Source organism: Elephas maximus, chromosome 8 (genome assembly GCF_024166365.1).
Source record: "Elephas maximus indicus isolate mEleMax1 chromosome 8, mEleMax1 primary haplotype, whole genome shotgun sequence".
Classification (NCBI taxonomy): domain Eukaryota; kingdom Metazoa; phylum Chordata; class Mammalia; order Proboscidea; family Elephantidae; genus Elephas; species Elephas maximus.
Genome location: NC_064826.1, coordinates 6954429 through 7068282, shown reverse-complemented (window position 1 = coordinate 7068282; position 113854 = coordinate 6954429). Strand labels below are relative to the sequence as shown.

Sequence of the window (113854 nt, the reverse complement as noted above, 5' to 3'; positions counted from 1 at the left end):
GAACACACCCCAGATGGCTGCAGAGCTACCCGGGGCCGGAGGGAACTTTCAGCTCCTGTTATTATTGGCTTGTATATAGGTCGCATTCAGGCAAATTTCCAACTTTGCGTAGCCACATCACACCATTGTTGACCCAAACCATGGCCTCTTTTCACAGGTTCTGCCGTGAGCACATCTCCCCTTCCTGGGCTCAGACACCTGGGAAGCCAGTTAAGTTTCTCACATGGCCACAGCTCATCTCTCCACCCTGTCTGGTTTTCTCAAGATTCAAATTCTGTGGGTTACTGTACTATTTGTGCCCAGGCTCATGCCAGCTCAGGTAGGATAATTTCACCTTATTTATCCTTATAAAGAAGACCTGGTGGTACAGTAGTTAAAGCGCTCAGCTGCTAACTGAAAGGCCAGTGGTTTGAACCCACCATCCACTCCACAGGAGAAAGATGGGGCAGTCTGTTTCCATAAAGATGACAGCCTTGGAAACCCTGTGGGGCAGTTCTACCCTGCCCTACATGGTCAATATGAGTCAGAAGTGAGTTGATGGCAACGAGTTTTGTTTTTTTTTGTTTTTTTTTTATCCTTATCCTAGTGAGTCATAACATGCATAGCAAGATCACAGCTCAGTATCTGCAAATGACCCATCATCTGTCAAGGTGCTGTCTGAGGCCCCAGAGCTGCTGGAACACATGGTGTGGAGCTCTGCCCCTGTAAGGTTCTGCATCTCTGGTCCTGAGCCCAGAGCTGGAAGGCTCCTGAGGACCCATTTACCCCAATCCTCTCACTCCCCAGAGGAGGACATAGAAGGCAGAGAAGAAAAATGGTCTGCCCAGGGCCATATAGCAGGGACAGAGAAGGACCCAAAGCTGACTATCCGCGATGCATCTCTTTTCCAGCAGCTCTGTGATGTGGTCTCAGAGGAGACCGAGTACCCAGGGGCATCGCAGACTCCAGTCCCACATGAACAAGTGGCCCTGGCGACGCTCCCAGGAAGGAGGCCCAGGGCCATGGGTGAGAGGAAAATCGTGCTCAGAATGAAAGTGGCCGGCATCAAAGGCAGGACGACTGAGGAGGTGCAGCTGGGCCTCCTGGTTGCAGGAGACTTGAGGGAGGGGAAAGGAGGTGCCTGCACCCTTGCTGGGGCTGTTATCTGAGACACCATCAGCTCCCACTAACTGCAGCCACCTGCCTTCTAGGGAGTCACAACAGGATGCGGTCTGACATTTGGGAGGCCTTCATCCCCCCACCCGCTCACCGCTTCCTGCCCCCTCCACCGCTGCTCTTTCTCCCCAGGCCCCTGGGTAGCACCCAGGAGGTGAAGACAGAACCTCAGCGGGAGGGGAGAGGGTCCCTGGGAGGGTAGGTGCCTTGGCCCCACCTGCAGCCTCACCCCACCCCTGATATGACCCGTGCTGGAGGTGCTCTCTGAGATCAGAGGGCACTGCTGCAGGGAAAGGAGGGGTGAAGGGCAGCTGCCTAACCACTGGAACCCAGGTGGGTGCCTTCGGGTCCTACATCACTTGGGTACCGGCCCCCTATCTCCCAGCACGCTTGCCCTCATTTCCTTCCACTCATAACAGGAGGAGCTCATGAGTCACAGGAAGGAGCCCCAGAGCATCACCAGGCTGAAAACAGGGCGGCCAGGATGTCAGAACGGGTCTCCACTCCCCCACCCACCGCCAACCTGACTGTGCTTCTCCACGCTCGCCTGCTGGCCGCTTGGGCTGCCCCTCTGTCTGGGCCAGGGGCACTTTCTGTTGCTTGTAGTTGAGGGGAGGAGAGCATAAATGCAGGAGGGAAGAGACACCCAGAGAGGCAGGACCCCCAGGAGGCGTGGGGACTGCAGAAGCCCAAGCTTGCTCAGCGTCAGCCCAAAGGTCTGCAGCAAGCTCAGCTCAGCACTTGTAACCCTCCTACTCCTGGGCAAAAGCACACCACCACCAGGTTTCAGTGCCGCCAGCCTCCCAACCAAGGCTTCCCCTTCCTCCTTAAGCTGCATGTCTGGACCCCACGTTCTCTCCCCATGAATCCCGTGGGAGGCTGCGTCCCAAGGGGGAGACATGAGGGCAGTTGGTTCTGGTGGCCGCCTGCCTTAGGCCCTGGGTCTTCCATATGTGGACACGTGGGGGCCCAAGGGGTGAGGGGGTTAGAATGGTGGTCTGCTTCATCTGCAGAACCAGAGCTGAGATGTGGGGCCTGGCAGGTCCCCCAGAAAAGCACAGCCATCAAGGGCCGGAAGGAGCAAACGAGATCCTGACTTCTCAACCAGAGATGACACATTCAGGCAGGGTCTGCCACCCCCGGCTGATGACCTTCATCCCTGGATTAGCAATGACTTTGGGTTTCTAGGTCCTAGGCTGTCTGGAAACAGGGTTCTTCTGTGTGATGAGGGGCAGATCACACGGGGGATCCCAACTTGTGTTAATGAGTATAGATGGTTTTCAAGCTTCTCCGTAGCTGTCAGTGCTCCCGTCGGCCCAGCTCCCTGTACAGTGGCCTGGGCTTTTCCTCAGTTTACAGACCTTACAACCCTCACTGAGCCCTTGACATTTCTACTCAAAGTGACTCCCCTGCCAGCAATGCCATTTTGCTGATCAAAAAAAAAAAAAAAAACTCATGGTGACACCATGAGTGTCAGAGTAGAACTGTGCTCTACAGGGTTTTCAATGACTGAATTTTTGGAAGTAGATTGCCAGGCTTTTCTTCCAAGGTGCCTCTGGGTGGAGTTAACCCTCCAACAATTTTTTTTAGCAGTCAAGTGCATTACCTGAATACTAGCCTCCTAAAAAGCTAAACCTAGATAGCATTCTATCTCCTTTGTGACATTTTCCAGAACTTTTCAAAGTATGTTACAGGAAAGAAAACTCTGTTTTGGCCCTCCTGCCAAATCCAATTGACTAGTAGAGATTGCCTGGAACACTTCTGTGTTGAGAAGGATTCTAAGGCTGGAAAAGACCAATTGATTATCAATATCTGCTAGGGACACACATAGGGCACAAGTTTCATGAATTTGCCATCCAAGTATATTTAGCATTTATTAATATTACTGTGCAGCTTATAATTTTAAATTTTTTTAAATAATTCTTTCATTCGAGTTAGCTGTAATCAAAATATGTTGAAAGCTAAAAGGGAAGAAAATAACATCTATTGAAAGTTAGACCCTAGAGTTGTTGTTGCCATCGCTGAGACAACTGCAACTCATAGCCACCCTGGAGGACAAGTACAGCCAGAATACGCCTTTAGAAGCAAGGTTGGCAAGGCTACATCTTACATACTTTGGACATGTTATCAGGAGGGATCAGTCCCCGGAGAAGGACATTATCCTTGGTAAAGTAGAGGGTCAGTGAAAAAGAGGAAGACCCTCAACGAGGTGGATTGACACAGTGGCTGTAACAATGAGCTAAAGCAAAGCAATGATTGTGAGGATGGAAGGTCTCTATGAGTCGGAACCGACTCAACAGCACTTAACAATAACAACAACAAAGGACAAAGTAGAACTGCCTCATAGGGTTTCCGAGGCCATAAGCTTTATGGAAACAGACTGCCACCGCATTCTGCTGTGAAGTGGCTGGTGGGTTGGGATGACAGACCTTTCAGTTAGCCGCCCTGCACCCCCAGGGCTCCTTAGACCCTGCGGTAGGACTTTATAAATGTCGTCTCATTTAAGACACATAATCCAGTAAGGGGGGGTTTACAGGCGTGGAGAATGAGAGCCAGAGAGGTCCAATCACCAGCCCAAGGTCGTAACGACTAGTAAATTTGAACTCAAAAACCAAGGGGCTTGACTCCACCATGACAATGAGTAGACAGCATCTTTATTCTTATTGAACAGTGCCCAGCACCTGAGAGCTGTTTAACATGTAGTTGATCCTCCAAGTGTAGCAGGGCCTTTGGGCCTGAGGAAGACTTTCCTGATCGCTATGTGCCTCAGCTCCCTCAGCAGATTAAAGGAAATGAACACCCGTCTCAATGGTCCCAGATTAAGGAACAGAGAGCATTTTAAGACCGCTTGCGCCCCCTGCTGGAGGCGGAGGGACATTAGAAAATAAAACCGTTTAAGAAAAAGAACTAGGGAGGAAGGAGGGAGCGGAAGGAGCAGGGTGTTCAGTTGCCAAGGCAACCACGTCCCCTCCCCAGCCATCCACACTCATCTCTTTCCTGTCCCATCCAGCACTTTGTCCTCCCTCGGCTCTTGCAGTTGTACACGCGTGCGCTCTTTTTTATCCTCTGTCCCACCATCTCTTTGTCACTATCTGCCTCTCTGCTACCTCTTTCCAGACAAGGGAAGGGGCGAGAGACAGTACAGAGGGCGAAACCAAAGCCCGAAGCTCCAAACCATCACCACAATTCCTGAATGTGTGTTTCTGACAATAACAAAACTTCACTTGGAGCTCCAGGAGGACGGCCCTTTCCGGGACCAAAGGCTGAGCAGGATTTCTGCTGTTCTCGGCGAGAGCCAAAGCAGGAGACTCTCCAGCTGGGTTACGCGGAGCCTGCGTCCTCATCCCCACCGCCCGCACTGCCGCAGGTGCTCCCCACTCTCCTCCCCCTCCCCAGTGTAGACCCGCAGGACTTGGGGGAGAATGGAGTGTAGACTAGGTGTAGACGCCCTGCGGGAGGGATCGTGACGCTTGCAGGGACTGGACGTCTACCCTGGAGACTGACCATGAGCGCAGAAGCCTGGCTGTGCTCGCTGAGGACCTGGTCAAGTTCTCTCTGAGGTGGCTCCATTCAGCGGCCCTCACACCGCTGCGTCAGAGCCGGTCACAGACCCCCTGAACTCGGGAGCCAGGCCCCTGGGGACAGTGCGAGCCCCGAAGTGGGTTTTTGCAAGGCCGCGAGCCCTGGTCGCGCAGTGTGCGCCCCAGGCGCAGAGATAGACACCGGAGTCCCCGGGCTGGAGCTTCTCGGAGCTCAGGGTGAACTGGCCGTCCTGGGGCCGGGACGCCGAGAGGTGCTCAGGAGCCTCAGCCTGTACGTCGTTCTCACCAATGGAGAAGAAGAGCAGCTGAGGGGGCCCGCCCGGGGCCTGCCGGTACCAGTACAGATAGGGGTTCGACGTCCCTGTCACGGTGCATTGCAGCGACAGAGGGCTGCCCACCCGCCGCACCTCGACGACCGGCCACTGGCTAATGGTCTGCGCGCGGACGCCTGCGGACAGGGGGAAACGCCACTCAGAGGGCGCTGAGCCCTCCCTGCTGCCTGCCCTCCGGACCGAGGGTCCCCGCTGCTCTGGGCCGGCGCGGAGGGTGGAGGGCGCCGGGCGAGGGGACAACCAGGAGGAGACTCCTTCTCAGGGGACAGCGATCACCACAGGACACCAGCCTTGAGTCTGAAGTCCCTCCCGCACCCAGGCTGTCTAGGGGAGCACTCGAGTCAACCACCGCGAAGCCCAGATTCAACCGGCTGCAGAGGGTGAGGGCTTGGGGGGGCTTCGCCAGGGAGGAGGCGGACACCCACCTAAGAAAGTGCCCAGAAGAAGGGCAAGGAGGGAGCAGGACATAGTTGAGGGTGGCCTTGGGATCAGCTCCCCTGGTCCCCAAGAAGGTGGCCGGCCGCTGCCTCCCCGGAGATCCGTTGCCGAGAGCGAGCGGAGCGCGTCCCCCGACGTGGGGGTGAGGCCGGTCTGTCTGTGTGCGGTGACTCACCCCCGCCCTAGGGACAGCCCCCCACTCCGCTTCATCTCTCCTGTGATTGAACTGTGCTGGTGTCCCAAAGCGGAAACCTCCTGCAAACAGGCGGAGAAGGCTCTCTGGGGCCCCCGATAGGCCACCAGGAGCCTCTGCAAGCATCGGAGAGCGGGTTCAGGCGGTGATGAGATGGGTTGGATCTCTGAAGCTGGAACCTGGCTCAGGACGCCCCTCGGGGAGCTGAAGACGGATGCCGCCGAGCAAGGCCCAGAGAAGGGGCTCCTCAGGGCATCACACAAGCCCGGCCAGCTGAGCCTCCTGCCTCCTTTGGCCCCGGGACCTGGCGGGTGAGAGCACCTGCTGACCACCCAGTAGCACTCGCGGACCGCCGCCTTCTCAGCCTGAAGAGGGAGGCGGAGGAGAGGCGGTCCACAGAATCAGATCGTCTGCGCTCTGATCACAGCTCTGCTTTGCTGGCTTCTCAGATCCTCGCGTTCCTCTTTTTTTTTAATTAAAAGGATTATAATACCTACATCACAAACCCATTGCCTTGAGTCTACTCCGACTCATAGTGACCCTGTAAGACAGAGTTAGAACTGCTGCACAGGGTTTCCAGAGGAGTAGCTGGTGGATTTGAACTGCAGAGCCTTTGGTTAGCAGCTGGGGTCTTATTCACTGTGCCGCCAGGGCTCCTACCTTAAACAAATGAGAGAACTAAAAGGCTGAAAGGGGGGTTTCACTTGTCGGACTTCACGCAGCCTATAGGGGGGCTGATCCTTCAGAGACTGCAAGATGGACAACAGGAAGGGGGATGGCAGGGGAGGGAGGCAGAGACAGAGGAAAGCACTGCCAGCCACCCTTCCTGACAACTGGGGAGGGGTCTGCTAGGGGGCAAAAAGACCTCATTCTGTCCTAAGAAGATGAAGGACCCCTAGGCACCAGGAGAACCGCCAGCACCAACCACCCCCAACCTTCTCTGCCCTGCCTCTGCCAAGCTGTCTTCTGAGGATTTGTTTTCAAAACGACTGTTCCATGCAGGTGGGACACACAGTGGCTTCAGCGTCTAGGAGTCGCAGGAGGTGTGGCCTCACAGGAGAGGGAGCCTGGAGCCAGCTGGGCACTGGTGACCCTCCCCACTCTGTCGGGGTCTGCTGCTGGTGTTGATGCTGCAGTGACAGAACTCGGAGCTGACACAGAGGACAGAGTTCAGCGGCAGCAGTTTTTTGGTTTGCATTTGCAGGCATTATGTTTGTGTGTATGATTTGTTTTTCCTAAATTTAATTAATTCTCTCGCAATTAAACCCAGTACCCAGTGCCATCGAGTCGATTCCGACTCATAGCGACCCTATAGGACAGAGGAGTGCACACTCGACCCTTGATTTATCATCCCTTAAATGTTTACTTAAGGGATGATAAATCAAGGGTCGAGTGTGCACTCAGGGAAGGCTCAGGACCTGCGGTAAGAAGTCGCTATAGCCCTTGAAGGAGCCAGTGATGGTCTGCAGTGGCTCAGTCTCGGTTTTTGCAGATTTGTTCATAGGACTGGACATAACATCCACGCGTCAGGTGGAGCAGTGACCCCAGAAGCTCTGTGCGCTCGCGTGCAGGCGTACAGCCCATTTTCTCCTTTTCTTTCCAGCTCCCCTCTCCCTCCTCTTTGCTCCTGGAATTTCTATGGTTTAGTCCTACAGGGGGTGCCAGGAGGGTGCACCAAGGGTGGCAGCAGCTATGGGGAGGAGAGAGTTGTCCTTGCTCTTGATGGAGCCATGTTGTCACTTTTCATCTGACTGGCAGCTGCCCATCAGCTGTGTTGGTTCAGTGGCCTCACCCAGCTTAGCAGGCAGGGCATCTCCCTCCCCTAGGGATGGCACCGCAGACCCAGACCGGGGAGTGAAGAGACAGACAAGCCTGTGTGGAGCCCTGCTGATGCAGTGGTTAAGAACTCCATCGCTCACCAAAAGGTCAGCAGTCCAAGTCCACTAGCCAACAGTTCTACTCTGTCCTACAGAGTTGCTAGGAGTTTGAACTGACTCAACAGCAGTGGGTTTCGTTTTTTTGTTTTGGGCCCTAATTATATGAATGCTGGAAATCAGACAAAGAAAGAGAATATAACTAAGCAGAAACAGGATTATTTTATAACGACAAAAAAAAAAAAAAAAACAGTTGCCATTGAGTCTATTCCATTTATCAAGCAGACGTCCATTTATACACCTTATAACAGAGCTTTAAAATGAGCAAAACAAAACCCTATAGAACTGCAAGGAGAAATAGACATATCCACGATCATTGTGGGAGACTCCAACACCTCACTCTCGATAACTAATGTAACAAGTAGACAGAGAATCCACAAAAATACAGAATATTTGAACAATGCTATCAGGCAATTTGACCTTATTGAAATTTATAGAGCACTCCACTCAGCAACAGCAGGATATACATGCCCTGAGACAGTCCGCAGTCTAGGTTATAAAACAAGTCTTGGAATATTTTAAAAGATTCCCCAAACCCAAAAATAAAACCCATTGCTGTCAAATCCGACTCATAGCAGGCCCGATACGACAGAGTGGAACTGCCCCAGAGGGTTCCTAAGGCTGTAATCTCTGTGGAAGCAGACAGCCACATCTTTCTCCTGCGGAGAGGCTGGTGGGTTCAAACCACTGACCTCTTGGTTAGCAACTGAGCGCTTAACCATGGCACCACCTGGGCTCCTTTTAAAAGAGTTAAGTAATACAAATTATGTTTTCTTTCCACAAAGGGATCAAATTAGAAATGAATAACTGGATAATCTCTAAATATTTGGAAACTCAATGTACACGTCTAAATTACCCATGGGTCAAAAAAGAAATCAAAGGGGAAATTAGAAAGTATTTTGAAGTAAATACGAATGAAAACAGAATATATCAAAATCTATGGGATGCGGCTATAGCAGTAAAAAAAAAAAAAAATACATACACCAAAATTGCCCTATAGGAGAGAGTAGAACTGCCCCACAGGGTTTCCAAAGAGCAGCTGGTGGATTCAAACTGCTGACCTTTTGGTTTGCAGCCATAGCTCTTAACCACTGTGCCGTCAGGGCTCCAAAAGCAGTACCTAGGGGGAAGTTTATAACACTGCAACACCTATACTGTTTAGTGAAGTAGAGGGTCAGCAAAAACAAGGGAAACCCTCAGTGAGATGTTTCGACGCAATTGCTTCTACAAGAGACTCAAACGTATAAAACGATCATGAAGATGGCGCAGGACTGGGCTATGTTTCCTTCTGTTGTATATGAGATCACTACGGGTCAGAGCTAATTCAATGGCAACTAACAACAAGAGTTGAGATGTTTGGAACCGATGAGATCTTCAAAGGAACAAGGGAAGACAAAAGGACAAAGACTCAAAAACGGAAGCTGCTGAAAATCCACACTTCCAGGCAAAAGAATGAAGAACAGTGTGTGAAAGAATGTAGGTAGTCTTAGAAGTAGGAGGGGAAAGGGGATAATGTCTTGGAAGTTAAGGGAAGACAGTGATTAAAAACTGATGGCAAAGAAATTTAAAAGGACATGAAAAGTTCAAGTCAAAGGAGGACTGAGCAAACCGATATCATGGATTAGAAGAATCAAGAGAAGCAGAGGCAGAGCTCTTGTTTGACAAGTTTGGGGATGAGGGGAGTGTCTTAGTCATCTACTGCTGCTAGAACAGAAATACCACAAATGGATGGCTTTAACAAAGAGAAGTTTATTCTCTCACAGTCCAGTAGGTTCCAAGTCCAAGTTTAGGGCATCAGCTCCAGAGGAAGTCTTTCTCTTTCTGTAGGCTCTGGAGGAAGGTCCTTGTGATGCATCTATCTCTGGGAGCATCTCAGCGCAGCAACGTCAGGTCGAAAGGATGCGCTCTGCTCCCGGTGCTTCTTTCTTGGTGGTATGAAGTCCCCTTCTCTGCTCACTTCCCCTTCCGTTTTATCTCTTGAGAGATAAAATGTGGTGCAGGCCACACCCCAGGGAAACTCCCTTTACATGGGATCAGGGAGGTGACTTGAGTAAGAGTGTTACATCCCACCCTAATCCTTTTAACTGTAGGCAGAGATTGTGATTTACAACACACAGAAAAATCACAAAATGGAGGACAACCACACATGGCCTAGTCAAGCTGACACATATTTTGGGGGGACACAGTTCAAAACATTACAGGCAGAAGTGGGAGTAAGTGGTAGCATTGGGTGAAGTCTTTTACTCCATGTTAGATGCAGTTGGATTGTGCTTGAAAACCAACGAGAAGAAATCTGTGAAGACAGGAATATTGACGGTAGTGAAGAGAGAAGATCATTGAGAAACAAAAGAGGCAAGAGGAAGTTATTCTTTGAGACCAAGAGAGGGGAATTTCTTCCTCTAAAATAGGAAGAAAAGAAGGAAAAAAAATGTACAAGAGATCAAGACTGCCAAGGCGTCAATACCCAACCCATTGTCGTCAAGGCGAGCCATGTCTTAGAGGGCAAGGATGTGAGTCTTGGAAGAAGTTGAGAAAAAGAAAGGAGAGAAAAAAGAGCTAGATGCAACAGAGCAGACGCTAGATGTGGGAGGTGGAAGACGTGGGTGAGCCGGGCGTGCCGGCCAAGAGTTAATAGGAACCAAGTCAAACAGCCAGGAGGGAAGGGTAGGGCACTGGACCCTGGGTGTGGCTAATTGGGATGATGGAAACATTTGGGCAGACAACAAAAAGGAGACCCATTTAGAAGAAAGTCAGAATGAGAACCGGGGTGTCCAGTTGAAGGTGCATCATTATAGTAAAGTCAAGTACAGGAGGGGAGAGGCCAATGTATCTATGCGCACACACGCACACAAACACACACGCGCGCACACACCCACACATACTTTCTCTCATGCACACACCCTAAGATTCCAAACGCAAGGTTTGTACTGAGTCACCAGCAGCAACAATTACTTGGCCTGTCAGGCATTCTTGACTACGTTACTAACAGCAGCGAGGATGCGAGAAAGTTTCATTGTTTATCTCCGTTTAAAATTGTGCTGTGTTCTGTTACAAGCTATGCTCTACATCATAATTGAAATGCCTCCCATTAAAGGAAGCTGAGACAGAAGCAAGTTGGAAAAGTTTCAGGAGAGGGAAGAGTTAGAAAATCTGGCTTATGAAAGAAAACACAAAGAGGTTTCTATGTAAATTGAAAGGAAAGGACAAAGACATTCCCAGAAGTTCAAAAATGAGTGGACTAAAGAGATATCTGCCCCTTTCTTGCTGTCACCTCCCTACATGGACAATTTGTGTTTGCTAATAGATAACATGGTATGTTACCTGCTATATTCAGGCACAATCTCCTTGTTTTCATGCATTCTCACATTTAAAGCTTCCTCAATCTTAAAGGCCATTGCTTTGTGTCCCATTTAACAAGTGAGGACATGAGGCTTAGAGAAATAATGCCCACGGCCACACCCCACCGGCAGCATCAGGTTCAGTCTTAAGCCGACTAACCACAAGGCTCGTGTGTCTAACCTGCTGTGCTATACAACCCTATCATGGTGCGAGGCCAGCAGGCAACCACACTGTTCCTGGGAGGAGATACTGCACGTCCCTGATAGCTGTTACTGCTCATCTTCCCTCAGGTGGAGTTGAAAATGGTTAAGAGCTTTGCTCCTAACCAAAAGGTTGGAAGTTCGAGTCCACCGGGTGACACCTTGGAAGAAAGCCTTAGTGGTCTACTTCCAAAAAATCAGTAATTGAAAACCCTGTGGAGCACAGTTCTACTTGGACACGCACAGAGGCACCATGAGTCAGAGTTGACCCAATAGCAGCTGGTGACTGGGGTTTTCTACCTCAGGCCCTGTTGTTAGTGCTGTACCTGTTGTCACCGCTCTACCCTGACAATGACCTCACGCTGCCGGTGTTCCACAGACAGGAAAGCTGAGGCACGGGTAGGTTAATAATTCCACCCTCAGTTTCAGGGTTAGTAAGTAGCTGATATGACATGGTAGCCCAGGTAGCCTGGCTCCAAAGCCCAAGCTCCTAATGACAGTCAGAGTGTCTTCTCGTCTTTGTCTTTCCTGTGGACAGAGACACAAGAGAACGTTCAAATCAGAGGCATGGGGTGGAAGCTTTTTTAAATGCCCTCTCTTCAAGAGTGTTGAATAACAGACAAAAGCTCAATGAAGCTGGGCTTTCTGTTAGCGTATACGCTTGTGCTCTTAAGAATTTTAAATATTTTAAGGGAAAATAATGTATATTTCTCAGAAATCAAGAATTTCAGGATTCTCTAATGACTCAATGAACTTCATTTTACTTGGATCCACAATCAACACCCATGGAAACAGCAGTCAAGAAACCAAACGACACATTGCATTGGGCAAATTTGCTTTGAAAGACCTATTTAAAGTGTTAAAAAGCAGAGATGCCACTTTGAGGACTAAGGTGTGCTTGACCCAAGCCATGGTGTGTTTTCGATCGCCTCATATACATGCAAAAGCTGGACGATGAATAAGGAAGACCAAGGAAGAATTCATGCGTTTGAATTATGGTGTTGGCAAAGTATATTGAATATACCACGCACTGTCAGAAGAACGAACAGGTCTGTCTCGGAAGTACAGCCAGAATGCTCCTTAGAAGCAAGGATGACAAAACTTCGTTTCATGTACTTTGGACATGTTATCAGGAGGAACCAGTCCCTGGAGAAGGACATCATACTTGGTAGAATAGAGGGTCAACAAAAAACAGGAAGACGTCAATGAGATGGATTGACACAGTGGCTGCAACAATGGCCTCGAACATACCAAGGATTGTGAGGTTGGTGCAGGACCAGGCAGCAGAACCGGCTCAATGGCACCTAACAACAATACTCTAAGCCACACAGTGAACAAAGAAACAGTTGTGAAGAGAACGGGGAATATGAGAGAGAAAATAAATCCCAGGTAAACTGAGTCAAATGCAAAATAATAATAATAAAACATTTATTGAGAATTTGCTATGTGCCAGACTTTGTCATAGACAAAGTCTGGGCAAGAAAAGAAAAAAAACCAAACCTGTTGCCATCGAGCGATTTCGACTCATAGTGGCTCTATAGGACAGATTGGAACTGCCCCATAGAATTTTCAAGGAGTGCCTGGTGGATTTGAACTGCCAACCTTTTGGCTAGCAGCCATCGCTGTTAATCACTATGCCACCAGGGTTTCCCTCTGGACAAGACCCAAAACCAAACCAAACCCACTGCCGTTGAGTGGATTCCAACTCATAGGACAAGAGTAATCATTGATCAAGTGGAACCTCCTTCAGATCATGGATCCAGGGGGTGGAAGATTGGGTTAAATATTCAACAAAATCCCTTGAAATGCAATTCATTTTAAAATGTTATTGGTAAATAAGATCCTATTCTTTGAACCCAGGGATTCCATAATTCTAGAAATAAAAATAAGATTCCTAAGGGCACAGCCAGAGAGAAATTTCTTCAAGAGCTGATTATAACAGGGCAAAACAAGCAAACACACGTAGACAGAAACCTGGATCAAAGATCTCCACAACGCACAGTGTGGGAGCTGGGAAAAAGCACACAGCCAGGGTTCCACCAAAAAAAGGAAACTGACTCCCAGGAACACTGTCCAAGAGCACCAGCTGATTCCATGAGACAGAAGGTGCAGCTACAAATCAGTAAGAGACATCCTCAGGGACTGATAGTGCCCAGGGCGTGCCCTCTGAGAAAGAACCTTCCTCTCCTTTCTTTTTTAAGCTGTGGTCTGCCCAGAGTCATCAAACTGCATTTGATCACAGGGGTGAAAAACAACGAACATTGTCTCTGGGTATGTTTGTGAGGACTTGCTGAAAATATCCATCTGTATTTGAAAGAAGGTCAGTGGAAAAGAGGAAGACCATCAACGAGATGGACTGACACAGTGGCTGCAACGATGGGCTCAAGCATAAACAATTGCGAGGAGGGTGGAAGACCAGGCAGTTGTGCTTGTTGTACACAGGGTCGCTATGAGTGGGAAAGGACTGGATAGCACCTAAAACAACAACAACACTTGAAAGTGTATTTAAATCTAATGTCTCTATGTCCATAAAAACATAAATACTGCATTTGACATGACCCAATCCTGATGGAAGTAAAATGGAGAGCCATCAGAATACCCTGCCTGGCTCCATCTGATTTTCGGAGAAGTAACGCTCCATCCTTTCCTGGGTGTGTTGAAAGGCAGGCAGGGTTAAAGTGAGGCAAAAAAAAAAAAAAAAAAACTCATGCTTAAACCACACCCATTGCTGTCGAGTTGATTCCGACTTTTACCAGTAGACAAACAAACAACCTAAATGATATCAACTCTAACAGGACATCTCTGTTCTTCACTATCTGGCTCAGTGGCTGGGGGTTGACTTCAGGGCCCAGACGCAGAAACAGCTGGACTCGGGACTACTTGAGGGTGTCCAGTGACACATCTTCCTAGTCAAATGTATTTTATAGCTGTACATCCAGGTAAAACAGTGGCTTCTTAACAGCCAAGGTGTCCTCTGTCAGGAAAAGCAGAAGGTGAACAAAATAAGAAAATATGGCTCTTAAAGTAAAATGCTTCCTGTAGCCAATAGTTTGTCCCAAAGACCCTCCATAGAAATATTTCATTCCAGAGGCCCTGAGATCACAGAGGAGGTCAAGACAGAGGCCCCTCTGGACAACCAGTCCACCCATTGACCCGAGTTCTCTTTTATCTTGTCGTTTCTGGACCTAGCTTCCTAATAATTTTATATTTACCTTTTCCATAACCAAAATAATTCTTTTAGCTACAGTGATGCTTATTCCCCTACATTCTTTGCTCTCTCTTCTTTTCAAACTCTGTCTCTTCCTTCCTGTCAGCTCCATACGTGCTGTGGTCATATTCGCATACAGACACAGTTGGGTGGGGTGAGCGAGAGCCCGTGGCCACAGGGACAGTGGGCAGGGGGAAGTGGCAGCCGTCTACGGATGAACTGCTCACGTCATGCTCCAGTGAAGCTGAAATGAAAAGGAGATCTGCACGCTGGGCTGAGGGGTACATTCCCCAAGGCCCACCCTTTGTGAGTTTCTTTAATCTTCAGCAGGAATGGTCAGTCACTGTGGGGCTCAAATGCTGGCCATGTGGCTGGCTTGCTTTCCTGTGTCCTAGCTGGATTCTTGGGATTCACGATACTCTTGCATTCAAGAGGTCTGCATGAGAAACAGAGAGAATTACAATACAACAAAACCTGTGAAAGCCAGAAACCTGTCAGCGAAGGAAAATTTAAGTATTTTCCACTAAAACAAGAGATAGAAAAGTGGGAGGACTGCACCCTGTCATAGGCAGGGAAATTTTCAAGACCAGGAAAAACAAGGGAGTCCCGTCAAGTTCCAGCTCTCACAGGTTTCACTGTACTTAGCTCTTGGATCCACAATCAATGCCCATGGAAGCAGCAGCCAAGAAATCAAATGACGCATTGTGTTGGGCAAATCTGCTGCAAAAGACCTCTCTCTCTAAAGTGTTAAAAAGCAAAGATGCCATTTTGAGGACTAAGGTGCACCTGACCCAAGCCATGTTTTCAATCACCTCATATGCATGTAAAAGCTGGACAATAAATAAGGAAGATCAAAGAAAAATTGGAGCACTGGTGGCACAGTGGTTAAGCATTAAGGCTGCTAGCCAAAAGGTCAGGAGTTCAAATCCACCAGCCACTCCTTGGAAACCCTATGGGGCAGTTCTACTCTGTCCTATAGGGTCACTATGAGTTGAAATTGACTTGATGGTAACAGGCTTGAAGAAGAATTGATGCCTTTAAATTATGGTGTTGGCGAATAATATTGAATAGACTGGATTGAGGGAAGAACAAACAAATCTGTCTTGGAAGAAGTACAGCCAGAATGCTCATTAGATGCAAGGATATTGAGACTTCGTCTTGCTTACTTTGAACATGTTATCAGGAGGGAGTAGTCCCTGGAGAAAGACATCGTGCTTGGTAGAGGGTCAGCAAAAAAGAGGAAGACCCTCAACGAGATGGATTAACACAGTGGCTGCAACAATGAGCTCAAGCATAGCAAGGATGGCAGGACCACGCAGTGTTCTGTTCTGTTACACATGGAGTCACTATGAGCTGGAGCTGACTTGCCAGCACCTAACAACAGCCACCACAACAGCACTTATATAAATGTGCTTTTTTTGTATCTCAAAAGTGATTGGCTTAAAATGCATTCTACACCCATATGGCCTCATTAATATAAGAAAGAAATCCCTATTCCCAAATGGGATTACATCCACAGGCATATCGTTGTTGTGTGCTGTCCAGTCTATTCCAACTCATAGTGACCCCGTGTGAGAGTAGAACTGTCCCATAGGGATTTATAGGTTATAATCTTTATGGGAAGGAGCCTTGGTGGTGTGGTGGTTAAGTGCTCACCTGCTAACGGAAAGGTCAGAGCTTCAAAACCACCAACCACTCCACGAGAGAAAGATGTGACGGTCTGCTTCCGTAAAGATTAATTACAGCCTTGGAAATCTTATGGGGCAGTTGTACTCTGTCCTATAGGGTTGCTATGAGTTGGAGACTTGACGGCAATGGGTTTGGAGTTTTTTGTTTTTGGTGGAGGAACGGAGTTAACCTTTTCAGGAGCAGGAGGCTTTTCCTTACACAGCCACTGGATGGATTAGAACTGCCAGTCTTTTGGTTAGCAGCTGAGCACTTAACCTTTCTGCTCCCAGGGCTCCTGTAAGATTTATGACACATTTTGGGGGGCACAATTCAAGCCCTAACAGCTTATAACCACCTTACCGTTTGTTTTGAAATATGTCATCTCATTCCATTCTTACAACACCCCCCCCCACCCCCGCCGGCCCTGCCGAGAATCAGCTGTTCCAGAGGGTCTAATGTTAAAAATAAAAAAATAAAAATAGTTTTTAGACCAAAATTTACTGTATATTTCTTTGTGATATTAAGACCCCATGTGTGTGGAGTACAACTGCACCATAGGGTTTTCAAGGCTGTGGCCTTTCAAAAGCAGACTGCCAGGTTTGACTTCCGAAGTACCTCTGGTTGGCTTCCAACAGCCAACGTTTTGCTTAATAGTCGAGCATTAATGGTTTGCGCCACACAGGATGACTTACTTTGTGATGCTGTTGTTGTTGTGTGCCTTCGAGTTAATTCGGACTCACAGTGACCCTGTAGGACAGAGTAGAACTGCCCCATAGGGTTTCCCAGGAGAGGCTGGTGGATTCAAACTGCTGACATTTTGGTTAGCAGCCTGAGCTCTTAACCACTGCACCGCCAGGGTAGGCCTCTACAAAGTGCTTTATGAGGATTTCATTGTTTAATCTTTACAACAGCTGGGTTCCTGGACCCAAGAGTGGACATGGGAGTGGTCCCTCTCACTATCACACCTTATAAGCCACTTAAGGGGTTTTAACTTACTTGGGACTCGGTGCTGCCCGAGGGGGGAGTGTTGCCACCAGGAAATAAATCCACTGTGCTATTAACTGGGAAGCTGAGACTGGCTCCATTCCTGGCACCTGGGGCTTCTCTGCTGCTATTTTATAAGAGGCAGGGAGGTTGGTCACTGTACTGGCTAGGGTGCATGATTCCTATGGCCAAGACACAACTTGGTGGCTGACACTTTGGGGACAAGAAGGACTCTGCCTGGAAGCCAGAATGTTCCTGGGATGCCCCTTACTGCCCCCTTGCCCAGCATCACTAGAGGCCAGGACCCCAAGGACTCAGATCCTCCAGGAATGGAGGTGCACGCCATCCTACCAAAATAAGAAATGTTACATGACAGATTCAGGAGTTGAGGTATAAAGACGATAACAGAGATTTTCTTTGGGAGTAACCAAATGGTTGCAGAAAGAAAGGCTGGCACCCAGGAGGACATGCCAAGGGTCTCGACTCGAGGAAGATCAACCAAAACCAGCTGCCGTCAAGTCAACTCCGATTCGTGGGGACCCCTGTGTGCAGAGCAGAACTGCGCCTTAGGGTTTTCAAAGTTCTGATCTTTCGGAAGCAGATTGCCAGGCCTGTCTTCTAAGGCACTTCTAGGTGGGTTTGAACTGCCAGTCTTTCACTTACCAGTTGAGTGCTGAACCATCGGCACCAGCCGGGGACTCTGAGAAAAATAGCGGTTTCCTTATATAACAGGCTTTGAGGAAGTTAGTTGGAAAAAAGGGATAGGGTTCTGGAAAGCTGTCATTTAAGCAAGACAGATCCTTTCAAAGGAGTTAAGTTTGTGATTGGGCCATGTGTCCTCTCTTTCATTGGTAACAGCTGCAGGGTTCTTGGCTTTACGATGATGAAGTCTGTGGGTTTGGAAGATATCGGTTAAGTCAGGTTTAAGAAAGGGGCTGGCGGAGGGTAGAGGGGAAGTGGAGGTGGGGAAAACAGTCATGGTCATTGGCATTCTACAGGTCTGAGGATGAGACAGCCATGTTGGCATCATCCAACAGGCTGTGAAGGGCCCTGGAAGAGAGGCAGAAAGTTCTGGTCTCGGGCGGGTCCAGCTAAACCCTCTTCAATCTCTTAGCTTCTTAACACAACTCAGATGACCCTTGCCCCTGTCCTTTGGCTCCTGTGTCCACATAAACAATGGCTGTTTTCTCCACACACCCCTCTGTGTTTGGCCAGCGCTCACCACTGAAACAGGTGTCCTCAAACTGCACCATGGCACACCCATGGTTGAGGTGTGTTTCTTGCCCACGTGAAGTTGTAAATGATTGTCCCTGATGGACCAGAGCTGCCTGTCCAGGAATTCTGAGATGAATCTGCCATTTTTAAAATGTGGCTTTCAGGATCCTTGTCCTCATCTGAACCAAGTCATTAAAAGGAAAAGGCCTGAGAGAGAGAACACGAGTTATGCCTGCCTGCAGGCCCAGGGAAGACTGTCAGAGCCTGGAGAGCTTGCACTCTGTTGGCCTCTTTCTCTGCCTCTCTCTAGCTCTCTGTCTCTCTCTGCTTCTCCTCCCTCTTTTTCTCTTCGTGTATGTGCGCGTCTCTCTCTGTCTCTCTGCTTTTCTCGCTTCCCTCCGCCTCACCTCCCCCTCGCTTTTCCTCTCCAACCCCCACTCCCATCCTTCAGCTTCACTAGTTCTTTTCTATTTCTGCATATCTTCCTCCCTCTACCTCAAATTCCTCATGAAAATCTCCAAATGGACCTCCAGGCAAAGCCACATGAAGGTTTTTTTTCTTCTTCAGAAAAAGCAAAGAAGCTACTAACTGATGGTGACCATTATTCTAAAGGAAGGGCACCCGGGGTCACAGCCCCTTTCATTAAAGACACCTGCACCCCATCTGTACAGCAGCACACCAATCCTGCTTGCTGACACATTTGCGTCATCAATGATGGATCAGAAGATTGTCCTTCCTAGGGTCTCAAATAAGGAAAACACAGTTGTTTATGGGTTTTCTCACCGGAACCCCAGCGAGAAGACATCTGGGGCTGCCGCATTCATACCCAGCTCCTCCGAGGTCATCACCTACCTCCCCACCCCAGCCCATCACAGAGGAGGCCCGGGCTAGAAGGGGTGCCTCAGTGGTCTCCCCGACCATCACATTTTATTGAAAATAAAGAAAGTGGGTTGTGACTTGACTGCTCTCCTCCTGGAGTATCCTGAAATTCCAATCTCATTGTTATTTTAAAATCAATCAAACGCAAACCCCTAAAGGCTTACTGCTTTAGTATGTAAAGCAGTTCAGCTCTGCCCAGGCTCAGGCACCCAAATTTACATACGCTCAGGCTACGCTGAGCAAAACAAAGCTACCGTTTGAGAGCCTCCATTTGCAGTCTCCTGTGCCCAGAACATCTTATCAGCAAGCTTCTCCAAACAAAACAACAAAACACAATGCTCTCCCCAAGGAGACTTTTCAAACCAGCTGCTAAGAGGAAAAAAATAAATAAAAAGCTTTCTCTGTCACATTATACTAAGTTCTACTGCTTGAGTGTTTCACCAAGCGGCTTGTGTCTCTTACAGCCGGTTCCTCCGCAGCAGCCTTATTTGGAAATGACTCAGTGGCAGGTAGCAGATGGAAAACTCCAGGTCACAGAGGAGGACGTACATCCTCCTCCACAAACTTACCAGAGACCCAACAAAGGCAGTCCTCACGGCCTTAATCCTTTATTTTCAAAGGCATGAAATTGTTTGTTTCCATTTTGAACAATGGCCAAGTAACAAAATTGAGGGATGAATTTATTGCTAACTTGAATAGTTTCTAAGAGTTAAAACAACATTAGCGACTTATTAGTCCATCCTACAATTCCCGAATCGGACAACACACAGGTGTTGCACCTGAGATGAGGCAGTGTGAGGTACTCTTAGTCCAAGGAACAAAGAAAGCCAGAGAAGTTTGAGGGTTTCCAAGAGTTTTTTGGATATTCTTCAAAATGTCTCTTGAAATCCTTTCTTCCTCAGAATGGTGTGTGGCTCAGAAGACCAAGGACGCAGGTCTGAGGGGTCAATGCCTGCCAACACCAGTTTGTCTAGAATGTAGAGCTATTGTAAGAAGGTCTTTACACATAAACTTTAAGAAACAAGCTAGTTGTTATCTCTAAGGTTCAGGTTACTTATTATCTTAAACATTCACCCTGTGAGACCAGGTAGCAGTCATTCTCTCCTGAGCTTGGCATAAGAGACTCCATCTTGCTTTTAGCCTCCACAGCCACAGAACAAAGCAGATCAATCAGGAATAGACATTTGACCCATCATAAAATAACTTCTATTAATGTAAATTACAGAACTTCCCCACCTTAAGTAACACTGAACCCCCCACCCCCACCCTAACAACCACCACTAAAAAAAGAAAAAGGTGCTTGGCTGGAAGGAGCTTTGCTTTATTAAAATGCTTGAAGAATAAATGTTGGTCCCTTTTCTTCTGGGTGTTCAGAAGCTAAAGCATTCATTCGCCAAAGTCAGCTATTCTAAAATCGTAAACTTTCTTGTGAAACGAGAAAGTAAAAAGGGAAACAGGAGCAAATCCTAGTCCCCTTTTTGTTGACCTCTCACACTATTAGCAGCTCCATGAGCAGTTATTCCAAACCGTTAGATAGAAAGGTCTGCAATGCTTCCATTCTGCTAGCCGATTTGAATCGTTGGACAAGACACGCCACTTCTCCTAACACTCTGTTTACTTACTGTCAAAAAGAAAGATTAATAACAGACATCTCGCTTTGATTTTAAGGTTTTCTTACCCACGAAACCAAATATTCACTGTAAAGAAATTCCCGCCCAAAATTAATCCTGCCACTGGCTTTTCTTTCACCCGAAGTTGCTAATCTTTTCTTTCCTGTTCTAAACCAGGCTTACTGAATTTGAATTTCAAAAGGTATTATGACTACAGGTGGGTGGAGAGCCCAGCTCACCTTCTGACCCGAAATCAGTTGATCTCAGTAAAAGGGGGAGGGCAGGGTTCAGTCAATCGTGTTAAGATTAACCAATGAATGATCTGCTATTCTTCTTTCCCCTTTTCTCTTTATAAGCCTCATTGTGACTGGTTTACTTCAAGCCGTTTGGCTATGAGTCGGAACCGACTCGACAGCACTGGGTTTTTGTTCTATATGCATACAAGGAGCTCTGGTGGTGCAGCGGTTAAGCGCTCGGCTCTTATTGTGAAGGTCAAAGGTTCCAACCCACCAACAAGCTCCACAGGAGAAGGAACTGGTGGTCTGTCTGCTTCCATGGAGATGACAGCCTTGAAGACCCGATGGGGGCAGTTGTACCTTTCCTAGAGGATCGCAATGAGTCAGAATCAGCTTGATGGCAATGGGTTTTTACATGCAGATAGAAAACTGCTCAGAATAAGCCTTATGCTTCAGTTTCTTTAAGTCTTAATTACTTTTTAACATTACCATGATTTTTAACTCTTCAGAATGAATTAGTACAATCAGCATGTGTTGACCTTCTCCCCTCCTAATCAGTCACCTCGCTGGATTTCCACCAACTTCAAAGTCAAGAAGATGCTGGTTCTCGGAAACTCTTAGGGATAATTACCCCTTCTGCAATCTATGATTTGATCATGGGTAATTATGTGATGGAACAATAGAACAATTAGACTTGTTTCTCCATCTGTTTGCCTGCAGCCTAATATGGCATGTTTGCTAAATTATATTTTTAAATGACCTATTAAAATTGGTCAGCCCTGCAAATGTGTTGTGGCTAGAAAAGATTTAGATAATTACAAAGTGTGTGGCAATCAAAGTAGTATTTTATTTTCCTTCCTTACGATTGCAAAAATGAATGCAATTAAAAATGATGGGCTGAGGTGTTTCAATGGATGAGCAGCTCTGTGAGAAGACCAGTGAGCAAACTCAACGTGGAAACCATTATGGAGCTCAAAGCCCAAGGGGACTTTGAGAGAGTCCTCAAAAGCCACACAAAACAAATACATACTTACAAACCAGGAAACCAGGATGCAGGTGAGTCTTCCACGAGCACACATAACACAATTCAAGTTTTCCTGAAGCAGCAACCTGTGAGCAGAGATTTTAATGATGAACAGGAGTTAACTAGATGCCAAAAGAATGCTCTCTACAAGTAGACCAATGAGTTTGAGCAACAGTAAGTATTGACTAAAGAGCCTTGGTGGCGCAGTGGCTAAAGTGCTCAGCTACTAACCAAAAGATTGCCAGTTCCAAATCTCCAGCCACTCCAAGGGAGAGAGGGAGAAGGATGTGGCGGTCTGCTTCCATAAACCTTTAATAGCCTTGGAAGCCTTATGGGGCAGTTCTCTGTCCGATAGGATCGCTATGAGTGGAAATCAACTCGATGGCAATGGGCTGAATATTGACTTCCTTTATGGATGTCAATGAATTTAGCACTGACGATATCCTATTTTTATAATCCTCAGATACATTCTGCATTAAATTATTCTGGCATTTAAATTTCTGCTGGGGTACCCTCAGGTACCTAATTTTCTGTTTTACCCCAGTTATGAGTTACTTTTTTTTTTTTTTTTTTTTACTCTGGGATCTCCCAGCAGGACAATACAGGATGACACACTCAACGCATCCTCCTTCTTAATGTTAAGGAGCTCTGGTGGCTCAGGGGCCAGGTGCTCGGTGGCTAACCAAAAGATCAGCAGTTTGAACCTGTCGGCTGCTCTGCAGGAAAAAGATGTAGTCTGCTTCCCTAAGATCACAGCCTTGGAAACCCTACGGGGCAGTTCTACTGTGTCCTACAGAGTCGCTGTGGGTTGGGATGGACTCGATGGGAACAGGTTTTGGTTTTTCTTGATGTTGCCTAAGCCTCAAATGTGAGTCATCAATGTGCCATTTTTTCTGCTCAGTATCCAATAGCTTCAGACAAACTTCACTCTCAAGGTCAAATGTTAATTCTTGTATAAAGTAGAGAATAGAGTTACAAGGAGGAAGAATCTAATTATCTGATAATTTGTGAAACCCAGTTCGCAGGTAGTAAAATTAGTAACTTACACTATTAGGAATGGCAGTGTTAAAAGGTTTAGAGTGGGGAGAGTTTGTGTTAGCAGGGAGATTTAATAAGAGTGAAGGGAAATTTCTCTAATCTACACTAATTATATTTAGGGCTTCATATTTTCTCTCAAATATCTCTTCCTTATTAACCTGCTTTGAATGGATTAAGTTAAGAAATCTACTCTATTTTCCAATATGGAAATAAGCAATTTCATGTCTTCATTTAAAGTGATTACAGCCTTTAAGCCTATATTTTTGTTGAATTTGAATTTGATTTTTTTTTTTTTTAATCATCTCTTGCTTTCACGCTGCATTCTCTTGGGTTTATAAGAAATGAAATGTGGGCTAATTTCTAAGCTACCATACATACCTTTTCGTGATTGCTACCTCAGCTGCACGAAGGCTCGGGAAGCTGTGAAATCATGGCTGCTCGGAGCCTAATCAATTTCACAGAGCAGTCAGCGTCATCTTCCCTTCTCTCCTTGAGTTCCAGAGGTGGAAAGAAAGGAGAGGTGGAAACGGGAAGGACGGCCATTTTCTCCTTTCAGTTGTGTGTGTGTATGAATATGTTTCAGACTCAGTGTTTTAAATATTTCAAAATCAGACATGTAATTCTAATAATATTATTTTCTACTGTAACTGATGGTCCCATTGTTATCTGAGAAATTAAAATGTTGAGTGTCCCCTAAATATTGTGTCTCAGCTGTATAAATATCTACAAAAATGCAATAGACAACAGTTCATGTGAGTATATCATAAAACAGAAAAGAGGCTGTTTGTACTTGCTACAGCAGGAGATTTCACAAGGTACTTATTCCATTGACTTACCAAGGAAATTGTCCTAGAATATTATGCTTATCAGGAGAATATTGCACTCGGTTTGACGTCTGTCACTTTAATTGTGCCTTCTACCCTTGTTATCCGTTATCTATTTTGCCTTGGGATGAGTGAACTATGTCCATTTGCTTTTGTTTTTATCTGTGATTTGTAAAGTCAACGCCCTCTTTTAAAGATCATCTTACATGATTATCTTAAAACATTAAAATTCTTTTTTAAAACCTAATTGTGCCAACAGGAATGATTGACTTCCTGGGATAGCTGTCAAGGGGTTCAGCACTGATGACACCCCAGCTTTCCTGTTCCCCTTTCATCATCCATATCGTATTAATCCGAAGTTTAAAATCATGTAGAAAAAGACTATTTTGTCGTTGTTAGGTGCCGTTGAGTTGACTGCAGCTCATAGTGACCCTGTAGGACAGAGGAGAACTGCCCCTTAGAGTTTCCAAGGAGTGGCTGGTGGATTTAAACCGTTGACCTTTTGGTTAGCAGCCGGGCTCTTAACCACTGTGCCACCAGGGCACCTTTTTTTTTTCCCCGTTACCATAATCACCCTCAATTATTTAATTTCCTTCTTTTTATTGTTTAGTGATTTGAAGCCTTGCATTTCGTTTTGCATTTTATTTATTCTACGATCTTAGATAGTTTCAGTGATTATAACCACTTTTTGCTCCATCACATCTTCCCTAATGAAGAATACAGCTGCTTATTCATCCCTTGATTGTTTAGAGTGCATTTGCAGTGTGTCTTGTTGGAAAAAAGACTTGCGTGGTAAATTCTTTTAGAATCTGAGAAGGATCTTCTCTTGGCTTCCGAAAAGAATTAGCCCTTGGCCAGAGGGATGATGTTTGAGTCTATGTCCCTAGGTACGCACGAGGCTGGAAGTTAACAGAAGTATGGAGGTATGTGGCTGCTGGCCTTGGCCCAGCTTCTGACTACTGCGGTGGCTGACGCTTCATTCCTCGTAGCCCTTCTTTCATAATCCCAGAATGGCTGCTACAGCCCGGGCCATCCTGTCTGTGATCTGCTGAATAGTGGCCCCAAAGAGGTCCACATTCTAGTCCCTGGAAACTGTGGACATGTTAGGTTACATGGCAAAGGGGAATTATGTTTACAGGTGGGATTAAAGTGCTAACCGGCTGACCTTGGGGTGAGAAGATGATCTGGGTTATCCAGGTGGGCCTGGTGTCATCGCAAGTGTCCTTAGAAGTCTAAGAGGAAGGACTGGAGAGAGACAGAGAGAGTCAAGAGATGACAGACAGGAGGAGAAGAACTAAGCCTCTGAAGATAGAGGAAGGGACCACAAGCCAAGGAATATAGGCAGCCTCTAAAAGCTGGAAAAGGCAAGGGAATAGACTATTCCCTAGAACCTCCAGAAAGAACGCAGCCCTGCCAACACCTTGATCTTAGCCCAGTGAGACCCATTTAGGACTTAGGACCTCCAGAGCTGTAAGATGATGCATTCGTGCTGTTTTAAGCCACTAAATGTGTGGTAGGTTGTTATGGCAGCAATAAGAAACTAATACAATGTCAATGTGTTTATTTCAAAACAAGAAAAAGGATGGTGTCACCAGTCGTATCTGTGTCTTTTCGTCAGGAATCCAAAACCTGTCTCAGAAGTACTCCCAGCAGAATCCAGTTTTCTTCTCATTAGCCACAATTAGGTCTTATATCCACTCCTTATTGTAAAAAGGGCAATAAGAGCAATTATTTGGCTTTTTAGCCTCAACAGTGGGGATAGATAAGAAGGAGAGAGTTGGCAATGGCTTTCAATAAACTGATCGATAGAGTCTCATTATTCCCCTCATTCCCATGAGCCAGAATTAGATCTTATATCCACTCCTAATTGTAAGGAAGGCAATGAGAGCAATTATTTGGCTTTTTAACTTCAACAGTGGGGGTAGCTAAGGAGAGGGTTGGGAATGGCTTTTAAAAAGGACAGAGTTGGCAATGCTTTTAACAAACTGGTCAATAGAGTCTCATCCTTTTCCTCTGAAAACTCTGAAGGTATCACTCCACTCTCTTCTCATTATTCAGGGTTCCAGAGGAAAAAAAACTATGAATTGATCTTGATTTTAAACATATGTGGGGGGGGAGGTGTGCACAGTATGTGTGTGATGGTTAATGTGTGTCAATTTGGCTGGGACATGATTCACAGCGGTTTGGCAGTTATGATGTAGTTTGGCAGTTGTGTAATGACGTAGTCATCCTCCATTTTGTGATCTAATGTTGTCATCCCCCATTTTGTGATTTGGTGTAAGCAGCCAATCAGGTGAGAAGGGAGTTTCTTTGGGGGTGTGGCCTGCACCCAATATTTGTACGGATACTGTGACAAAGCTGGCTTACTCTGGATCTTGCATCCGGCTCAACATCATCTGACCTCCATTTCTTGGGACTTAAGCCAGCAGCCTGCCATATTGCCTGCCGATCTTGGGATTCATCAACCTCCGTAGTCCATGAGCCAGCAGCCTGCAGTTTGATTTGCCAGTCTTGGGTTTGTCGATCCCTAAACCCTTAAACCCTGGTGGCGTAGTGGTTAAGTGCTACGGCTGCTAACCAAAGGGTCGGCAGTTCAAATCCGCCAGGCACTCCTTGGAAATGCTATGGGGCAGTTCTACTCCATCCTATAGGGTCGCTATGAGTCGGAATCGACACGACGGCACTGGGTTTGGTTTCTGGTTTGGCAGCTACATAAGACAGAAGAAGCCTCCAGCCTGTTGCCTGACCCACAGGCTTGGGACTTGCAGGCCTCTACAGCCTTATGAGCCACTTCATTGTGATAAATCTGTGTGTGTGTGTATACACACACATACATGCTTCACTGGTTTTGCTTCTCTAGAGAACCCAGTCTAAGACAGACTGTGCGTCTCTATGTGTCTGTGTGTGTGGTGTGTGTATTTGTGTATGTCTGTGGGCATGACTGTGTCTGTGTGTGTCTGTTATCTCTGTGTGTGCATATCTGTGTGTCTGTGTGTGTGGTGTGTCTGTGTGTCCATGTGTGTGTCTCTGGGTGTATCTGGGTGTTTCTGTGTGTGTCTGCATGTCTGTGTGTCTGTGTGTGTGTACAAACTTGTAAGGTATTGACTAGAAAACATTCACCAGCCTATGTCTTGGCATTTATGGCATTTATTCCTCCTTATCAGATGGCAAAATCTGTGTACTTCCAATCTTGTGGCTTTTTTCTGTTAATTAAAATATTTAATAAACATTTGTTGAGTACTTAATATGTGCCAGAGACTAATTTTTTTTTTTTTTTTTTGCCTTTTCCCCTCTCTCATTTATTTGACCTGGCTCCTCATTCTGTGATTACTGTTATTTTTAAGGTTAGAATTCTATGTTGCATTTTCCAGACCTTTTACCTATTCTGGAGCCTTGGTGGCCCAGTGGTCAAGCGCTATGGCTGCTAATCAAAAGGTCAGCAGTTTGAATCCACCAGCTGCTCTTAGAAACCTATGGAGCAGTTCTACTCTGTCCTATAGGGTCACTATGAGTCGGAATTGACTTGACACTGACTTTTTGTTTGTTTGTTTTGGCTATTTAAAAATCTATTTATGTGTCACCTTTCAAATGTCTTCCCAGGTTCATCTTATATTTTACTGGCATGTTTTCCCTGAAGTTTTCAGTCTTTTATTTTTCCTGCATAACTAAGGTTTTATTTTGGTGGTTGTGTTTTTACTCCTTTTATCCCAGCCTTTTGGAATAGTCTCCCTATCTGCTTTTAAGTCATTAAGAATATAAAGTGAAGACTTTTTCTTTAAACTCCTACATCTTTATTCCTTTTCCATTTGCTTCAGGTTTTTTAAAGCTCCTGAGTTTTGTTGCTGCTGCTGTCTACTCATTCTCGATGTTGACATGTTCCACTTTGTTACTGGCGATTAAAGGTCTGATGAGGAGCCCTGGTGGTGCAGTGGTTGAAGGGATTGCCTGCTAACCCATAGGTGGGTGGTTTGAAACCACCAGCAGCTCCGAGGGAGAAAATGTGGCAGTCTACTTCTGTAGAGATTTACAGCCTCGGAAACACTATGGGGTCACTATAAGTAGGAATCAACTTTAGGCAATGGGTTTGCTCTGGTTTTGGGAAATGTCTGATAAGATAAATTCTGAATCCTGTTTGAATGTAGACAGAGAGAAAATCCAAGAGAACACCCAACAGCCTGGGGACCTGGAGCTGTCCCACCCACATCCGCAGCTAGAAGGCAGACCTGGTAGAAACGCAAGTGACCACTCCTGTTTTGAGACCTGGACGTGACCTGAGAGCACTCCTGGGCCCCCGAGCTGGAGGGAAATCACCTGCTCCAAGTGGTAGATAATCCCATCTCCTGATCTGGGCCTGAAGGGTGAAGACAAAGCGTAGACAAGGGAAGGGGCAATCATGGTGTGGGGCACATGGAGACCTACACAGAATCTTACTAACACCTAGGATGTTTTCAACTCTTAGTGCTCATGCTGGGGACATCATGGTTCAATGGTAGAACTCTCGCCTTCCATGCAGAAAACCTGGGTTTGATTTCCAGCCAACATATCTCATGCTCAGCCACCATCTGTCGGTGGAGGCTTGCGTGTCGTGATGATGCTGAACGGGTTTCGGCAGAGCTTCCAGACTAAGACTCTCGAGGAAGAAAGACCTGGTGATCAATGGACCAATGGACTCAATGACAGCTAACAGCATTGCTTATACTGGAACTGCAGAGGAGTTACTTTTGTCATTTTACTTTTGAGATGGTGACATAGCTATTTTAGCGAAAGGAGCTGGCTCCTTTCCACTCAATTCCTAGTAATCATCTTTGCACCTCACAAATATGTATTAAAAATGATGCTCTGGGGGAAAACACCACCAAGGATGTCCTAAAAAAGCCTCCATCTTTGTAAACCACTACAGTCCCTGGGTGGTGCCAACCGTTCAGCCTTCGGCTGCTAAGTGAAAGGCTGGCCGTTGAAATCCATCCAGAGGCACTTAGGAAGGAAGGCCCGGTGATCTGCTTCTGTAGGATCCCTGCCTTGGAGGACCCTGTGGAGTGCAACTTTACTCTGACACACAAGGGGTCACCGCAAATCAGAGTGGACTCAACACCAACTGATTTTGGCAGCTAGGTGTGATCATGTGACACCCCTTCTGGCCAATAATATATAAGCAAAAGTCTCTGGGGCTGACTCAGCTGGAGGCCCATTAACCTTCAGGTCAATTCCAACTCATAGCAACCCTATAGGACAGGGTAGAGCTGCCTCATAGGGTTTTCAAGGAGTGCCTGGTGGATTCAAACTGAAGACCTTTTGGTGTGCAGCCATAGCTCTTAACCACTGAGCTACCAGGGTTCCCCTCAGTGGAGAGAGTCCACTATCCTATGTTCTCCTTTCCTTTGGCCTCAAACTCATAGATGTAACTGGAGCACTGGCTGACAGGTTGAGAGCCAAGAATAAAGCTCCCCCTAAAGATGAAGAGAAACCTGCCTCTCAGTGACCTGGGCCTCCCCCTTTGAAGCATCCCTGGGTTGCCTGGTTGATTTAAATCACCCTTTTACAAGTTTTCTGTTACACACAGCTGAGCTCCATCCTTAATAGACAGAAGACATTCTGTTATGGGAGGGGAGCCATCCTCTTTCTCTTTGTGCACTAACTCCTATGAATCTCCGTGAAGGTCACGTAAAAGTGGGGGACAATGATGACTGGGCTTTGAAGACCACTCCTCTTCATCGAGTATCCCGGTGTCAATCACCCCAGAGCTACGCTAGTTTGCAACTTAGATTAGTCCTTCAAATAATGCAGTACGTTAGGAGAACTCAAAGCAACTCTATAGCGCAGAGTAGAACTGCCCCATAAGCTTTTCAAGGCTGTCAGTCTTTCCGGGAGCAGATCACCAGGTCTTTCTCCCATAGAACGGCTGGTGGGTTCAAATCGCCAACCTTCCAGTTAGCAGCCGGTTGCTTAACCACTGAGCCACCATGAGTCAGAATCTATAGAAGGCAATGGGTTTGGTTTTTGGTTTTGGTTGGTAGGAGAACCTAGAAGACTCTAGAAGTTTCTGAACAGAAAAAAAAAAAAAGGTTTCGTTGTACACAAGGGCCTTTGACAGTTTTACTGGGCAAAATGTTTGGAGACACGACTCTAACTCCTGGGAAGAGCACCTGGAGGCCACAGGGCCCGAGACAGTTCAGAGAGGGACCTGGCAGCCAAGACAGTGAGCATTTGGGCTGCAGCACGATGTCTCAGAACAAGGAATCTGAGGCCCAGGGAATTCCTTTATTACTTTTTACTGGAACTCTTATCACCAAAATTACTTGTAAACCTCTTTGTTTATAATACTATCAGCCCACATTAGATGTTCTAAAGGGAAATAAGGAAGAAGAAAATTGCACCTCCTTGGGGAATGAAAGATATTAAATAGAGAAAAGCCCAGGAAGGAGGCAAAAACTCAGAAAAAAAAATAGGCAGAAACATTCCAAGACCCAGCCATCCTACCTGGAGATATCTGCTCAGTAGTGCCTTGTGGCTCCAAACTTGGCATCAGAGAGAGCTGTGTCCCACGGTAAGTTCCACGGGCCTCAGACATTATTCGGCCCTGCCCATCAGCACAGGACAAGCTTAAATGTTATTGTTTTGTTTCACTCATTCAAGAGCAGTTCTGAGCACCTGACATGTGCCAGGCACTGAGCGAATCATGCCACAGGTTTATGTCGAGCTTTAAGAAGGAATTTATGACTTTGCGTTTTAATAGCTGCAGATGGAGTCAACAACGCATTGGGTGCCTACCCAACTACCATTAAAACTTGGCTTGATAACACATAGGAGATACCAGGCAGATTGTAATCTCAGACTCACACGTCTTCACATCCTGAGTACAACGGAGCTTTCTTTAAAGACTGGATGCCTCTCAAATTTTATTAAGAAAAGAAAAATAACTAATTACTGGGCATAGGCCTGGAATGACAAATTCTAAATTTCGTATTACAGGCACTTAATGAACAGGTTTCAGCAGAGCTTCCAGACTTAAGACAGCCTAGGAAGAAAGGCCTGGCAATCTACTTCCAACAAGAAGTCAATGAAAACTCCAGGCAGCATTTCCTTCTGTTGTCACCATGTGTTAGGAGTCAAGTAGATGGCTGCTAACAACAATGGGCAGTGTAAACAACAAGCTACATCACAAAATAGAAAGGAATATAAGTATTATTACCATCAGGCCAATACATGATTTGTGGCAAATTACTACTGGAATTTCTGGGTTTTATAAAGTAACTTCTATGCTTTGGTTTTGTCAATACTTTTATTTTAACGGAATTTAATTACATGCTTTTTTTTTTGTTTAAGTTTCCAACATACCCAGAGCTTTCTGGCAATCAACTGTGTTAACATATTTGGATCACGAGTTATGTAACGCTACATACAAGGTAAGTCGGATTTCTTCACAGAAGTCTTTGAAGGCCTTGGAGATGACTGATGGGGAAATCTACCGCTGAGTTTCAGAGCAAGGGAAAGAAACAAGGCTAGAGCCGGCCAATCCCCAGTGCAAAGGAACTTATTAATGGTGTCCAAATGCAGAATCGTTCAAAATCGTTAGGCTTATTAATTGACTTCGGATATTAACAACAACCCCCTGGCTTAGCAGGGACTAGTTCTGTAGATTTATCTTCCCTGACGTCACTCATTAAGTCAATTCATTACAGCCCGTTTGTCTCTGCCAGGTGCCTCAGGAGCCTCATTGTTTGGGTTTACTGTGCTGGTTGGCTCAGACACCTTTCACAATTCCGTTGTTTTTGAATGCGCCCTGGCTACCAGTTCTGATCTGCCCGTTCGCAGCAAATGCTGGAATACATATGTCTCAAATAAACTAAGGAAGGATAAGGTGGGACCGGGAGATTCAGGGATGACAGGGTCCGGAGCAAAGGGCCCCGGCGCCTGTGTTCCTGGAGCAAGCCGGCAGGTGGTAGTCACACTTCGTGGGAAGGCGCGCGAGGCGCTGTAGGGCCAGACAATAGACCCCAATCCTGCCTCGCTCAGAGGGGAGGTGAGGATGGGCGTACACAGGTTCCCAGGACGCCCTCCAATTCTCACCTCCTCCAAGGCACCCCTGAACGCACCTTCCCGCCTCTCCTCTCGGGCCGGGGGAGGGCACAGGAGGCGCCGTGACTTGCCCACGAACCTGCTCGACACCTTGACTCCCCCCCAGCCACACTCCGCGTCCCTGGGGGAGGGTGCAGGGAGAGGTTCCAGCCCGAAGTCCCAACGTGGACCGAGATGCAGGAACACAAACCGCAGCTGAGCTCCAGGCCGGGACAGAACCCCTCGCTCGGAGCCCCCCGGACGCCTGTCCCTCGCTGCCAGCACCCAAGGCTTCTCGGTTCGTCGTTTTCTTTCTCTCATCCTCCGCTCTCACCCCTCTTAGAGCGAACCTGGGCAGGCGCCCCGCGGTTTAGTTCCCGGAGTTACAGAGGAAGGGGGGTGAGAGGGGGGGTCCCAGCAGAGCCACTGCACCGCCCTCCCCGGGCACCCCTCCCGGACACCGCCTCGCCCAGACTGCAGGGGGGCCGGCCCCTCCCCGACTCGAAGGGGCCCGGGCGAGACCCGGGTCAGCGCCCCCGCTGCCGTGGCCCGGAGGGCGGAAGGGGGGCTGAGAGATGAAGATGCCGGCTGGGCTGGGAGGGGGCGCGCCGGGAGGGCATAAGGGGTCGGGATGGTGGGCTGGGCTGAGAGGGGGCGGGCCGATCCGCTAGGGGTTGGGAGGGTGGGCTGAGCGCGGAGAGGCCAGGGAGGGGACACGGGGGGCGGGCCGTGCTGGGGAGGGTGGGAGGGAGCGAGCCTGGCTAAAAGGGGCGCGCGGGGTGGGCCAGGTTGGGAGGGGCGGGGCGGGGGCGGGGCGGATGGGGCGGGGCCGGGGACGCGGGGGCGGGCTGCGGTGAGAAGGGGGAGGGGGGCGGGCTGGGAGGGGCGCGAGGGGCGGGGCGCGCGGGGAGGGGACGAGGGGGCGGGCCGGGCTGCGCCAGCTCTAGCCGCCGTCCAGCGCGCACGGCGGCGGGACCAGCCCTCGACTCGGGGACGCCGGCTGCCAAGCGGGCCCGGCAGGACCCCCGCGCCCGCCTCCGGAGCGGCCCCTCCCGCTGCAGGTCCGCGGGAATCAGAGCAGCGCGGCCGCAGGGTCCCGCTGCACCGCGGGCCGGGGGCATCGACCTGTGAGCCGGCGGCCGACGGGAAGGTGAGCCTGGGCCGCAGGCGGTGTTTGGGGGGCAGAGTGCCTGGGGACCGAGGGACGAGGGTTTGCGGAAATAAAGGGGCCCTGCAGACAGGCTTCTCTGATCTCCGGCGCCCCCAGATGCGAAACGGGCCAGCTTGCTCCCTGCCCCCCCCCCCCGGGCCGGCGGTCATTAACACCCGCTTGCTGCTAGGACACCCCACGCTGTTCCCGGAGGCCCCCTTCTGGCTCTGGCTTGGTGGTCCAGGTTTAGGGATCCTCGCGGAGACGGGGGCCCAGGGTTCTGAAAACGATCGCCATCCCTGGGACTCCGTGTGGCTGAGAGAGAGGAGCAGGGAGGCGGACCCTCTCCTAGTCCCAGCTCCCACGGCATATCCTGCCCCCGCCACCCCATCACCACATGAAACCTTGTAGGTGGGAGGAAGGCTCCGCGATGCTGCCCAGCTTCAACCCCTAAGTTCCAACTGAAGCCGACCGCCGGCTCCGCTCCCTCTTTACACCTGGGTGCTCGCCCTGCCTGCCCCCACCCCACCCCACCCCCCGCCTGGCTGCCTGCACCCTCTCCCTCCCATCCCCGGGGAGCTGGCCTGGGCCCAGCACCGCGATGTTGTAATGTCCCTGGCAGGGCCCGGGAGAGAAGCGGCCAGGCCTGTTCCCCACCGGCTGGCCCAGGCCCTCCACCCGGGGAACTTGGCTGGCTCTGGAAGAGGGGATGCTGCTTCTGAGCTGAGGGACAGAGGGGACAGAGCCTTTGGCAGTCCAGGGGAACAACGTCCCAAGTCATGGGGTGCTGGGAGCTGCTCAGCAGGAGCACTTGTCTCTTTCAGGGCAGGAAGGTTAGAGTAGTGGTTTCTGTGTGCCCACTGCTGGCTTGGGGAGGAGGGCTCCTTTGTAGTCTGTTGGTTTACTCAGGGGGCAAGATAATGGCTAGCAGTGACCCTTGTGACCCCAAATGCTGGGAGCAGAGTGGGCAAGCATGGGTGGGTAGGGCCACCCCTCCTCTAGGGCAGCTGCTCTGCTGGCCACAACCTTCTCCAGGCCTGGGCCTGGGCCCCACGCCCACTCTGCCCCCACTGAGGGTGCAGTGAAGAAAAAGATGTGTGTGCAGGGTTTGGACGGCCCCAGCTTTCCCCTTCTCTGCTTCCAGCAGTGCTTTCTTTTCTAGCCCAGCATCCTCCAAAGAGCCCACAGATGGTAGGGTAGAGCAGGGGTGAGGTGGGGCTGGAGAAGAGTCCCAGGTGCTAGCATGAAGACCACTCCTGAACCCGTGCTGGTTGTTTGCCCTCACACAGTTGCACATGCACATATACACACATGCACACCCCCACAAGCACACACACAAACACTCACCCCTCCTAGCACACGGCATCTGTCCCTTCACATGCCGGTGCAGACCAGCTCTCCACCAGGTTTTCACTTACTCTCTCCCATGCCCATGACTCAGGGCCCCATGCCCTCCCCTGTGCTCTCCCCCGGAGTGACAGTGGCCTGGGTCAGTGCCCAGCCAGATCAGACACCGTCTGCATCTCAACACCCCCACAGAGGCCAGACGGAGGTGATGCAAGTGTCACTGTCTGCGTGCTCTGGGGGACATTCCTGGGCTAGAAGTCTCCAGGGATGCAGGGCTGCCCTCTGCCTGGTAATCCTCCGATTGGCCTCTCCAACCAGGGTAGCAGGGGACAGCAGAGCCTCCCGGAAGCACTAGGCCAGGGACACCGCCTCCTCCCTGTGGACCTGGGATGCCTCTGCAGAGGCTGGAGGAAAGTTTTTAGGGCCAGAGGCCAGCCGGAGGGCCAGGGCTGCTCTGTGGAGATTAAAGGGCAGAGGCTGCGGCACTACAAGCAAGGATTACACTAGAATTTCCTGGGTGGTCAACAGCTGCAGAGCAGGACGGACAGGGCCTGGTGCTGACCTGCCCACATTGACCCCCGGTAACAGGTGTGAGGACCAGCCCACCACCCCCTAGGCCTGCACTGGCCCTTTGCCCTCAGGGAGCCCTCTCCCTTGGACTCACTGAGCAGCTTCACCCCCAGGGTTCAGGGTTTGGGGTTTGGGGCTGCGTCCACTTTGTGGGGGTGGTCCTGGCGATATGCTGTGACTGTGCCACCCCTTTGTCCCCTCTCCGTTCCTAGTCCCAGGCCACTGATTTACACCTTATGAGGGAAGGATAATGTTATGGGGGGGGGGAGCAATTTGACTTTCTTGGGAGAGAAACCTAAAGGAAGGCGGGGAGGAAAGTTGTTTTGCTTTGATTGCTGCCATTATCTCCCCCGTCACTCCCAGCCCCTGTGCCGCTCTGTCTTGGCTTTTCTCTCAGAGGGGAGAGAGGTGGAGGGTAAAGTGCAAATATCTGCTATACTTGTGTAGGTTTTACAAATATTTTTCTTTATGTGTTTAGACTTTATGAGGTTTTGTTTTAGTTTTAAAAATAAGGTATGCTGGTTATAAGGAGAAAAACAATTCAAATATGTGTAAGACACAGGTAATAATCTCCCCACTCATCTACCTCCTACAGCGGCCACTTGTAGTGCTCCAGTGTTTCTACTGCAACACCTTCCTCGGCTTCGGGAAAGACAAAACCCAAACCCACTGCCACTGAGTCAGTTCTGACTCACAGGGACCCTATAGGACAGAGTGGAACTGCCCCACAGAGTTTCCAAGGAGTGGCTGGTGGATTCGAGCTGCCAACCTTTTGGTTAGCAGCCAAATGCTTAACCACTGCACCACCAGGGCTCCTTACTTGGCTTATAAACTGTTTAATTTTTTTTAATTTACTTTGTTAATTGAGGTGCATAAACAATGTTAAATAAGCTTGACTTGTTCATAAAAGCATCATATTTCACACTTTAATTTGAGCACAGTTAATTTTTAAAAAAAGTCTTACGGATTTACTCATTTGCTTGTAACCTTTCTTTTTTAATAAATAATGGAATTTGTGAACTGAGATTTAAAGATTCTAAAATCTCGTTTTTGCCAGTTTCTGAAAGCAAACTCTGATGTCTAAGAAACCGTCATATTTTTGTAAACCAAAGACACATGTCAGGTTTGTGGATCTAGCGCCCAACTGTATTAAAAAGATAGAAAATGACATGTCCAGAAAAAGAGGCCGAGAAAAAGGTAGGAAGTCACGTGTTGTTGCCCGGGGCTGTGGAGTTGATTCCATGTGATGGAGTGGAGCTGCTTCTTAGGGTTTTCTAGGCTGTCATCTCCAGGGAAGCAGATCACCGGGTCTTCTTCCTGCTGAGCTGCGGGTGGGCTGAAACCACCAGCCTTCTGGTTCACAGCCAAGCACTTCACCGTGCGTCACCAGGGCTCCTTTAGGAAGTCATAGAATGCAATTTTTGCTACATGAAACTTTGCCTAATCAGTCCCATTTTTTGAGCTATCATTTTTCCATCCACATTTCTGCCGCGTCTAGTGCTTCATGTCTTTAAAATCCTCTGCACATCTGAAATTTGAATGTTCTCCTGATTGTGCTAAGTTTCCTGTGCTTCTCTGAGTGGGGGAATTTCTAACCACTGACCCATTCCCTTCCTGAGCTGCAGCAGGTAGAGGAGCCTCAGGCAGGCTGGGAGGAAGGGGAGCAGGGCCGGGCCAGGCAGACGCCTCTCCCTCCTCCAGGGATGTGCTGGGCTGCTCCCAGCCTGCTCTTCTGGATCCAGTCGGAAAAATGCTCTACCTGCCACCATTGAGAGCACCTTTGAAAATCAGGTTCTAAGTCCTGCTGGTTTAGTATTCTGGGCATGTGATGTAGCCACGATCTTGTCACTGAAATTTCTGCGTTTGAAACCTGCTTCAGAAGAAGCTGCAGCAGATGACTTAGTTGACAGCAATTCTTTCCATACCTTAACAAAGTTTTCTCCTTTATTTTTATTCTTGCAATAGAGATGATCTCAGATTATATTTATATAGATATAGATAGATATATACTAGATATATGTATATAATTTTTTTTTTTTTTGGAGAGAAACAGGAAAGACTTGAATGAATCTATGAATCTCTTTGGGTTGTTTGATAAGCAAGAACTGACTTAACTTCTTAGCCTGACTCAGCAACAATTTTCTTCTGCCCTCCAATTTTCTGAATCTAAAAGAGGTCCTCATCGAACATCAAAAGAGCACATCTGGATACTTTTAAGATTCCCCGACCAGTTCTTTTTAATGAATATCTTTATTTTTCGTAAAATCTCAAAAAATTAATCAAGTGGTGACCCACATGCAATGTCTCCATTTTATTCTTTTCTGTCTGGTTCTGCTTGAAGACATAAGCCAAGTGGCTTGAGCGTGTTTCATAACTGCTTTTGCTCTGTCCTGAATCTGGAGAGAGGCCAGCTTCACGCCGTCATTGAAATGCACGCCCCATCGCAGCCACGAGTAACTGCGCTACTTGCATTGTGGGTCATCAGAGCAAATCCCCTGCCATTCATCCTCTTCTAGAATTTTCCATATTGTACAGCTGATATTCTCTGTAGTACATCTTTTCTCCTGCTTTGTTGTCTGGCCAAAAAAAAAAAAAAAATTATTGAGATGTTACTAAAATGTTCACTATTCCTTCTCCACAGCCGTAGGTCTAGTTAGAGGTGTGGGAAGACACCACGTCTGTAGCTTCTTCTTCGCAAAGCTGGAATTTGTCCACGTTCGGACTGAAAAAGGTTATTTTAAAGGATGTCTGCTGGGCACATGGCATCATATCCTTCATCATTTAGGGGCTTTCTGCTGGCATTCTCCATTCTTGACACCAGCGTTCCTAGAGACTAGCTGCCTCTGGACAGAATCGGGCCTGCTCTTTCCTGGCGTCAAGTGTGTCTTCATATGAAGCCATTCAGAGGTTAGGGGATGTGGCCTACAACCTGAATTATGTCAGGATATCCATTAAACAGGAGCCCTAGTGGCATACTGGTTAAGTGCTCAGCTGCCAACCGAGAGGTTGTCGGTTCAAACTCACCAACCGCTCCTTGGAGAAAGATGTGGCAGTCTGCGTCTGTAAAGATTACAGCCTTGGAAACTCTATGGGGCTGTTCTACCCTGTCTTATAGGGTTGCTAAGAGTCAGAATCATAGCAACTATGATTAATATGATTATGAATAATAAACTTTTTTGTTTGTTTGTTTGTTTTGTCCATGAAACAGTCCTCGGTGATGGTGCCAGGTCCCTGGATAGTGCGAATGGTTTGTGCTCATCTACTAACCTAAAGGTTGGCAGTTTGAACACACCCAGAAAGCCCTGGTGATCTGCTTCTGTAAAGATTATTGCCAAGAAAACCCTATAGAACAGTTCTACTCTGTCACATGGGGTCACCACGAGTCAGAGTTGACGCAATGGCAACAGATTTTTTTTTTTTTTTTGCTGATGCCAGTGTTCTGGGAGTTAAGAACTAGGTGTGCTTTTTAACTTCACAATCTCCCTGTCCTTCTTTGAAACAAAACAAAACTAGCTGCCATTGAGTTGATCCCGACTCATGGTGACCCCACGTGTGTCAGAGTAGAACTGTTCCTCAGGGTTTCCAGGGTTGGGACCTTTCAGAAGTAGATCGCCAGCCCTGTCTTCCGAAGAGCCTCTGGGTGGGTTTGAACCTCCAGCGTTTCTGTTAGTAGCTGAGTGCTGAACCCTTTGTGCCAGCCAGGAACTCCTTGTTCTTCTTTGAAGCGTGTGTTTAATCTGTGGATGGTTCTAGAAGCATTTGGGAAAGTATTTGCACATAACCTCTGTTTCTTAGGAGTCATTGCCATGTAGACCTGCTCCGTCCACACCTCCATATGTTGTAAATTGAATTCCCCATGGAAGGTGAATTTGCTCGCTACACATCAGCCCACAGCTGTGTACGATGGTGTTCTCACCATGATCACTGCACAGATGATACCGAAAGGTTCATTTTATGTACAGCCAGCATTATCAGGGAAAAAAAAAAAAAAATTAGACTGTTGTCGTTGTGTGCTATTGAATAGGTTCCAACTCAGAGAGTCAATTAGATTAGTAGGAATCAAATTATGATTTTCATAGTTACCAAAGGTAAATAAAGTTTGATTTCAGTTTCACCATGACCTGTGTAGTCTCCAATACCACTGTGGGTCTCAAGGCCACATACGATGTCCAGGTGGGCACAGGTTCAGACTTCCCTTCCAATTTGTTTCATTTTCCCCCAGTTCGGTCCTGTGTCTTCTGAGCAACCAAGGCACCATGCCTTCTGTTTTTCTTTTCAACAGAAAGAAATGGATTCTACTGGTCTTGGACACGCAATTCACAGACCTTGGAGGCTCAGTCCTGAGGAAAGAGAGATTATCACCAATTTCTAGATCGACAAGCCAAGGAGGTACTGACCCTCTGCCTTTGCCTTGACCCTGGAGGCGACCCTCCCTTCTGTTCATGTGCTCCTGAGCTGTGCTGGCAAGCCCTCAAAGGGCTCAGGGACGTTTCACAAAAGAGGGCAGCTTCTAGCATAGTCCCAAGAAATGATTTTGAGGCGTGAATACTATTTTGATTCATTTTACTGAACAGTTATTATCTATAGTTTTAAAAGAAATTTTAATTAATGATTAAATTGAAAAGATAATATAGATGCAAGATTTTGAAAGTACAAACATTACAAAGAATACTGTAAAAGTTAAGTTTGCCTTAAACTAACCCCCATCTCCTTCCTCTGCTTTTCTTCTCAGCTTTTTGTATATCCTCCCAGAAAGTTTCTATGAAACAGAAGTACATACGGATGTATTTATGCATGTGTGAATACACATATTTGTGTGTGTGTGTATCAGGAGTCCCTAGTGGCACAAAAGGTTAAGTGTTCAACTGCTAGTTGAGAGGTTGGAGGTTCAAATCCACCCAGAGGCACCTCAGAAGAAAAGCCTGATGGTCTGCTTCCAAAAGGTCACAGCCATGAAAACCCTGTGGAGCACAGTTCTATTCTGCACACATGGGATTGACCTGAGTCAGAATTAACTTCATGGCAGCTTTTTTTTTTAAATATATACCCTATTAAGTTAACACCTGGGATCCTGCTATACACTGTCTGGATCCTGCTACTTTCACTTGGAAATAATTGTCCTCTCGGCATATCAACAGGAGCCCCATGCTCCTGTTTAAGGACGTGCCCTGATTTGTAACCATCTCACTCTTGGTGGGCTATTAGTTTGCCGTCTTTTCCCTCACAAACTATTCTGCAGTGAATGTCCTTGTGCGAACATCTTTCTAAACTGACACGAGGATACGCAGCTGAAGGACACTGTCTTAGTTATCTAGTGCTGCTTCTCGTTGTCTGTGCCGTCTCTGGTGTTACAGTTCCGCTCACTTCCTTCTGAGTCCTCACCAGAGTTATCTTTGATGTCCATAATTCCACCAACAGTCTCTTCAAGGCAATCTAGGCTTTTACTATTAGATACCTTAAAACTCTTCCAGCCTCTACCCATTCACACTTTCAAAACCACTTCCATTGTAGGTATCTGTTGGAGCAGCACCCCACTCCTGGTACCAAATTCTTTAGATCATGTCCTGCCTCATTAACATAACTGCCTCCAATTCTGCCTTATTAACATCACAGAGGTTAGGATTTACAACATGTGGGATAATTAAGTCAGATTACAAAATGGAGGACAACCACAGAATACTGGGAATCATGGCCTAGCCAAGTTGACACACATTTTTAGGGAACACAATTCAATCCATAACAGACGCATTCTTAAAAGGAATGCTACTAGACAAATGTTGTCCTCCACCTCTTAGAGGAAGGCTGGTCTGTGCTTATAGCACAGTACAAGCAAGTGAGGTCAGTCCCCATCCCCTCTCCAGCATGGAGTGCCAGCAGTGTCCCAGGTAAAAGAAGCACACTGTGGCTATTTCAATAGGCCATCCTTCAATTGTTAGTGGACTAGAAGCACCTTTTCATCGGTTTAAGCCATGCGTGGATTCCATGCCCCTGGGGGAGAGGACTTTGTTCTCACTGTGCGCCCGCCCATGGAGCATCATCCCTGTGCATCCTTGCACTTATCAGCCCAGAGTCTTCACTCCAGGTTTTCTTTGCATCTGTCGTAGAACCCCCTCCCCTCAATTCTGCCCCACAGCCATCTTTCTGTGTTGTTTCCTTCTGCCTCACTGCCCCTTGGAAATGTCTGTAGTATTCAGGTTTTGGGGGGGTGGGGCCACTGGGGGAGGAAGGAGAAGGGGAAAACTCATGTGCCCACAAGGAAGCAGCAGTGTCGTATGCGGCTGCATTTAATAGGGGAATCTTCTGAGTTTCAATACCACATGACTGTAGGAGTCAAATGAAGCAAGAGAGCTCAAATGACTCCTCACAGATGAAAGGGTGAACTTGATCCAGAGCTGCCCTATGCCTGTGAGGAAATGAAGCACAGAGGCAGGGCTCTTCAGGGAGTGGGAGTGAGCGGCCTGGCCTATGACCTTCCAGGGGGTCCAGTCTGCAGGGACTCAGGAAGTCAGTCGGCTCCTCTCCCCCAGCTTTCAGGCCATGGGGGGTGCAGGGCAGTGAAGGTGCTAAGAGAAGCCACAGCATCAGGCGTTAGGAGCCAGGACTGTTTGTAAGAAGTGCATCCTGTCTTAGGCTGGATTCTCTAGAGAAGTAAAACCGGTGAAGTGTGTGTATATATATATATATATATATATATATATATATATATAAACAGAGAGAGAAAAATTTATTTCAAAGAAATGGCTCGCACAGTTGTTAAGGCTGGGAAGCTTCTTCTGACTCATGTGGTTGCAGGGGCTGATGAACCCAAAATCGTCAGGTCAGACGGCAGTCTGCTGGCTCACGGGGCTACGGGAGCTGGTGAATTACAAAGCAGGTCAGGCAGCAGGTTGCTGGCTCATAGCCCAAGAACTGCGGGTCAGATGATGATGAGACAGATGCAGGATTGAGAGAGAGCGAGCTTTGCCAGAAAATCCATATATATTGGATGCAGACTGTGGGCCCAAGGAAATTCCCTTATATCAGCTCACAAAATGGAGGATAATTACATAATACTGAGAATCATGATCTAGCCAAGTTGACACAGAACATTAACCATCACACAGCACCCCCTTCCTTGCTCCTCCATCTCCTGTGTCTTGCTAGGAGGCAAGCGTGGGCTGCCCTCAGCCTGGCAGAAGCATCAGCCCTGCCTGGGACCAGGTGGTGGCCAGGGCGATGGTGGGAGCCCTGAAGATGCCCCATGGCTACTGAGGGGGCGGCGGGCATGGTGTGCAGCCTGTGGGTCCTGGCCCTGGTGTCCTCGGCTCTGGCCCTGGAAGGTGAGAGGAAGGGGAGAGGGGATGCAGGGCAGGTGGGGACAGGTAGAGAAGAGTGGACAGGGCCAAAGAAGGGAAGGTGGGGAGGGGACCAGGGCTGCCTCAGGCTTTTCAGGAAAGGCAGCAGCAGGCAGCAGCGCGCCTTCAGGCATGGAGAGCAGTAGGACAGGGAGGAGCAGTCTTTGCTTCTCCCACCATGGTGGGGTGGGAATGGCCCTGCTGGCTGAGGCTTGGCCACCACCGGCCCCGCTTCTCTCGGAGCAGAGGTATTGCTGGACACCACGGGGGAGACGTCGGAGATTGGCTGGCTCACCTACCCGCCAGGTGGGGTGAGTGCCGCCCCATTGCCCCTTCCTACGTTGCCCCCTGGGGGGAGGGTTTGGAAGGGCTCCTGGGTGGAAATGATGGGACAAGATTCCCTCTCTCCGAGGACCAGAACATGTCCTCACTGCTCACATGTCATTAGCCTCCTGCCCCACAGTGGACGAGCTGTGCCCCATGCACACACGCAGACATATACACATGCGCCCATGCTCCGCAAGCCCCCACAGCTCATGAGCCCCTGGCCCCCTCTCGCAGTGGGACGAGGTGAGTGTCCTGGACGACCAGCGGCGCCTGACCCGCACCTTCGAGGCTTGCCACGTGGCACGGGCTGCAGGCTCCGGGCAGGACAACTGGCTGCAGACGCACTTCGTGGAGCGGCGCGGAGCGCACCGTGTGCACGTCCGTCTGCACTTCTCGGTGCGCGCCTGCGCCAGCCTGGCTGTGGGCGGCGGCGGAGCCTGCCGAGAGACTTTCACCCTCTACTACCGCCAGGCCGACCGCCCAGACGGCCCCGCAGCCGCCGCGTCCTGGCACCGCCAGCACTGGACAAAGGTGGACACTATCGCAGCGGATGAGAGCTTCCCCGCGGCCGCTGCCTCCTCGGCTTGGGCTGTGGGGCCGCGCGCGGGGCTGCAGCTCAACGTCAAGGAGCGCAGCTTCGGACCGCTCACACAGCGCGGCTTCTACGTGGCCTTCCAGGACACCGGGGCCTGCCTGGCCCTGGTGGCCGTCCGGCTCTTCTCCTACGCCTGCCCGGCCACACTTCACTCTCTTGCCTCGTTTCCTGAGACACAGGCCAGCGGGGCTGGGGGCGCCTCCCTGGTGGCCGCCATGGGCACCTGTGTGGCCCATGCAGAGCCAGAGGAGGATGGAATGGGGGGCCAGGCAGGGGGCAGTCCCCCCAGGTTGCACTGCAACGGGGAGGGCAAGTGGATGGTGGCCGTGGGTGGCTGCCGCTGCCAGCCGGGACACCAGCCTGCCCACGGGGACAAGGCCTGCCAAGGTGAGACCCACTGATCTTGAGCTTCCGTCCCCCCAACTCCGGGCTCCTTCCTGGGCACCCCAAACGCCGTTTTGTCCCCAAAAGGCCAGAAGCAAGCTATCTTAGGAAAGGGCTCAATTTTCCTATTTTGTTTTTGTTTGTTTTTTCCAATTTTATTGCATAAAGCTCACAAAATTGCTCTCATCCACTCATCTCCAACTTCTGGAATTTCCTGGAACCTTCAACAGCAATTGCCGGGGGTCCTAGGGCTGCAGGCTAGAGAAGGGAGAGAGGTCAAAAGGAGTTAAACTCCTGGGCTGTCTTGGGATGGGGGCCTTTGCCCCCTCTGCAGCCTATCTGGGCAGAGTTGGTCCCAGAGCAGCGACCAGGATGCAGGTATGGGAAGGCGGTGGGGCGTTGGGCCCAGTAGGAGGCAACAGGAGGCATCCACTGGGGGCCTGTGCAGACTAGCCGAGGCCACTGGCCGGGGTCTCAGCCTGCCTGTAGCCACGTCACTTTTTCCTTCCGTGGAAATACAATTTCATGGAGTCGATTTAAAGAAGTAATCCCTGCCTGAGGGTAGGAAACGGGGAAGAGGGAAGACGGTGGGATGATGACAAGAAGATAGAGGCAGGCCCTGGAACAAGGCTGTGAAGGGGCGTTAGGGGTTCAGGGGGTGAAGGCTTGCGCGTGACGCCTGCTGTCTCATACCCCCCACCCCAGCCTGCCCCACGGGATCCTATAAGTCCTCTACAGGGAACGGGCCCTGCTCTCGGTGCCCTCCCCGCAGCCACGCCCCGGACCCTGCGGCACCCGTGTGCCCCTGCCTCCTGGGCTTCTACCGGGCCGGCTCCGACCCCCCAGAGGCCCCCTGCACCGGTGAGCCCCCTCCACCCCAAGGACCCAGGGACAGGATGGAGCCTGGGAGTGGGGCTGGTCTTTGAGGGGAGTGGCTTCTCTTCTCTCCTGTCCATTATCCCTCCACTATCTGCCCCCCTCCCTCCCTGCCTCCCACTGCAGCCTCCTAATCTCCCCCCTACCACGACAGCCGCTGCTTTTGGCCCTACCCGCTGGACCACCACCCTCCCCACTGCCTGCCTTCCTGCCTTCCATAACTTCACGACTCGCGCCTCCCTGGCCCCCCAGGTCCCCCCTCGGCGCCCCGCGAACTCTGGTTCGAGGTTCAGGGCTCCGCACTCATGCTGCACTGGCGCCTGCCCTTGGAGCTGGGGGGCCGCGGGGACCTGCTCTTCAACGTCGTGTGCAAGGAGTGCCCCGGCCCCCGGGAGCCCGACGGGGGCGCCTGTCGCCGTTGCAGGGACGAGGTGTACTTCGACCCCCGCCAGAGGGGCCTGACTGAGAGCCGAGTGCTGGTCGGAGGCCTCCGGGCGCACGTGCCCTACATTCTGGAGGTGCAGGCGGTCAACGGCGTGTCTGAACTCAGCCCTGATCCTCCGCCCACCGCTACCATCAACGTCAGCACCAGCCATGAAGGTGAGCCCAGCACACCCAGCGACCACCCGACAGAACGCCACCAGGCCCTCCGGAGTCCCCGCCCCTCACTAGCCCGCCCATTGCCTGTGGCCCCGCCCCTGCATTCCAGAGCCCCCTCCCCTCCTGCACCACTGCCAGTCTCTGGAGGCCCCGCCCATCTCCAGAGGCCCCTCCCCTCCTAGCTCCGCTCGTCTCTGCCCCCGCCTCTCCTCGCTCCGCCCATCTCCTGAGGCTCCACCCACCTGTGTTCCCTCATCTCCTGTGCACCTGCCCCTACTGTGCTCTGCCCTCTGCCGTTTACTGAGGACTCAACCCTCATGAGGCCGCGCCCCTCCTTTGTCCCAACCACCTCCGAAGGCCCCACCCCTCCTTAATTCCGCCCACCTCCGAAGGCCCCACCCCTCCTTAATTCCGTCCACCTCCGGAGGCCCCTCCCCTCCATGCCCCCTGAGGGTGCCGCTGCTGCAGTCCCCTCTGCAGTCCCTGTGGTGCACCAGGTGAGCCGAGCTTCCGATAGCATCACCGTGTCCTGGCCGCAGCCCGAGCAGGCCAACGGGGACATCCTGGACTACCAGCTCCGCTACTATGACCAGGTGCTCGGGGCCGAGGTTGGACCCAGGGGATGTGACATGGGAGCGCCCTGGCCCGGTGCCTTTGGGGCCTTGGCGTGAGAGCAGTGGGGCGGAGGGCGGGATGGGGCCGAGTAAGTGGCTGTCCCCCCAGGCCGAAGATGAGTCCCACTCCTTCACTCTGACCAGCGAGACCAACACTGCCACGGTGACGCAGCTGAGCCCCGGCCACGTCTACGGCTTCCAGGTGCGCGCCCGCACCGCCGCCGGACACGGCCCTTACGGTGGAAAGGCCTACTTCCAGACGCTGCCTCTAGGTAAGGGATGCCTATGGGTGAGGGGAGCCTGCGAGTGAAGGGCGAGATCTCTGGGTGCAGGGAGCCTCTGGGTGAGGGGAAGCCTGGCTCAGAGGGAGGCAAGGGGCCTGGGGACAGGCCCGCGAATGCCCAGGTCTTACAGTAACTCAGCCTCCTGCAGCCCAAGGTTCTCTGGGCACGGAGCTCAGTGGGGCTGAGCAGCCGGGCTAGCATCTACCTGTGTGTGTGAGGCCCACCCACCTGTGACCCTGTGTGTGTGTGTGTGTGTGTGTGTGTGTGTGTGTGTGTGTGTGTGTGTGTAAGAGAGGCCTGGCCCACCTGTGGCCCACCTGTGACCCGGTCGGCCCTCTCCTCAGGTGTGCTGTCCGCCCAGCTCCCCGAGAGGTTCTCCCTGGTGGTGGGCTCCGTCCTGGGGGCCTTGGCTTTCCTCCTGCTGGGGGCCATCTCGGTGTTGGCCCTTGTCTTCCGGAGGTGAGGCCCCTGGCCCGCCATCCTGCACCCTCCCTCTGCAGCCTGGAACCCACTGAAGGAAACCACCCCCCACCAAATCCCTGAAGAACTCCCCCGGACAAAGCCCTCTCCTACCCCCAGCTCCTCCCTCAGGCCCACTCGGTGATGGGAAGGAGGGACCCAGGCTCCTCCACAGATGGGGGCTGGAGCCTTCTGTGGGGGCAGCAGGGGAGATGTGAGTGAGTGTCCTTCCTGAAGTCTGCTCTGTCCCCCAGGAAGCAGCGTGGGACAGGCTACACAGAACGACTGCAGCAGCATAGCAGCCCAGGTGGGGGCGGGGCAGGGAGTGGGGAGGTACCGTGAGCAGGGCCAGCTCCTCCAGGATGAGGCAGGTCCTTGGCTGGCCCTATCCTCTGGAAGTCACGGGCCTGTCTGGTGTCCTTGCCTCCCCCTCACACCATGTCGCCACCCCACAGGGCTCGGGGTGAAGTATTACATTGACCCCTCCACATATGAAGACCCCTGCCAGGCCATCCGGGAGCTTGCCCGGGAGGTGGACCCTGCGTACATCAAGCTGGAGGAGATTATCGGTGCAGGTACTGCAGGAAGGGGCCTGGGGTGGCTGGGCCCCCTAGCATGGTGCGACCCCATGAGCCAGTGGGCCCCCCTGGCCGCCCTCCCACCACCCCTGTTCTCCAGGCTCCTTTGGAGAGGTGCGCCGGGGCCGGCTGCAGCCCCGGGGCCGGCGGGAGCAGGCTGTGGCTATCCAGGCCCTGTGGGCCGGGGGTCCCGAGAGCCTGCAGATGGCCTTCCTGGGCCGGGCAGCTGTGCTGGGTCAGTTCCAGCATCCCAACATCCTGCGGCTGGAGGGCGTGGTCACCCGGAGTCGGCCGCTCATGGTGCTGACTGAGCTCATGGAGCTGGGCCCCCTGGACAGCTTCCTCAGGGTCAGTGGGCTGGGGCCAGAAGGGGGCTTGGGGCCAGGAGGGGTGGGGTCCTACACACTCCCAGGATGCCAAGACCCAGACTGTCGCCCCTCCCATCCTGTCCATTCTCTGCTTCCGCCCCCCATGCCCACACTCTGTTTCCCCCTATAACCACACTTTGCTTCCCCCTACACCCACCTTCTGCTTCCCCCCATGCCCATGCTCTGCTTCCCCCCCATACCCACCCTCTGCCTCCACCCTCTTCTTCCCCCCATACCCACCCTCTTCTTCCCCGTATACCCACCCTCTGCTTCCCCCCATACCCACCCTCTGCTTCCCGCCATACCTACCCTCTGCTTCCCCCCATACCCACCCTCTGCTTCCCCCCCATGCCCACCCTCTGCTTCCTCCCCATACCCACCCTCTGTCTCCACTCTCTTCTTCCCCCCATGCTCACCCTCTGCTTCCCCCTATACCCACCTTCTGCTTCCCTTCCCCATACCCACCCTCTGCTTCCCCCATACCCACCCTCTGCTTCCCCCCATACCCATGCTCTGCTTCCCCCCTATAGCCATGCTGCTTCCCTTCCATGCCCACCCTCTGCTTCCCCCCATACCCACGCTCTGCTTCCCCCCATAGCCATGCTCTGCTTGCCCTCCCCATGCCCACCCTCTGCTTCCTCCCCTACCCACCCCCTGCTTCCACCCATACCCATGCTCTGCTTCCCCCCCATGCCCACACTCTGCTTCTCCCATGTCTACACTCTGTTTCCCCGCCCCCCCATACCCTTGTGTGTCCCCTTGTGTGCCATACCGCTCCCCCACCATGCTGACCTTGCCCCCTCCCACAGCAGCGGGAAGGCCAGTTCAGCAGCCTGCAGCTGGTGGCCATGCAGCGGGGTGTGGCTGCAGCCCTGCAGCACTTGGCCAGCTTTGCCTTCGTGCACCGCGCTCTATCTGCTCACAGTGTGCTGGTCAACAGCCATCTGGTATGCAAGGTGGCACGCCTTGGCCATGCTCCTCAGGTGAGGGCACAGAGGGGTCGGTCCTTCAGGTAGATAGGGTGTGGTGAGGCCATAGTGTCTGTTGAAGGGGCAGAGGCTCCCTACTGAGGAGGGTAGTGGCTCAGAGATTTGAGAAAGGAAGGGAGCCCCCTAGGATGCAGGTCAAGAGTAGACTCCGGGCAGACCCTGAATACCCCACTCTTGAGCTGTGACCTCAGATAAGATTGTATTTCTCTATGCCTGGCCACTGCGTGGAAACTCTGGTGGTGTAGTGGTTAAGAGCTACAGCTGCTAACCGAAAGATTGACAGTTTGAATGTACCAGGTGCTCCCTGGAAACCCTGTGGGGCAGTTCTGCTCTGTCCTGTAGGATTGCTGTGAGTCGGGATCAACTCGACGGCAACTGGTTTGGTTTTTGGTTTTTTGGCCACTGAGTCCGTAAGGTGGCACTGGTCTTGTCCACCCCAGGGGTGTGAGGGGATTAACGGGATCATGAATCGAGCCAGCATCGCATTATGTGGTAGGTGCGGCTACCACTCGTGTAGCTATCGCCCTTCCCGTCCCCTCTTGCAGGGCCCAGGCTGCATGCTCCGCTGGGCGGCCCCTGAGGTCATTGCACACGGAAAACACACCACATTCAGTGACGTCTGGAGCTTTGGGATTGTGATGTGGGAGGTGATGAGCTATGGAGAGCGGCCCTACTGGGACATGAGCGACCAGGAGGTGAGCTCCCGCTGGCCCCGCTGGCCCACTTCCACAGGCATACCTTCTACAGCCCCACGCATGTTCTATGACCTGGTGGCTCTACTAGTCCATGCTGGTCCTATTCCTGCTCCAACCTCACATTCCACCCAGCGCTGCCTACCCCCGCCTGACGGCCCGTTCCTCACTATTTGCACTGCTTTCCCACCCCTATATCCTCATCTGACCCCAGGTACTAAATGCAGTAGAGCAGGAGTTCCGGCTGCCTCCACCCCCAGGCTGTCCTCCTGGGCTGCATCTGCTTATGCTGGACACCTGGCAGAAGGACCGTGCCCAGCGACCCCACTTCGACCAGCTGGTGGCTGCGCTGGACAAGATGATCCGCAAGCCAGACACTCTGCAGGCTGGCGGGGGCCCCCGGGACAGGTGAGGAGTATGGAGCTGCAGCCTGGAGGTGCCAGGGGCCGAGGAGGCAGATGAAAGCGAAAACAGAGGAGGGGGCTGGCTGGGATGGAGAGGGGACCATGACTTGGCCCCTCTGCCCCCAGACCTTCCCAGGCTCTTCTGGATCCTGTGGCTCTGGACTTCTTCTCCCTGGACTCCCCCCATGCCTGGCTCTCGGCCATTGGACTTGAGTGCTACCAGGACAACTTCGCCAGGCTGGGGCTCTGCTCCTTCAGCGACGTGGCCCAGCTCAGCCTCGAGTAAGCAGGGTGGGGTTCCCCCGGCCGGGCGTGGGGTGTGTGGCCCAGGCTTGATGGGATTCCTCTCTCAGGGACCTGCCTGCCCTGGGCGTCACACTGGCCGGCCACCAGAAGAAACTCCTGCACAATGTCCAGCTCCTGCAGCAGCATTTGCGGCCGCCGGGTGCCGTGGAGGTCTGAGAACTGGCCAGTCCCTGCCATGGCTTCCATGCACAGAGCCCGTCTCTACGGACACTGCCCCCCGCCCTCTGACCCCCTGCCCCGCATTAAAGGGAAAGAAGGGATTTTGCAAGTTAGCAGTGTGGCAGCCTCAGTCTGCAAGTGTGGCGAGGGGGTGCAGAGATGGATGAGGGGCCGGGCGGGAGCAGGCATGACTTTATTGGAAGGTGGAGGGGCAAGACTGCCCCTGACTTTACCCCGTCCAGAGTGACACCTGTCTCCCTAACACACCTGTCCACAGCCCAGTGCCCCCTACTGTCTAGAGCACCATGGGGAGGGTGGTCCCCTCCCACTTATCAGGCAGAGATGGGGCCGGGCTTGAGACAGCGCACCTGTCCTTAAAGTGCTTGCTCGATAGTGCAGTGGTCCTAGGGGAGGGGAGGGCGGCAGCAGGCTAGTGCCCACCTTGGGCCAGCTGTGCTGGGTGCACCTGGATCCTCCTTGGTTCCCTCCCGCCCCGAGCAAGGGCACCGGAGGCCTGGAGCACGGGCCGTCTGCTGCATCCTCAGGCTCATTCGCTCCCCCGCCCCTGGCCCCGGGCAGACTCCAGTTTTCTCTGCCCCCAGGAGGCAGGCAGGCGCTTAGATCTGGTACTCCCAACTGTCCTGGTCCACCTCCAGCCCCTTGTTGACCACACCCCGCAGCTCCCTCCGCAAGGCCCCTTGCCGCAGCCTCTCCCAGTTGGTGCTGCTCCGGGAGGTGCTCCGAGACACCGAGGGCGTGGGGACAGGCAGGTGCTGGCCGAAGGTTTGGCCAAGCCGCAGCTTCTGCACCGAGTTGCCGTCCAGGTTGTCGTTGTCCAGGTTTTGGAAGGCCTGCGCATAGCGCTGCACACGCTGCCGGTTGAGGTCCTGCCTGTCCTCCACCCTGCAGAGCACGAGGCCTTGAAGGCCAGTCCCCTAGGACTGGCCCCTGTCCCCACCCCACCCCAGCCTCCTGTCCTCAGCAGTTGATGTTGGCAAAGGGCCACCACACCACTGGCCTGTCCCTTAGCAGCAGCTCAGCCCTCAATGTGGGGTGGGCACAGGCCCCCATAGGGCCCCTGGGGGCAGAGGGTGGCCTGAGCAGAGGGACAAGGCACACAGAACCCCCAACCCCACATGTCACTCACCGAAGGTACCAGTGGTCCCCCAGCCCATACTCGCGCCCACAGATTCCAGACCGAGGCCACAGGCATCGAGGCAACTTCCGCTCTAGCATCACTGTAGTGTCCACGACCTGGAAGGGGCCAGAGGGGAAGTCAGAGGGAGGCTGGGTGCAGCAGAGAAATGAGAAGAAGCGGGGGTGGGGGGGCACTAGAGCTCCTGGCTCCCAGGGGTGGTTAGCAACCCCTAATCTGCTGACCCTCTTCTCTGGGTGGGAGCCGGTATGACGTGGGCCTCACAGCTTTCGCCCAGTGACGGACATCGTGGGGATGCCAGGCTGCTGCTTCAGGAGTTGACAAACCTTGCTCCCGAGGAAAGCACATGAGAATGAACCAGTGACGGAGGAGTTCTCAAGGATACGGGATATTTTGACCCGACAAACACGGGCCACTTAAAAAGATAAGCATTCTGTTTAGAAATCTACAGAGAGCAAGCAGTTTTCACGGAGAAAATAGTTTCCTGACCAAACTCTGTTTAGCCAATTTCTTTTATTTGGCTTTCTACACAGCACAGTTAAATGGCTTCCAATTTTTAGAATTTCCATTTTGCTTTTACTGGGATTATCATTTTTACTGTGATAAATTCCTTTCTAAGAATATTTCATAACGAGGGTTGGAATCATTTAGCAGTCTTTTGTTCCCATCACGATGACGTGACTGAAGATAGCTTCTGCTACAATAGGAAATTTTTTGTGGCATCATTTTTAACAAGTCTGATTTTTCTGGGTCAAATTTTACAGACTTAAATATTGTCAAGACTTGATACTCACGTTTTTATTCTGTAATGAAGTTTACTGAATGCCATTTTAGCCACTGTTAGCTTCTTTTTCTTGTTGATTATTCTAGAAGACTGAGGCTTTCATTTTTTCTTAGCTAATTGTCGAGAAAATTGTGCGGAATTCTTTTCAGCTACTCCAGTATTGGAGTCTCCAAATGGTGCAAATGGTTAGCACACTTGGCTGCTAACCTAAAGGTTGGAAATTTGAGTCCACCTAGAGGGCACCTTGGAAGAAAGGCCTAGCTATCTACTTCAGAGAAAATCAGTCATTGAAAACCCTGTGGCGCAGAGCTCTACTCTGACACACATGGGGTGGCTGTGACTCAGAGTTGCTTCGACCGCAACTGGTATTTGTATTCCAGTATTGCTTGGTGGTATTGCTAATCCAATTTTCTTTCAAATGTTGCTGTATTTTGTGATCTTTGCAATAACCATGCAAACATGGGGGATAAAAGACCAGCTTCTTTCTGAGCTAGGTCCACTCCGTGGCAGCAGTGGTGGCCTGCAGTAGCCTTCCCAGCCCCCAGGGGGCTCACCTGGGCCCTCCAGAGCTCGTCCCGCTCATGGGCCACCCGCCAGTGAGTGTCGCCCATCATGGCGATGAGGAGGTTGAGCATGAGCAGTGTCGCGATGATGGCGAAAGCAGCATAGGTGATGCAGAACATGAAGGGCAGGTCCACGTCGTAGTTGGCAGGGCCATCGATGACAGTGAGGAAGAGCTCGAAGGTACTGAATAGAGCCATGGGGTAGTTGTAGAAATGGCCCAGCTCGTGGGGGTCCTCGGTCTGGAAGACGATATAGAAGGCTGCCCCACCCAAGGGCTTGAAGGTTACCATAGCAACTGCACTGTGTCTAGCCTACACCATCTCTTGGGGGCCTTCTCAGTCTTGCTCCCCTCATCACCAATATCGTCATCCCAGACCTCCGATGCTCATATGCGGTGTTCTTCTGTTCCCTTATTTTTTTTACAAGGCTCGCCTGATACCAAGAGCCACCTCTCCCTAGCACTCCCAATCTCCCTTCCCTTGGGGTCCAGCATCCCATCTTTAGACACTGTACTCTGCCCTCTGCCTTACTTCCCACCTTTCCCTGAGCATACCCAGAGGCATCCTATGCACTGTAGCTTCCCAGCCTCCCCCTCCCATGGCCCCACCTGGGCAGATGACTTACCTGAGGCAAAGCCCAGGATGACCACAGCCATGAGCCAGCAGAAGCGCATCAGGTCTCCAAAGATCATCTAGAGGGTAGAGGGAGAGCATTGCCACACACATCCTCAGCAGTCACCACCTCCGGCCTCTGACAGTCTAACCCACAAGTCTTACAGCTCTGCCATCTAGGAGAGGGAGTGGCAAACCAGAGCCTGCAGGCCAAATCTACCTGGACACTTTCTTATAGCTCTTGAACAAAAAATGGCTCTTACATTTTGTAAGGGCTGTGGGAAAAAAAGGAGGGGGAAGAGAAGGAGAATAAAGAGAAGGAGGAGAAGAAAAAGGAAAAGAAGGAGAAGGAGAAAAAGAAGGGACCATACACTGCTCACAAAGCCTAAAACAGTTACTTTGTGGCCCTTCATAGGACATATTTCTGAGCCCTGCTCTAGGACCTTTCTCCAGCAGGGCAGTTCTGCAGCTGACAGGGGACAACTGGGGGAGGCACGGACCTTCTGGATCATGATGGTGAAGGGGCCTATCATCTGGAATCCTCGGGCAAAATACATGACGTTGCACCAGCCCAGCACCAGGGCGAAGGACATGGGAATCACCTCCCCGTTGGTATTGGTGAGCCGCATGACCACGATGACCAGCACCATGCAGGCGTAGGTGACACTGGGGAAGGGCAAGAGGAGGGCTGGGTTATCCTGGGCACCAGCAGCAATGAGATAACTGTTCCTGCACACTCCAGTTCAGCCTCCACACCACACACAGGGTCTCACACACGTCTCTGGAAAGGAGCCTTGGGGTGAAGGTGCTCCAGGAAAGGAAACTGGAGCCCAGGTGAGGGAAAGGGTGGGGGGAGGAAGGAGACTCACATGAGGATATGGAATGGCCCCCCGAGGGAGGTATGTCCAAAGAAGCGAGTGACCCCAACCCTGAAGATGTCCGGGATCTGGGGAGAGGCCAGGGAAATGCAAAGACACTTGTAGATGGAGCTCAAGTGGGTGCCCAGGCAGATGGCCTCACCTGGACTCTGCCCACACCTCACCTCCAGGAGCAGGATGATCAGGGCTCCAAGTATAGTCACCAGCTCCCCCATCAGGCGGACGCTATCCTTGGGGGTCACATAGGCCTCCTGTGGGGGTAGGGATGGTCAGAGTACTCAGGCATCACCTGAAGTCAGGCAGGACTCAGGGACTCCCTGCCCAGGCTGACTCACTGTCAGGTGGGGCTCTTTCCAGGCCTGTCCTTGGAGGACAAGTGAGTGTGTTTATGTGTGTGGGAACTTGTGGTTGGTGACCATGCATTTGAGAATGGGGGAAGGGAGTGATATGGGGTACCGGCAGGGGCCTGCCTCATGTCTGAGAAAGGGCTCCGAGGACTCACCTGGAGCAGCTTTTGCTGAAGGAGGCCATTGTCTCGGGGACTCGTGCGGTTGCTGGTCCTGGGCTTGAGGGGGCGGTAGACACAGCACATGGTGAAACAGATGATGTAGAGCAGGTAGATGGCGCCCAGCAAGTAGAAGTATGGCCGCCCGTACCGCCTCCACTTGAGGCTCACCAGCTCCTTCACAGGTGTCAGGTCCAGTATCTGGCGTGCCTGCAAGGACAGAGGGGGCAGCTCAAAGATCTGCCAGCCCGCACCGGCTGCCCTGCCTGATGCCCCTTCCCATTGGCCCCTGCCCAGTGCCTGCTGCCCACACCTCCCGCTTCTTGGTGGTGACAATGAGCTCCAGCAGGGACTGCTCCTCTCCCCAGGAGTCGATCTCCGTGAGGTCGTACAGGGTGGAAGTCAGCGGCCCGTAGGTCCACTGGATGTGCTTCCGCCGCTGCATCAGGTGCTGGAACATCTGGGGTGGGGCAGAGAGGAGTCAGGAGGGACTGACACCTTCTTGAGGGACGGTCGCCAGGTGTGGTGGGGCAGCTCTGCGGGGCCAAGACTGCTGGAGTGGGCGGCTGCGCTTCTCCATGATCACAGACGTGGGTGGGCACAAGGACCACATGCACACTGACCCCCAGACCCCTCTCCTGACCCCGTGCCCCCTCCAGAGCTTGGTTAATGGAGCTCAGAGGCTCTGTGGGTGGATTACAGACAATCCCAGGGAGGAGTCCAGATGCTACAAGCCCCCAAGACCCTGGGGAGCAAAAGCAGGAGAGATGGGGGATAGCCGGACAGCAGGGTACCAGAGTGGTGGGAGATGAGAAAGGGTCTTACTCTGGCTGGGGGCCAAAAGGCAGGGAGTATGAGCCCTTGGAACCCCCTGAGGACCAGCATGTGGGGGAGGGTGCTAGGTAGCCCCAGGGTGGGTGTCCTCACCACGGTGTTGCCCTCCATTCCCGCCAGCTTGAAGGGAGTGAGGCCCTGGTGGTTGGGCACGAGGTCCAAGGACTGCAGGGGGTCCCCCCCACGGCCGTCGAAGGAGAGCAGTAGGTTGTACATCTGGCAGGCAAAGGTCTTGTTGGGCTGGAGAGTGAGGATGTGCAGCACGGTGTTTCCTGGGGGGACAGAGTGTCACATGGCCGCCACACCCAGGCCCAGTGTGGCCCCTACACCCGCGGGGCCTAGCCCCTCTTACCCAGGGTGTCCTGGGCACGGACGTCTGCTCCGTGCTCAATGAGCAGCCGCACGAGCTCCTCGCTGCCCACGCAGGCAGCAAAGGACAGTGGGTGCTCCCCTGGGGGAGAGAGGCCATGAGTGGAGAGTGAGGGGCAGTCCCCAGTGACTGCCCCCACATCTCAGCTTGGGGACCCTTGTGGAGAGAACCAGAGCAGGGACAATGTATCTGCCTGGCACCTTTCTCCACCCCCTTCTTCACCCCTTCCTCCTGCCCCCACCCCAGCTCCCCCGAGTCTCACCAAAGTAGATGAGGTTGCGGGAGCTTCGGCGGAAAGCCACCCCTGTGGCCCTCGCAGAGACGCTGGCCCCGTGAGCGAGCAGGGCTCGTGCCAAGTTCACGTTCTGGTTCACGATGGCGATGTGCAGTGCAGTCTGGCCTGGCCAGAGAGAGCATCAGAGGGCTGGTCCCCGTGGGGTCCTTACCCTGTCTGCTCCTGGCCCACGTCCCAGGAACAGATGGCAGGGTGCCTGGGGTCTGAAAGCCTGCCTGTTCCATTCCCACCAGACATGTCGGGGTCAGGTGCCTTGCTGACCTGAGTCTCCAATAACAGGAAGATGGAGACGGAAGGGAGGAAAGAACAGGGGGCTCGGATTCCCACTTGGGTTCTCCAAACACCCAAGCAGGGACGACTTCAAATGCCCAGTCCTCTAGCATGCAGCCGGCCCTTTCCTCCCCTGGGCTCAGCCTCACCCTCATACAGCTCCGACACCATGGGCTCCCGGACCAGCTCTGGGGCTGCCTCCATCAGCAGCAGAGCGACCTCCAGGTTGTCATAGAGGGCGGCCACGTGCAGCGCTGTTTCCCCCAGGGCTCCTGGAGGGGACAGAGGGGAGAGGCTGTGGCTTCTGGGCCGGGGGAGGGGACAGGGCAGACATAGGCTTCTATATGGCCCCAGGCCCCCCATGCCATCCTGGGCCCCCATGCAGCCCTGGCCCAGGTGGCTGGCCAAGTAGGCGGAAGGTGACAGGTTTCCCCCACTGATGCTCTGCCTCCCCGACCTCGGCAGGGCACATGGTTTCCCCACCCTGTAGCAGCATCTTCAGGGCTCCACCACCTCCACTGCCCTCACCCCGTTGGTTCAGCTCGCAGGCCTCATACTTGAGCAGCTTGGTCAGTGCCTGGACATCATTCTTCTTGGCAGCTAGAAGGAGTGGGGACTCCCAGATCCTGTGGGGGCGGGATGCGATGGGGAGCAGTGAGTGCCGGCTGTCCATCGAAGGGTGTGGCTCCGGCCATCACTACAGATACATCCTCTGGTGCTGGAGGTGGGGCCATCCATTGGAGGACGGTGTGGCCTCTTTCCCCTGCACATTTAATTCACCCAAACCAGCATTCTGTCTACTTGGCTTGGGTGGGAGACCTCGGTGCCTGGTGTCTGTCTTCTGGGTGCTGGGAGCTGAGTGTCTGGGGTGTCATCTGCACTCAGGACATGGAGGGCAGAAGTGGGAAGGGAGTCCACTGACACCCTCATCCACCTCAGGCCTGTTAACTCTGGAGGGCTAGCCCCACTAGGTACCAGAGACGCCCTTCAGGTGAGGCTTGTTCTGTCCACCTGATCACCTGGTGTGTGGGCTGGAGGTGCCAGGGCTTCCCCTTGGATTTGTGCAGGAAGCACACAGGTGGAAGGTGACAGGTTTCCCCCACTGAGGTTCTGCCTCCCTGACCTTCTTAGCAGGGCACGTGGTCCCCTACTCTGTAGTAGCATCTTCAGGGCTCTCCCACGAGGCAGCAACCATGCTCCAGGAGAGAAAGCCTGGCTCCAGGTCTCTCTGTCCCCTTCCCTCCCTCCACTTTCTCTTTGTCGCTCACATCTTTCTTCTCACAACCTAATCTCCACCACCCTGCTACCCTGGACCGTCAGCATCACATGACAATGTATAAGATGCACAGGCTCTCAGGCCACGCCTCTGACCCAGGGAATCTGAATCTGCTAACAGTTTAACGAGGTCCTGGCGGAATCTTGTGAATGATGACATTTGAGAAGCTCTGCTTGAGCAGTATGTGGCCCATGTGCGGCCCCCACACGTGGCCCCTGTGGCAATGAGTGAGTCAGGGGCCAGCTCTGGGGTTTGCACCTTCTGCTGGCGCTTGTGAAAGTCTGGAAGCAGTGTCCCCTCAGGCCCCAACTGCTGCCTGTAGGGCCTCCAAATCTCTTTTATTCTGTCTGTTTGCACCATGAAGGCAACGCTGTGACCAGCAGAGATGGAGCCGAGGAGCCAGAGGATGATTCAGAGGCCCCGTCATCTGGCTCGTGGGTAAGGATGGCCGATCCTGCCCTTGGACCCTCCTTCAGCCTATCCAATGTAGACTGTGGGGATCCTTTTTTTTCGGGTCCCTAAGTCAGATTCCAAGGAGCCCTGGTGGTACAGTGGTTAAGCACTCAGTTGCTAACTCAAAGGTTGGCAGTTCAAACCCACCTAGCTGCTCTGCAGGAGAGAGATGCAGCAGTCTGCTCCAATAAAGATTGCAGCCTGGGAAACCTGATGGGGCAGTTCTACTCTGTCCTATAGGGTCACTATCAGTTGGAATCGACTCGATGGCAGCAGGCTTGGGTTTTTTTTGTTGTTGTTTTTAAGTCAGATTCTAGCGCTTCCTACCTCTTATCTGCTTCTCTCTTCCTTAGGCAAAGCTATCTTCTCAGACCCCCAAAATCATCTCTTGAGTTTCATTCTTACCCTGAAAGGAAAGCCTTTTTAAAAATCAGCAACTAAGACACATGTTTTTGTTGTGTGCCATCGAGTCAGTTCCAACTCATAGCGATCCCATGTGACAGAGTGGAACTGCCCTGTAAGGTTTTCTAGGCTGTACTCTTTATGGGAACAGATTGCCAGGTCTTTCTCCCGCAGAGCTGCTGATGGGTTGGAACCACCAACCTTTTGGTTACTAGCTGAGTGCTTAACCATTGTGCCCCAGAGCTCCTACTAAGACACATGGGAACTTATTTAATTTTTTTCTCAGCCCAGAGCTGCTTGGTCTTTCTATGGGAGAGAGTGAAGTAAGCCTACTTATCCACAGAGTGCAAACCATGTGACTTACAAAAGCCACAGGTGGGACCGAATCCTCCCAGGCTGGGGCAGGTGGGATGGCGTGAGCTCCTGTGTCTCCTCATCAGTAGATGGGCTCCCCTCACCCACAGGCCAGCTCCAGGCCCTGCCCTCAACTTTTAACCTTCTCTCTCCACTGGATCCTGACCCCTTACCGCTACCCACTCTCACCAATCGTCGACCTCATTCTCTAGCCTGAGAGCAGGCTAAAGAGCTTCCCGACATCCCACCTGCCTCCAGCCACCATCCACCATGATAACTTTCCCAAATGGCAGACACAACTGCAGCCATCCCAGCATACAAAGCCCCATGGCCCTGAGATGGCCAGGATCGAGAACAATGATGCGCTTTTAGCGTCTTTGAGTAACGACTCTGTCCCCATTCCTTAGACATCCTCTCAGCACATGCCTGCACCCCAGGACGCCTGTGCTCCCTAAGCCGTGCCCACACTGCTCCTTCCACCCAGAATCCATTGCACACTGCGTGTTCTGCCCCCCTCGCGCTTAGGAGACAGTGGGCACTCACTGGAAGTGACTGGTGAGTGAGCAGCCCTCACCAGTGCCAGAAGGCGTTGGCTCTCTTGCCTCATCATCTCCATCAGCCACCCCCTAAGGCAACCTTAAGCAAACAGACAGTCTACAGGAAAACAGCATATGCTGCCACGCAAACAGAGCTGCAGAAGGAGTCTTCTACACCCCCCACCTTTCCAGCACATTGCACCCAGCCCCCAACAGGTATCTGAGAGCCTGCACTGGACTAGGGGAAAAGCAAATAAAGCCTTCCCCAACACTCACACACACATACAGGTTCACACACACACACATGCTTACACTTGTACCCTCACACACATGCACACACACATACACTCATACCCTCACACACATGCACACACACATACACACATACTCACACTCATGCCCTCACACACATACACACATATTCACACTTATACTCACACTCATACCCTCACACACATGCACACATACTCACACACAGACTCACACTCATACCCTCACACACAGACTCACACTCATACCCTCACACACATGCACACACATATTCACACACGTAACACTCATACATGCACATACACACTTACATATTAACACAGACTCACACACATACACTCATGCCCTCACACACATACTCACACTCATGCACACACACTTATTCACACTTATGCCCTCACACACATGCACACACACATATTCACACTCATGCCCTCACACACATGCACACACACATACATGCACACACATACACACACATACATTCATGCCCTCACACACATGCACGCACACACTCACACCCATGCACACACACACATGCACACACATACACACATACACTCATACCCTCATACACATGTACACACACATATACACATATTCACACTCATGCCCTCACACACATGCACACAGAGATACACATATACTCACACCCATGCCCTCACTCATGCCCTCATGCACATGCACACACACATACACACATACTCACACTCATGCCCTCACACACATGCACACACACATATACTGACACTCATGCCCTCACACACATACATACATACTGACACTCATGCCCTCACACACATGCACACACACATATTCACACTCATACCCTCACACACATGCACACATACTGACACTCATGCCCTCACACACATGCACACACACATATACTCACACTCATGCCCTCACACACATACACACATACTGACACTCATGCCCTCACACACATACTCACACTCATGCCCTCACACACATGCACACACACATATTCACTCATACCCTCACACACATGCACACATACTGACACTCATGCCCTCACACACATGCACACACACATATTCATGCACAGACTCACACTTATACCCTCACACACATATTCACACTCATACTCACACTCGTGCCCTCACACACATGCACACACACATATTCACACTCATACCCTCACACATATAACACTCATACATGCACATACACACTCACATATTAACACAGACTTGCACACATACACACACCTATTCACACACACATTAATACCTTCACACCTGAACACTCACACACATTAACACACATACACACATGCATATTCACACACACACTTACACCCTCACACACATGCACACTCACACAACATATTCACAAACACGCTCACACTCACTCACATACAGACACACTTATACACATTGACACACATACATATTCACACTCATACACTCACACACATGCACACTCACATATGCACACAAATTTCATACTCATACACATACCCACACACACATTAATACACACACACGTGCAGTCACATATGCACACACCCGCACATACACACTCAGATACACATTAATACTCCCATGCTCACACACATACACACTCACACACAATAACACACATTCATGCTCACAGACATGCACACTCACAGACATACACACTCATACACACATTACCATGCTCACTCACACACACCCTCCACACACACCCCCTCACACACACCCCCCAGCATGCCGAACACTCTCTCCTTGGCCTTCCTCTGACTGTAGCATTGTCAGCGGGTGCTGTAACTGGTACCTGCCTCTTCCTCTGGGCTATGGGGACTTGTGGGCACAGAGCTCAATTTCTCATACACTTGTCTGACCCCAACTGACTTTGAGTTTGGTGCCCCAGGTTGAGGAAATGTGTGAAAGGTTACCAGCCAAGCACAAAATGGGACCAAGGGGCGCCTTACCGAGTCTAGAGTTTGCCTCCCTGCTCCTCAAGATTCCAGCGGAGGGGCTAGCCAGTGGGAGGACTGGAGACAAACTTTTGGTCCCTAACCATCACCGGCGCCTGTCAACATCTCTACAAACCTACTTTTCCCAGCTATGCCTTTTCTTATCACTACTGACCACCCAGTAGGTGGGAGAAGGACACATCCCATAATGAGACCACGGGTTACCAGATTTAGCAAATAAACATACAGGATTTCCAGTTAAATTTGAATTTTACGTAATCAAGGAACACCATAAATTTTTTTTTTTTAGTATAATTATGCTCCATGAAATATTTGGGATATACTTATACTAAGTATTCCTTGTTTATCTGAAATTCAACTTTAACCGAGTCTCCTGTATTTTATCTGGCAAGCCTGGTCAGACCTCACTCTGGGGTGAAGACCAGCTATGGCCAACCCAGCATGGCTTGTAGAGAGCTGGCTTCCTCGGAGGCAAACTCCAGAATCCAGCGGAGGGTGGTGGTATCCTCAGGGGCTACTGCAGAGCTATTACTTGCAATACTACCTGATGGCCATACGGGGGCAGCAGAGAAAGCCCAGTGCCTGTTCTTGGCAGGAAGTCTGACCCCCAAGCCCCAGCTGCTCTTGGGCCCCCTAAGAGAAGAACAAAGAGCAAGAGTGGTTTCTCCAATAGCATCACCAGACCCCCAAGACAGCCCATCACAGAATTTAGATCTGGCGCCAAATCCCACGCACTTTCCCCAGGTCCTGAAGACACCTCCCTGGGAGGGGAAGCATTAACAAAATATCTTTTAGTTTGACCGGCTGAACGGTATTCTCCCTCCCAGGGGGAAGTTCGACCTTATTTTGCAGAAGACGCAAAATTAGAAATTACGACTGGAAGGTCTTATTTACAAACAGTGGGTTTAAAGCAGTGGTTTTCAACCAGGACTATTCCTCTCCCTGCCAAGGGGCATTTGCAATATCTGCTTGTCACAACTGGGGAGGGTGCTTCTGGCAACCACTGGGCAGAGGGCAGGGATGCTGCTGAACATCCTATAGTGTACAGGACAGCTGCCCCCTCTCCCTGCAACAAAGAATTATTTGGTTAAAATGTCAAGAGTGCTGAGGTTTAGAAACCCTGACTTAGAGGCATAATTACTCAAAATCCATTAAAAAGGGAGTCTTCACATTAAAAGGAATGAGAAAGTCTCTGTAGGTGTTTGTTTACAGATCATTACATACTTAGGGAAGGGAGAAACAAAAAGGTGGCGGAAAGAAATCATGGAGCAAATCTGAAATTCTAGTAGTCTGAAAGGTGTTTCCAGGCTTATTCTACTGAACAATTAATTATAAAATTGAAGAGTCTGGATTAATATTTAAAAACCACAAACCAAACCCATTTGTCAAGTTGATTCTGACTCACGGCAGCCCATGTGTTACAGGGTAGAACTGTGCTCCATAGGGTTTTCTTGGCTGTAATCTTAATGACAGCAGATTGCCAGGTCTTTCTTCCATGATGCCAGAGTGGGTTTGAACTGCCAGCCTTTTGGTTAGTAGACAAGCACAAATGGTTTGCACCACCCGGGGGCCTTGCTTCAATATTCCAAACCAAAAAACCAAACCAGTTCCCGTCGAGTCAAATCTGACTCAGGATGACCCCATGTGTGCAAAGTAGAACTGCTCCATAGGGTTTTCAAGGCCGTGACATTTGGGGAGCAGATTGCCAGGCCTTTCTTCCAAGGTGCTTCTGGGTGGGTTCAAACCACCAACCTTTAGATTAGTAGTCGAGCACTTAACCGTTTGCGCCACCCAGGGACATACTCAGTTCAATATTAAAAACCAAAAAACTAAATCTTTTGCAGTCGAGTCAATTCCTCTGAGTGCTAGTGGCCCTATAGGACAGAGTAGAACTGCCCTATAGGGTTTCCGTGAGGCAGAGTGGCACAGTGGAAGCGTGCTGGGCCCATAACCCAGAGGTCGATGGATTGAAACAATTCTCTGCTATGAACTTTTGGAAACCCTGGTGGCGTGGTGGTTAAATGTTATGGCTGCTAATCAAAGGGTCCGCCTTTCGAATCTGCCAGGCTCTCCCTGGAAACTCTATGGGGCACTTCTACTCTGTCCTATAGGGTCGCTATGAGTTGGAATCGACTCAACCGCACTGGGTTTTTGGTTTGGTACAGGGTTTCCAAGGAGCACTTCGTGGATCTGAACTGCCCACCTTTTGGTTAGCAGCTGTAGCACTTAACCACTGTGCCACCACGGTTCAATACTACTAGTCTGGTGGAAATCCCAGCTGGGTTGCTGGCACAAAACCACACAGGTGTTTTTGGTTGAATGAAGGCATCAACGGTCCCCCTGCGGGCTCCCTCTGAGCCACGAGCGCCCCGCCCCTCCTTGGTGCTCTGGGCTTGCAGGTCTGTGCCTGTCTGGACAACAGCAGACAGTGCCCGCGGGAAGCCTTGCAGGGTTCCTGTGGAGCAAGGCAGGGTCAAGCATCTGGAGGAGAGGTCAGATCAGAACTTTAGCGTCTGAAGTCCCCAGAAATCTAGTCCCACCTCTTCCTCTGACAGATGGCGAAAGTGACAGGAGCCAAGCAGCAGAGGCCAACCTGGGACTGGAGTGCGTGCTGCCTCTCTGTCCCTAGGCTCTGCGCTGACTGGCGTCTGAAGAGGGTTGGAGGACAGGGGCTGGTGTCAACATGTGACATGCGTGGCCCCCTGGCCCCTCCACAAGCCCCGCTGGCTCAGAGAAGCCCGCTGTGTGGGAGAGGTCTCCAGCATGGAAGCTCCTAGCCCAGGTTTCGGGAGACCCAGTCCTGTTAGGAGGGAGACGGAGGCCCCTCCAGCTCCTGCCCTTACTGTGATGTTTGAGCACGCCCACCCCATTTGTGGAATGGACTCTACAGTTTCCAGAGCACCGTCTCACTCGTGGTCACCTGGGGCCCTTACCAACTGTGATCGGGGGCAAATAGTTCTTCGCATTTCTCAGAGAAGGAGATCGAGGCCGCACAGCCAAATTTCTATCTGAAGACACAGAGAGTTAAAGGTAGATGCTTGGCCAGAGCCCAGCACCTGGCTCGTACCATGAATTATGTGGTTCTTCTAGTTTATGGTTCTTGATTTTTCTAAGGGTTGGGGATGGGGTGGAGCATAGCAGTGACCACAGATGGAACAAAGAGCAGTCAGGGGTGGGGAGAGGTCCAGGCCAGGCGCTCCCAGGGTCAGCTCCCTCCAGCCCGGTCCTGGAGGCTGCAAGCGGAGGGCAAAGCACTGGAAAGCTTGGCACTGGTCACCTCCTGAGGTCTGTGACTCCTATGTGTGTGCCAGTGGACATATATGCATGATGGTGTGTGTGTGTGCTGTGGGCGTGTGAGTGTGTGTATGAGATATTTGTGGTTGCGTGTGGGAGAGTGTATGGGAGTATTACGTGCTGTGTGGTATGTTTGTGGTTGTGTGCATGTGTGCCCATATGTGTGTGATGTGTGTGGTGTGAGTTTGGTGTGTGTGTGGTGTGGTGTGTGTGTGGTGTATTTGAGAGTTTGTGTATAGTGCATGTGATGTGTATGTATGTGGTGTGGTGTGTGTAGTGTGTGCAGTGTGTGTGTCTACATGTGATGTGTGTAGGGGTATAAGAGTGTGTGCATACATGCATGTGTGGTGTGGTGTGTGGGGTGTGTGTGTGCGTGTAGAGTACATGTATGCATGCATGTGTGTGTAGTATTGTGGTGTGTTTGTATGTGGTATGTATGTAAGTGTGCACGTGCGCATGTGTGTGCGTGTGTGTGTGTGTTGACTGAGACAGGGAAGGCATGACACACTGAGGGCCTGAAGCTCTCTCTGCCCACCACAAGGGAAGCCCCATGTTCCCTGCCTTTCCACCCAGTGACTCAGGGCGAAGGCGCCAGCCTGGAGGGGCGCCAAGTCGGGGCCCTCTGGAAAGCCCCAGCACGCCCTCCAGGAGCTCCGTCCTTCCCGCACCTGGCACTCTGAGCCTTTCTCATGACAGCCACCGTGCTCACGTAGACTGAATATGAGCGCCCTGAGAGCAGGAAGATGCCTTATTCATTTTCTGCAAACCTAGTAGAGGCCTGGTGACTGATAAATGTCTAATAAAGTGAACATCAGGAAATAAGAAAACCTCAGGGCTGAGGGAGAGGTGACCCAGAAGAAACAGGGAGCCAGGGGAGAGCTCAGCGAAGACCCCAAAATGCGGAGTGGAGCAGAGGGGCTGCTGACCAAGATCCAGAGAGGGAGGTGCATGGAGCCCCCATCCTCCTCCCCCAGACTCCCACCATCTGAGTAGCTCTAGGCTGCCTGGTGCAAATGCGGGGAATGGGGTGAGAGCCCCCAGCACGTGGCCCTTTCCCTCCCTCGCCACCCATCTGAACTGTTCCCACATACATGCTCCCTGATGACCTGCCTGCTGACCCTCCCAGGCCCGGTCAGTGTCCTCCGGGCCAGGCCCACCCAAGGGGAGGCAAGGCCTGGCACTGGTGCCCAGGGAGGAGAGGGCCAACAGGGCTTGCGGTGGGCTGGGTGGCAAGAGAAGGGGGGTCTCTGAAAAGCTAAGTGAAAGCAGCCCACCCACCTTCCCCCTGCCTTCACCTTCGCAATGACTCCCAGAGAGCCCCCACCCCCCAGGCCCCTGGGCCTTTCTTTCTGTGCCTGGCTCCCCCAGCCCTGGGGTCCTGTGAGTGGGAGAAGGATGAGAGGAATGGGGTGGCCTGTTGTCTAACAATGATATCACTCTGTCACCCCAAGATGTCATCAGCCAAACATGTGCTCAGCCCCCACCCTCCCAGGCCTGGGGGGGAGAGGTGGGCGGCTGCTGTGAGAGACTGGAAGCCCAAACCCACAGAAGGAACCCAGCCCAGCTGAGAATCCTTCAAAGGAGGGAGAACGGGCCAGGCCGCCCAGCCCCTGGCCAGGCGAGGCAGACCTTGGCTTCTGCGGTTGGAGAGAGCCCCTGGACACACACTGTGACAGCAGACCTATTGCCTGACAGCTCTGGGGCTGAAGGGGAAGCCCCAGCAGGAAGGACTTCCTGCTAGAGGCTGCCCTGGTGGGGAAGCCCAAGGGATACCTCAGAGACAGGCAGGGGTAGCCCCAGTCCCTCAGTTTCTCCTTCTCTCCAGCTCCTAAGCTGCTATGGTGGGGTCGGGGGCAGTAACGGAGCTTGGGGAAGTTTTCCGGGCTGGAAGCTCCAAGGGTGATTCCTAGGGCCTCAACGCTAAGGCCTCCCCAAGCTGGCCAGGAGAAGGGGGCCACAAGTCTCAGCATATCCTGGTGTCTTGTCAGTTGCTCATGTTTTTCCTTGACCTGGTATAGGAAGTCCAGGCTGGTGGTAGGCTTTTGTCTCCCGAGAGTTCGGTGGGTAGGGGGCCTTGGCCTAGTCTGAGGACATAAGTGGACAGTCATGACCACGATGGTATGTTGTCTTACTTTGTACTAGAACACCTCTCTGCTTTGTCCCTCTACCACATCCACTCACCACACCGCCCTTCACACTTTTGCTCTGTGTTTCTGGGGAGACAGCTCCAGGGTGGAAGGAGGACAAGTGTGCAAGCATCTCCTACTGCCTGCCAGCACCTCTGGGTGGGGTGGCTGACCATGCCAGCACCCCCGCAGGGCCCAGCCAAGGCTGGAGGGGGAAGCTCACAGGCACTTCCCTATGGAATAGCATGTCAGGGATTGCGGGCATCTGAGTCCCACCTGCGCCCGCTCTAGCGCAGTCCGGGACGGAGCCTGCCCCAAGCACACAGCCAGGCATCTCGGGCTAGCACGCCCAATAGCCGCGCGGAGGCGGCCGCCGTGCTCCCTTACCTCTGCTGCTGCAGCAGGTGCTGCTCGTCGCGGCTCTGCGCCCACGCCTCGCGGCTCTGGACCCACCCGCGGAGCTTGCCCCACAGGCGCAGCAGCAGTCCCCTGTCCTGGGCGCTCAGCCCCATGGGGTGGGGGGTCAGCTCCTGCAGGCGCTGGGGCCGGGGCCGCACCCCACCAGCGCCCCCCAGGCCTGGCCCACCCTTGACCTGCTGAGGCCCCGTCCTGTCGCGCGTCCCGGTGGGACAGGCTCGGGTGTCCTGGCAGGAACTGGGGCCTCCCGGGAGCGCTGGAGCCGGGACACTCCTCCTCCTCCCAAATTACCTGCGATTAAAGAGACAGGCGCACACCTGGCCACTGGACTTGCGCAAACGCCAGGCATGGCCTCCCTGCCCCCAGGCCACTGGGGTATGGCGCAGCCTCCCCCGACTTTGGGACACCCCGTGACCTTTCGTAGAAAGGCCAGGGCAGGTCAGTCTGGCCAGAGGGGCTGGGGGATGGGGAGGGGGGAGAAGGGTCAGGCCCCACAGCACCTTTCCTGGGGTCTCTCTGTCTACCTCCCCAGCCTCCAGTGGAGGGGCCCTCCTGGCCCTCCCCTATCCCACCGCCCAGAAAGGTGCACAAATAGGGCAGTTTCTTAGCCTGCCTTGGCCCTCCTCACCCTCCTCCTATCCCCTCACTCATTTTTAGCTCTTGGGATCAAGGGTCTCTGACTTTTTTCCCAAAAGCCAGAAGATAGCCAGTGTAAACATTTTAGGTCTGCTGACCGCAGGCCGCGATGCACACTCTTCTTTGCTTGTTGTTTACAACACCTTAAACTTAAAGGTAAAAAAAACATCCACTCACAGGCCCGGCTTCAAAGGGGGCTGGGATGGATTTGCCTGGAGCCCCCTGCAGTCTGCAAACCCTGCTCTTCCCTACCCACCAACCTCCCCAGCCCCATGGTGGCTTGCCCTGTGAAATCCAGGATGCCCAGTTGAATTCGAATCTAAGGTAAACAATGAAGCATTGTTTTAGGGTCAATATGTCTCCAACACTGCCTGTGTGTATTTTCTGGCAACCTGGGGGTGGGGGCGAGGGTGGGGGGCCCTCACTAAGTGCCCCACGGAGCTCACACCAGGCCTGTGAAGGGGCTGGGTGTCTGCAGCTCACTGTGGGGATGGAAGTCCCTGGTGCTTACATGGCAGTAACTGGCAGAGGCAAGAGTCCAGCCTCCCTCCTTCCTGCCGTCCACTTGCCCTCAGGCCAACTGTAACAGAGAGTTAAGTGGCTGCACAGGTCACACAAATGGCCCCTGGTCCTGCTCCCGGGACTGTGCCATGAGAGGGCTAGGAGCCACCCCTTAGAGAGAGGAGAGGAGAGGAGGCCCTGACTTTCAAAGCCCAGCAGCGACCCTCTGGCCTAGCGTGTGGCCCCTGGCTGTTCAGTGCAGGCAGGCTACCCTGGCTCTCCCATCTGTTTCTTTTCCTACCTGCTCTGCTTCAGAGAGCTAGAAGCGGAGAGGGGGAATGTGTGTGTGTGTGGTGTGTGTATTTGTGTGTGGTGTATGGGTGTGTGGTACGAGTGTGTGGTGTGTGTATATGTGTATGGTGGTGTGTGCTGTAGTTGTGGTACGTGTGTGCAGTGTGTGTGGTGTGGTGTTTGTGGTGTGTGTGGTGGGTGTGTGGTGTGTATTTGTGGTGTTTGTGGTATGTGTGATGAGTATGGTGTGTATATTTGGGTTGTGTGTGTGGTGTCTGTGTCTATGTGGTGTGTATCTGCGTGTGTGGCGTGTATATGTGATGTTGGTGGTGCATGTGTGTGTTGTCCGTGTGTGGTGTGTATCTGTGGTATGTGTGTGCTGCACGTGTGGTGTATATCTGGTGTGTGTGCATGATGCATGTGTGGTGTGTATCTGTGCTGTGTGTGGGATACATATGTGGTGCATATCTGTGGTATGTGTGTGGTGTGTGCGTGATGTGTATCTCTAGTGTGTGTGGTGTGTAGCTGTGGTACGTATGGTGTGCATCTGTGCTGTCTGTGTGTGGTGTATATGTGTGTATCAGCGGTGTGTGTGTGGTGTTCTTGTGTGTATCTATGGTTTCTGTGGTGTGCATCTATGGTGGGTATCTGTGGTTTGTATGGCATGTGGTGTGTATCTGTGGTGTGTGTGGTGTGGTGTGTGTGTGATGTGTATCTGTGTGGTGTGTGTGATGTGTATCTGTGGTGTATGTGTGGTGTATATCTGTGGTTTGTGTGTATCTGTGGTGTGTGTGTGATGTTTGTGTGTGTGATATGTATCTGTGGCGTGTGTGTGTGGTGTTTGTGTGTGGTGTGTATCTGTGGTGTGTGTATGGTGTGTGTAGTGTGTATCTGTGGTGTGTATGGTATGTATCTGTGGTATATGTGGTGTTTGTGTGTATGGTGTGTATCTGTGGTGTGTGTGGTGTTTGTGTGTATGGTGTGTATCTATGGTGTGTGTGTGGTATTTGTGTGTGTGCTGTATATCTGTGGTGTGTGTGTGGTGTGTATCTGTGGTGTGTGTGTTGTTCATGTGTGGTGTGTATCTGTGGTATGTGTGTGCTGCATGTGTGGTGTGTGTCTGGTGTGTGTGATGTGTGTGCATGATGCATGTGTGGTGTGTATCTGTGGTGTGTGTGGGATACATACGTGGTGCGTATCTGTGGTGTGTGTGTGATGTGTATCTGTGGTATGTATGGTGTGCATCTGTGCTGTCTGTGTGTGGTGTGTATCTGTGGTTTGTGTGTTGTGTGAGGTGTTTGCGTGTGTGGTGTGTATCTGTGGTGTGTATCAGTGGTGTGTGTGTGGTGTTCTTGTGTGTATCTATGGTTTCTGTGGTGTGTATCTATGGTGGTATCTGTGGTGTATATGGCGTGTGGTGTGTATCTGTGGTGTGTATCAGTGGTGTGTGTGTGGTGTTCTTGTGTGTATCTGTGGTTTCTGTGGTGTGTATCTATGGTGGTATCTGTGGTGTATATGGCGTGTGGTGTGTATCTGTGGTGTGTGTGGTGTGGTGTGTGTGTGATGTGTATCTGTGTGGTGTGTGTGATGTGTATCTGTGGTGTATGTGTGGTATATATCTGTGGTTTGTGTGTATCTGTGGTGTGTGTGTGATGTTTGTGTTTGTGATATGTATCTGTGGCGTGTGTGTGTGGTGTTTGTGTGGGGTGTGTATCTGTGGTGTGTGTATGGTGTGTATCTGTGGTATATGTGTGATATATGTGGTGTTTGTGTGTATGGTGTATATCTGTGGTGTGTGTGTGGTGTGTGTGGTGTTTGTGTGTATCTGTGATGTGTGTGTGGAGTGTGGTGTGTGTGTGGTGTTTGTGTGTGGTATGTATCTGTGGTGTGTGTATGGTGTGTATCTGTGGTATATGTGTGGTATATGTGGTGTTGGTGTGTATGGTGTTTATCTGTGGTGTGTGTGTGGTATTTGTGTGTATGGTGTGTATCTATGGTGTGTGTGTGGTGTTTGTGTGTGTGGTGTGTATCTGTGGCATGTGTGTGGTGTGTGTGTGTGGTGTGTATCTGTGGTGTGTGTGGTATTTCTGTGTATGGTGTGTATCTATGGTGTGTGTGTGGTGTTTGTGTGTGTGGTGTGTATCTGTGGTATGTGTGTGGTGTGTGTGTGTGGTGTGTGTGTGTGGTGTGTGTGTGGAGTGTGGTGAGTGTGGTGTGTGGTGTGCGTGCAGGGCAGAGGGGGACTGAGACACTGGGTGGAGTGTCTCGGAGGTGAAGGGTAGGAGGCCCCCACTCTGAAAGGCCGCTGGGTAGAAAGCTCCTTGAGTCCCTGCTGCTGGCCCAGGGCCAGACCCCAGCCCCCCTGAGTAAACAGCGAGTAGATTAGTGCCTTCCTCACCTGCCCAGGGGTCAGTAGGTGTGGAGAGAGGAGGGGAGGGCACTAGAACCCAAACCTTGAACCCAGGACCTTTGCGCCCATTAGCCGTGTTTGTCCGCTGACCCACCCAGCTTCTCAGCTCCTTCAGTCCAGGCAGCAACCCCACTGGGGCAGGCGGGGGAGGGGGAAGGTACACATGGGGGCAGGAGGACTGGCTGTGTTCTCACTCTTTCTTCCCTCCTCAGTGTCCTCCCTCATGCTGCCTGTGCCCTGGTCAGCTGACAGATGGAAGGTTCAGGATGGACTCAGAGTGGGGTGGGGGAGGGTAGGGAGCTTGCTGGACACCGGCTTCTGCCAACAAGGTTCTGTCAGTTCTTGGGCCAACATTGTGTACTTGGGTGTGGGTAAAAGGCTGGGCGTGGCGGGACAGGTCGCCGGTGGTGTCACCACCCCAGGGCTAATACTGCCCCTTGCCTTCATCCCCTAGTCTCTCACACCTTAAAGTCAGGTCTACTGTGCCTTCTCCGTGGTCCCAAGGGGCGGGTTGCTGAGGGCATCCTGGGTAGAAAGCCTGTGCCTCTTCTGCTGGGAGAAGGAGGCGGCAGCCCCTCCACACAGGGAACCTACCATGAGTGCCCACAGTGGACTCCCTGGGCGCTGGGTGCCGGAGTTGGGAGAGGAGGGACCCACAGTGGCTGGCCCTCATTGGGAGAAAGCTGCCTGTTCTGAGCCCTGGGTGGGCCACATCTCCAAATTTAAGTAGGCTTTTGTGACTCTGGGCAGGTCCTCAATGTCCTTATCTGGGGGCGGTGGACTCCGGTCAGCCCTGACCTCAGGATGGCTTCCTGTCCAGTCCTGGGGAAAGGGCAGAAACCAGGGCCGACCACCAGAGAGACCTGAGGCACTGCCTGGAACAGGCTGGACATGCCCAGGCGAGGCCGCTCTGACCAGTTCTTCCTGCCTCAGGCTGAGCTGCCAGCTCTCGGTGGAAGTCAGGCCCTTAGGATCCGCTGAGGGGCCTGAATGTGGGTCAGCATGACCACTCCTGGTGGCCACACCGCAGGGCAGGAGTCAGAAAGGCTCTGAGTGTGTGCAGGTATCAGGCCTGCAGGACTCACCTGGTCTGGGGCCAGGAGCATTGATACTGGTCTGTGCCTTTAGGGGTTTCTTCACGGAGCACTGTTGGTATTTGGACCAGATGGTTCTCTGAGGTAGGGGCCATCCTGGACACTGCAGGGGCTCAGCAGCAGCCCTGCCCCACTCGTGATGGATGGCAGCACCCATCGCAGTTGTGAGAAACAAAAAAAGTCCCCAGACATTGCCGCAGGCCAAGAAACACTGATTTAGTGCAAAAATTGTACATGAATACAGATTCATTTATTTACTTATTCTAGCTTTGTTCCTCTTTTTTGCTTATTCTAGATCTTTCTGCTTTCCTGTCTCTTTGCCATTGTATTTTCACTTCCTTGGCCTTAGCTTCTGGGCTAGTGTGTGTGTGTGTGTGTGTGTGCGTGCACACGTATCAGTGTGAGTGTGTGTTTGTGAGTGTATGAGTGTGTGTGTGGGGTACATATGTGGTGTATGTCTGAGTGTGTGTATGGGATGTGTGAGTGTGTGGTGTGTATACGCATTGTGTGTGTGTTGTGTGTGGTGTACATGTGTGGTGTGGTGTGTGTGTTGTGTATACATGGTGTGAGCATGGTATGTGTGAGTGTGGTGTGCACATATGTGGTGTGTACATGTGTGGTGTGTGTGTGAGTGTGTTGTGTGTATATGTAGTGTGTGTGACAGTCTGTACTGTGTATATGTGTTACGTGGTGTGTGTTGTGAGCGTGATACCTGATTGTGTGAGTGGTGTGTGATTGTGTGGTGTGTGTGGCGTGAGTGTGTCTGTAGTGTGCATATGTGTGGTGTGTGTGCAGTGTGTGTGTCTGTGGTGTGTGAGTGGTGTGCATATATGCATAGTGTGTGTTTGTGTAGCGTGTGATTGTGTGTGTGGTGTGTGCGTGTTTGTGGTGTGCATGTGTATGGTGTGTGGTGTGTGATTGTGTGGTGTGTGAGTGGTGTGCATGTATGCATACTGTGTGTTTGTGTAGCATGTGATTGTGTGTGTGGTGTGTGATTGTGTGGTGTGTGAGTGGTGTGCATGTATGCATACTGTGTGTGTGTAGCATGTGATTGTGTGTGTGGTGTGTGATTGTGTGGTGCGTGTGTGTGCGGTGTGCATGTGTGTGTGGTCTGGGCACCTGGGTGTTCAGATCACAGGGATATGTGGGCCCTCTGAGTGTCAGTTTTTTCTCTCCCTTGTCCCCAGTCATCTTTCTCCTCACCTCCACCAAACCCTCTCAGAGGGAGTCTCCTTAGTGCTCTTGTCTGTGAGCAGGGCTGGCGCCGGGGACGGGTGGATGGGCTGCGTGGATGGAGCCACAGGGCAGGGAGGTCAGGGAAGCCTAATCCACTGCTCATTCAGCTTGGAGTTTGTTCCAGTCACCGGGTTCATGAGCCCTGCTAAGCCAGCTCATAAAGCCCACAGATGAGGGAGCAAGAGGTCAGCAGGTGAGAGTGTGCATATACAGACACACAGGCACAAGCCACACACACAGCATGAACAAACATGCACATACACACCACACACTACACACCACACACACATGCAAACCACACCCACCACACCAATACAGTATGCATGCACACAGACAAACACACACCACATGTGCACACACACGGCCATGGCTGCCCAGGGCCTGGAACGGGATGGCATGGCTGAGAGGTTGGGCTGGAAGCTGGGCCCTGGGCCCCAGTGTGGCCTGTCGCTGCCCGCATGGCAGTCTGTGCCACACACCCTCCATGCTCCTTCCCTGCCCAGGGCCCTGCTCTTCTGAGGACATGAGTCACGTGTGGCGCCGTGTGTACACAAAGCACTTCACCGTACATAGCTGGGGGTCTGAGTGCTGAAGAGCCGGCACACATTTCCCCTAAAGCATGTGAGTCCCCTGTCCTCCTTCCCATCCCCTAAGCTGGTGAGTCCCCAGCCCTCGTTTCCCAATACCACACCGTTCCTGCCTCTCTCAGCTTCCACCACGGGGACCTTGTCCACCAGACCTCAGGCTCCAGTACTTCCTTGAAAAACTGGGAGAGGGCCAACAGGAAGAGGCTGAGAGCTGAACCGGGGTGGGAGTCAGGGGAAGAGCCCTGAGAATAGCACCCTTGCAGCCCACTCTCTGCCTCAGAGACACCCACCGAGTACTTGACACATGTCGACACAAGGGGTATTTCATGAGAGAGTGAATATGTTAAAGCAGTGTTTTAGAACGTTGTGTGCATGTGTATGTGGTGTGTCTGTACGCACATGTGCATCTGTGTGTGTGTCTGAGTGTGGTGTCTGCATGTCTCTGTATCTGTGTGTATGCCTGAATGTTGTGTCTCTGTATGTGCCTGAGTGTTGTTAGGTCTCTATGTGTGTCTGAGTGTTGCGTGCCTGTGTGTGTCTGAGCGTTGTGTATAGGACCATTGTGTACCTGAGTGTTGTGTATCTGTGTGTCTAAGTGTTGTGTGTCTGTCTGACTGTTGTGTGTCTGTGTGCCTGAGTGTTGCATCTGTGTGTCTGAGTGTTATGTGTCTGAGAGTTGTATATCTGTGTGTGCCTAAGTGTTGTGTGTCTCTGTGTATTTGTGTGTGTCTGAATGTTGTGTGTCTGTGTGTGTCTGAATGTTCTGTATCTGTGTGTGTCTGAGTGTTGTGTGTTTGCATGTATATCTGTGTGTGTACCTGTGTGTGTGTCTGAGTGTTGTGTATCTGTGTGTGTCTAGGTGTTGTGTGTCTGTGTGTGTGTCTGTGTTTGTTTTCTGGCATCTTCAGGGTCGCCTGGATTTCTCACAGGCATTTTGTCCTTTTCTCCATTCACAATGGGCCTCAACAGCAGATGGGGACATTCATCTGTGAGCGTCCCCCACTCTTGTCCCTTCCCTACCACCAGTGGCTGGCTCTCACTGTGTCACTACCACCCTCCCCTTCCCCGCCTGCCTCTGGCACCCTCAGCCTACTCTGATTTTGAGCGCCTTGTTCCCACATCCCCGCGCTGACCTGGGACGTTGTGGGTGCCACGCACGTGGTTTTGAGCAATGATCCCTGACCTGGCCTGGCTTTGTGAGGTCCCCACAGCCCGCCCAGCCCACAGCCCGCACAGGCTGGTGTTGCAGGCCCTCCTGGGTCAATGGGGTGAAGGAGGGTGTCAAAGACCCTGGGACCTGCTCACCCTGGTCCCCAAGCCTCTTTCTATGCCCCCTCTTGGACTCTTGTCTTCAACAGACCCCAGGCCTTTTCCTCCCAGAGCTGGGCCCTCTGCCCTGCCCCTCTCCCATCTCCTCTCTCCAGGAAGAGAAGCTGCTGAATGGGTGGGTCCCAGGCCTGGGGGAACTTGATGCCTGTGGATAGGTGAGCTGTGATGTGAAGAGTGGGTGCTGGGGGAGGCCAGGTGGAGAGATCCCCAGTGGTCAGGACAGCCGCCTGGTCCCAACCGATGAGAAATCGCTCATGGGCCTGGGCAGGGCACATCCTTTTAGTGTCCTGGCTGCAGACATCAGGGCTCCAGTTTCCAAGTCTCTGGGTCACCTCTCACAGGATGCCTGTCTCCAGCAGAAGGGCCTGTCTATCTCAGACTGCTCTGTCTGTCTCTGATCACACAGGCAGACCAAGCCATCGGGAAGAGACAGGACATGGGGCACGTTGCCTGGAGTCCATGTTGTTCCAGGCAGGAGAGGGCCAAGCTCCTCAGAGTGGTGACTCCAGAGCTCTGGGAAGCTGTAGACCTAGATGGGTGGGACACGGTGTGTGGGCCATCTGACAAGGGGTGTATCTCCACACTGGGCCAAGTCCCCAGCCTCTGGACTCTGTGAATGATTTGTTCCCACTATGGGAAAAACCAGGGGAGGGGGAAGAGGGTACGGGGCATGGGTTTGGAGCCAGGGGACAGCACCAAGTCATCATTCCAAAGCAGATCACGGCTCTTAAAACCCAAACCAAACCCAAAACCCTTTTCCAAAACCGTGCATCCTACCTGTAACCCCAGCACTTCCTGCAGCATTTTACACATTAAGCAAGCCAACAAAAAAAAAGCTGTTGCCATTGAGTCAATTCCAACTCATAGCGACCCCATAGGACAGGGTAGAACTGCTCCATAGGGTTTCCAAAGAGTGGTTGGAGGATTCAAACAGCTGACCTTTTGGTTAGGAGCCGTAGCTCGCCACAGTGCCTAACCACTGTGCCACGAAGGCTCCATTTTACCCACAGTCTCCCCCCAAAATCTGTGCACACCTGCCTGCACCTCCTATGCTTCTTGACTCTCACCTGGCCAGCTCAGGAGAAGGGAAGGGCTTTTCCAGTTCCGTTTATAGAGTGCAGCACTCACCCAGGCACCCCGCGCTCTGCCACCAAGGTGGCCAAGCAGCAGGCCACCTCATCTGTCCTAAGAAAAAGGCCATCTGTCTAGTGTGCATGGACCTCACTGGCCAGAAACATGGGCACCAGCCCCCTCCACAGGCCAGGTGGGGAGTGTGGAGAGGGGTCGGGAGCCTGACGGGGCAGGACCAGCAGGAGAGAAGGCCTTGCGGTGGGGGGCCAGGGAGCTGGGGGCCGACACTGACCCAGGAGGCTGGGAGCTGGGCCTCCCTTTTCCCTGAAGCAGCAGCAGGAGGGGGTGAGGCCCCCCTGGACTGTGGGGCTGGGCCAGGTTCTGGGGCAGATACCTGAGCAGGGTGCGGTGGGGGCCAGGTGGAGGGTGGAAGGGCAGGAGCTGAGGGGGCTGGGTAGTGTCCCAGCTGGCATGCAGGGAGGGACAGGAGCCAAACTCTCCATTCTCTAGACAGCTCTTGGGCAATTCTGGACCCAGGCATGCATGTGGCATCGTCAGGCCCCCCAGGGAACAGGAACTAGGAAATAAATAAAAAAGTCTGCGTGGCTCTGGTATTCCCCACCTCCACATATAAGCCAGGGACCTTGTGTGTCGGAGTGGGCTGTGGGCTGTGGACGTGGCATGTGGCTGCCTGTCTGCCAGGCATTGCTGGAGTAACACTGTCCCCCCACCCAGCCTCTGGAGTCTCCCCATTGCAGGTCACAAGCCTGGACCATCTTCCGTTCTGGCTCTATTTTTCATCCCTCCCCTTCCCTGTCCAGCTTCGTGGAAGTCCCCACTCCACAAAGTGACTTTGGAAAGTCAGGGGAGCCACTTTGGGTCAGACTGGGCCTGATGCCCTTCAACACAGGCCTGCCCAGTCATGTTGGCCTGGGGGCACTGATGGTCTGCTGGCTGAGGGTTCAGGTGCCTCCTTGGGGCAGCGGATGGGGCTTACGGACACAGAAACACATTATCGTCCAAGGTTAGCAAGTGCCCACAAGCACAGCATTGCGCTGCCCGGGTGTCTCTTAGCCCCATTCTCTATGCGTCCTTGCCACAGCCTGACACACAGCAGATACCCCATCCACCTGGATCCAGATGTGTCCATCTGTCCACAGGGGCCACAGAGGGGCAGTCAGCCCTGGATACTGCTGTGGGCCTGCCTGTGGGGGCTGTGAGCTCAATCACACAATCCCCCCGAGTATCATCTTCCTCGTCTGTAAAATGGGCACAGCACCTGGTCCTGTCAACTTTACAGAGCTGTCATGAGGATCAGAGATAGTGGCCTGAGAGCCTTCACATGCTGTGACATGCCCGTGTGAGCCATTTGTGTGGTTTTTGTGTCTATCTAGGAAGGGACTTCCTGGTCAGAGATGGAGCTGCCTGTTTCAGAGCCATGATGGCTGCAGGGAAGGAGCTTGGCTGAGGGGCCAGGTGACTTCCGGCTCAAATTCAGGCTCTGCTAATTGCCAGGTGAGCTATCTTGGCGGATTCCTCCAGCGGCTGAGCTTCAGTTTCCTTGTCTACAATGTGAGTGCTGTCTGGTCACCTGACCTCAGGTGAGGACCCAGTCCTCGCGGGGCCTGGTGGCCTCTCATCAAGCAAAGATAATAAGGGCCAACATGTAGCTCTTGCTCTTGCTGGCTTGTCGCTGTCTATTGGATGAGCTGGAGTGGGGGAGGGGGGGTGAGGGCCCTGCAAACCACTGCAGGGGGCTCTGTTCCCTCCCTCCTCACTTCTGCCGCTGCTTTTGTGTCTTGAAGACCCTCCGTTACTGGCTTAGCCCCAAGGGTAGACCCCTGCCCAGACGGTTAGCACTGCCCAGGTTATGATTCTGTATCATTCACCCTGTCCCTCCCAGAGGGCTGCTTCAAGTCCAGCTCCCTGTTCCCTGTCGAAGGGAGCAAGGAGGAAATGGGCTCGTGACCTGTCCCCCAGCCAGGCCCCTGCTATCAGCTTCCTGAACTCCGGCCCTCCCTTGAATCCCAACCCAGGTGCCCTGTCCTCTGGCCTCCCCGCTGCAGCCCTGTGTCCCCTCTTTGCATGCCCCTGTTGGACAGAAGGGCACCTCACTGACATCATTCCCCTCCCTGCACCCCCCCTGCCTGGAGGGATTTGAAGGCTTAGGCAAGACCACAGCGAAGTCTTCTCTCTCCCATTGGAGCACTTGGCATGGAGTCATGTTGAGGTATGTTTTATGAAGGATGATTTGTGCCAAGGAAACTCCAAACCTTTTAATGGGTGCCTGTCCTTTCCTGGGCCCTAGGGCAAAGGCAGGACAGTGAGAGAGAGATGGGTCCAGAAGGTGACAGGGACGGTGTGTACGGTGTGTGTGTGTTGTGTGTGCGTGTGTGATATGTGTGCACTGTGTGTATGTGGTATGTGATGTGTGTGGTGCGTGTGTGCGGTGTGTGTTTGTGTCTGTGGTGTGTGCATGTTAGTGTGTGTACATAGCATGTCTGTATGTGTACATATGTGATGTGTGTGCTGTGTGGATGTGATGTACATGTGGTGTGCATGTGGGGTTATGTAGTGTGTGTGTGTGGTGTGTGTATGTCTGTATGTGTATGTGTGAGTATGTAGCATGAGGTGAGTGTGTTTTGTGTAGTGTGTGTGTGGTATGTGTGTGTGTGTCATGAGGGAGTGGGTCAGTCAATCCCCAGCTCACATACAGAGAAATGGCTCTCCACCTTTGAGAGGTTAACTGGTCTGGAGAGATGGGCGGTGGGAGGGTGGGCAGTAGCTGTACAATGGGGCTGGTGCTGCAGAGACACTACACCAGTGTCCCCAGCCTCTCCTCTCTCCACCCCCACTCTAGGGCCTGAGCTGCCCCATCTGGCTGGCATGTGGGACAGAGGCCTGAGACCTGGGAACTGTCTCCTTTTGCCCACCAGAATCATCATGGGGGGAGAGAAAAGTTGAAGAGTCACAACTTCTACCTGGGAGTAGGAAGGACAGTCCATACCAGCCTTCTCTGGGTACAGCTGACATGGGTAGAGGGGAGGGAAAAGTGAGGACTGGGCCCCGAGAGTCCCTGGGTACAGTGACTAGCCATCCTCCTGGGGGTGGGGGGGTCACCCCCGATCCAGGGCAGGAGAGAGGCCCTAGGGCAGGTCAAAGGTCACCTGCATGGAGCCCTTCCTTCTTGTCTCTGAGTTGGGAGGCAGAGCCTGGATGGGGCTGAAGGAAAGCAGAGAGTAGACACCAGGGGCGAGATGAACTGGGGAGCAGAGACATTGTGATGATAACTTTCCACATCAGTCAACTTTAGTAACAGGGGCTTCACATGTGTGATGCTATTTTATTGTGATAAGCTGGTCGGGGGACAGGTCAGAAATAACCATCACCCCTGCTGATGTCCAAGTCGACGCAGCAAATATGTTGGCCGAATGGAAACTGAAATCAGGTTTCCCGCCCTCCATCACCTCAGGGCTCTGGCTCTGCGGTGGGCCGTCTCATGGGCACAAGGGAGGGACTAGTGATTCGTCTGTCATGGGGGCTGAGGCTCATAGAGTGGGCCTCAGGCCAGCGCAGAACCTACGTAGTGACTGGGCAAAGAGGTGGATGGCAGTGGCTGGGGGATGGTGTGCTGATGGTGTTCCTTGGAGCAGACTTGTGTTGGCTCCGTAGCTTGATCAGGAATGAGTTGGGAAAGTAGCTCAAGCAGAAGGAAGGAGAGGAGCTGGAAGACACATAGGAACTGTCCATGTGTGTGCACACACATGCACACACGTATGTACTCACACTTGCACACACAGCCCCTTGCACAGGTACAGGGTGCTGCATGGGTCAGTGCACACACACACTCAGTCCCTCCAGCTGCACACCAGCCTTGCAGAAGCCTGCCCCCTCAGGCCCAACTGGCTGTAAACGCCACCCCCTCCAGCCCAGGGTGAACAAAAAAGAGTACAACCAAGTGAGGAGGTGTGCCGGCCCTGGCCAGGTGGCTCCTGCCCACTGCCCTCCCAGGTCGGCGCAACCCTACTCCATGCTCACTGCCAAAGTGTGGCTTCCTTCACCTTTCTCGTTTTCCTCACTAGTCTTTAAGGGACAATGGCCAGGCCCAGAGAAATCAGAGACTGGGCCTCGGACATGGGGGCCAGAGTGCTCTGTGTCCTGAGGTAACAGGGTGGGGGGTGACGGGGACCTGTGGGGTGCTGGAGTCCCTGAGGAAACATGTGTGAGGGAAACGGGATCATGTGGGGTGACTGAGGAGTCCCTTAGGTAATGGGGCTGGGGGGGTGACGGGAATTGTGTGGGGTGCCTGGAGCGTCTCTGAGGTAACCGGGTTGGGGGCAATGGGAATGATGTGGGGTACCTGGAGGGTCCCTGAGGTAACCGGGTGGTGGGCAATGGGAACCACGTGGGGTGCCTGGAAGGTCCCTCAGGCAAGAACAGCACATTTCCTTCCCTCTGTTCCGCCCCTGTCTCTGGAGCCCCATTGACAATCTGGGCAGGCTTCCTGCAGGGCAGGAACACCTGTGGCCAGGGTCACTTCTGTGCTACCCTACAGTACAGTGTCTGAGTGTCTTTCCAACCTTACTTGCGCTCTTTGGGGCAGATGTGCAATCTTTTGTAGACTGCCCTGAATGCCACTAACATAGGGTAACACACTAGCAGGGGTCAGTAAGCACTGCCTCAGGCTTGGCTGCGAGGGTTCTTTCTCCTCTTCCTTCTTCCCCGCCCCCCCCACCCCTTATGTCTTTCTCTTTCTCACTGTCTCTCTCTCTCTCTCACACACAAAGAAGTATATTTAAACTGAGGAATTTCCCCAACAATGACTAACATCTGCATTGAGTTTTATCTTTTCTAAAGTGTTTACACTCACGTCATGTGCTCATCTCTATTATAACAATCCTGCTCAAAGGCAGGTATTTTTACCACCTTTGGCAGGTACAAAAAACTGAGGAATGGCCAGTGGGAGAATGGAATGAAAATCATGTCAATCAGGCATGTTGTTGTTAGGTGCCGTCGAGTCGGTTCCGACTCACAGTGACCCTATGCACAACAGAACGAAACACTGCCCAGTTCTGCACCATCCTTACAATCGTTGTTATGCTTGAGCTCATTGTTGCAGCCACTGCAGTCAATCCACCTCATTGACAATCAGGCACAGATTCAGTTAATAAATATTTATTACTCACTACATTTTACTTGGATCCACAATCAACACCCACGGAAGCAGCAGTCAAGAAATCAAAAGATGTATGGCGTTGGGCAAATCTCTTTAAAGTGTTGAAAAGCAAAGATGTCACCTTGAAGACTAAGGTATGCCTGACCCAAACCATGGTGTTTTCAATCGCCTTATATGCATGCAAAAGCTGGACTATGAATAAGGAAAATCAAAGAAGAATTGATGCCTTTGAATTGTGTTGTTGGCAAAGAATATTTAATATACGGTGGACTGCCAAAAGAACAAACAAATCTGTCTTGGAAGAAATACAACCAAAATGCTCCTTAGAAGCAAGGATGGCAAGACTATGTTTCACATTTGAATATGTTTTCGGGAAAGATCAGTCCCTGGAAAAGGACATCATGTTTGGTAAAGTAGAGGACCAGCGAAAAAGAGGAAGTCCCTCAACAAAATGAATTGATGCGGTGACTGCAACAGTTGTCTCAAGCATAACAACAATTGTGAGGATGGCACCGGACCGGGCAGTGTTTCGTTCTGTTGTACTTAGGAGTCATTATGAGTCAGAACCAACTCGACAGCACCGAACAACAACGACATATGTACTAAGACTTCTACCCAGCACTGGGAATATAATGAACAAGACAGATGCCACCTTTGTCTTCACAGAACTTACAGTCTACTAAAGAAGTCAGACATTTCAACAAGTAATTGCAATAAGGTGTGTAAACTGTAATAAAAGAAAAAATATAGAGAGTGGTCTGCGAACATGGTGGAGCCTAAAATCATGAAAACCCACTGCCGTTGCGTCGATTTTGACTCATAGCGACCCTATGGGACAGGACAGAACTGCCCCATAGAGTTTCTAAGGAGCACCTGGTGGATTTGGACTGCAGACCTTTTGGTTAGCAGCTGTAGCTCTTAACTGCTATGCCATCAGGGCTTCCTAAGGTCATGGGACCCCCTGAAAATGCCCTCATCACTAATGTGTGATCTTTAAGCCGAGTCCAATAAGACAGGAACTAAAAATAATTTAGCTTGCTGCATTAGAAGGAAAGAGAATATGAGAGGTTGCCAGGAGTCAGATCATGGAAAGGTTTCCAACAGACAACAGCTTGAAGCAGGAATTACATTTTTCAAAGAACATCTTGGCTATAGCGTGAACTATGGCTTGAAGAAGAGCAAGACTGCGTGCAAGGAGAGCAGTTAGGGACCTTCCCCTGTAGTGAAGGGAGATGAAGGTGGCCCATTCTATAAGCATGGCAATAGGGTTTGGAGAGGCAGGGGCAAATGAAAGTTTATGTTTTTATGTTATATTGGTATGTAACAGTCTTCAACATATATTGTTAAGTGAAAAAAAGCAAGAACTCTTCTTAGATGTTTTTGTTAGCTGCCATCAAATTGGCTCCAGCTCACGGTGACCTTATGTATAACAGAATGAAACACTGCCTGGTTCTGCGTCATCTTCATGATCGTTGGTATGTTTGAATCCACTGTTGTGGTCATGGTGTCAATCTTTTTTCATTGAGAGTTTCCCAAACATGATGTCCTTTTCTAGCTATTGGTCTTTCCGGATGACGTGATTGTAAGCAAGGTGATTGAAGTCTCACCATTCTCTTCTAAGGAGCATTCTGTCTGTACTTTCTCCAGGACAGATTTGTTTGTTCTTCTGGCAGTCCACAGTATATTCAATATTCTTCACGAACACTGCAATTTGAATGCAACCATTCTTCTTCTGCCTTCTGTTTTTATTGTCCAGCCTTCACATGCATATGAGGAGATTGAAAAGACCAAGGCTTGGGTCAGGCTCACCTTAGTCATTATATGAGTTTTTAAGACAAATTTATCCATACATATGCTTGGGCAGCATAGCATATTTTTGCAAGAATAAATGATGAACCTTCATGAATGACTGTCCCTGGAGAGAACACCTGGGTGGCAGTGACAAGGTAGGAAAGCTTACTTTCCCTGTATAACTGGGTGCTTTTTGAACATTCTACCACGCGGTGTGTTACCTAATCAAGACTCATTATTTTTCAGAGGACGTGTGTAGGGAATAATAACACTTGTGCCTTGCTGGCATGAGCGTTGAGATGAGTGTTGAGGTCACTGCCAGGTCTCAGGTAGTTCTGCCTGTCATGTTGCCCCGGGCTGGTTGGGGAACTGGTGGAGGAGTGGGTTTGCTGAGGAAGGAGAGCTGTTCCATTGGGAAACATCCAGTTAAGATGTCTATAAATTGCCAGGTAGAGCTGTCCAATAGACAGGCACACAGGCCACTCCTGCCTGGAGGTCAGGAGACAGATGGGAACTGGAGACAGAGCGTGGGAGTCCTCAGCACAGCCAAGTCACAGAGCTGTGGGAGGCACTGGGGCTGCCCAGGTAGGGAAGACAGCAAGAAGCCCTGGTCAGGGCATAGTGGGCCAAAATGTTGAAGGGACTGATACTGACGAGAAGCAGGGAGGGTGGTTGGGGAAACCAGGAGCATGTGGCACTGGAAGTAGTGAGTGTTTAACGACCACTGGATGCTACAAAGAGATTGGCCAGGACCAAGACTGCCTGATGACTTGGCTGCAGGTGGATCCTTGGCAAGGGTGGTATCAGCAGCATGCAGAAGGAAAGGGCAACTCGCAATAGGCCAAGGACTCAACAGGAGCTAAGCAGACAGTGTAGATTACTGCTAAGAAGTCTGGGGCTCTGAATGGGGAGCAACACAGACATGGCTGAAAGGAAAGGTGGCCCAGAGGGAGGGCATTTGCAGCTGCTTTAAAGATGGAGAAGAACCCAACGTGTTTATTTGCTGGCAGTTACAGCTGGTGGAGAAGAAGAGGTTGATGATATACTTGTGAGGAGTTAGAGCTCACAGTGACAGGCACAGGACCCATGTCAGAGACAGACAGACACAGAGACAGAGAGAACGGGATCTGGATATAGAGGGGAGTTCAGCTTAAACAGGAGTGAAAATGTTTCCATTGTGAAAGGAGATAAAGAGGGATCCTAGTGACTGAACATGTTAAGCTTCACACCACCTGTGTGTACCAGCGTGTTTGAGTGTGAATGAGTTTGTGCACAAGTGCATATGCAAATATGTGTGCAAGTGTGCATGTGTACACACAAATGTGCACACTAGTGTGTCATGTGGATGTTTGCATGAGTGTATGCAATTGTGCACATATGCATATGTGTGTGTGTGAGTGTGTGCATGTGTTCTTACATGTGTGTGACCCCCACTGTTGGGCATGAGGCTGTGCATTTGTGTGTCTGGATGAACGCTCGGTGGTGTCATTAACCCACCCACCTCTTTGCTGGTCCAGACCACAGTCCTCATAGAAGCCGGCATGGCCTTGTGCTGAGGGCGATGGTAGGGACAGAAAGAGATGTGAAGGGCTAGGGATCAAGCGGGCTGTCCATGGGCCATTGCAGTGGGTGCCCTGGATGTTGGTTCCCAAGCTCCCTCCCAGAGGGGGTGCCCTACCCTGTCACACTTTCACTCCACAACTCCTCACAGGGTACATGAAGTGAGGAGGAGAGGTACTGTGGCAGGAAGCACATGGGTGACTGGTGTCTGAGAAGCCCCTTGTGGTAGAACAGGAGGGTCTACATGGAAGAAATGACTGGGCCACTCAAGGTACAAGTGACCATACACTGAAAACCATACCAGGATCCAGACACTGAGCCTCAGAGAGCAAGGAGCAGGAACAGCTTCTCACAGCTTTCTAGGTAGGGTTGGGTCTCTGGGTGAAGACAGTCCTCCAGAGAAGGAAAAAAGAGCGAGCCACGTGCTCCAAGCCACGGCTGGCTCTTCCACACTCAGCACTATGGAATGAGGCAGACTTCCAGGCATACCACTCTCTGGTACCCGCATGAGGCAGAAGGACACATGGCCCGGAAACTAGTCCACCATCCCCACCACATGTCTGTAGTTGCCTAGTTCAACTTTGTTCCAAAAGATACCTCCTGATCCCCAGTTGTGGGGGTTCTAAGAACCCAGAAGCTGGTGAGACTCCACTCTCCATTGCTCATCTCCAGAAGGGCTGATACGCAGGTGAGATATGACCTCCAGGAACCATGCTCTCCACACTCTCCATGACCAACAGGCATGGAAGATGCTCACCTATGTAGGTGTCTCCCTCTCAGCCCACCCCCCAGGCCCACTTGGACTCAGGTCAAGAGTAATAAGATCCTTGTTATATATGGTAGATATTTTCCTCTCCATCTCTCTCACCAAGGTCCAGCCCTAGGTTCACGTGTCCTAGCATGTTGCGACGAAGGATCTCCCAGCCACGGTGACTGCTGCTGCGGGATGTGGTCCGGGACAGGGAGGGTGTGGGCAGGGCCAGCGAGGCTCTGGCCAGAATCCCACTCTCAGTCACAGACATTGGTTCCTCAGAAAGGCCCTCTTGTTCATCCTCTTTGTCAGGGCACTTGAAGGCTTCCACATAGCGAAGCACTCGCAGAGGGTTCTGGTCATGGTGGTTCTCCACTCTGGTGTGGGAAGGGGGAGAGGCAGAGATGAGTGGTTAGTGGGCCATGTGGGAGACAGGACCACGAGAGTGGAGGGAGAGCAGAGTGGAAGCAGGGAAAGCAACCAGGGCCAAGGGCAGGCAGTGCAGCAGAGGGGCGGGGAGCTGGGGGAGGGGGAAAGGAGGTGGGACAACCAGGATCTGAATCTAGGATTTGTGGTGTCTCTGTGTGAATATGAGAGAACATGGAGCTAATGAGGGATACGTGTGTCACGAGGAAGAGGAGAATGCAGTTCTGGAAACAAACGTGGGGAGAGAGGGCAGGTCAGGGGCTGAGCACGGGAGTAAAGGAGGAAGCTGGATTCAAGATGGATGAGGAACAGGAAGGAGGAGATGGAGACTAATGCAGGTCAGGTCACTGTACACACACCCATACAGGGATGCACACACGTGAGCTTGCACACGTTACCACCTGACACACACAGAGTCTGGCATTCATTGCCAGCCTTCTTTCTGTTCCTGCACATCGCCTCCATCCCCTCCCCCTAACAGGCCTTCAAAGTGTCACCTCATAGAGTGAGGACCTCTCCTCTACAGGGTCCAGGTTGGAATCGAAAGAAGGGAAGCCGTGGCCTGGACACCCACATGGGATCACCCACATGGCCTTCCGCATGTCACTCACCGCAGGTACCAGCGGTCCCCCAGCCCGTACTCGCGCCCACAGATGCCAGAGCGAGGCCACAGGCAGCGAGGCAGCTTCCGCTCAAGCATCACCGTGGTGGCTACGACCTGGAAGGGCCCAGAGGCAGAGGGAGAACTCAGTGCTGTGGGGTCCAGAGACCTGAGGCCACTAACACAACAAAGGGGACCAGGCAGCACTGCATGATGAGGACACCAGGCCAGTGGTAGGATGATCATCTGTCTCCACCTCATAGCCTGTCTTCCACCTCATAGTTTCTCCCCTACCCCATAGTCTGTCCAGTGACAGAGGGGATCAGATAGCACTGTGGGACGAGGACACCAGATCAGTGGTGAGGACAGCCATCTACCTCACCCCATAGTCTGTGCCGACCCCATACTCTGTCCACCAACAGAGGGAATCAGATAGCACTGCCGGGTGAGGACACCACGTCAGTGATGGGGTTGCCTGTCTGTCCCCCACCCCACAGTCTGTACCAGGAACTGGTTGCTCTACATAGCCTTCATCGGAAAAGGAGAGAGGGTATTTTACCTTTCTGTTCATATCCAAGGGAAATGAGTCACTCCCAACTAATCTCATTTCCTTCTTTATAGGAAAGCCACAGACTCACTATATTGATTTAAATAAAATGACTAAATATACTCTTTATGATACTGTGTATAAAATAATGATGCCAACTTTCAAGGACTTTGCAGCAAGTTAAATACCCATACCCTAAGAGGCAGAAGGCTGATTAATGACTCTGGGAGAGAAATTTCTAGTGGCACATCATGTGTTCTGTCCTTTGCCCAGCCCTCATTAATTACTTAGATGAAACATAGAAGACACGTTTATCAAATATGCCTGTGACACAAATCTGGACTGGATAGTGATAGAAGTAATGTAAAATGACCTCATCAGACTAGAATGCTGGTCTAAAACCAATAACGTGGAATTTAAGGAAACCAAAGGGAAGGCCCTACATTCATGCTGCATGATAAAGGTAAAAGAAAAAAGGTAAAATAGCATAGCTAGGTACCTCATGTGAATAAAATGCAGAGGTTAGAGTTGATCACAAGCTTCATAAGGGCCAACTGCATATTTGCTAGAAGACCTGACTCAACTTTAGGTGGTATTAATAGTACTCTAACATGACCCCTCTCTAACACACGGTTGCATTCATACGAGGACCATTCTAGTTCTGAAAAGAGCATGATCTTTTAGGGCATGAACAGGGGGTCCAAGCAGGAAGGGTTAGGGCCAGGAAGGCTTCATAGTTGAAGGAGCTAGCAATCCTTAAATGGCTCAATTCTCCAGCCTCACATTCTTCCACTCCCCAACTTCCTGGGCACTCTACACCGGCCTTCTCTAGGTTTCTTGCTACCTCAGGACTCTCAATCATTTCGTTCCCTTTCCCTGGATATCTCTTCTCCTTCTGTCCCTTGAAAATGACATTTATGGTTTCTTCTTGCCCTAGCATTCAGCCCCCACCTTCTTTTGGTAACTGAACTCTCACTGGGAATCGCTCCTTCACCCCTTCAGTCCACTGGGCAGAATAAACTGGGCTGCACACAGTTCTGGTCAACCTATTTTCCTCCAAACCCTATCACCACCACCTGCACCACTACCATCTCCACTATCACCACCACCACTACCACCTCCACTGACCCCACCATCACTGCCACCACCACTACCTCCAGCATGGCCATCATCACCATCTCCACCACCACCACCACCACCACCACCACCTCCACCATCACCCATCATCACCATCACCACTGCCACCACCAACACCACTGCTACCACCTTCACCACCACCACCATTACCACTACCTCCACCATCGCCATCATCACCATCACCACTGCCACCACCACCTCCATCTCTAAGGCCACCACCTCCAGTCACCATCATCATCACCATCACCAGTGCCACCACCATCACCACTACCACCACTACCTGTCACCACCACCATTACCACTACCTCCACCATCGCCATCATCACCATCACCACCACCACTGCCACCACCACCTCCATCTCTACTGCCACCACCTCCAATCACCACCATCACCATCACCACTACCACCACCTCCGTTACCTTCACCATCACCACCACCTCCATTACTGCCATCATCATCACCACCACCACCACTGCCACCATCATCACGGCCATATCATCATCTCTACCTCCACCACCACCTCTACGTCCACTGTCACCACCGCCATCATCAGCACCACCACTATCACACCTCCACCTCTACCTCCACCACCCCCACCATCACCACCACCTCCGCTGCCACCATCATCACCTTCACCACCACCTCTACCACCACACCACTGCCATCACCATCACCATTTTCACCACCTCCACCACTGCCACCACCACCTCCACCCTCACCACTGCCACCACCACCTCCACCACCATCACCATTTCTACCACCTCTACCACTATTCAGCCCTTGGCTGTAGCCTTAGGTTTAAGTATGAACTTGAGACCCAACTTGTTCCAATGAGGTGGAACTGGGCTCACTGGGGAAGAGATACTCTTTTAAAGGCTGAAGTGTTGCACAGCATCGGGAAGCACACAGAATGCAGCATGAATGGTGCCTTGTAACTGTGCAATGCTGTGTACCTGCTCCTTCCCTGAGGAATCTGGGGCATCTACTAGCTACCTCGTTATCATGATGGGAGAGCCCACAGAGGAGAGCAGAACAGAGATTTTAATGCCTGTGTGAGATGCCATCCAGACCTCCCTAAAGCCAGTTTATTCCTCTAAATTTCCATTGTGAGTTGATACCTTCTCTTCCCCATGCCCTTTTTTGTAAAAGTCTGTTTGAGTTTGGTTTTCTGTCCCTGCAGCCAAGAGTTCTAATGGACACAAACCTTATCCTCCATCCTTAACTGGCTGATTCCTCCCCACCTTTATGGTCTCACCTTAAATGTCACTTGTTCTGGACACATTTCCTCACTCTCCAGTCAGATTCCCCTGTTGTGTCCTCCCTTAGCCCTTGTGCTTCTCTCTGGGGCTTTTTACTACTGTCACTGTGCAACTCTCTGTAGGTTGTTTGTTAGTCTGTCTTCCCAGCTAGACAGCTACCTCCAGGAGGTCACAGACTGCAATTGTTGGGTTCATACTGTGTCCCCAGCCCCAGACATTCCCCAACACACAACAGACTCTGAATAATTCTTTGTAAATGAATGAAAAGTCTGAGGGGGTACACGATGGCTGTATCCAAGTGTGTGAATGGTGCCCATATGGAAGAACGTGTTTTGTATCGTACCAGAGGAAAAGACTGGGGCCGAAGAGTGGGATCATAGGAAGAAAGGGTTCAGCTCAATTCAACATGGGCCCTTCTAATAACAAAAACTTTCAACATATGGAAAAACTCACCTCTCCCCAACTCCTGCCCACATCAATGAGCTAATACATTCCTAATCAGTATTCAAAAGGATATTGAATGACTCTCAGGCCAATAGGTGATGATGATGTTAGGTAGGACCTTCAACTAACGGACCACTAAGGCCACTTTCAACGCTAATATTTTATTAGTCTATGATGAAACCAAAATAAAAAAGATTAGGGAGAAATTGGGATTTACAGGAGTAAACAGAAGATCAGATCCAAAATAAGAACTAGAATGTACGAGAGCAAGAGAGTTACTAGCTCCCATTGGAATCAAGCGTGACTCCTGAGTCTGCCTGCTTTTCCCCTGGGATCAAAACCTCCACCTCGTGCCCCTGTCCTATCATTTTATCCTCCTACTCCCTCCATCTATCCTTGGGTGCCTCAGGTTTACATACATATTGAAGTGATGACTCCTATGGTTACACTATGGCTCTTCTCTGAGTGGTCCAACATCTCATATCCTGTTTTGATTTTTCTCTCCATTCCCTGTCCCTTAGCAAGATTGTTGTTGTTGTTAGTTGCCGCCGAGTCAGCACCAACTCATGGTGACCTTATGTACAACAGAACAAAAGGTTGCCTGGGCCTGCACCATCTTCATGATCACTGGCATGTTTCAGCCTATCGTGTCAATCCATCTCATTAAGGGTTTCTCTTGTTTCCACTGACCCTCTATTTTACCTACATTAGCAGGATTGTATTAATACTTAAAAACTCACCTGGGCCCTCCAGAGCTCATCCCGCTCTTGGGCCACCCGCCAGTGAGTGTCACCCATCATGGCGATCAACAGGTTGAGCATGAGCAATGTGGCGATGATGGCAAAGGCACAGTAGACCATGCTGAACATGAAGGGCAAGTCCACATCATAGTTGGCAGGCCCATCAATGACAGTGAGGAAGAGCTCAAAGGTGCTGATCAGAGCCGTGGGGTAGTTGTAGAAATGCCCCAGGTTGGTTGGGTCCTCTGTCTGGAAAATGATATAGAACGCTGCTCCGCCCAGGAAGAGGGCACGGAGATGGGGAAACAGAGTTACATGACAAGCATGAGCCTGCTCAGGGTTCATCCTACATCCGATACACACATCTTCATCTACTCACACATGTGCACACACACGTACATGCCCCAAAGTGCAGATGCATGGCTATGTGTGCATGGAGGTCATATTTTACCTCTGGCACTGGCTGACCCTAAGATGTCCCCTGACTAAGGTCATCATTGGGTCATGGTGATAGCCAGCCATTGAGCAAAAAAAAAAAAAATATCAAATAAGTCACCTAACTGGTTTTTTACATTTTAGAAAGCCATATATTTAAAAGGCAAGTTGTTACAAGAATGCATGGAATCTCCAACATTGTTAAACAGCTGAGTGCATGAAAAGACTAAAAGAAAAGCACCTTTTTTATCTTGATGGCCTTTGGGCCTTCCCTGGGATTTCCATCATAAGAAATTTATCCCTGTGCAGTGGGAGGACAGTGGGCATCTTGGAATCTTATGGAAGCATTAGAACTTTTAAGCCTCCTCTCTGTACGGGGAACCAAGACATGAATATGGTGACCCGAACCAGGAGCAGAAATAGGGTCTATGACAAAACAGTATTATTTATCAAAGAAAAAGCAAGTGTGAGGCCAAGAAGAGACAGTCCAGGGGGTGGGGTAGAGGACATCGACAGAAAAGTACTCATTGTGTAATCTGCATATGTGTAGATGCAGATAGGGTGGGGGTGGGGAGAAAGGGCTGATGAGGACTCAGGGCAGTGGAATACCGCCAACAGGCAAGACTGTCACAGCTCTACCTTTTCATAGCTCAGATCTTTTTTTTTTTTTTTTTGCTCTGTTGTTTTGTGGGAACAGCAGGAACAGTGCCCCCTGTACCCAGTCATGTTCTATTAGAGTTGGATGGTTTTCAAAGATCATTTAGTACAATCCCCTTGTCAGCTGCAGAAACTGGGGGCTGGATGAGAATTGTAGGCCTTCCTCTCTTACCTGGGCCCTTCTGCATTCCGCGCCTCCCTGAGAATTTTCTTCTCCTCATTCACTTCCCCCATCCCTCCCTCTGGCTCTTTCTCCGTTGTCTTTTCCTCCATGTTCCTCTCTCTCTCTCCCTGGCTCTCTCCCATGTCACCTTGACTGAGTCTCTGCTCATCTCTGTTCTTCCATCTCTCTTCACAACTCTTATTTTTCTGTTTCCCTCTCCTATTCTTCAAACTGTTTCTGTACCTTCTTTTTCTGATTCTTCCCTTTTTCTCAACTTTAAATGCCCACAGATGGAAAAAAAAAAGAACATTGTAATTTACTGAATGCATTATACTTTTTCTTCTGAATTGTAAATATAGGAGGTTAAACATTGCACTCTCTTTTTGCCCACATAGTTCTCAAATGTCTATGATTGGCCAGTCTTTCCTGTGCAATGTCTCTCTCTCTCCAAAGCCCATTCTTTCCCTCACCTTTAAAGACCTTGCTGGGCATTAAGTCAACACGAATATAAATGACCTGCAGATTCAGAACACATGGGTCTCCCTCTAGGCCAACCCAAGTGGCCCAGACTCTTTGTAGATGGGTGTGCTTTTTGACTCACTTTTATAAGGGCAAAGGAGAACTGAGAGCAAAAGTGAACACTGGCTCTCTGGCGAACTGGGTTTGATGGTCAATGGAGGAGGGAGTGGAGATCTTACCTGAGGCAAAGCCCAGGATGACCACAGCCATGAGCCAGCAGAACCGCATCAGGTCTCCAAAGATCATCTACCGGAGACAAAGAAAGGGAGAGAGTGAGGATGAGTACTTCTCCACTTATCCCTGAGCAGCTACCCTAACAGCCCTAAAGCACCACCAAGTCCACCCCAAGCAGCATTTTCCCTTTTGCTCCCACACTCATCCCTCTGCCAGCAGGTCCTGTGGCTGACAACAAGAGATACTTGCGGGAGGCACGGACCTTCTGGATCATGATGGTGAAGGGGCCCAGCATCTGGAATCCTCGTGCAAAGTACATGAGGCTGCACCAGCCCAGCACCAGGGCGACAGACATGGGCACCACCTCCCCGTTGACATTGGTGAGCCGCAAGACCATAGTGACTAGCACCATGCAAGCATAGGTGATGCTGGGGGTAGGGGGGAGAAGAGGGCTGGGTTATCCTGGGGACCAGAAGCAAGAAGGTACTGAGACAGACTCACACACTCTGGCCTAGTCCTTATACCGAAAACACACGTCCAGCCCCACATCCATGCCCACTACAGCCATATCCCCCAGGTGAGGGTCAGCTGAGGACTAGATTCCAGAGAATGAACTGGAGACCTGGAAGGACTCAGGAAGGAAGGCAGGGCTAGGAGGTGGGGACGCTCACATGATGACATGAAATGGCCCCCCGAGGATGGTCTGCCCAAAATAGCGAGTGGCCCCGACCCTGAAGATGTCCGGGATCTGAGGAAAGGCCAGAGAGACACAAAGACACTGGCTTTAAGCTCCCTAAAGACTGGAGCTTAGGATGGGTGTTGGGCAGATGGCCTTACCTGGACCCCACCCACACCTTACCTCTAAGAGCAGGATGATCACAGCCCCGAAGATGGTCACCAGCTCCCCCACCAGTCGGACGTTATCCTGGTAGGTTATATAGGCCTCCTGAGGGAGAAAGTCAGAATAAGATGTGGAGAGCCAAACCTTCTAAGGGAAGTATTCTGTTATGGGTTCAACTGTCTCCCAAAAGATATGTCGAAGTCCTAACCTCTGTACCAGTGAACGTGGCCTTGTTTGGAAAAAAGGGTCATTGAAGATGTTATCCATTAACATGAGATCATGCTGGAGTAGGATGGGTCCTGATCCAATCATAAGAGTGAATTTATAAAAGAGGAGAAGAGAAAGAGAGGGAAGATGGCCACATGAAGGTGGAAGCAGAGATTGGAGTGATCGCCAGCTGTCACAGAAGCTGGGGGACAGGCATGAAACAGATCTCTCAAAGCAATCAGAAGGAATCAACATGGCCTGAATTCAAACTTCTGGGCTCCAGATATGTGAGACAATAAATTTCTACTCTTAAAAGCCAACCAGTTTGTGGCATTTTGTTAGGCTGCCCTGGGAAAGGAAGACAGGGTCTAAAGCTCCCAAGGTCTGCCCAAGATGAAGAAAAGCCCCACTCGTCACCACCACCCACCACCCTATTGTATTTGTCACTGTGGCAAACCCTGTAACCAGAACACAAGTCCATGCATCAAAGGCTCGGTGTAGGTTCTTCATGGTGATGACAAGCTACCACCTGGTGAATCACCTTTTAGGTGTGCAGCCACGCTATGAGCAGTAGCTCCTGATGTGTGTACTGAGGAGCTGAGAACACACTTCAGCGTATCAAGGCAAGAAGGCTGAGCCAACAGAAAGAGGTCGTAGCGGCTTTAGGTTCGGGTAGGACCAGACTTACCAAGGGGCAGTAAGAATGTTTCAGGAAAGACCAAGATAGGAGCTGGCCTTGATGTGTCTGCAGAACCCTAGAATCCATGACTAGACTTCCCTGGTGGCACACTGGTTAAGAGACACACTGCTAACCGAAAGGTCAGCAGTTTGAATCCATCAGCATTCCTTGGAAATCCTATGGGGCAGTGCTACTGTGTCCTATAGGGTTGCTATGAGTTGGAATCGACTCAACGGCGATGGGTTTGGCTTTTGGTTTACGTAAAGAATCAACAGTCTGTAAACTTCTCTGATGCTTATCCGTCTTGAGAAACTGGTAAGTTTTGTTTTATCACATAATGGAAAATATCTCTTTTGCCTTGCTTCTAAGAAAACTGAGTTCTTTTTGTTGCTGTTTTGTTTTGTCTTGTTCCAACTCCTTGTTAGAGTCAGGTAGTAAGGAGTGCTGTTGTCCTTGTTGGGTACCATCAAGTCCATTCTGACTCCTAGCTACCCCACATGACAGAGTAGAACTGTCCCATAGGGTTTTATTGGTTGTAATCTTTACTGAAGCAGATCATTGGGTCTTTCTCCCACGGAGCCGCTGGGTGGGTTTGAACCACCCATCTTTCGGTTAACAGCCGAGGGCTTAACCACTGTGCCAACAGGGCTCCTTAGCAAGGAGTAGGATAAACTATAAATTATAAACACATTAACTATAAAAACAAAATAACATCAAGCATAGAATAAAATAACTGCATCTATGCTATATATATGTCTGTACAACATTTGCTAATTCTTTTTAAAACTCAGTATGTTGGTTGAGTATTTTCGGGAAAATGCCATCAACTTTTTCTAGGCTCAATCAAAAGAATGAACTGTCTACCACATGACCGAGAGTGCTGTGGGGATCAGAGCACCTCTAGTGGCTAGTGGGAGAAAGGCAGCAGATACTTCTCAGGAGATTCCAACAAGAGCCTGGGGCACTGACCAGATAGGAAAGTGGAATCCCAACTAATGGACAACGATGGGGACAGTATGCTCACCAAGCCCTCCTGCTGGGACTTGCCGGCACCAGCTCTTTGTTTATCCAGCAGATTCCTTTACGAGTAGGAGTTTCCTTGGCCCAGGTCACCAGCAAGTGTCACAGGTGCCCAGAAGCCCCAAGCCTTTGTTTCAGCTCAACCCCAACTACTCTAGAGGAGCTGCCTGCCCACCCCCCCCCCACTATCCCTGGGGTCCTCTCCCCTGTGCCAGCCTGTAAAGACCAATGTGCTCTCCTCAGAGCCCCTTCCTGGTGGCTCTCCAAGACCAGCACACAGACCCTATTGTTGGGTGCTGTCAGCTCTGACTCATAGCGACTCCATGTGACAGAGCAGAACTGCTCCATAGGGTTTCCTAGGCTGTAATCTTTATGGTAGCAGATTGCCAGGTCTTTCTCCTGCAGAGCTGCTACTGGGTTCAAACTGCTGACCTTTTGGTTACCAGCCGATTACTTAACCATTGAGCTACCAAGGCTCCTTACACGGACCCTATTTCAGGGTTTTTGTTTGTTTGCTTTTTTTTTTTTCATTACTTGCTCCCTCTGGAAAACAAAAGGTAACATACGTGTGTGAAAGTTGGAATAAAAATAACAATAATATTGGAATTTTAAACCATTTTGTTTTTCTTTTGGTGTTAAGGGGAATCTTGGTGATGCATAATATCAGTTCTTGGTTTAGAATACAGACTCTTTTCAAAGTTTAAAAATGGAAGTGGGTATTTAGCAAATGGGCTATTGATGTCTATTGCACTAAGGATAAGGTTTTCCTCCTTAATGAACTATGCTTATATCCCTAGAATTAAGCTGAAACCTAAATTGGTGATGGAATTTTCCTTTTAATTTTTTAGAACTTGAATCTCTAGGGATTATATTCAAGATTTTCTGTCTGTATTGAGAGGCTGGTCCACAGATTTCTGGATTTGTGGCCCTGATGAAAAGACTTGGGAATCAAGGTTGTTTGGCAAGGTGAACTAGCTGAGGCTCAAATTATTCGCAAGAGCCTGTTGATTCAATCTCCTGAGGCTCTCTGGAATCCTCCCTTCCCTTCAACTCAAGATACCACTTCCTTAACACAAACCCACAACAGGTACTATCTAGACTTCCCTGAGGTCATTTTTCCTCTCTCAACCCTGAACCTCCCCTGTGTCTGGACTGTTATTCTAAAATACAAAGGTTATCACCCCACTTCTCAGTTTAGCACTTTTCACAGCTCCACAATGCCAACAGAATAAGAATGAAAAGGACATGGGAATGGAGGGGGTAGTCTAGGTCTTTATCATAGAGCTTCCTCTTCAGTAGATAACATCTCAGTTTGACTAGTAACTAGAGGTAGAAGTATCACCTTCCGCAAGATGGCAACACCAACCAACCAATGAACAAAAAGCAGTTGCCCTGTATTCGATTCTGACGTATCACGCCCCATGTGTGTCGGAACAGAGTAGCTCCACAGGGTTTCCAATGAATACTTTTTCAGAAGTAGATCTATCTGCAAACCTTTCTTCTGAGGCACCTCTAGGTGGATTTGAACCTCCAACCTTTTAATTAGCAGCCGAGGATGTTAACTGGTTGTACCACCTAGGAATTCGTACACCAAGAACGAAGAGCTAAGGAGGCCAAAACGGGCTGCCTCCAGGAAACAAGGCAGGGGTGGAGGGACAGGGCAGGATATTGCTACACTTTATTCTGTTCGTGTCATTTGGTTTTTGAATCCTGCACATGTGTCTTTTAATTAAAAATGCTCGTGGAGTCCCTGGGTGCCACAAACGGTTAAAAGCTCCATTACTAGCTGAAAGGTTGGTGGTTTGAAGCTACCCAGAGACACCTAGGAAGAAAGGCCTGGCGATCTGCTACCAAAAGTTCACAGTCATTGAAAACCCTGTGGAGCAGTTCTACTCTGCACATATGGAGTCACCTTGAGTCAGAATCAACTTGATGGCAACCAACAACAATCACAGCAAATGGTGCCATAAGAATTAAAAAAAATGAAATGCAGACTACTGAGTGTGATGCATACACCCCAGGCTGGCCCAGCCTCACATCCTCTCCTGTGTGCCTTGCCACAAGCCACTACTTGGGTCTCGGTTAAGCTGGGTCCTTTCTTAGAGCCTCTTCCTCCACCACGGCTGCCTGGCTCATGGCTCAGATCTCAGTTCAGGTGGACACTCCTCCCAGGCACCCTCTCCACCCCCAGGCTAGGCGCCCTCCTGCAGGCACATGGTGTAGCCCTCACCCCAGCACAATGAAATAGTCTGGGTTCTACAGGTCTCTCCGGCAATCTTGGGGCTCCCGGGGGCAGGGACATCTTACTCCTACTATTTACCCACACCGCACAATGTGGTAAGGGCTCCATTAATAAGACAGGATGGAAGGAGGGAGGGAAGGATGGGGAGGCAGGCCAGTGCCAGCTGAACCTTGCTGAGAGTTATGGAACAGAGACGGTGGAGGGAGGGGGTATCAGAAAGTAGAAATGGGAACATCTATATGGGGCAAATGAGGAAAAGGATAACAATTAATAGGGCTTTTCTAGAATTTACAAATTCCTAGCTCAAGGTCCTACCACCCATCTGTCAGTTTGTTGTACGGCGGTGGCTTGCGTGCTGCTGTGATGCTGGAAGCTAGGCCACCCACTGGTATTTCAAACACCAGCAGGGTCACACATGGTGAACAGGATTCAGCAGAGCTTCCCGACTGAAGACTAGGAAGAAAGGCTTGGTAAACTACTTCTGAAATTTGTTGTTGTTAGTTGCCATCAAGTTGGTTCCAATTCACGGTGGCCTTATGTAGAATAGAACAAAATGTTGCCCAGTCCTGTGCCATCCTTATGATTGTTGGTATGTTTGAGTCCATTGTTGTGTCCACTGTGTCAGTCCATCTCACTGACGGCTTTCCTTGTTTTCACTGACCCTCTACAAAAATTAGCCAGTGAAAATCCTATGAATCAGAATAGAATCCTGTCATCCAAATCCCAACGACATTCTTTAATGAGATGGAGAAACAAGTTACCAACTTCATATGGAAGGGAAAGAGGCCCTGGATAAATAAGGCATTACTGAAAAAGAAGAACAAAATGGGAGGCCTTACTTTACCTGATTTTAGAACCTATTATACAGCCACAGTAGTCAAAACAGCCTGGTACTGGTACAACACATACATAGACCAATGGAACAGAATTGAGAATCCAGACATAAATTCATCCACATATGAGCAGCTGATATTTGACAAAGGCCCCAAAACAGTTAAATGGGGAAAAGACAGTCTTTTCAACAAATGGTGCTGGCATAACTGGATATCCATCTGCTAAAAAATGAAACAAGACCCATACCTCACTCCATGCACAAAAACGAGCTCAAAATGGATCAAAGACCTAAATATAAAATCTAAAACGATAAAGATCATGGAAGAAAAAATAGGGACAATGTTAGGAGCCCTAATACATGGTATAAATAGTATACAAAACATTACTAAGAATGCAGAAGAAAAACTCCATAACTGGGAGCTCCTAAAAATCAAACACCAATGCTCATCCAAAGACTTCACCAAAAGAGTAAAAAGACTACCTACAGACTGAGAAAAAGTTTTTAGCTATGACATTTCTGATCAGCGTCTGATCTCTAAAATCTACATGATACTGCAAAAATCCAACTGCAAAAAGACAAATAACCCAATTAAAAAAATGCGCAAAAAGATATGAATAGACACTTTACTAAAGAAGACATTCAGGTAGCTAACAGATACATGAGGAAATGTTCATGATCATTAGCCATTAGAGAAATGCAGATCAAAACTACAATGAGATTTCATCTCACTCCAACAAGGCTGGCATTAATCCAAAAAACACAAAAGAATAAATGTTGGAGAGGCTGTGGAGAGACTGGAACACTTCTACCCTGCTGGTGGGAATGTCAAATGGTACAACTACTTTGGAAATTGATTTGGCACTTCCTTAAAAAGCTAGAAATAGAACTACCATACGATCCAGCAATCCCACTCCTCAGAATACATCCTAGAGAAATAAGAGCCTTTACACAAACAGATATATGCACACCCATGTTTACTGCAGCACTGTTTACAACAGCAAAAAGATGGAAGCAACCAAGGGGCCCAGCGACGGATGAATGGATAAATAAATTATGGTATATTCACACAATGGAATACTACGCATCAATAAAGAACAATGATGAATCTGTGAAACATTTCATAACATGGAGGAATCTGGAAGGCATTATGCTGAGTGAAATTAGTGAGTTGCAAAAGGACAAATATTGTATAAGACCACTATTATAAGAACTTGAGAAATAGTTTAAACTGAGAAGAAAACATTCTTTTGTGGTTACAAGGGGTGGGGCAGGAAGGGTAGGAGAGAGGTATTCACTAATTAGATAGTAGATGAGAACTACTTTAGGTGAAGGGAAAGACAACAGAATACAGGAGAGGTCAGAACAACTGGACTAAACCAAAAACAAAGAAGTTTCCTGAATAAACTGAATGCTTCGAAGGCCACTGTAGCAGGGGCTGGGGTTTGGGGATCATGGTTTCAGGGTACACCTAAGTCAATTGGCATAATAAAATCTATTAAGAAAACATTCTGCATCCCACTTTCAAGAGTGGTGTCTGGGGTCTTAAATGCTAGCAAGCACCCATCTAAGATGCATCAATTGGTCTCAACCCACCTGGATCAAAGGAGAATGAAGAACACCAAGGACACAAGGCAATTACGAGCCCAAAAGACAGAAAGGGCCACATGAACCAGACAGTACATCAGCCTGAGACCAGAAGAACTAGATGGTACCTGGCTACAACCGATGACTGCCCTGACAGGGAACACAATAGAGAACCCCTGAGGGAGCAGGAGAGCTGTGGGATGCAGACCCCAAATTCTCATAAAAAGACCAGACTTAATGGTCTGACTGAGACTAGAAGGACCCTGATGGTCATGGCCCCCAGACCTTCGGTTGGCCTAGGACAGGAACCATTCCCGAAGCCAACTCTTCAGACATGGATTGGACAGGACAATGGGCTGGAGAGGGATGCTGGTGAGGAGTGAGCTTCTTGGATCAGGTGCACACTTGAGACTAGGTTGGCATCTCCTGCCTGAAGGGGAGATGAGAGGGTGGAGGGGGTTAGAAGCTGGCGAAATGGCCACGAAAAGACAGAGTGGAAGGAGAGAGTGGGCTGTCTCACTAGGGGGAGAGTAATTGGGAGTATGTAGCAAGGTATATATAAGTTTTTGTGTGAGAGGCTGACTTGATTTGTAAACTTTCACTTAAAGCACAATAAAAATTATAAAAAAAAAATAGAATACTGTCTGATACAGTGCTGAAAGACAAGTCCCCTAGGTAAGAAGACACTCAAAATACACTTCGGTTGCAACAATAGACTCTAGCACACCAACGATCATGAAGATAGCATGGGACCAGGCAAGGTTTTGTTCTGTTGTAAATGGGGGGGGGGGGCTATGAGTTGCTGACTGGACAGCAACAAACAACAAGGGCTCAAGGTCACCTAAGCAGGCCTGGCTAATAATGCACTTAGAATACTCCTCCCACCCCCTTAGAAATATCTCCCAACAATGCCTGGAATTCTTCACTTCAGCACAGGGCTTGGAATTTCAGGAGTTGTCAACAGCCAAATCCTTCTAAGCAGGTCGGCCATTCATACTTCATTGAGAATGGGCCTAATGAGATTGCACTCACTCACCAGCCAGCTGACTCTAGCCTTGAAGGGAATCCCAGCTGTGGGGGTGGAAGGCCTGGGGGCACTGCTGAGCTGTTCCACTGTGGGGAAAGTCAGAAGTGGGAGGGCCCCAGGGTCAGTTTGTGAATGCCAGCCCTGTGCCCTCCCTTCCCAGGATCCCAGGCTTGCAAAGGCTGAAGCTCCCAGGAGGGAAACCTGTTGGCTTTCCACCAAGAATGGCTCTGACCTTCTAACCTGGGGGAGGTTCCTAACCTGTCAGATTCCCCTGGGAAGCCTGTGCTAGACCCCTGGGCCCAGCCCAGCCCTGGGCATTCTAATATGATGGGTTTGGAGGACAACCTGACATCTCATAAAAGCCTCTTTAGGGTTTCTGATATGTACCCCAAGTTGAAAGTCACTGGGCCACCAAGAGATGGAAGTTTGTTGGTTTCCACCTTCAGCTACCTCTTAGGGATTCATTTCATGCCCCCGCCCCTCCCTTTTCTCAGGACTGACTTGGTAAATATCCACTATCTCCAGAGAGCTTACCTATCCCTACAGGAGTGAGACTGGCCCTTCGCTCCAGTTGGTCAAGCACATCAGAGAATAGTGTCTGCTATCAAGACTAGGGAATAGTTGTAGCTCAGTAGCTGGACGTAGAGGTGGGGGTTCCATGTCTGACCCCCTGACCCAGTATGCCAATATTTCCTCACTCTGACAGGGAAAGATTGGGCGTGGCCAGATAAAGGCAGTGAGGCAGGCCTTGGCCAGCTTTCAGGGCCTAGACAGGAAATTCTCACCCAGTGGACCCTAGGGCGGAAGAAGGCTGGGGTCCAGGACCCCACTCTGGAGGGAGAAATCCAGACTCTGAAGTACAGCAGGCCTGCCCCCAGTCCCAGCCCTGCCTTTGGCTCACTGGGCATTCTTGCCAAATGATGTAACCTCACTTGACCTCTGGCTCACCATCTTCAAAATGATAATAATGCTTGTACTTGCTGATTAGGGTATTTATGAGGAATAAATGATATAATACCTTGTCATTCATTATGGATTGAATTGTGTCCTCCCAAAATATGTGTTGGAATCCTAACTCCTACACATGTGGACAAGGAGCCCTGGTGGCACAACCATTAAGCAGTCAGCGGCTAACTGAAAGGTCAGCAGTTTGAACACACCCATTCGCTCCTTAGGAGAAAGACCTGGCAATCTGCTCCTGTAAAGATTAACTCAAAAACAAACAAACAAACAAACACATTGCCAATTCCAACTCGTAGCGACCCTATAGGACAGAGTAGAACTATCCCATAGGGTTTCCAAGGAGGGGCTGGTAGATTCAAACTGCCAACCTTTTGATTAGCAGCTGAGCTCTTAACCACTTCGCCACCAGGGCTACAGGCCTAGAAAACCCTACGGGACAGTTCTACTCTGTCACATGGGGTCACCGTGAGTTGGAATCTATTCAAGGTCACCCAACAACAGCAACAATTTACATTTGGATGTAATCCCATTTCGGAATAGGGAATTCTTGTTATGTTAGCAAGGCCGTATCAGTGTAGGATGTACCTTTAACCAATCAATTTTGAGATATACAAGGAGCAGATGAAGCACAGAAGCAAGTAAGCACAAAAGAGGGAGGATAGATGCTACCTGGACATCTCCAAGGAACACCGGGAAGAAAGCTGAGACCAGGATCTTACCCCAGAGCCTTCCCCTAGTCAGCACCCTGAGATCTTCTTACCTGCCAGCCACCTGCTTCCCTCACCTCTCCTGTCTCTGTGCTTGTTCCACAGTGAGCTAGTGAGGATCCCTGAGCAAAGTCATGGAGCAACGGAGATCAACTGAGTCCTCAAATAGTGTGGTGTTTCGGGTTGTTTAGTGCTTACGAGGAATAATGATGGAAAGGCAAGTCTACCACAAGGACAGGTGACAGGGCACATGATTTAAAATAAGTGGAGTCCTATGAGTCGTTCCCTCACCCTGTGCACCCAATCCACCACAAAATCATGATGACTTTGCCTTCTCCTCACCCCTACCAGAGCCCCTGAGTTACCCACCATTACCTGCTGGGCTGCATAAGCTCCTGCCTGACTCCCTTGTCACCTGGACAGTCACTCCCCTGCTAGTATCCCCTGGGCGGCTTCCTGTTGCCTTCAAGATCAAGGCTAAAGTCCTCAATGGGGCCACAAGGAGGACCTGCACGACTGAGGAGGACCTGCCAGGCAACCTAACCTGGAGCCCCAGCCCGGCTCCCTGCTCCATCTGCCCTGGCCTCTCAGTCCCTGACCTGCCTCAGGGCCTTTGAGGATGTGTTCTGATGCCTAGAACGTTGGGTCCACCTTTTAGCCTGCACCCAGGCCTCACTCAGTCTCCTTCCTCAGACATGCCTTCCTTGGCTTCCCAGAGCAACCAGATCCCTGTTAAACTCATAGGTTGTAATTTAATGTCTATTTACATGACCATTTGATTAATGTAAACCAGTGCAAAGTTGAGAAAGGTGGAGAACTGAGTGTTTTGTCCAGACCACGTCTGGTGGGTTACCCGCACCTGGAGCAGCGTTTAAAGCGCAGCACCAGGAAAGTGGTGTTGAGTAGACCCTGACATCAACCCCACAAGAGTCAGAGTAGAACTTTGCTCCTTGGGGTTTTCAATGGCCGATATTTTGGAAGTAGATTGCCTGGTCTTTCTTCTGAGGCATCTCTGGGTGAACTAGAGCCTCTGACCTTTCAGCTAGCAGCCGAGGATGTTAACGGTTTGTGCTACCCAGGGACTCTTAGCATAGAGTTGTTGTTAGGTGCCATCGAGTCAGTTCTGACTCACAGCAACCCAGCGTACAACAGTAGGAAATACTGCCCCATCCTGAGCCATTCTCACAATCATTGCTGTTAGCATAGAGTAAGCCTGTTGCCCAGGAGTCGATTCCAACTCAGAGTGACCCCATAGCATAGAGTCAAAAACCAAAACCAAACCCACTGCTGTCTAGTTGATTCTGACCCATAGCAACCCTATAGCATAGGGTAGAACTGCCCCATAAGGTTTCCAAGGAGCAAATGGTGGATTCGAACTGCCGACCCTTTGGTTAGCAGCTGTAGCTCTTAACCACTACGCCATCAGGACATAGCATAGCGTACGCTCTCTGTAATTGCTTCTTTAATGAATGAATCAGTGCATGAATGAGTGAAAGGTTTCTGGAAAGAGGGCAAAGGAGAGCTCTAGGGTATTTTCTTTAAGAGACAAAAGGGAAATCTGATGAGGGGAGATCAGTGCCCTCTGCTGAAGGAGTCTCTAAAAGATCTGGGGGATCTCCCTGAAACTGGAATGTCCCAGCCAAATAGGCTCAAGATAGAAGCCCTGTTCCTAACCCTGGCTGAAGGTGAGAATCACTCAGAGGTTCTTAAAGACCGCTGCCAGGCCTCAGCTCATTCTGAGCATCACCTAACCAAAAAAAAAAAAAAAAAGCATTACCATCAAGTAAATTCCAAGTCATAGTGACCCTACAGGACAGAGCAGAACTGCCCCATAGGGTTTCCAAGGACGGGCTGGTGGATTTGAATTACCGACCTTTTGGTTAGCAGCTGAGCTCTTACCACTGCGCCACCAAGGCTCCCACTGCGCCACCTGGAAACCTGTATTTGCACCAGCTTTCCAGGTTTCTAATGTGTAGTCATGGTTAAACACCACAGACCTTAGTGACTAACCTAAAGCTTAGTGGTTTGAGCCCACCCAGTAGCACCACAGAAGAAAAGCCTGGCAATCTGCTTCCATTAAGATTAGAGCCAAGAAAATCCCATGGGGCTGTTCTACCCTGTAACACGTGGTGTTGCCATGAGTTGGAATTCACTTGAATGTGGTGGCTTTTTGCTTTGTTTTCTTTTTCCAGCAAGTGGCAGAAGTCAAAAGGCAAAGAGATTTGCTGAAGGCCAAGCAACTATTTAATTTCAGAGCTAGGACTAAAACCCAAGCAGCCTGACTTGCTGACTTTGAACTTTTTACTCAGGTAGAAACCTAAGAGAACCTGTGCTACAGTGAGGTGCCACCTCATGTAAATAAAAGGACATCGTTTCCTTCCATTTTGACTGTCCTGGGACAGTCCCGTGGGCTGTCCTCAGAGCCGAAAGGGGTCTTAGGGGTCATGGGCCCAGCAGTTCCTTTGGATGGCAGAAGATCCACAGAGGGGTCCTGCTGTGACTGAAAGGCCTGAGCTTCCAGGCTTACTATATGATCGGATATGAAAGTATCCACTGATCCAAGGAAAAGCTCCACAAGATAACTCAGATGTCACCCATCGCAGGAATCAAGTCAAGAGGCTGTATTCGTGCATTTTCACTTTTCTGTGACTTTCTCGTGATTAAACATAGAAGAAGAAGAATTTCCTGTTAATTAACAAACACTATATGTCTTCAAGGCAGAGTCTTTCGAATCATGGTGATCAGTTTGGGAGCCCCTGAATCTAACCCAAATTGACTTGCTACTGAGTCAGAGGCACATGGATGTCCCATAACCTCAGGATCAAGGCTCCAATGATGACATCAAAGAACAGGGACCTTTCATTGGTGTTGTCCACCGTCCAGGACCCTTACTGCAGCGTTCTGAACTTCCTACCCCCAACCTCAAAATAAGAATATTTAAAAGCCCAAAGTCTCTAGTCCAAAGTGGCTTTTACCTAAGCAAAAGGCAAAAGGATAAAGATGCTAAAGAAGAAGGAGGAAGGAGTAGGGAAGAAAAAAGAAGGAAGGTAGGGGCACTTAGGAGGCCCTCGGGGTAGGTTGGAGGTCCGAGTCTGTCAAGAAGTGCTTCAGAAGAAAGGTCTGCGATCTACTTCTGAAAGGTCACAGCCATTGAAAACCTGTGGAGCACAGTTCTGCTCTGATACACATGGTGTCACCACGGTTTAGGTGGCAACTGGAGGAAGGGGCACTCAGTTGTAACTGTACTTCTCCTAGTCCTGAGGCAACAGGGTGGGATCTGTTCAAGATAATTGGGATGACCTGTGTCTGTGGGTCAAAGGAACGTGCTCATACACAGTTAGTCCTCTCCCAAAGAGAGAGACACACACATGAAGGAGATGGGAGAAAATCGATCGCCAGCATCACCCAACTCCCAGGCAAAACACTCCCACCATCTACACCTGGGAAATCTTTAAGCAAACACTGGGAGGCAATGAAGGTGGGGAAGAAGGCACCTAAGGAAGTAGGGCCACAAGAATGCGACAGTCGGCACCCCACTCCTCCATGTTCATAAATTTCCTCCATTTCTAGTCACCCCTTCCCTCTTGCCTCTTTCGTGTTCTTGTTCCCCAAAGTGGTCTCCATACCAGAGCCGACCATCATGCTGAAATGGACACATACAACATGGCCTCTCCATGACTGCCCCCTAACGAGACAGCCCCCTACAATCGGCCTTCCTCTCAAGGCAGCAAATCTTGCTTTGTCCTACATGCGGACCGAATATACAGAAAGAGGCAGTAACAGAAAAGGAGAAAGAATGTCCCCACCGAGCTAAGTTCCAGTAACGCTCTTGGCCTGTTCTTGCTCTGTGCGTACCACTGTCTTTGGTGTTACTCAACGTGGAGATTTTTCTCCTTGACTAGCATACAGTTTATTTTCTTTTTCTGATCCAAACTACCCTTTCCAGGGTTCAGGCAAGCTCTCCCTGTCGCTAGCCCATTCTACATAAAGACAAATCTCCACTTTCCAGCACTGACTTGTCTTCCAGAATCTTTTCTCCCTGTTTTTTGCTTTCTGCCCACATGCCTGCACCCCCTTTCAGCTGTTTTGGCTTACCAGGACAAAAATGTGTGGTCACCGATGAGCAATCGGCCCCCAGATGTAGCGATGCTCGTTGAGTCCATATGCTCAGAAGTACATTCGTTGCCTTCAGAAGCAGGTTGTTAAATCTACTCCATATCTCAACCGTCCTCACAACCCCAGGTCTCTGAGGACATCACAGGGTGGCAGGCTCACAAAGGGGCTGCAGAGATTATCGACTTCAAGCTGCTATCCAATCCCAGCATCCTTCTGGGGTATATGGCGCAGGTGGTGGGACAGCTGACACACCATTGCCAGTGCCCCATATTAACAGTACACAGAAGAGAACACCGGCCAGTCCGGCTTTTTGTGTTGCCCTAACAGCCCAAGAATGGACTCTGGTGTCTTGGGGCGTGATTTTCCTCCCTTGGAACAACAGGGTTTCCCTTGAACTTCCTACCACATAGGGCTGGTCCTCTTTGTAACTGGTAAGGCATTTCACAAATGTCCTGGGTTCCTAATACCAAACACTCCTTCAAAGTTCATGAAAAAAGCTATAGCTTCCTGGACAAATGATCTTTTACACATTTAGCCCCCTCCCTGGCCCCACTTCTCATGTCTTACTTCTACCCTGGAGCCTAGTGCGTGGTGTTGTTCCTGGAGAGTCACTCTGGTCTTCAGCACCATCACCCTGTGCTACTATCCGCCATCATCCCCCTCCGAGAATGTTCACCTGTAGTGGTTTCTGTTGGAAGATGGTGATATCCCGAGAATGTGTGTGGTTGCCTCCACGGGACTTGAGGGGGCGGTAGATGCAACACATGGTGAAGCAGATGATGTAGAGGAGGTAGATGGCGCCCAGCACGTAGAAATATGGCCTCCCGAAACGCTTCCACTTGAGGCTCACCAGCTCCTTCACAGGAGTCTGATCTAGGATCTGGCGCGCCTGCGTGGATAGAGAGAGTAGCTTGGGGTGATCAGCATGATGAGGAGTGTTGGGCTTCCCAATAGGACCCAGAGGGGCAGGGCAGTTAGTCATTTCCTTTACAGACAACTAGCCAGCTACACTACATGCTGGGCCCTGGGCTAGTACTGAGATAAACTACTATAGATGTCAACGTGAGGCACCAGAGAGGCTTCGAAGGATGAGCAGCAGCTGGTTGAGTGAGGGGAAAGCTGGGAAAGATTGTTCCACAAAGTAGCAGCAGTTGCCAAGGCAGAAGGTAAAAGAAGCCACCACCCATTTGCAGATGAGGCATGGTGGGGATATGGGAGAATCTGTTGGGAGTGGTGCATGGAAGTCAGAAGGTGCGAAGGAGACAAGGATCAGATCAACCTACATTTTGACACCAAGGTAGAGAGTCTGAATGCAATGGAGAGCAATTGGAGGGTTCCAGCAGATTTGCCTTGCAGGCCCTATGGCCCAAAGGAGAGCAACAGAGGGGACAGACGGTAGGATGTGGGGATACCCCAGGTCAGGTAGGATGGCACTCTGATGACAGTAGGCAGTGAGAGTTAAAGACACAAATGAGAGGGGGCAACAGATGGGACAAGGGTCTCAGAAAGTAGGAAGAGCTGGTACCAAGGACAGCAGGAGGGATAAGCCATCAGCAGAAAGGGTTCCTTCTCCATGGAACCTGGAGGGAAAGAGACATGGGGAGTGGGATGCAGACATGCTTGGCAGGTTGGGGCAGGAAGTTGAAGGTGTTCTATCTAGCCAGACAGACTCTATTTTCACCATAAGATAGGAGTCTAGGTCTCCTGGTGGAGCTAAGGGATAGAATACCAAATGCCTTCAAGGCAGCTCCTACTTGTGGAGACCCCATGCGTGTCAGAGTAGAACTGCGCTCCACAGGGTTTTCAGTAGCTGGTTTTTCCGAAGTAGACTGCTAGACCATTCTTCTGAGGCACCTCTGGGTGAACTCAAACCTCCAATCTTTTGATTAGCAGCTGAATGTGTTAACCATCTACACCACCCAGAGACTCCCTTGAAGACCCAGCTCAAGCACTTCCTCCCTCAGTTTTGCTGCCATGGTACATAGCACCCACCCCAATCATGGTAGAGGTTGCACTCTATAGTAATTACTGAGGGTCTGAGAATGGCGGGAAGTTGACAGGAGCTGTGTTATATCTCTGTTCCTCGCTCAGTACCTGGGGCACAGCAGGTGCTCCCGATGCTGAATGAATGAATGGAAGCAACTCCCAAGTGGAAGCTTGCTCATTTGAAATATGAGCATGAGAAAGAAAGGCAGGAAGGATTGAAGTTCAGTGTGTTAGTGGAGCCGGAGAGGGTGACATAACAGGGCCTGCTGCCAGGCTAGTTTCCCAAAGGCGAAAGATCTTCTCCAAAGGCCAGACCCTGCCCTGAGGCTGATCCTCCTGCACACCCCACCTCACGCTTCTTGGAGGAGACCACAAGCTCCAGAAAAGACAGCTCCTCTCCCCAGGAGTCGATCTCTGTGAGGTCGTACAGGGTGGAAGTCAGCGGCCCGTAGGTCCACTGGATGTGCTTCCGCCGCTGCATCAGGTGCTGGAACATCTGGGGTGGGGCAGAGAGGAGTCAGGAGGGACTGACACCTTCTTGAGGGACGGTCGCCAGGTGTGGCGGGCTGCTCTGGGGGGCCAGGACTGCTGGAGCGGGCGGCTGCACTTCCCCGTGACCACAGCCGTGGGTGGGCACAAGGACCACATGCACACTGACCCCCAGACCCCTCTCCTGACCCCGTGCCCCCTCCAGAGCTTGGTTAATGGAGTTCAGAGGCTCTGTGGGTGGATTACAGACAATCCCAGGGAGGGGTCCAGATGCTACAAGCCCCCAAGACCCTGGGGAGCAAAAGCAGGAGAGATGGGGGATAGCCGGACAGCAGGGTACCAGAGTGGTGGGAGATGAGAAAGGGTCTTACTCTGGCTGGGGGGCCAAGAGGCAGAGAGGATGAGCCCTTGGAGCCCCCAAGGGCCAGCATGTGGGGGAGGGTGCTAGGTAGCCCCAGGGTGGGTGTCCTTACCACAGTGTTGCCCTCCACCCCCGCCAGCTTGAAGGGAGTGAGGCCCTGGTGGTTGGGCACGAGGTCCAAGGACTGCAGGGGGTCCCCCCCACGGCCGTCGAAGGAGAGCAGTAGGTTGTACATCTGGCAGGCAAAGGTCTTGTTGGGCTGGAGGGTGAGGATGTGCAGCACAGTGTTTCCTGGGGGGACATGGTGTCACGTGGCCGCCACACCCAGGCCCAGTGTGGCCCCTACACCTGCGGGGCCTAGCCCCTCTTACCCAGGGCGTCCTGGGCTCGGATGTCCGCTCCGTGCTCAATGAGCAGCCGCACGAGCTCCTCGCTGCCCACGCAGGCAGCAAAGGACAGTGGGTGCTCCCCTGGGGGACAGAGGCCATGAGTTGGAGAGTGAGGGGCAGTTCCCAGTGGCCTCCCCCACACCTCAGCTTGGGGACCCTCCTGGAGAGAAGCAGAGAAGGGACGATGTATCTGCCTAGCACCCTTCTCCACCCCCTTCCTTACCCCTTCCTCCTGCCACCCCCCAGCCCCGAGTCTCACCAAAGTAGATGAGGTTGCGGGAGCTTCGGTGGAAGGCCACCCCTGTGGCCCTCGCAGAGACGCTGGCCCCGTGAGCAAGCAGGGCTCGTGCCAAGTTCACATTCTGGTTCACGACAGCGATGTGCAGTGCAGTCTGGCCTGGCCAGAGATAGCATCAGAGGGCTGTCTGGTCCCCGTGGGGTCCTTGCCCTGTCTGCTCCTGGCCCATGCCCCATACTGGCCAGGACAGAGGGCAGGGAGTCTGGGATCTGAAAGCTTGTCTCTTCCCCTTTCCCCCAGGCATGTCGGGGTCAGGTGCCCTGTTGACCTGAGTCTCGACTGACGGGAAGAGGGAGACGGAGGGAAGGAAAGAAGAGGGGGCTCGGATTCCCACTTGGGTTCACCAAACACCCACGCGGGGGCGACTTCAAATGCCTAGTCCTCTAGTGTACAGCCAGCCTTCCCTCCCCCAGCCCAGCCTCACCCTCATAAAGCTCCGACACCATGGGCTCCCGGACCAGCTCCGGGGCCGCCTCCATCAGCAGCAGGGCTGCGTCCAGGTTGTCGTAGAGGGCAGCCACATGCAGCGCCGTCTCCCCTAGGGCCCCTGGAGGGGACAGGGACGTCAAACCTCCCAGAGGTCCGTGAGGAAGAAGCCTGGTGAACGCCTTCACACCCCTTTGTGAAAACACCCAGAGCCCTGGGTGCAGGGTCAGATGCTCTGCCCAGCTTTCTGCCAGATGGACCCACCTCTTTGTCGGATGTCACAGGCTCCATCCAGCAGAAGCTCCTTTAGGGCACACAGGTCATTTTCCTTGGCGGCCCGAAGCAGTAGAGACTCCCGAATTCTGGGGGACAATGGACATGGAGTCTGGGCAGGGATGAAGCCGGGTCTGTTCCTTTCTGTTTACCAGTGGACTCAGGGGTCCCAAGGCCTGTATGTGACTTAGGGAGTTTGGGCTTTCCTGACTAGGGGCAGGTAAGGTCTTTTTCCCATCATGCCTCTGCGTCAATCTTTGCTGCCTCCCCCTACCTGGGTTGAACTAATCAAGAGCTGACCCTGGAGACAGAATTGGCTCCACAGGCAAACACAGGTCAGGGGTTGAGGGTCTGAAAGACAGCGGGAAGGATATAGGGACGGCCAGGTTGTAAAGAGTGGGAAGCTGACAGCCCCACCCCCATTTCTGTCTCCCAAGGCCACTGAGCAGGTTGCTTTCTGTCTGGGGAGATGCTGGGACCTGCCCTCTGCAAGCCTGCCCTCCCCTAGACCCTCGGCCTGGGCCCTGTCCCCTAGGGCAGGGGGCAGGGCAGCAGGGCAGACCAGAGCCCATGGGGCTTGTCCTGAGGGGACTACACAAGGCCCAGGAGGTCAAAGGTGGAAGGTTGCACTGCAGGGCGTGAGGTGGGGGTGGCAGTAAGCAGGCAGCCTCCCAGCTGGAGGGCTCTGATTGTTCCCTGGGTGGCTCTAGTACATTGGAGGTCTGATGCAAAATGAAAACTTGGAGCCTTGTCCACAGATCATGAGTGATCTCAGGAAGTGACCCAGGCCTGGGGGAAGGGGGTGGACCCCATGCCCCTGAACCAGCCCCTACTGAACCCCAACCTGCAAAGTCTTCTCTTAAGGGAGACTGGGTCCCCCAAACACCCTGGGTGGAGGCCTGCCTGCAGGATGGGTCCCTGCAGGGCTACCCTGAAACTCTCCCCCAGGTGCACTCCCCAGAAGCAAACCCAGCACCACCACCCACAGCTGGTGGACTGGGCTCCTGGCTCTGCTCTCTCCCTCCCACCCAGCCAGCTCCATACATTCCACAGAATTCCACACATCAATTCAATAGACACATCTTCTCAGCTCAAGGCACCTGGGACTCACAGGACCCCCTTCACCCTGTACCCCGCTTCTCCCAGGCACCCTTCTAGGAGGCTGACGGATGCCTTGGCCATCCTCTGCCCCTCACCATCCTCGGGGCAGGCTGGGGCCTGGCCGGGGGGCTGTGGGGAGGTGAGAGTCACCCACCTCTTCTGTTGCTGCATGTGCGCCTCCTCCATACGCTGATCCCAGTCGCCTCCTCTGATGAGCCAGGAGGTCAGAAGTTTCTGGAGCTGGACCCAGGGCCCCTTAGCCTTGGGTGGGGGCACCCCCATGTCTCCTTCCAGGCCCTGGCAGGGCACAGGCTCCCAAGAGAAGGCAGGACTTCCTGGGGCTGGAAGTGAGGGTGTCTCCCTATGATGGCTGTGGTTGTGGCTTGTGTGTGTGAGTGAGCCTGTGTGGGTGCAGTGAAGGTGCCTCCCTGTGACTGCTGTGGCTGTGGGGTATGAGTGTGTATGTGTGTGTGTGAGCCTGTGTGAGTGCAGCAAGGGCACTAGTAGCTGGCCACTAGAGGAGCTTTACCTGCAGGGGGAGGAGCCCTCTCTGGAGCTGAGCCTGGGGCAGTGCAGGGCCTGAGAGAGGAGAGGGAGAAAGGGGAGGGGACATGCTCCAGGCAATGGGCCGGGGCAGAGGAATTCAGGAGGGACAAAGACAGATGAAAGGCGGTCCCACAAACCAGGAGCCCTGCCAATGGGAGGCAGGGTCAGGGGAAGCCAGGACTTCTGGCTTCAGGGTTGGGAAGTCCTGGTTTGGGTCCTGGCTCTAACCCCTTACTGCCTGTTATCTGAACTTTCTACATCTCAGTTTTCTAATCTATAAAGTCGGGGTAATAATTACACTGCCATATAATGGTTGATGGTCCTTTCATAGACCCCTGAGGCTGCTTCTCTGGGCCTCCTGTCCACCTGTGGTCACTTCTAAACAACAACAACAAAAAACTTGTCATTGAGTGGATTCCAACTCATAGCAACGCTGTTGGACAGAGCAGAACTGCCCCATAGGGTTTCCAAGGAGTGCCCGGTGGGTTTGTTTGGTTTGGTGGTCACCTCTGCCCCACCTCAAAGGCAGGTCCCTGGCAGCCCCTTTCTGTGAGAGCCCAAACAGCAATTCCTCTCCCCTTGCAGCTTCCTGGAGCCCACACCTGGAGAAACAGGTCAGAGGAGACCTGCCAAGGAGGACCCAGGGTTTCCGCAGAGGTCGAATGGCAGGAGCTGAGCAGAGATGGAGGCGAAGAAAGCTCGATTCCAAGTTTGGGATTCTTTCCAGGAGTGAGCCAGCTGGAGGAATGAGGGAAGATAAGGCTGTGTCATATTGTTTTATTGTTAGATAGCGCGTGTTTGTCTTCCTGGCCTTCTGCAAAGAGGTGTAGAAATGTTTGATTACAGTCATCGACAGACCTACGAGGTACCTGGGAGGAGAATCAGCATCCTCTCTACTTTCCCAACAAGAAGACCGGAGCTCAGAGGGCACGTGGTTGTCCAGACACATGCTGTTAGTGCCACAGCGGAATCTGGTTT

General features: G+C 51.2%; 3 protein-coding genes and 1 gene segment (V, D, J or C); 1 reads left to right on the top strand and 3 right to left on the bottom strand.

The window, feature by feature from the left end:
- Positions 1 to 3783: 3783 nt before the first annotated feature.
- LOC126081697 (T cell receptor beta variable 30-like) lies at positions 3784 to 6752 on the bottom strand. The segment is given in 2 exon segments: positions 3784 to 5145; positions 5455 to 6752. Coding segments are annotated over 2 exon segments (453 nt in total).
- A 26068-nt stretch (positions 6753 to 32820) lies between these two features.
- EPHB6 (EPH receptor B6) lies at positions 32821 to 50310 on the top strand. The gene is made up of 18 exons (XM_049894096.1): positions 32821 to 33024; positions 39224 to 39330; positions 42085 to 42260; positions 42522 to 42586; positions 42837 to 43584; positions 44287 to 44442; positions 44710 to 45057; positions 45526 to 45650; positions 45781 to 45943; positions 46300 to 46414; positions 46669 to 46721; positions 46870 to 46989; positions 47093 to 47340; positions 48170 to 48343; positions 48895 to 49044; positions 49256 to 49449; positions 49572 to 49727; positions 49799 to 50310. The coding sequence occupies exons 3-18, from the start codon at positions 42182 to 42184 to the stop codon at positions 49905 to 49907; spliced, it is 3003 nt and encodes a 1000-aa protein (XP_049750053.1). The 5' UTR covers positions 32821 to 33024; positions 39224 to 39330; positions 42085 to 42181; the 3' UTR covers positions 49908 to 50310.
- LOC126082133 (transient receptor potential cation channel subfamily V member 6-like) lies at positions 50284 to 76957 on the bottom strand. The gene is made up of 19 exons (XM_049894581.1): positions 76560 to 76957; positions 75139 to 75260; positions 74110 to 74216; positions 73386 to 73465; positions 67221 to 67487; positions 56706 to 56803; positions 56327 to 56449; positions 55875 to 56012; positions 55595 to 55693; positions 55336 to 55514; positions 54722 to 54868; positions 54406 to 54618; positions 54068 to 54154; positions 53895 to 53971; positions 53526 to 53691; positions 53039 to 53105; positions 52405 to 52673; positions 51058 to 51164; positions 50284 to 50813 (listed from the first exon to the last, which is right to left on the bottom strand). The coding sequence occupies exons 1-19, from the start codon at positions 76955 to 76957 to the stop codon at positions 50528 to 50530; spliced, it is 3030 nt and encodes a 1009-aa protein (XP_049750538.1). The 3' UTR covers positions 50284 to 50527.
- Positions 76958 to 85762: 8805 nt separating this feature from the next.
- Positions 85763 to 112710, bottom strand: TRPV5 (transient receptor potential cation channel subfamily V member 5). The gene is made up of 15 exons (XM_049893899.1): positions 112485 to 112710; positions 111221 to 111318; positions 110955 to 111077; positions 110492 to 110629; positions 110215 to 110313; positions 109956 to 110134; positions 109343 to 109489; positions 107684 to 107896; positions 93646 to 93732; positions 93458 to 93534; positions 93049 to 93214; positions 92792 to 92858; positions 90839 to 91107; positions 86721 to 86827; positions 85763 to 86060 (listed from the first exon to the last, which is right to left on the bottom strand). Exons 1-15 carry the CDS (start codon positions 112610 to 112612, stop codon positions 85763 to 85765), a joined length of 2196 nt encoding a protein of 731 aa, XP_049749856.1. The 5' UTR covers positions 112613 to 112710.
- Between the last annotated feature and the right edge of the window lie 1144 nt (positions 112711 to 113854).

Excerpts from the sequence above, each read along its gene's own strand:
- EPHB6 (XM_049894096.1), top strand. The coding sequence starts at position 42,182 with ATGGCTACTGAGGGGGCGGCGGGCATGGTGTGCAGCCTGTGGGTCCTG. Across the intron at positions 46,415-46,668 it reads TTGGCCCTTGTCTTCCGGAG|GAAGCAGCGTGGGACAGGCT; the intron begins GTGAGGCCCCTG and ends TCTGTCCCCCAG. Across the intron at positions 49,450-49,571 it reads GGCGGGGGCCCCCGGGACAG|ACCTTCCCAGGCTCTTCTGG; the intron begins GTGAGGAGTATG and ends CTCTGCCCCCAG.
- LOC126082133 (XM_049894581.1), bottom strand. The coding sequence starts at position 76,957 with ATGCCACATGCATGCCTGGGTCCAGAATTGCCCAAGAGCTGTCTAGAG. Across the intron at positions 52,674-53,038 it reads CATCCTGGGCTTTGCCTCAG|CCTTCTATATCGTCTTCCAG; the intron begins GTAAGTCATCTG and ends TGGGTGGGGCAG. Across the intron at positions 51,165-52,404 it reads ACGAGCTCTGGAGGGCCCAG|GTCGTGGACACTACAGTGAT; the intron begins GTGAGCCCCCTG and ends GGCCCCTTCCAG.
- TRPV5 (XM_049893899.1), bottom strand. The coding sequence starts at position 112,612 with ATGGGGGTGCCCCCACCCAAGGCTAAGGGGCCCTGGGTCCAGCTCCAG. Across the intron at positions 109,490-109,955 it reads GGGTGGAGGGCAACACTGTG|ATGTTCCAGCACCTGATGCA; the intron begins GTAAGGACACCC and ends GCCCCACCCCAG. Across the intron at positions 91,108-92,791 it reads CATCCTGGGCTTTGCCTCAG|CGTTCTATATCATTTTCCAG; the intron begins GTAAGATCTCCA and ends TGGGCGGAGCAG.